Genomic DNA, 126,690 nt, shown 5'->3' with positions numbered 1-126,690 from the left:
CCACCCCCATTTCTGTTAGTCACACATCGGTGTTGACCTGCAGTTGCAAAAGCAGACAAAAATATCTAAAAATGATCGCACAAAACTGCATCTCGGATCTCTGTCAACCATGTCTTTTTGAAGCAAAAGCACAGAATTAGTATATGTTCTTAATAGCTGTTTCACTTGATAGTTTTTTTGAGAGACGCTTTGGCAGTTCCTGATTACTGTACTCAATATTTGCCGCTCTCGCCTTCATAAAAACTTGTTAATTTCACTTGTAACAAATATTTGCTTATTTTCTGTGGTAGCAGATTCCATCTTTGAAGCTAAACAATTAAACACACGTTGGATTGTGTTTTTTGGGAAGTAAAAAATGAGTAAATCCTGTTTTTTGTTTCTGGTGGTGAAAATTATCCAGAGTGAATCAAGTTGTGGGCCAAACTTCAATAGGTCATGTTTTACATTAGGCCAGAAAAGTTTCGTATTCTGCGGCAAAAATCATCCTCAACCCCATTTTCTCATAGTCAGACATCGGTGTTGACCTGTCGAAGCAGTGATTTTAATATGACCTTCATAAAAAGTCATATTAAAATCGCCAGTTACAGTTTTTCTGCTTATTTTCTGTGGTAGCAAAGCAGTTTTGAAGCCAATCCAAATAACAAATTAGATTTCGTTTTATTTGGGCAATAAGCGATATTGAGAAGAAGCATTTTTTCCGGTGGCGAAAAACTATGCGGAGTGATTCAATTTGAAGGCTAAAATTGTTTCGGTCATGTTTTACTCTAGGCGACAAAAGTTTGGGAATTAGCGTCAAAAACCCTACCCAAGTTCTGACAATCAAACATCGCTGTTGACCTGTCGTTGCAAACGCTGGCATAATCGTCTCAAAAAGGATCGCACAAAATTTCATCATCAATTTTTTGTCAACCATGTCTCTGAAGCAAAATAGAAATTTAGTAAAGGTTGTTATCAGCTGTTTCAGTCATTGAAAGTCGTTTAAGCTGTTTCAGCTGCTATAAAAAATCATTGTTAAATATCCATTTACAATTATTTGTTTATTTTCTGTGGTACCAGAGTCCAGGTTTGAAGTCAATCTTTTTAACAATATAGATTGTGTTTTATTTGGTCAATAAAAAATTTTGAGAAGAAACAGTTTTTTTCCGGTGTTGAAAAACTATGCAGAGTGATTCAAGTTGTAGGCTAAAATTGTTTCGGTCATATTTTACTCTAGGCGACAAAAGTTTGGGAATTAGCGTCAAAAACCATACCCGCCCCCAAGTTCTGATAGTCAGTCAACCATGTCTCTTTGAAGCAAAATACAAAATTAGTAAATGTTGTTATCAGCTGGTTCAGTTGAAAACTCTGTTGAAGACGCTCTGGTGACGTTCAAACACAGAAGTTTTCTTTTTGCAATTTTTAAAGGGTTTTGCTTTAATCTGAGACTGGGACAAAATTGATGCCAGATTTGTTTCCGTCACCTGACCGGAGCAGACTGAATAATATGAAGAGAAAGCATGTCAAATTAATTGATGTCATAAATGATATTAATAGTTCTACTCCTAAATTGAACTTAATAGAGAGACCCTTGCAAAGAATTTTCCTATAACGCAATTTGTTTGATTTCTCTTTGGTTTTTTAAATGTTCTCAGCCTCTCTGGAAGAAGCAGAGCGCAGTGTTGTTGAACTCCAGTATCCATAGATGTGGCGAAGTTTTATTTGTTTGCTGTTGCACTCAACTGACGCCCTATCGCTACATAAGCCAGCTAGCCCCCGAGATGCATTTGAACGCCCCATTCCCTGGAGGTGTCAATCAAACGAAGACGCTGCCAGTTTTATACAAAAAAATGAAGAGGAGAGGTTGATGGACTGGGGAAATGTTAGCTCATCTGAGAAGCTGCGAAACATCAGTGGGCACTTGTGTGAAATAAAAATCTGCTTTGAAAATTCTGCACGTGATAAAAAAGATTTACTCACTCGGCTATTTGTTTTTCTAATTACCTTTCAGCTGTGTCTCAAAAAGCTACCGGAACAAAAAACCACTATGTTCTCTCTGCGCTTCGAATCTTTTCAGCCAGTGTGACCTGAAGGGTTTGTTTTCGCGCATTTCACTTCCTGTTTCAAGTGCACTCCAACAGAATTTCCGCTCGAAAAAGACGCTCCACCAACACTACTAGTCTATTTGTGAAAAAAACAGCGCCACGTACAATTCAATTTTTGAACTGTTAAAATATAGGAGCGCAATAATAGCCTGCTACGAAGATGAGGGCGGCTATTACCAATACCATTCAAGAGAAAACTAAGCAATTTCGGAAGAATTGCTCTCGAACTATAGGCGAGGCAACTTATTTCAGGGACAGTAGTCTAGATAAATTTTTCTCAATGTGCAAAAAAATTTGACGACACCAGGATTCGAATCAAGGACCTCCGGGTCCCTCACCGGAAGCATTGAGCACTCGGCTATCCGGTCCTTCATTTGCTATGCTGAAATCGGTTTCTTTTTAACAACAAGCTTTAATTCAGAGGGAGAACAAAAGAGATCACTCAAAAATGGAGAACTAAAACGTGAAAAAGTCACTTGAGAAGTCAAAGAATGTTCTAGAGGAAAAGCGCAAAATGGTATAGCAGAAAATTTGAATAAAAACGACCACCACGCTTACAATAATTGCTATGAACTTCATTCAAGACCAACTAAAAACCTAGGACTTTTGAAATATTATTAACAAATAATAATAATTAAGCAGCTTGCTTTGCAGTGCATCAGTCGAAAAATGATTAATTTCATTATTTTGAGGGTACAAGTCTCTGAAGGTATCGGAGCCATTCATTGGCAATGTAGCAGCTATGTATATTTTTCCCCTTTCTGATGGTAGGATTCTAGCAATTACTTAGCGCTCTTCAATAAAAAAAAATATGGTAAGATTTGGATTTTTGGTAGAGTTTGCATAGCTCCGTAGACATTTTGTATGTTTCCTGAAAATTGAGTTGGCATGAAAAACAACGTTGAGATTTTAACCAACATAATGCACCCAAGAACGTTATTTACAATACTTAAAGTAGCTCTTGCTTTAAGGAAATTCAAAAGTTTTTTAACGATTGAAGACAGTTTCGAAGTAACTAGTCTTCAAAACCACTCAATGCTACAGCGATATTTGCTCAGACACGGAGCAGTTTGTGGAAAGCAGCATGCTTTAAACTCGTTATAGAGTTATTGCAGAAATATAAATTTTTCGGATTAATATGGTTGATTCGAATTTTGGATTGCTAACTCTGTGGAAATTGCTGTTCTTTGTTCAATGAACAACCTATGCTTTATTAGCTAAATCGAGGGCAAAAAGTTGGCAATACTGTTTATCGAGCAAGCAAAGTTTATAAAAATTTGATTGTTTGAAAGTTCCTGCATTAGAAAAGTCAATTCTTTGTTACTTCAAACCAAAAGTTATCCAACAAGCTGTCCGCAAAATTTTGAATTTACGCTTGATCAAAAATCAGCAGGAGTGAGTACCCTATTCGCCTATGTGGACTTGAAGAATCGGGTTGGTGTGCACAGCGTTTGAAATGAAAGTGCGTTAAATGGAATTACTGGCTCAATTTTTGACCTTTCAATCATATCACTTGAATTCAATTTTTGAATAATTTAGCCTGCCAGTCTTTGCGTATATTCCAGATAACTGTTACAGCAAAATTTGTATTGGAGTTGAGAAAAAAACAACACATCAGCGATGTTCCCATTTGGTTTCTATGTTCAGTGAGCCTTTAGAGGTTAAGTATGAACTGAAAGACAGTTGCCCTTCTTTTGTCTATAGAGAAATTGGGTATTCTTAACCATGGTAATATTATAGCAAATTTTTTTCTTTCCCTTACCTTAGAGTATTATTATCTAAACTTAATATTTTTTGTAATGATTGTGTTTGTAAATTGGTTCGTTAAAAGGAGTGTTTTGAAAACGTTAATCCCGCAAATAGTCATTTGTTTTCCATTGAACTACAGACCACCAGCATATCAGGTGAGATGGCAACATATTATAAACTCACCGTCTTGGTTAAATTTTCAATTTTCCAAGCGTACATCCGACTTCGAGTTAGGTAGGATAGTTGTACTAGTTATAGTATCATTAGCGTATTGTCTTCAAATTTTTATGTTGCCATATATTTAATCAAACTGAAAGAGTCCTATCATAACTCACTTCATTATTTTATCGAAACGACAAACTTTCCAATGTCAATATGCCTATAATCTGAAAGCAGTAATTTTAGAACTGCCTTGGTTACGAGATTGTTCACTTACGCCAAATTTTTAAGTGGAATCGTCTTCGCTTTGAGCTGGAGCTGATACCCGAAAAAGTTGTCTTTCAACGAGATGAAATTTGCTGAAAATTTAATTTGCTAAACATAAACCTACTAATGTCGGAAGAATTGCTCTCGAACGACAGACGGATGGGTAAACATTTAACCCCAACCGACTTCGAACCTTTTCCCTCCCTCTTCATAGCAATATGCACTGCCGACTGTTCAATTTTGCCCTTACTTTAGCTATGCTGCAACCGACTTTATATTAGCAACAGGCTTTACGGAGTGAGAGCAATATCGAGCACTCAAAATTGAAGAACGAAAGTGTGAAGTCCCTTGAGAAGTCAAAATGTTCTAGAAGAAAAGCGCAAAATGGTCAAGCGAAAAAATTGCATGAAAAAGACAAACACGTTTACAATATTTGCTACGAACTTTGTTCGAGAGCACTTAGTTTTATAGTTGGATCAGCATACAACCAGAATTCAATTTTACTTTCAAATCAAAGCCCAACCAATTTGTTCACATTTTGTTGACACATGCTCTTTGATACCTAGTCTGATATTTTGAGTACGACTGATTTAATTTGAGAATAATGGAATTTACGCCACGAAAAAATTAAAAAGGCCAAGCGTTAAAGTCACTTATGAGCGAAGAATGGTCGCAATCAAAAGCACAACTATTTGTTTCAAACTTTGTTCGAGACCAATTAAAACTATCTTTATTTTTTTCTTCCAGCTCAATTTTGTCAATTTTGTTTAGTAGAAGCTGGCTCCACGAGGTGGCCATCAAAAATGAACAAATTTTGGCGCAATTTCGATTTGGTTTTAAGTAGAAAAAGGCGGCCAATGTTTAGTATCTCATAATTCTGGTTAAAAGGACTTTAGATCACGGGACTTTAGATCAAGTATTTTTGAAATTTCACAAAAGCCAACATAATTGCTACTATTTTTGTTCACTGAAAAACAGAGCAGCTATTCTTCTGTAGCCTAGGCGTCCAGTTATTGAACACGCATCACCTTCTAGATAGATTGAAAACTTTGGTAAAATTTGGAATTCAATTAGGCGGCGTAAGGTAACAAAATATAAATGGATAACACTTCTTATACTGCACTTCGGAAGAGGCTGGTAGCGCAATTTATCATTATTTTATCAGAATCGAAATCACCATCAGTTAGTCAATCATCAGATCACAAACACTGCGACGATCACATTTTAACGAGGTATATGAAACAAAAGGAATTGACCCATTTATTACTATTAATTAACAACTATTATAACTTACAAAAATGAACTAAACTGAGCAACTGTAACAGCACTGTATTATGGAGATACAACTTTCGAGCCGGTTTTCCATTTTAAATTCAGTTACGAATTTAATTGTATCAATACTGAAGTTAAGATTGGTTTTTCGCAGGTCAAATTATTCCCATGGTACAGCTCTGGAGTAATATCTAACTGCCCGCATTTAATATCTAAGTACATTTAAAGTTGATATTATTAGTCACACTAATCTAGGATTATTTCGTTGTTGCCCCCCCCCCCCAGTACGTTATGCGATTCCCAAATACAAAGTGAGTCATTAATATCAAATCTTAATGTGCAAATATATCTCCTGCTCTTGAGAGCTGCAAATAATAAGCAATACGCGTGGGCGCGGGGTGGGGGTACAAAAGGAAAAGATCCGTAATCATTCTAATAATACACAGCACTTCTCAGAATTTGAAACATTTTGGATAAATCGTCGACCAATCCAGTTGGCACGTGTTAATTAGCATTTACTCAATTTGCCTCATTTTAAAGCAAGATTGTTTGAAGATAGCACTGAAGTCAATTTGCTTATATGTATATCTACAAATAAACAAACAAAATTTACTGATGGTATGTATCTGTTACAATTTTGGAAGTTTCTTTTCGCTACTAACAATAATTAGTCGTTAATTAGAAGCTAGTTTTTAAACAGGTGAGATTGCTTTCCCATGTAACACTTTTGAAGCTTCAGCAATGAGTCGGCGTCTGTGTCTTTTGTCTTGGATCCCGATTGTCTTGAGATAGGAATCAGTCCACTGGATCTGTTCGATTCTATCAACTCCGATGATCTCGAAGAGGTCTTGATACTTGAGCATCTTGTTCTGTTCTAACAGGAATCGAATTGTGTTGTAGTCTGCCGAGTTGTAACTGTAATCAGGTGACCTGCAAACCAAAAACAAATCAATTTCTTTGAATGTAACCGACTAATGTTGGAAGAATTGCTATCGAACAAATGGTGGGAGCTCTAATTTATTGCAGCCTTCTTCATTCGAGAGGGGGTGTGAGGTACTTGTGTGGCAATTTAGATTAAGCAAAATGCAGAAGGTCAAGTGCGTCAAAATCACTCGCAAAGTAAAAAAAAACGGTCCAGCAAAAATAATGAAGAAAGAACATAGTCGATAGACTAACAGAAACGATTCGAAGAGTCGTTCAATATACTGTATAAACTAATATTGACTAAATTAGATATATCAGAGAAAAAAAACAAAAAGCGCCTAATAAAAGTACATTGATAGTGTTTTTGAAAATGAAGAACAAATTTTTGGAATAGGTAGGTGTGTGATGAGGTTTGTGGGGTAGTAGCTGTTGGTTGTAGGTAGCTTGCTGGAGAGGGTAGATTGGAGGGAGGGGTGGAGATAGATGGGGGAGGTATGTAGGTACGTAGATGATGGCTGTGTAGTTTGGATAGGAAGGAATGGAGGGACTGTTATGGAAAGAAAGATGTCAAAAAATCAGGTTATGAAAAAACTCGCTTCTGGCAAAAAAACAGAAGATCACCAATACTGTTTTTCGAGTGGTAAAAAGACACACGCTTACAATAAAATAAACCCACTAACGTCGGGTGAATTCCTCTCGAACGACAGGCAGGGGCAATTCACTTAAAGGTTGTAACTAAAAAATTTTGGGTTAAAAAAGCTGCCCTGATAGGGGTTTTAACACGCAAACTCCATAATAGTGGTCAGACATCAACCCCTACAACCCCTTTGAACTAAACCGCTAACAGTAACTTTTATATTAGCAACAGACCTCATTTCAGAATGAGAGCAATTGAAATCACTCCGAAGACGTGAAGCTACAAAAAGTCACGTGCGAAGTCACCGAATGTTCTAGAACAAAAGCGCAAAAACGGTCCAGCGAAAATTTTGTATTAAAAAGTAAAGACCAACAAGTTTGCAATAATTGCTTCAAACTTCGTTCGAGAGCAATTAATTACTTATAAAAAGCTTCGTAATTAATCATTTGTTCTTTTCCATTACATTTTTATAAATACCCCCAAAGACATGAAATTTGATATTTCTCGTTAAAACCTTGTTAATACAAATTACACGATTGCTAATTCGAAAACCTCATGATAGATTAAAAACTTGCAAAATATGTCGGTTAAAAGACAGAACATTATTTTTGAGAAATTAATCAAGACTTTTTAAAATACAAAATTCGACTGAGCGAGATCTTGCAAAATCCAGCAAGAGCTTAAATTTTATCAAGAATAGCTAAATCTTGTATGCCTTCGGAAGGGTTGTCAATTTTCAATTTACGTGTTTCAAAGTAATTCAACCAAAAAAATTGATTGAATACACAAATACGTGCGCAAAATGCGTGAGGTGGCCGCGAAAAATACTGAGCTAATTTATAACTTTAAGTGCAGAAGTTACTATATTTATTTCACTAAGTTAAAGCGCAAATAAGTAAAAATTGGAGAAATTATGGGAACAGTCGAAAACAGTCATAAAAAATACCGTTTGTGTTTTAGACACTAAAGCGATCTTAAATCGATCTTATAACAGCTCATCCCACAAGCAAATAATTTTCAATCATTTTTTACGTATTTACTGACTGCAAATGTGGTAGTACCTAGTTGGGAATAGCATGGAGTGAATGAGTTCTTTGAGGTCGAAGGCTGTGGGACGGTGCAGGGGTGTGTAAGCAAAGCATGCCTTCATCACTTCAGTCAGTTTAGGAGGCATCGTGTCACTTGGACTGGGACTCAACGAGTGACCTTCTAACACGTACTTCTCAACCTGTAACAAACAATCATAATTCAATTAGTCATAGGTCAAATGTAAGATGTGCATTTTAAAAGCTTTATCATATGCTCTACTTGTTCAAAGTAAACTTGGGTAGGGATATGAAGCCTTGAGGAACAAGAGATTGGGCTATAAGAGATGCCCAAGTTTGATATTTTGAGGACCGTTGGGGTTATGGTGTGCCATACTGAGGTCTGCATGTTAAGAGATGCTGGTTCAAATCCAGTACTGGTCCATTTTCACAAAAGTTGTGCGTGCTAACAATCATCTATTAGAGAACATAATAAAGATTGATGGGTTTATATGGAAAACGGGCTTTTTGTCATGGTCGATTTTTATCGTGTTTTTAGCAAACAGCTCTGAGCACTTTTTTTCATTTTTCCCGTTTCAAAGGCTTTGCTACCCTTCAGCTTATCGAACAAAACATTTTAAAATCTTGAGTTATGTTTTATTTTCACAAAAAAGAAAATCTAAGCATTAGAACTGTTTGCGGTTTGTAAAGCAACAAGCAAAAATACGCACACAAGTTCACCTTATCTTGAAAAATCAGAGCACCTATTGAAATCGGCTTCAAAAATGTCCGTCGGTAATTTTACGTCAATTTTAACACTTGTTTCTTCACTAAATCAATTTAGCGTCACTTAACATCAACATTGGTCAGCTTCATTGTTTTCATGTTTATACATGTTACGTTCCAACAATGAAAGAATTGTTCAATTATTAAAAACAACAAACCACAACAATTGCTCCTTAGGGATTTCTGCGCGCAAACAAAGGTTTTCGAACAAATTTTTAACAAATACTTGACCAAAAAGTTATGATAACCACTAGCAAAAATTGTTAATAGATTTGCATAACAAGCAAACAAGTAAAAATGGTGCGCTTTAAAATAACATAACTCTTTTTCAAGAGGTTTATTGGTTTTTCAAAACGTGTGCTAATGACGAAATTAAATTTGATTGATTTAAGATTTAAAAGTCATGAATTTTGATTGCTCCAATTTGGCTGAAAAAGACAGGCTTCGATAAGAAAATTAATCTTCATACGCAACATAGCTAGTTATTGAAAAATGACTGCAGTTTTCTTTAATTTGCATAGTTCGTTTCGTTTTTCAAATTTGGAATTCTGTTTATTTCACTCAAATCATTACAATCAGTTTTGACCAAAAAATTTGAAAGGGGGCAAAGTCGATTCAACTTCTCAAAAATTTCGAAAGGAGTAACTCTAAAATTTACATTTCAAAAACAATCTGCCTCTTCACAGTTTTTATTTAAAGGATAATTATTCGATATCTCAAATTGCACAAATTGGAAACTTATTTTACAATTCCATAATTTTGTGACTAGAAGTGGTAAAGATGTTGAGATAATTTAGATTTTGCTCTTTTCCAACAAAAAGTCAAAAAGTTTTCTGTTAAATCACTCGTAGGAGTGGGTCAAATTGTTGTGTTTAAACTGAGCACATAGTTTTTTGAGAGTCGAGATTGTGAAAAGAATCAATGAGTATGAATAGCAAATGTAGTAGTATTGATAGTTGATATGAGAATTCGTTTTAATTCAATATTTCAATTACAATATCCTCTTCCCCAACAAACAACTTTTCCCCGTGGCATTATGTCTTGTTTAGCTCAGCGTGTAATGCACAAGTGTGTATTGTACTCTGATTGGGACTTTTGTATCAACAAACCGATTGTTAGTCAAGTCGAAAACAATTTAATGCTGATTTTTCATATTCAAATTTTCATCCTTAATTAATGCGATCTTTTTTTAAAAAAAATAGTTCTTTAATAGAATTTCAATCTATCATTTTTTGACGATTGTCCCCATTTCCCCATTCTAGTCACAAAAATATGAAAAATTTTCCATCTTGAACAATTTTTGATATCAAATATTTCTAAAAAATTGAACTGAGAACAGGCAGATTTAACTATAAGATTTCAGGCACCAAAATTGATCAATTTAGAACTATTCTTCATGGCTAGTTCAAATTCAACATCGGCTAAATTTGAAGGTGCACCAACTTTTCCGAAGCCACTACTGCATCATTTCCTTTCACCCGGAGACTTTTGTAAGGGCGCAGTGGTTGCGGGCAGGGAATCGGGGTGCATTGCGGGGGGAGGGTATTGAAGACAATGACATTCAATCAAGACAAACAAGGGAAAATGAAGAAGGCCGATGAAATTTCAGAGCAAAGAATGATTTGGGGTTTCAAAAGAGACTGCAAAAATTTGTCTGTTTGCACTGTAAGAAGGAAGTATTAATAAAGGGAAGTGTAAAAATAGCCGCAAGAACCGAACAAATAGCGATCATATTTAATCAGAAAAAAAGGATTGATTTAACTACACGCATTTAGCAAATTAGAATATATCTTCTGCTCAGAACAGATGTCATCATCCGATATAGTATTAGGACTATTTGTAAACACGAGATCAATAACGCGATCAAGGTTGCCTGGGAACAAACACAAAGACTGAGGCGAATCAATTGCTGTTTGTGAAATATAAGGCCCATCTAAATCAAACGCAATAGAAGTGAAAACTTTACATTCACAAGCGAATGTCTTGACTGAACTTAACGGCAGGGGGCAAATACAATTTTCCTTAGTCGCGAAAAAGAATAAAAATTTTTTCAGGACAAAATTGAATAATTTTGTCAAAATATCTTAGGCAACTCACCGATAAATGACGACACCCATTATTTGAAAGGATGTTATGTATTTTTTTACCGAAAGTCAAAGCCTATACCGTTATGGGAACTTCATTCAATAAACATTTTTAATGAAGGATTAAAATCGTCGCCAAATTGGTCAAACGAAATGTCAATCAAGTTTTTCTTCCAGCATGACCAACCTGCGAGTCGGTCATTAAATGGAATGGCTGTGGCTCTGTGGGGTTGAAGCATTGCCAGACAAGCACCCCGAAGCTCCAAATGTCAGTGCCCAAAGTGAAGACTTTCTCTTTTATCACTTCTGGGGGCCAAAACCGGAGGTAGCGCTCCAACATCTTCAACAAACGCACATGTTTATATGGTCACTCATAACTGAAAAGCTCCGAAGATGTAACTGTTAGTCAAAGAGTAGTCAGCTAAGCAGTTGTAAATTTTGGTTCTATGTAGCTATCTCCAGTCATCTTCAACTTTGACTGCATTCTCAATCAGCAAATCTGAGTTAAGAAGTCAAGTTCGAAAATCCGGTAATTACTCATAAAAACCAATCAATTAAAACCTATCAAATATATGTGGTTCATTAATTTCCTTGATTTCAGTTTTTGCAGTGCAGCAATCAACGGATAACCTTAATGAATTCAACAGCATCGAAAATGGAAAATCGTGAATATGAGGATGTAAATATTACGGAATTGAAAATTAAAGTATTTTTTTAATTTTCTCAATTTGAGTGTCTTGATATGATACTCACTTCATGTGGTTGTTTGTTGAATTCAACTCTGTCTTCGAAGCCAGCTACTCTGCATACACCATTACCATTTATCAGAATGTTCTCACTTTTCAACACCTGTATCAACAAAACACAAAATTCACAATTTTTTCTTAAATTGTTTCTAATTGATGATTGAAATAGTTCACTGATTATTACTGAGTTTGAATTGATTTATCAACGTGCTGACATTTTATCAATTTCAATTTAAAAATTGGATTTAAATGTCCCGAAAAATTTTTCACAAAATCTTTCTGGTAAAATTTTGCACAAAAGTTCGGACGATATCTGATATAATTTTGCACGAAATTTTGGATTATACGTAAAAAAGGGAAACGAGATGACGTTTAAGACCCAACCTCAGTTTTAAACAATGATGTTTGGTGTCATGGTTTAATTGTGACTTGAATTGTGACTTGGCTGACCTTATGAACATATTGCAACTGTGAGAAATGTTCCAGTGCAGTGGCTATGGACCTCAAGTGCTGCAACTTCTCTATAATGCCCGGCTGGTGATGTTGTTGCAACGTCCCCGAAACAGTGCTGTATCCACTGGTAGTACTGTAAGTTGCATTTGCAGGAGGGTGGTTTGTATTTGATCGACTGCAGTACTCTTGCAGTGTCATCGTACCACAGTCTTCTAACAGGAGGGCTAATTGGACACTGTTGTTAATTGTACCTGAATTTAACAGTCAGTTAGTTAATTAACTAACCAAATTGAACAACATCGCAGCTATCTTTGACCAGATAATCTTTTCATAATTTGCTGAGGTTTCAACATTTCCGAAGGAACATGTCATTGTAAGTTTTGCGACAAAAGAAATCTTTTTAAAAAATACGTTAAAAGACTACAACAAAAATTTAATTGCTACAAACTTTGTTTTACAACAAAAAAATTAAATAAGCTTTCCAACTTACTATATTCGACAATCCCGTGCATTAGGACTACATGGTTGTGTTTTAACTGTGCTAGAGTGGCTGCCTCAATTACTAAACTCCTGTAGGCTATACTCTCGTCATCGGCGTGAGGGCAGAACTTCAAGTCATACTGCAGATCATAGTTCTCTTTAGGCCGCACTTTGCACACTCCAATTTGGCCTAAAAAACGATTGATTAACAAATAGAAGCAAAAAAATTATGTCAAACAGAAATAAGCTTTCTTTGGTTGAACACTGAGTTTTTTTTTGTTAGAACCACTTTATTGTTAGTTAACATCGCGCTTCACGCTTTTTTGTCCATAAATAACAAGCGTAAACATAGCCGGCAGATTGCCGGAAAATAGCCGCGATAGACGCTTGTGGCCTTCCATGAATTGAAACAACTAAAGAAATAAGATAGACCAGCAGTTCTTTAATAGACCACTAGAGTTTTTAGGTTAGATTCGGACTGTCAATTTTATGACAAATACGGTCTATAAGGGGAGCATTTTCAAAATTGATATTCGAAATCAAAAACTCAAGACTAATATTAAAGATTTAGGGCATATAAGTTTGCAACTACTTAGATGCACACTATTGATTTTTAATTAAAATGTTCATAAAATTTAAAGTTTCATAAGTGAGTTCAGAAGTCATTTTTTCGAGTGAGGTAAGTCACGCAATTGACCTAAAAGCAGAAATGACGTCACGTACACAAATTTTAATTGCAAAGGAATAGAAGTCAATGAAGTCAATTCCAAGAAGTCAATTCCAAGAAGTCAGGTCGTAAGAATCATCGATGGAGACGAATTAAAAAACATAGCAGGACAAGTCCTGAAATACAATTCAAAGAATTGAATGAAAAACTTAAAAGTACTCTAACTGACAAGTAGATCAATTGGAAAAAAGCCAGCCAAAACACAAACAAAATCAAATTAAAAAATTGAGAAATTAAAACAATCAAACAAACTAAACAAAAACATACTCATTACCAAAACTCTTGAAGCTCTTTTCCCTTAGGCAAAATTTCATCCCTTTAAAAATACACGTTTCAAAAATATGTTGAAGAACATATTTTGTTTTTGAAATCGGTCCAGTATTATATCTGCATGGCCTGAAAAAATTCATTGGCCCTTGAAGATCGATTAACTCAAAAATGACCGAAAAATATAAAAAATGAAATCGATTGCAAAATTTAATAAAATTTTACAGAAAATTGCGCTATTAATATTTTCAGAATCATTTCTGTGTCTCTAGAGTCTATCCATTGACCCAATTCCAAGCATTAAAAAATTCATTGGCTCAAACATCAATAGGCAATAATTTTTAGGAAAAATCTCAAATTTCAAAAAATAGAGATTCGTTCTTAAAATGTTGAAAATCGTTCAATTGCCCCCTAGCAGCTATCTAATAACATATTATCAAACCCTGGATGAGGTTAGCTGGCTACTGAGGCAAGAAAAACTGAATATAAAACAAACCTTTTGAAAAAACTTGAAAATATCAAATTTTATCAAAAAACTTCTAAAATTAAAGCTAAATTGTTGATAACAAAACTATTGAAGCCAACAACCATTCAGTAACTTTTAATCAGACAGTGGAATAGGTTTTCTGGCATTTGAAAATGGACAAATATCAAAAATTAACAAAAACTTTAGGAAACCTTGAAAAAATTGCAAATTTTATATGAAAAAATAACAAATTTCGAGACATTAAAATGTTGAAAACTAATTCATTATTACTAGAAACCATGCAGTGCTCTATTCTAAAAGCACAAAGGAAATTTCCTGGCCCCTGAAGCAGAAAAAACTCAAAAAATGACAAAAATTTTCAAAAAAACTTGAAAAAAAATGCAAAAATTAATATCATTTTGCATGTTTGTATTTGTAGTACCAAAACATATAGCTCATTAAATGGTCATAACAAGTTATTTTGGCTCACAAAAAGCCTTCATTCTTTTTCAAAAACTTCAACGTAAGACTAAAACAAAAAAATCAAAAAAAAATTACAAAAAACATGAAAAATTGCAACATTTTGGAGCCCAAAAACACCTAAAAATGACCTTTTAACCTTTAATTAAGGCCATTCCAGCAGCTGCACTACTCTAAGCACTTGATGGGCTACTGAAACTCACTTTGGGCCTCTAATGAAACTTAATGCCCGCAGGGCTTTACCTGTTTATCCCGTTTTGAAAGATCAAAGTCATTGAAAAATGTGTGAACATATCTTAAAAAAAAAAAAAACACAGCGCCCCAATACAATTCAAATTCTTTGAATTGTAAAAAACCACGATGTCCCCAATAATAGCCGCTATCGCTTCGCGGCTATTAATAAGCTATTAATAATTTTTTTTTCTGGGGAGAAATTCACTCAAAAATTATAAGACATAAAATTTAACAACTTGTCAGGTAATTTGTATTCAACAAACTAATTTTGAGCAATTTTGGATGAGGATACCAAGACGTGATTGTTGTATTAATTTATATTCTTGAATCTTTTATTTAGCATATCAACGTTCTAGCAATAGCGCTTTAATACTATACAAGCTGAAACGTCGCCCAAATTGATCTCGAACGACAGACACGGGCTCGATTTAATAGTAACTGATTTCGACGGTGAGATTATGTAAGATGGTGTTAACAAAAGCTCAAGTATTATGAATTGATCGTCATGCCTTGTGAGAAGTTAGGCTTCGACATGGAATTGAAAACTGTTTCTCATTAACAAACCAAAGATCCAGTCAAACCCACACACCCTCCCCTCTCTCAAAGATTTCACCAGTTTTCCATTACACAAATTTTACCGATCATACTATTAACCCCCATTGACAAAGTTCTATGTGATTCACAAAATCTAATTAATTAACTGAAGGGTTTGAAGAAACAGTTTTTCCGTTTCTCACCTTTAAGCAGTCTGCATTTCAATCCAGTTTTAGTCACTTTACCTGTCCAAAATTATTAGAATAACCACATAATCCTAGAAATTTAGCAGACAGGGTTTATTTGGCCTGTTACCGTTACCTCAGCATTTCAAACTCTGTAATTTCATTAGATTCTTTAGGTATTTTCTTGACAACCAAGATCTTTTAGCCACTGCAATAGCAGCTTTTCAACCAGGACCATATTTGATAAGAAATCATCAGTTATTTCAGCAAAATGTGTAAAATGTTCACGATTATTGGCTATTCGCACAGAAGAAAAGGCATGAATATTGCGCTTCAAGATAACTTCAGATCTTTTATCGCAATCAAACACGTGAGGGACAATTTTCCCATATTTGATTCAGGCCGACCGAGGGATCAAAGCGGGTCAATTTAGCACGCACGTTGATACGGTCGCAAGGCACGATTGTGAAATTAGAGTAAAGGGAGGGGTCAAAATAGACAGATATGACGCCTTGTTTAGGGGCGGGGTTGTCTTATTGTATTCTTTACAATAACTTTATGTACTTTTTATTTATTTATCATTACAAAACAATTTTTGAGAAGTTGTTTTAAAATTTCCGGACCGCCCAAACTTAATTACTCTTCAAAGTGGGTACACCTAATGTTGACATAAGTTTCATGATTCAAAACAATAAGACCCAACCTATTAAATCATGTTATAATTATTTAACAAAATAAGAATCCTATCTAAAAGTTTGTTCAAACATAAGTTTGAAATCGTTCAAAATATCTCACAGCCATAATCTGTCAAATGATCAACTTCTAATTCCAAATCAAAACCTTTGATCACAATTAAGTCTGTAAGTATTAAATCGTTTCCACGAAGCAGCCATTAGCAAATAATAGCACTCGTCTAAGGCAATAGATGGGTCTGCCTTTTGACAGCCGAAGTTTATTAAAACCAACAGAGCAATTTGAACTTGTTAGAAAGGTCACACTTTGAAACCTTCAACTTATTAAATTTATTGCCAGGGTAATAAACGTCATTACACCAGGTAAAAATTGAATCAAATCATTTCAAACCGTGTCACGAGAGCTCGAAATGTGCCACCTGTGCTAATTAATATACCCTGGAATATTGATACGAGTTTAAGAGAACTCGTGTCCGAAAAACTGTGGAAACATTATCGAAACATTTGAAATAAAAATTTGAAAAGTAGTAACTTTACGATCGTAAAATATATGATTTGTTTAATTACACGGCGCAAAATAATAAATGTTGGCTTTTCCGCAGAAAAGTTAAAACGTTCATTAGTAAAACTTAGTTAACACAAAGGTTATCTTTAAAAATACGGTGTTTTACACTGTTTCTCTAATTAGCGACTGCATGAAACCGCGAAAGTAGTAACCACTTTATAATTTATCTGTTTATAATAATTGGTTATCTTTTTCACCATCTTTCACCTGGCCTCAACAGCCGGGCCCTTAAACCACTTTAAGTCAGATTGTTAATTTGCTACCACTTTTACTTGCAAAAATGTGTAATTAAAAAACTAAGCCGCTCTCAAAAGTCTTTGAAGAAGAGTATCATTTAAGATTCATTCTTCAGAAATCATATTTTCGCGACTGTACGCAAACACGTGTGAAAGAAAACACACCAAAAGAAATCTACAAATTAATTAGAATTGTTTCATCTCCAAAAATACTTCAAAAATTATTAAATCGCTTCACAGTAAAGCGCTTCTGTTTTCGTGTGAATATTTATGATAACTGCAACAATAAATCAAGCGTTGTATCTATGAAAATTATGAAATTAGTTTCTGGGTGCAAATTTTTGAGTATTCCGTACTCAATTATACACATTTTAAACCAGTGATAATTTATAACCAAAATATCAACCTTGATACTTATTGCGCATAAATTGGCCAATATCTTTGAATTTGATATATGAAAAAATTAGTTCGTTCACCCGTCTTTTCCATAAAAATGAAAATCGAAATATCTCCCCCTCTTGATTTATGATCAATAAATCACCTGAAATTGTAAAAAAAATCAACATGAAATCCTCAAAATTGATCTAAAATCCCCAACGGGCTAAAATCTTAGAGGCCAGTAAAGCATATGAGTTAATACACAAATGTTCTAAAAATTGCAAAAACTGCTCAACATTTACAATTTGGGGGTAATACGTTGTTAATCAAAGCATGCAAGTGTTTTTGCAAAACAAAAATTTACTATCCAGTCAGGCAGCTTGGTATATATTCCTTCAATTATGGTATGGTTTATGTACACAACAGGTTATGGTACTAACTAGTGCCATAGTTGATAAGATTGCGCAATTGCTGAAGGGGTGTATAACTTATCTTCAAGCGATTATTGACAAATGAATGAGCTGAATTTACCCTTTACAGAAAAACATATAGAATTTTTAAAACTACAATTCTTAACTGATATTTCAGGACATGACCCGCTATTTTCTAACTTATCGTTCAGGCTTTTATTGTATATATAACCTGCCGGCCGTCAAGGGCTCAAATCTTGTTGTGAATGATACTGCCCTGAAGGAATAATTCTATCATGATTTCTATTGTCACCTCGTGTTTTGTTTATGCGATTAGAACATGTTTTATAGCTCAAAACCTTCAAAACTTGATATCTGTTGATAGATACCAAACGTAAATACGTAACATTAATCTTAATTATATCCCACAAGCTCACTGTAGTTGTTTTCACCATAAATAAAGACTTGCAATTTTCGCATTCAAATTGATTTTAGCTACTCGATAACTTCGAACTCCGGAAAAAGAATTCCTTCAATGAAGATCCAACCAAGCCGATGCAATGAAGAGCCGACAAAATTTGGTTACTACTCCCCCTCCGCGCAAATTCGTTAGCTTGATCACGCAGTCATAGAAAAAATTTGCGTGGGTGGTTGCGAGGAGGAGGGGAGAGGGGAGTACTTCAGCTATCACTATTGTTTGAAACTGTATGGACAAAGGAAAAGATAGGTGTTCTAAAAAAATCGCAAAAGAGGAAAAATTCTGATCAGCTTTCTCACTTAGTCTCAATAGTCGATGTTCTTACACGTCGTCTTGAAGTTCACGTGCCTCTTCGTTCATGATCGTTTAAAATGACAATCCAAATTTCTTACTTTCGTATATTTTCCGTTTTCTGACGCAAGCCACTGTTTTTCATGGCTAATTTCTCTCAGCCTAATAACAAATATTTTATGTACAGAAAAAAAAGAGCATTGACCATAGGCACAAATAGCTTTTGTTTAAACTCAAACTTTTTTTGGTTCATGGGGCGAGGGTTTGTTCAAAACTTATATCACAATATTACCATCCATATTTTGTAAAATTATCACCACGTTACAAAAGCAGATGTTTGAATCAATGCAGCGGCTACCTCACTCAATCTTCCACCATTACTCTAAGTCTTTTGAGACTCTAAGTCTTTCTTGGAAAAAGACGAAAACTCACCCTTGGCCAGCATTTTGTGTACGTCTGCTAATTTCTCAGTGTCGAGGGTGCTAACAGGAATGGCGCGCACCTCTAGGGCATTAAAGAGGTCCTGCCAGGACTTTCCCTGTCGCTCGTAGTAAGGCAACAGCTCCGCTTCAGGTTCTATAAATCGGATCGCAGCTGGTTGGTCGAAACAAAGGGTTCCCCATTCTAAACATAGCAGTAAATTATCAAGTCAAAGATTTACATAAAGGCAAATATACATTTTCATAATCATAAAAAATAGTTGTCAATCAAAACAATCAGTCAGATAATACGTGGAAATCTTGACATAGTGTGTGATATATTTATTCTCGTACAAAACTGTTTATATTTAATTCATAATCAAGTTCTAACAAGATTTGCCAAAAATTCACAAAATTATTTGTCAAAAGCAGGAAAAACAAATTAGAAAACACTGTAAAGGCCAATTAAATCTCAATCATGATTTAGCATTTATCATCGATATTTTAGAAAAAAAAACAAAATGACTAACGTCCGACGAATTGCTTTCGACCGACAGGCGAGCAAGCAAGGGTCGGCTATGGTTGTAGCAAGCATTATCTTAGGAAAACCAGCCGCACTGAATCTTCCAACCAAAATCCTCACGGAAAATCAAGTGAGCGAAAACTAAAAGAAATTATTAAACAGGGCAGGTAAAAATTATACATGAGAAAACATAGATAAAAATGAACCAGAGCTTCGTACTAACAAACATCAGACAACCTCTTACACTTTTTCGATTCTCTTGCGAAAGAACCAAAACTGGACAAAAGCTCCAACAGTGCCAAAAGCTTACGGAACAACACTTTACACGACCAAAAAACAAAATACAGTGCCTAATAATACTGAGGACAACGCTTTGAAAAGGCATACCAAAATTTCCCGTTTTTCAATAAAAGAAATGGTTGTGAGAGCGTGGGGATCCTATTGGAGGAACGGGTAAGGGGTAGGAGGTAAGTAGTTGTAGGTGTGGGTAGCTGCGTGGTCGTGATAAGTGGGTGAGTGAGGTTTTAGGTCAGGCGGAGGGAGGAAGGACAGACAGATGTCTCGAAATCTGTTTCGGAACCTCCTCCCACATTTAACTAATAAGCCATTCGATAGAAATTAATTGTAAATAAATGTCATGACCACTGCAGGGCTTGCATGAGAACTGCAGTGCATGCAAAGCTATATCAAAAACAGGTTTTAACAAATTTAACCAAGGTTTTAACAACTTTTCTTGATGAATTTATTCCTTTACAATTAGGTTTTCAAAATTAGTTATTGAAGGCTTCTTAGTTGTATTTCTTGATCAAATTATTCTTAAACAAATTCAGTTTTTTAAATTCACAAAAATTGAAGATAAAAGCAAAAATTTCAATCGGCCTTTTGCACTTATAAAAACTGTCGAGTTGCAGTCGCCTAAATTAATTTGGGAAGAAGAATTTATCTTTTTATAATTTTCATTTAACGAAGTAGATCTCAATTAAAGCCGAGTCAAACAAGTACAAGTTTTGTATATTTCAACAATAAAGCTGGCAGATTGCTAGCAAATGGCCAAAATAGCTTCGCAAATCTGCAGTCTCAAAAACACAAAAAAAAGACATCCAAAAAAATCACTCTTTTTTCATTAAAGGATGAGACGATAAATTTTGATTAAGAATCTGTATTTATTCAAGTTATTGCAGCCTCTATTAGCTGCTCTCAAATAACCATCATTTACAGTGACACATATTCACTTTACCTTATCTCTTAAGAAAAGTCAATTTCAAAATGAAGTCATTTTTGAGAGTGAGGTAAGTCACGTGCGACCAACAACTTAATCACGCAAATGAACAAAAAACTCGTTCCCCTAAGAGTCAGAAATGACGTCACGCACGCGCTTCAGTTAAAATTGCATGAACTAATGAACAAAAAAAGCAGACTTTAAGTGGTTGTGACGCTATATGGTCGTAGCAAAAATCTTGGCGACGAAATAAAAACATAACCGACTAACGTCGGGCGAATTGCTCTCAAATGACCGGCGAGCGGTTGGCCTTGTCAGTAGCTAGCCAAGTTTTATTGAAGCTAGCGCTAGCTTGACTCGACTCTTAAACTTATAGTTTTCTAGCTTTGTTAGTAAACAAATCAAATAGAAAACTGTTATTTAAAAAATTTGCAAATATTGCAAAATTTAAACAAAAAAGCTTCAAAATTTTGCGGTGAAAACGTTCAAAGCTATTTGTTCTCTCCTGAGTAATGTCAAGTAACCTATCTGCAAGACTTGAAAAACTTCGCTGGCCAGTAATGAGTTAAACAGAGAAAAGGACAAAAAGCCTCAAAAATTTTGAAAACAATTGCAAATTTTAAAAAAGCTAAAATTCAACTTATTAAAATCTTCAAAACCATTTCATTGTCTCAAGAGACTATCCAGTATTACTATTTCAAGCTTCAATTAGTTTTAATGGCTCAAAAACATCCATAAACCTGGAACATGATAAAATACTTTGGAAAATTAAAATTGAATTTTATCAAAAAAAGTGCTAAAACTGGAGTTATTAATATTGATAACAATTCCGTGCATCTAGAAACTATGCGACAGCTTTTCAGGAAGCCTTGGAGGAGGTCCCCAGGATACTGGTGCCGGAAAAAATGATAAAGTCAAAGATTCAAAAAAATTGAAAAAATTGCAAATAATTTTAAAAATTGCTGATCTTAAAATCTTGAAAAACCTTCCATTACATCTAGAAGCTATGCAGTACCTAAGCTCAAACTCTAGATGAGGTTATGTGGCTGTTGAGGTTGGAGAAACCAAGAAAATGACAAAAAATATCAAAAAACTTGAAAAAAACTAGAAGTTGCAAAAAAACTGCTAAAATTTGTGATAAAAGTTTAACTTATCCATGGCCAACAAACATTTTTCAGTAACTCATTATCAAACCCTAACGGAGATTTTTTGTTAGACTGAAAAACCTGAATAAATGACAATAATGACAAATAAACTGACAATAGCGATAATAAACTGACAAAACAAAAATTTGCAAGTTTTGTAAAAGAAAATGCTGAAATGTGGTGTTGAAATCTGGAAAAACATTTCATTACAATTACAAGTTATACAGTAACCACTTTTGAACTCTAGAGGAGGTTTCTGGAGTCTTGAGGCTGGAGAAACCTAAAAACCAACAAAAACCTGAAAAAATTGCAAGTTTTATCAAAAAAATTGATAAAAATTTGTCATATTAAAAAACTGAAAGCTATTCCATGGCAAATAAAATTGTTTCAGCAACTTATTATCAAACCAACCTCTAAGGACGTTTTCTGGCCCCTGCGTCCGGAAAGAAGTGGATAATATAATAAAAATGTCGAAAAAATTGGAAAAATTTGCACGTTTTGTCAAAAAAAGGCCAAAATCCGGGATGTTAAAATGTTGAAACAATTCCACTACCATTAGAAACTATGCAGTAACGTAATATAAAACCCTTGAGGAGGTTTCTTGACACCTAGGGCTGAAAAACACAAAAAATGACAAAAATTTTCAAAAAACTTGAAAATTTGAAAATTAGTATAAAATTGCGTGTTTTTAGCGATCGGTTGTTCGTCAGTAGCCACGGGAGGCGGGGGGGGGGGGGGGGGGGGGGGGGTGTACACCGGGGGTCTGATGGTGAGGGGGCGTGCAACAGTGGGGTGGGGGGCAACAGAGCCGTGGGGGGTGGGGGCAATAGGGGGGGGTCCAACAGTGGGGGTGTCGTCAGCCTCTAAGAAACGCCCTTCACAACATAAGTATTAAGTCTCCAAAACATTTTGAGCTGAACAGAGCTGAAAGGCTCTAAGAACACTTAATGCCCGCTGGGCTACCTGTTTATCCCGTTTTTGAGGACGAAAAATCGGTCAAGCGAAAAATAGCATTAAAAAAAGACCGACAGGACTAATATAATTGCTACAAACTTCGTTTGAGAGCAATTAAACATAAACCGACTAATGTCGGAAGAACTGCTCTTGAACGACAGGCGGTTAGAAAACTAGTTAATCACGCCGGTATTCGAACCATTGACCTCCCGATCCCTAACTACATGCACTGCCCACTGGGCCATCAGACCCCTCTGGTTGAATTGCCGCAACCAATTTATATTAGCAAAAAGCTTTACTTCGGAGAGCAATAGAGATCACTCCAAAATGAAGAACGAAAGCGTGAAAAGTCACTTGAGAAGTCAAAGAATGTTCTAGCAAAATGATCAAGCGAAAAATTTGCAGTAAAAAAGACCAACGCGTTTACAATAATTGCTGTGCTTCGTTCAAGAGCAATTAAAAAACCAAGAGAAGGCAAAAAATAGCCCCCGCTATTGCTGAGCCGCTATCAATAAGTGATTGACTTCGGGCGAACTACTCTGGCGGGCATTTGGCTTTGTCAGTAGCTAGCTGCAGGTAACAGACGGGCTAATTAAGAGCTCGGCTGTGGAGGAACGGGGTGTTACGGGTGGAATGAGGTTAAGGGGTGGGCAAAAAGGAGCAGAAGGTGTGGATGGGGGGGGGGGGTTGAAGCGGACAAACTATAAGAAGCACTCTTGACACCATGAATTTATATCTCTTCAAGACTTTCGTTGAATTGCAGACTTTTGACTAGCAATGCTTGAGGTTTAAGGGAACTGCTCAACTACATCATTTCCCCTGGGTTTTATTTATGTATCCCGTTTTTGAGAATAAAAACTCGAATTTTCAGTGAAAAACTCGAAGAAAAACAATCATCGGTAGTACAAAAAATAATCGGATTAAAAAGATCAGCAGGACTAATATAATCTCTACAAACTTCGTTTACGAGTAACTAAAAATGACGGGGACGGTTTTCTGGAATGAGGGTGCTAAAAATCAATTGATCAATAAATGATATTTCATTAGAAACTCAGCGGCTTCTGATGTAAATAAACTGTTTGAAATTTTGGGAGTTAGCGCAAATATTTTTTGCATCTTCTCAAGTTTAGTAAAAGAGTAAAAAAAGAAAGCCATGGTTCCATAGTAAAATTTGATTTGATTTGCTATTAATTTATCCATCAAATTGAAGAATTAATTAAGTTCAATATTTTTCGAGAAATGAGACCCCAGTACTTGCTTGAAGGATTCAGATCACCCTGGACTTTTATTCCCAATCATTTGCACGTATATCTTTACACTTGATCTCTTAGTCGCAACATAAGGGTTGCCCAAGGGCAAATATTCCGCAGGGCATTTAAACAACCGTTCATTCAAATTACTTTAAAACTGTCATCAAAATATACATTTCCAAACAAAGATAGAAGCAAAACTTGCAATCTTCACTGTGCAACCTTCAGCTATGCCATTCATCTGAATACTGCCTACTAAAAATGGTTTACCAGAAGAGTACAAATCCTAGAGGAGAAACTTTGAAGAACAATTAGTAAATCTGGTTTATGAAGTTTTTATGACAATTTAGTCAAGATTTATAGCATGTTTACGACAAGTTTAAAGAGGCGTCAATATCGCCCAGATTTAGAAAGATATGCCCAAAGAACAATAACTTAAGATCTAATAAGGCTAGCCAGTGAAGATCGGAAGAAACGAGCCAGGAAAATCTTTGTTCTCGACTATTCTGATTTTATCTCAATTATTTTACAAACATAGTTGAAGAAATACACCAACGGGCATTAAACTTAAGTTTAAAATGCGCGTAAAATATTTCTGATTTTTTGGTTTAGAAAAATAGAAAGAAAACATAATACGCTCACTGACCATAATTACACCAAAAAATATTGTTATCCTGAGCACCAGAGATAAAGAATCATTACCTTAAGAACCTCTGCTTTACGTGACATAAATACAAAGAGAACAAAAGAAATTATGATTAATATTAATAAAAAATCATTTTTACATTTAAAAAGACTCCGTAATAAATCCATGGCATCACAAAATGCCAGTGACGTAAGTCCCTCAAAAAGGAAAAAAAAGTTCAAGCTAGTAAAAAGAGCAAAAGAGCAACAGACTGCCTAAAGCCTGGTTGCCTTGAAACATATGAGCTTTGCTTTTTCTCAGGTCCCACAGAAAACAAAAAGTGTGACCAATAAATACACCAATAGCTAGTGATCATATATCAACATTGTCCATTTAAAGTAGTGTAATTATCTACATAAATACGGTTGGCCCATTTCTTGTGCTAATTGAGGTGATAAATTGTTGAAAAATTATCGTGAAAACCTCTTGAAAAGAGATCAGAAGTCAGAAGTAGTAATTTAAGCTGGGTCTTCGAAATATGCTAACCCAGATGTAAATTTTTAAATGCTTAATACAAAAGAATGATTCGAATCAGATAATTAGCAAAGAAAAACAGAGTGTAAGGATGTCAGAAATAAAAAAAAACGAAAATTGATTTTTCATGGACAAACAATTTTGAACACATATAAGCCCGTGTCTCTTGAAATATCCCCAATATTAGCAAGAACACCTTTGGAGTTCTGGCTAATTGCTCGCAAACGACTGGCGAGCTGTGGTTTAGGGATGGTAACTTTAGCTTAATTGAGTGGGGGCGTGTGACGTGCATGAGAACTTAAAGCCCTGCATTCATCTTCTGTTCATCCCGTTTTTCACGAGGAAAAGTCGAAAGCGTCGGACGAAAAAATGCTCAAGCAAAAAACTGCCTCAAAAAGAGTGCAGGACTAAGATAACTTCAACAAACTTTGTTTGAAAGCGCTCAATTAGGGATTTACTTAGTGTCGGCTTTTCAGACCACGCGAACTGATACTAACAACAGCAACATACTTCAGAAAAAAGCAGAGCTATACGAGTGACCCAGAAGTTCATACCCCCGAGAGAAAGAAATGACGTCAAGCACACGAATCTAGCTACCGAATGGTAGATATCATTGATAAATTTTGAGTTGTAATCATACTTTCTTGCAAGCAAAAATAATTGGATAATAAATAATTGAATAGAAAATAGCAAACAAAATTTACCAATCAAAACATAGCGGGTAGATTGCCGGAAAATAGCCGCCGTTGACGCGCTTGATGCACATCGGGATTGAAACAAAAAAAGAAAAAAAGGAGAAAAATTGGCCAAATTTTTTTCATTGTCAAAAAGTGTTCTAATTCGGCGTGCAGTTTCGGTTGGATTCTTAAAATATACTTAATTCAGCTCTAAACTGAAATCTAATAAGCCGAATACCAATGTCAGCTAGCAAACACTGTAATGAACTTTGGTCACCTAATTCTCAATGACTTAATGACGGGGCTTTATCGGTTTATCCCGTCTCTTTTGATTTTGCTCTTTTGACCTTGACTGTGTTAACTATCTTGCGTAATTCATTGAGTGAATGGATTTAAAAACAATTCAGTTGAAACATTGAGTGAGGTAAGTCAGAAGTCAAACGTGAAAGTCGTGACTTATGTAAAACGAAAAACGTGATCAAAAGGTAAAGCGAATTAAAAAAAGGAGAGCGCCTAAATAATAGCCGTTTGAGAGGCTGACGGCGGCTATTAATTATATAAATATAAAATCAAATTAACAAACATAATGAACAAACTTCGGGCGAATTACTCTCAAATGACTGGCGAGCGGTTGGCAGTCGCTTTCAGTGATACCCAACTGGGGCTTAGGAATGCTAGCATTAAGGGGTGGGGTCTCCAGGGGGGGGGGGTCAACCGTGCGGGGTTAGGGATGAAATGAGACGGAGGGAGGACAGTGGACGAGAGGGAGATGTTGGGAGTGATGGGCGAGGAGGGAGTCCAAATCGCAAGATGGAGGAGGGTAGATGGCCGAGTGGAATGGTGGAGGAGAGGGGGCGAGGTGCTGGCGGATTTGGGGAGGGGCTGACGGATGGAGGTAAAACTTTTAAGAACCGTTCCTCACGCGTACGATAATTTTATGTCTCCAACAATTTGGGTGAATCGCATACTTAGTGACTAGTAAAGCGTAAGGCTCTAGAAGAGCTTCTCAGCCACTAAATGACCTCCGGTCTTTTCCTGTTTATCCTGTTTTCGAGCAGTAAAAGTTTAAAGCGTGAGATGGAAAATAGATCAAACGAAAAATCGCAATTAAAAAAAACCACAGGACTAATATAATTGTACAAAAAGCAATTAATTAGCAATCTTTGTTTGGTAATTCATTGCAACTCGTTGTTAATTAATTACAATTCGCTGTTAATTACTGTTGTTTTAATGCAATTATAACAATTGTAGAAAATATAAAAATTTTCTAGAAAACAACAAGCTTATTTTTAAAATGAGGGCGAGGACTGGAGTTGGAGGGGGCTCAAACCCACCTAAATTTAAAACTTTTAGCGCCATCCAAGTTCTGTTTCCTCGCCGGATTTGGTGAAACGTACACTAAGAGCGTACGAAGGCTCTCAAAGAGCTAAAAGGAGATTTAATGCCCTAGCTTTTACCAGTTTATCCCGTTCTTTTAACGCGTTCAAATTGCTCAAGCAAGAGAAAGAACATTCTAGACCAAAGGTCAAGTGAAAATTTCGCAGAACGCAAAAAACAGTAATTAACCCTCTATAATAGTAATTGCTTCAAATTTTTCTCGAGAGCAATTCATGAAATTAGGGATAAAAGTCGGGGCGGGGGGGGGAGAGAAATACTGAATAAATGAGATCAAACGGTGATTTATACTTCATTATTTGCCGAAGAAAACCAATTTGCAATGGGGAGAAAAGTAGCAAAAACTTTGTCAAGTGAATCGCTTTCACCGCAACTAAAAATCCATTCCTTTTCAGATAGGAAACATACTTTCGCTGTTATAGGTTGTAGAGGCTGCTACGCTGAGTGGGTCATAGTCGTACATGTTAAGACTGGCTTGTTGGCTTTTGCTACTGCTAATAGGAGGAGGGTATATGTTGTCCCTTCTAGCCCTGAGAAATATGACTGCTAAGAGGAACACTATGAACAGAATGACCAGGATCAGACCCACTACTGCCACTAGAAGTGTCGACATGCTGGCATTCACTGTCTCTGAAATCACAAAAATAATTCGAGTAATTCACTACTTTAAAATACTCCAAACATAGCCAGCTGCTCGCCAAAAAAATAGCTACAAAAAATTATTAAAAAATTATTAGCAATCAAAATCCTCATTGTTAATAATAATATTTCCAAAGTCAATAGCAGTTCCACTCCGGTACCGCTTTTGCAGCTATCAAAAATTGCTTTTTAGCAAATCTTTCAAAGTTAACTATTATAACTCTTTTTAAATTAGGCAAAAAAATCACTTCTTGTCAAATCTAGCTTCCCTAGTCAAACTCAAGTATAATTAATTCAAGATCTTAGCAGATAGCCTCTGTCTACGGTCAAGCTATAATAAGAATTGATACATACCTTTGTTGATGGAAATGTTTCTGGTGCTAATTTTGTAGAGTACAACCCCGTTGGCCTCCAAACTCACATCAGCTCTGTAAGTGGCTTCAACCGCTGGTACCTACAACCCATTCAGAAAATTGCACAATAATTAACCTATCTACTTTAAGAGTTATTGATGGATTTAAACCAGGTGAAACCAGGTATGCCGAGTGAAACTCCTGATAACAAGAATCGAAAAGCGGTAGCTATGTCCAATCTATTTATTATTGGATAAACTGTAGCGGAATTTTTGCTGGTACTCCAATGTTATCCCCCCCCCCTAAAAACCATGTAAAACTTAATTTAACATCACAATGAATTTCAAAAGCTACTGAAAGTGACCAACTTCTCCCAGGTTCCGTTCGTTTCATTGAGAGAGTTAATGTCGAGCTAGCTTGAATTCTTCAGTTACTCAAAATATCAAAATTCGAATTTCTCAAAGCTTAGAGAAAAGTTACGGCAAAGCTGAATTAGTACATATAAAAATGAGTTGTACCTTGAAGTCCACCTCAGTTTCGTCAGGTTGCAAAGTGGACATCCATATAGAATGTCCGTCTTTCATGATGTCCACTAAGTATCTGAATCGGATCTGGCTCATTGGTTGCTCCAAGGCTGCGGGGCGCTTCCAAGTTACCATCAATTTAGGCGAAGTATCGCGGGGGGTCCTTTCCACGTCAATTGTGAGGTCTTTGATCGAAACTAAAGCATGCAAATTAATTAATATTGTTTAGTTCCCTTAATAATTTACCGGTCTTTTTAAACTGGGCCGATCTGGAGCTGGAAAAAATGATGGTTGAGCCACATTTGAACAGTTTCAGTGTTGTAGTAAAACGTACATTAAGCCAACTTTGTTCTATCCATAGGTCAGAGTTAAATGAACACAAAATAGCTTGAACAAAACATCAGTTCAGATTTTCATGTATAGTTCTTTTCAAATTGCATTACTTTTCATTTCATGGAATCATAATTTTATCGGCTCTGAGAAAATTTTCCCCCAAAAACACTCAAATTGGACAAAACTAAACAACAGAAATCTACACTTACTATCCTCTCGAGTCGTGATTGTCATTTTCTCACACGCAAAATATCTCCAGTCCATTTTTCCTCCGTTCATATTCAGTTTGTCTCGTATCATTCCACTCGTTGTTCCATAGAGATCAGTTCCACCATACAAGAATTCATAGTAGCCCTTTCTGTTCGCCCAATCAATGTAACCAATTTGACTAGCCGGTGAATAGTCATAAGCTCTCGAATCACACACGAAAAGTGTCACTTCACTGTTTGCCTTCAAGTCATGGATAAACACATAAGGACGACTGTACGATAAAACATAGGAATTTTTTGGGCTTGCTCCGGGTTGAAATGGGTCTGTTTCGTAGACATATACCACGAAAGGGTTCTCATCGGACAGGAAACTTCTTGGGGCCGATATGTTAATCCACGTGTAGTCATTGTCGCCCACAATTACACCACTAAACAAAGATCATCCAATTAATGAAGAACGCTTAAAAATTGGGCAAAATGTTATTTTTGGAATTGTTACTCCCACATAGTATTAGAATTTTATCCAAAAATATTATTCGTTTCCAGGACAAATCACTGCGAAAATACCCAAATGGTAATATGAGCAAAAAAAATATTTTACCTATTTTTAAAATTATAAGACTATTTTGCACTAGTTCATTTGGTCATGTTGCACGACTATGGCCATGGTTCAGAGCCCGTGGTACTTGATAAGAACAAAAATGATCGTACTACTAACTGACAATTTTTGATTGGACTCTTGAATGAAAAGAACAACGGAAACTAATTAGTTACTATGTCATCGGGTATTCTGTTATATTGGGTATAATGAACTTGATTAAATTTTCATGTAATCAGATTAACAGTTTCTCAAAAATATTTCGTCAGATGCAATGCAAGCATTAGAAACCCAAGCTTTATCAAAGTGAAAAACATAACCCACTAACGTCGGAACAATTGCTCTCAAACGACCGGCGAGCGGCTGGCTTCGTCAGTAGCTAGCCACGGAGGGGGGGGGGGGGGGGGTGGGTGGTGCTCCGCGGGGCTGATAGGGAGCAACAGTGGTGTGGGGGGCAACAGCGCGGGGGGTTCTACAACCTCTAAGAACCGACTTTCACACCATATGTATACGTCTCCAAAACAGTTTCTGTGAATCGCATACTTGGAGACTAGTGAGCTAAAAGGCTCTAAGAGCACTTAATGCCCTCAGGGCGCTACCTGTTTATCCCATTTTTGAGGACGAAAAGTCAAATGGGTCAGACAACAAATCGGTTAAGCATAAAATCGCATTAAAAAGACCAACAGGACTAATTTAATTGCTACAAACTTCGTTTGAGAGCAATTAATTACTTAAAAAGTGCGTGTGCAATTTTAAAATGTCAAATCACTGCAGTGCCGGATTCTACAATGTCAGATGTTCCTGCATACAAAGCCAGATTTTAATTTTTCTGGCTATTTAGTTAGTGTTTCTCGGAAAACTTGCAAGTGTTCCGAGCAAGAGATTACATGACGCTTCAAAAAAACCAAAACTTTGGTTTGAAAATCTGGCTTCAAAAAATCCAAAAATCTGCCTTCGCGGTTCTAGATTAATATCAGATTTTTTCAGTGACTTCATCGGAGTCATGTAAAGTGTAGAGGTTGTTAACGTCAAGCTCTGAAGCTCAGCCCAGTTGATGCATAACTTTAAAATTTGACAGGGCGATAAAAATCATGTCAATTTTTTTTAAATAGAACCCCATTGCAATCGCATTATATATCTTACAAACTGCTTTGTTTGTGAGACTATTAATTATACCACTTGTTAATCGTCACTGTTGCTATATAAACAATTCGCACCATAAACTATAAAAGCACAAACCATAAACAGTATGAAATCGTGAAATGAACGGTTAAATAATGATATATTTAATACATGAGAAACATAACCGACTAACGTCGAACGAATTCGCTCGGCGAGCGGTTCGCTTCGTTAATAGTCAGCTTCAGCTTAGGGATGCTAGCACTAGGGGATGAGTGGAGTGGCGGAGAGTGATCAAGCTATGAGGTGGGAGGTTAGGGGGTAGGTTTGAGAGGGCTGGAAGAGTGGAGTTCAAATCGCAAATCGAGGAGGATGGACTTGAAGAGTGTTACGGTGGGAGTCACTGGGGGAAGTAAAAAACATTACATTGATAAAATTGATCAATGAATTGCTCAAAGATTAAGAGCCGCTCCTTGCACTATGAAATTGTCAAAAATTGTGAAAAACAGATTCAATCAATCGCATACTTAGAGACCAGTAAATCGTAAGGCTCTAAGAGCTGCTCAGCCACTGGGGCCTGCTCAACCACTTGAGCTGCTCAGCCACTTGAGCTAATCAGCCACTTGAGCTGCTTAGCCACTGGGCGCTACATGTTTATCCCATTTTCATGGACGAAAAGTCAAAGGGTCCAGACAAAAAAAACAATCAAGCAAAAAATGCCTTAAAACAGACCAAAGGACTAATGTAATTGCTACAAACTTCATTTGAATGCACTAATAATGTATAATGTAATGAATCTTGTTCATTTTACTTGCAGTATGCATAATCAAGAAACAGTTCTTACCACAAATTGAGATTTTTTCAGTGCTAAATGGAGTTCACAAGTCATTTTTATCATTGAGTTATGCAATTGTTGTAATACCAAGGAGAGTTGATCAAATGCAATTATTGATAAAATTGACATCAACTGAAAAGCTCCCAATTGAAGTCCAACATTTAATGAGTTGGGAGGGGTAAATTCCAAGATTATTGAGGTCAGCATAATTGAAGTCTATAACCAACAAATCAATTAATTCATCAGGAATACTATTTCTGTTTGCCACGTTTTATTCAATTTATGTTTGTGGAACTTCTTAATATACAGAGAAAGGAATTTTCCATAGACGAGTTCATGAAGAGCAGAAATTATAAAGAGTGAATTTGTTTTTACTCGACTTAAACTACAATATCCATCAGATAAAAAAATTTACCGTCAATAGTTCAATCAAACGGGATACTCAGTGAAATATAGTTGAGAAGTGAAGGGAGTCAAATTTTAAGAATAAGAACCGTCTATTACACCAGGAAATTGTCTCCTGGAAACAATTTCAGTGAATCTCATCCTTACAAGCTAGTCAGGCTTCTTCTGCTTATCCCCTTTTCCGAGGACAAAAAGTTACAAGGGTAAGACTAAAAAGAGGTCAAGCGAAAAGACCACAGGAGTAACAGCAACGCTTCTTATTAGTATGAAATAAGCTTCATCTGTTTCTTTTAGATTTTCATTCTTTCTAATTTGTAATTTAAAAGTCCACTTTACCAATTGAGTATTTTTATCACATATTTGTTGGCATGTTATCTGCAATTCTGGCAGAATTAAGTACAAATGCTGTGAAAAGTAAGAAAAAAATCAAGTCACACACAAATAACAAAAATTGAACAAACAAAATTTAAAATCAAACTTCTGAACTATAAACGCATTATGAACATCTAATAGACCCGAATAATTGCAAAAAGTTGCGTTTCAGAGCAATTAATCAGAACAAATTTGGTGACAATTTCTTCTTACTGTGAGAATTTTTGAAATGCAAAACAACTGAGAAGCATCAACTTGACTTCTACCATTAATATCATGTTATCGGCCATATATTTGTCACAGATTAAAAAACAAAACTATTACAAACATGACACACCATTAAGTAAACATTACACCAAAGAAACGTCTTAACTTTACGGTTAGCATTAGTTCGTTAATCTGGAACAAAGAAAAACAGTTTCATAAACTAATTTGGACTTGAAATGAATTAACTGATTGCCATTGAAATTGAAACTGAATGTGAAGTTGCATCAAAATATCATAAAATTGATTGAAAAATATCTCAGCTCAATGATACATTGAAAGCTTAATCAAAACACACAAAAACAATTATTCTCAAGTTTTGAACATGATTTACAACTAAGTTACTTGTACCACAGCAAAAAGTAAAATTTAAAAAGTCATTTCTTGAAAACCGTAATTTTAGCGTGAAACTTTAAAAAAGCACAGCTTTATGACTTGCTCCAAACCAAGTATATAAAACGCACAGCACGAGGCTTTAAAAAATCTCTAATTTTGATCTTAAATTGAATGAAAAGAACCCACTTCAGCTCAATAAGTTTTTGTTAACGATTCCTTCAGTAAAAATCACCCAGCAATGACATTATCAATTTTAATAATTTTCGCCAAATGACAATTTTGAACAAGTTTGAAAACACTCGTCAAAACGATTGGAATTCAGATGAGCAGTTTAAAACAAAACTCCCGTTGACCAGCTCGGTTTGAGTTTCGGTAAAATGATGCCGATAAAAAATGATAAACAGCTTGATTTAACTTACCATTAAAAATTAAAAACTCACACGAAATGATTATTGCCAAAATTAGAAAAAAAACTCAATTAGGCGAATCCTCTCAAGCAATATAATGATCAAATCAACTGAATCTTACACAATTTGTTACAAAAGCAGTAAATAGCATGTCTCTATCCTGCTATTATTCACTTTTTTTGCCAATGTTTGAAAAACTTTCGATCATTTTTACAGCTTTTCACAACTAAAACAAATGCTGTCATTGCAACACTGCTCATGTAAAAATGAGAATGTATGTTAACTACAAGATGTTCCCCCTAATAATCCCAGCCAAAATGAGCTAGCTCATAAGCTGATATGCTAATTACAGTTCACAATTTAGGGACACCTTTCAACACTATCAATCAACTCAATCAGACACAGTGCCTCGCGCTAACTTCCTCCTCGACCAGACTCTAATCACCATTCCTGTCACTGCCAAGGATTTGAATTCATCAAAACATAACTTTACGAGGGTTACGATGGGCGGGCGGAAAATATACGTGCCGGGCTTTTCAACACAATATGATTGAAACAGATCGAGATAACTCTTAAATTTTTACAATATTCAGGAGCAATGGGAATTGCTTGAAATGAGGAGGCTGTTAAAAAAGTTCTATATCCTTATGATGTGGATGTATTCAATACATCAAACAGAAAGTTGTTTACTGACGTGTTTGCGGGGGTGGGTGGGGTTGGAGGGTTTTTGATGGTACATCGCACCATAAAAGGTTAACTTTTATGAAAAGTTACTGACTCTCTGTATAATATTATTTATAGTGTCAATTTTGAACTATATATTAAATTTTTTTCTTTTAAATTAGCGCATTCATTTCCTTCTCTTTCTTCAATATTTGCTGTCGCATCAACTTTTTAATACTTTTTTCCCTGACGTCAAATCTTTCATTGAAGTCAATAGTGCTGACTATCTAGGTTCATTCTTCACTTGCCCCACGTTAGTCAGCCAGTCAGTAAGTTATTATTATTTATTATGACTAGAGCATAGTTATAAGAGCCACTGTTATTCACAGACAAGACAAGCGTGGTCCTTTGTTGATATGAGGCCCCTTTTTGCGGAAATGAGTCTATAAGGTCAAAGAATGTGAACAACACTTTCATCTACTTTCTTCCTCTTTCCCCTTTTCCATTCATGTAACTTTAATATCAATACTCAACACCTAGTCGCGCAGAAAAAATGAAAGTAGGCTGATAATATAAACGTGGGTTTAATAAAGAGGAAGAGCGCCCAAAAATAGAGCCCCAATATTTATGCAATACTCTTAAATTTGCCATAAATATCACGAAAATGTCAGTCTTATTTAATTATCTTTCCAAAAAGCTTTCTAGTTGTCCCCCAAACTAAAATCATAGCTAAGATCTTATCTGTGAAAATTGGAAAAAAAACTGTCAGAAAGAAAGGAAAGAATTTATATTTTTTAACACTTATAAAAAATGATACAAGACGGAGAGATAACGAGGTCGGTTGACCTTCTTTTTCAAACTGCCCTTTTCTTATATATCTCATAGTTTGTTCTAAATTTGCAAACAAGTAGTTTCAAACTGATTTCTCGGATCTTGAATATGAATATAAGAGGCGACCCCGGAAGAAAACAAGCAAGAATAGAAGCGAATGCGGGGAACCAATCAAAGAATTCCGGACAGAATCAGTTTCCAGCCCCACGCATAGGAGGGAATTATTTATAGTAGATTGGTATCGAAATACAATAACATATGCTCAATTAACAAATCAAGACTAAAGTCTCTTATCAGAGACCAGTGTTCGTTCATAAGTTTTGCCTAAACCAGAAGAGAATTTCTTGCGCCAATTACCAAAAAATAGAACTGACCGATAAAATTCTCAAAATAGCGTCCAAAATTAAAGACACCGTAAGAAGGGCGTTGCGTAAAACATTTTTGTGCTAATTTAGAGACCTTACTATGGAACGGACATTTCACACTTAGTTTATTGTCAAATCAACCATCTGCAATGATAACTTCGATTGCGCCTGAAGATCAAATACCGTTAACGTATCCTGACGCCACTCTAGAAATTGACGACGATCCTTGTACCTATCTTAAAACGGTCCAATATCCTGAACTAAATAGCCATTATAGAAAAAAAAACAATTTACTAGTCGTAAAAAGAAATCAAAATATGGTTTGAAAGAACGTATGAAAATCGAAAACATTCAGGCAAATATTTTCGTCCGTTAAGACCACTACAATAGCACTAAAAGTTCTCAAATGAATCTGGAATTAGGCTCACATGACCGTCACATTGCCTGTTAAAAGCCACAAAAGAGACTGCTGCCATTAAATGGAGACCACAGGTCAAAAGAATGGGAAAATGGGTTTTCATTTCCAATTTAAATCTCATTTTCAATTGAAGTTTTTATTAATAATTTTTAGTGAAAACGACAAATGAAAATCCGGCAATTTTTAGCGCCTTTTTTGATCTTCAATTACAGCTTGTACGTTCAATAAAAAATCACTGAGTGAGTGCAACAATCATTTTTTGAGAGGAATAGAACATCAAGTGACTTTTCACACAAAGACTCATGCTAATAGAAAAACACATTTCAGTCGAAAAAGATCATTGAAAAATGACGGTCCAAAATTTAAAGTTTTTTAGGGATTTCATAGACGAATTAAACGGGGTCAGAGCAAAATTTTAAGATCACTGATTATTTAAATTTCACTCCAAGAACAGTGTCAAAATCACTGTCGACTTAAATTTCACTCAAAGAACCTAAATTTTTTTGCTGTGGAGCAAATCATGCACAGTCAAAATCCTTTGTTTCGTCTGCAATTCCAACGCGTGAATTGACTCAATACTTTAACATAACCAACTAAAGTCGGGCGAATTGCTCAAAAACGCCCACCGAGCAGTTGGCTTCGGTAGTAGCCAGCTGGGGCCCGGGGATTCTAGCATTAGTCGATTAGGATTAGAACGCTTAAGATTAGAAACCGCTTTCACACCATGGAAATGTCTTTGTTAGAAAGCAATTAAAAAACAATTACGGCACTAACCAAAACAAACAAAAGTGTTTCTCCAAAAAAGATATTTTGCAAACTGCTCTTGAACATACTATTGTTCTTCGTTTTCACAGTATACATACAGGGGACAACAAAATGAAAGATGGAAAATAAAGCTGAAAATAAAGCATACAATTGTGTAAAACTAAACCACATAAATTAGTGAAAAAAACTGCTGTTTGACAATATCTCGTGATCAGGTAAAAGCAAAGTGAGGACGTCCTTTAGCAGAAGTTAACAAAATTGTGACTAAAACCGTCAGGAAACAGAAAAACACAATCGACTCAAGTAAACGTCGGGTTAAATTGCTCTCAAAAGACTGGTGAGCGGTTGGCTTAGTTTGTACCCTGCTGCGGCTTAGGGAGGCTATCTTAAGCTAAATTAAACGGGTGGTGGAAGGTAGAAAGAGGGTGAGCAGTTCGGTGATCGAGCAGGTGGAATGAGATGGACGGGGTTGACATGAGTTACAGGGGGCAGGGGCAGTTTGGGGGGGGGGGGGGGTGAAAATCTTCGAATTTGTCTCCTCGACAGTTTCAGTTAATCGCATTCTTAGAGACTAGTAGAGTCTAACGCTATAAGAGAACTGCTAAGCGACTTAACGCCTTCCACTCGTTGCCTCTTTATCCCATTATTGAGAACACAGTCAAATAGTTAGGCAAAAAAATCTATAGACAAAAATCGGTAGCATGAGAAATTGTAAAATCATAGCTGGCAGTTTGCCAACAAATAGCCGCAATAGCTTCGTAGATCTGCAGTGTCAAAAACAGTAAAAAAGACAGACCAAAAAACTCTTTTTCATTGAAGGATAATATGTGGTATTTTGATTAAAAATCTGTATAAGTTTTTGCTGCCTCTATTAGGTGCTCTCAAATACCCTTCAATTAGAGTGACACACATCCATTTGACCTTATCTCTTTGATTAAAGTAAATAAAAGTCAATTTCAATGTGAGAACGTCATTTTTGAGAGCGAGGTAAGTCAAAAGTGACCAAAAAATAATCACGCGAATGAACAAAAAACTCGCTCCACTAAGAGCGAAAAATGACGTCACGCACGCACTTCAGTTGAAATTGCATGAACGAGTGAACAAAAAGCAGATTTGAAGTTGTTGTGACGTCATATGGTCGTAACAAAAATCTTGACGACGAAATAAAAAAAAACCAAGAGAAGGCCAATAATAGACCCAGCTATTAAAAACATAACCGGATAAAACATATGTTTTCCATTTATGTTTTCCTTTAAAAACATAAATGGAAAACAACCGACTAACGTCGGGCGCAGTGCTCTCAAACAACTGGCGAGCGGTTGGCTTCAGCAGCAGCCAGCTGTAGCTTACGGATGGTAACATTAGGGGGTGAGCGGAGTGGGGGGGGGTCAAGAGTTAGGTAAGGGGGGTCAACAATGGGGGGGTCCTACGTAGATCCTAGATAAATTAATCCACTGCATTTTGGATTAATACTACAAAACCTGCTCATTGACATATCAGCCCCTTTACTTACGTTGCCCCTTTATGTATTTTAACGTCAAATCTTCTAAACCGCGGTTGACTTCTATTATTTGTTGATGAAACTGAGACTTTTAAGTGCATCTTGAGACTGTTTATTGTCATTATTAAATTATTACTCTATCAACTAACATTCTAGAGCATAAATCATTTCACATTAAAATTTTAGACGCATTAATCACTCAAAATTTACTCTATGAAGTTAAGTTTTGTCTAACTAGAAAATTAAATGTGACAGTTTTGAAGCGGATTCTTGCTCAACATAACCATCTACACGTAGAACAGCAATCGCAGCTTTACATTAAAAGCATTAAAAAACTATTTTGTCAACCACAAGAACGCAAACTTTGATCATAAGAAAACCTTACTAATTTGCTTAAATTACGGTTCCAAAAATGTACGTTAAGAGAGTACTTCAAAATAATGATCCTGAATTCGACAGTAAAGTCAGCTCCGAGATTTAATTATCTTGAAGCAGGTATTTATAACAGCTCCAAGACCATTATTAATCAGACATTTACAACTCTCTCGCTTAAGTCTCTCGGAATTTTAGATGATAGGTTTCATATCGAGTATAACTTTGATTTTTTTTCTGGTTAAACTGTCCCGATTGTCAGATTCCGGATTCTTACCATTATTGTTCCACCCAAAAACAGTATGCGCCCCTGTTCTACAATTTGCCATTACCAAGTGAACCATCATGAGTTTTCATAGCACGTAAAATTTAGGGTTTCTATTATGCACTACAGGGAGAGGGGTGGGGGGGGGGGGGGCAAATTATCATCTGGCATTTTAAGCTTACTCTGGTTTGTCGGGTGAGAAACAGGGTCCGTTCGGGTTGTCCTTCAGTCTGAATTTGCCATATTCACACGCACACGACTCTTTCCGAGATCCCTTACTGTAAGACCCCTCTGGACAAAAGCCACAGTATTGGTTAGATGGCGCCGCCTTGAATGTGTTATCTTTGCACACTAGAACAAATTACAAATTTATTATTTAAAAATATTTGATGAATATTTAAAGAATCTTCGCACTTCTTTTAAACGACCTAAAAGGCCATAATTGCGATACATATGTACTTTTAAAAAATCAACGCTAACCATTATTTGGACAGTTTAATATCAAATACTTATCAATTAAACCAAAATTTTGGAGCAGAAAAAATTGAATAAAAATGGACAAAACCATCTATTTTTAATCTGGATATACTTGGATCGGTTTGAAGTCCAAGTGTATCCTGCTTGTAATAACCAGAAAAATTCATTTTGAGCATGTTGTACAACGACATGTTAATACGGGGCGTTTCCCTATCCAATTGAAAACAGGCAGTTACTGTCTTGTAAAAATAAACAGACGTACATTTTAGCTGGCAACTTATACGGTAGAATTACACGGTAATCAATATTCCTACTGTTTTCACAATTAAAAATACATGATTTTAAAAGCTAAACAATGAAAACTGTATCCCAATACTTAAATTCTTTACCAGCTGTAAACACATTTTCACAAATCAAATGTTTACTTTAATGACAAATATAAACCATCTGAACCAAAACAGGTAAAATTTGTTTTTCTAGCTAGAATGGGCGGTTTTATCATAAGCTGCCCATAAGAACGGCGGTCAAAAGCTTTAAACTACAAAGCGTTTACAAATTTCAGCAAACAGGGTAAAAATTAACAAAACGCCTTTATCATTTACAGACTAGGATCTTTACAATTACAAAATTATTCCACGGCCAACTAATTTCGGGTTCTGTACTATAAAACACGTAAAAAAGGGGACACTAAGAACGTAGGAATTGTCAAATTCAATTAGCAATTACGTCAACATCTTTCTCACGCTTGATTAAGGGAGACACTTTCAAAAGCAATTTCAGTTCCCGTGACCCTCGTTTTTCAATTGCGACTATTTTAACGTTTCTCACTTGAATTTTTAGGTTTGAGTGAAATACTGTTTCGACTGTTCTTGCAAAGACGTCGCTTTCACTATCAGAAGCAACAAACGGTACAATTAAATGTTCAATTCTCAAACAAATCGAATCTGTTATTTCACCTCAATTTCTACCTGCCAGTTCAACTCTTGTATGGAATTTCAGGACTCAGATTTCAACTCTAATTCTAGCAGTAACAATTAATACATAATATAAAAGTGTGTAAAAATGGCAGTTACAGGTGCTTTTATACTAGGAATTAGAACTACTGATGAACTTAAACCGTAACAAAATGGTTCAATTTACAAATCGGTTGCTTTGTCATTTGAACAACCAACCACTCCCATGGGAGGGACCCCAATAGGGCAGATAGCTATCAAGGCGCTTACAACAACAACACGCTCAATTGAGAAACCAAGCATGCAAAACATTTTTATGCTTGTCACTGTTATCAGATTTAACCCCAAACCATAAACATACACCATTAGCAACCAACTGTAAAGTAACCCCCTTCGAGAAATAGAGCAAAACCCCAAAACAACGCCCGATGATTATCACCGATTATCACATGCGTGAAAAATGCCCTAATAGAAAGTTTTGTTTATTTTTCCATCAGTTATGGTCTCACAATTTCTGAAATGGGCGACCCTCCCATGGGAGGGATATCTTAAGGGTAGTTAAGTATCAAGTTAACTTTTGTTATGACAGAAATCGTTTGTAAACGATGCATGCAAATCAATTTTATGCCTTGTCAACGACGTCAATCTTCAAACAACCAAAACCACAAAATAAAGCTTTGAAATGTCGATGGCACCACCTTCAAGAGTTAAAGAAGCAGAAAAATTCCCAAAAACAAAGCCTTAAAATCAACTGATGCATATCAGATCGCCTCCTAAGTTTATTGTCTTAGCGGGGTACAGAATGGTAATGTCCAGAGGATCTGTCCCTGAGATAAAATTTATTGAAAATATACGTAGAGCCAACAGAGGCAATTCCAGTCGAGGATTATGTGGTAGCGAAAACAATTTAAGCACAAATAATTTTCTTATTTCAAAGTTAAAAATGCGGTTCATGATTTTTAGTCTAAATTCGTATAATTTCGTATAACAAGGGAAAATGCACAAGTCCGTTAGAAACGGATGACCGAAAAACTGTTTCCAAAAAAATCTTACGTTCGGCAAAGCTTCAGCCTCCATGTTTTTCTCTTTTAAACCTGAAATTTCAGTTGCCATCAACTGAACCGCACTGAAAGTAAAAAATCACATCGATAGAATTTGAAATATGTGCACCTCAAGTTGAGACAAAATTGATTACTGTTTATCAATACTTTCGAACAAATGTATTGAGTTCAGACCCGCTGAAGCCGAATTTTATAGAAAAATCTTACTAATTGCTGTACTAATTAGTATTACTGCTTAAGAAGTGATGATTAAGAAAATCTATAGCATTCATTTTTTCCAAAACTGAAATTTTTGAGAAAATATTTTTCTCAGATATGCATAATTGTGTAGAGCGATAAACCTGTCTGCAAAATGCAGAAAAATAATCAATTACCGGTTTTGGTCTCAGTTTGAAACAGAAATTTGGATCATGGGCTAAATGAGGTACTGTTAGAAGTTGAAATTAGATTAGGGAACTGTTATAGAGCTCCATTTATTCTGACATTTGGCATGGGAGCTTTGGGATTTGAGAGACGGGAAAATATCTAAGGGGGAACTCTAATTCAATAATTAGAATTCTTTGTTCGCTACACTTAATGTAAAACTGTGAATTGCTATTGAGACGATCTCTCTTTAAAAGGGAGCACAATTGAATACTGATTGTCCCAAAGTGAAGATGAACTCTTAACAAAAATTAGTTAACTCCAATTATTAACCAGGACAGACCAGGTCTGCTTTTCCCTCAAAGTCTTTTTACATTTTATAACGACTGTGATAAACAAAAAAAATCAGTGTTTTTTTGAAAACATATGTAACGCCTGACTTAACATTGGTCATAAAATTGATTAAAAACTATTATAAGTTAATTAAAACACATTAATTAGAGATAACTATGATGTACGGGGTGTGGTTATTGTAATGATGATGACATCAACAGTTGCAAATATGTTCGATGCCATTTTTTCCGATCCAACTCTCATTCTGAAAAAAATGACTGACATATTTTAAAAATCATCCTGCGGTTTTTTTTTACTAAACATTTTGTTTCATTTTAACATAGCCAAAAAAAATTAAGCCATTAAGCCAACTAGATCACAACTGAGAAAAAAGAAGCTCACTATTTCTATTTAGAAAAGCAAGATACTCGATCAAGAAATTCTGATATACATTTCAGTATTTCTATGTTGAACCATAATTCCTACAAAATAACCATAAATTTTTATCAAATTACACATATAATATTTCGCAGTTCTATTTCACGAAGTGAACATAAATAAATCAAGCCAAACATCAAATGACCAATATAACCCTAATTAATTCAGGTGTAAAACATTAAAATAAAACACTTAGGCAAAATTAAATTTTGATACAATTCCTTTTAATAAGAGGACACAAATCTTTCAAATGAAAGGCAAAACCAGACATCTCCTCTAGACTCTGTGTCTTTTAACTGACATCAAGAATTAACACCACGGGCCACAGTTTCATATGCCCCTACCCCCCATTTCTCTTTGAGTAAACCAGAAAGTAAACTGAAGCAAGTTAGTGAAAAACCAGTTGACAATTAACTTTATGACCCGAAGGTTTATTTATCAAACAGTTCAGCCAAATTTCATTGTGCATAAACGCACCTCGCCACTAATTCACCTATATTTCTCCAGGACAAATGAGTTTTGAAACCCTTTCCTTTTTCCATTCACCAGTCTAAAGCCGTCTATAATTGACAATTTGCCCACTTGTATGATTATAAGAATAGTGGCTAACCCCATCTCTTATTGGGCTATACAATTTCATTCACGATGCAAAAAAATGCATTCTCTTATTTAACATACAGCTTAAGAATACCAAAATCTTCACTAACGACAGTGGAGGCTGTTGGGCAAACAAAACCCAAATGTTAAACTCGGAACATAGTTCCATGCATAAATTGACACAAGATACCCCAAATATAATTTGCAAATTGATTGACGTTGATAAGAACCCTTACACGTATCACCTTCCGAAAAAAAATGAAAGCTGAATCGTTGCAAATGCTAAGTGGTTCTAATTTAATCGTAGCACGAGAACTAATTTTAATATTTGCCTCACTTTTGAAAATCCTCAGCTTAGCTGTTATGATTCATACGTCATTCTTAAGCAGAGCTTTTTTACCCAATGCATTTTTTCATACATTTATTTAGTATTGATAAATGAGTTCAACAGCACTATTTCAGTACAGCAAACAATTCTGGTAACAATCGACTGACAAAGCCAACGTCGCAACACATACACACAGAGCTTAAATTATTTTTTAATAACTTGTTATTCCCAAAAATAAGGAATTTAAACAAGACTAGATTTAGGTCTTTAAATGATATTTCAGCTAGCTGTTTATTTGTGAAGCCACTCAGCGTATTTATTCAAGTAAAAACATTCACTTCAGCTATGGTAATTGAAATATTGAAGACTTATCCGCGATTTAATTATTATATGAATAGCCTTCTTAATCCCCTATAATTCCACCACCAAATCATGGAAAAACAAGCCACTATTTAAAGCATTATGGACATGAAAACGAGTGCACGCCAATAAATCAAATTTAAATGACCTTATATATAAGTGTATGGTCACATAAAACGACGCGTTTCTTGGCAATGATCCAAATATTTTGAAAATACCTTTTTTGATAAGATAAGACTTGCCAGCTTACAAAACCGCCTATCAAGAGCGTAGATACTCGCCGGGCTTAATTCTAAATCGATCACACTGAAAACACCTTTCACACTCAAATCCGGTCCCCAGCTAAGAATCATAACAAATATGGCGACTTAGTTTATTATTGTTAACTAAATCCATAACTATAAACTCATATAGCCTGATTAAACTGTTTTCTATAGAAGCTAGAAGGCCTTAAAAGTCGTAAAATTTTACGACTGATTATGAAAAATTGAAACTATGCCAGTGTTTACAAAAAACAAGAATCGGTTTAATTAACACTGAATTAATTAGAAAACTCGAGAAATGTTTGTTCGAATCCATATAAGTTAAGTTGTCAACCAGTTATTTGGGTCAAGGCTAACTGAAAACAATTTTAACAAGTGTCTGGAAAACTACAAAGATATTGATCATAGCAGACAACTCGCTAACGTTAATTTCGTTGAATTCTCAATTAACGTGCGTCGTCGATCAAATGAAACTTCTGATAATTAAATGACAATAAATCCAGCAATTTTATATACATACCATAAAATACTAATATAACTCTAGCAATAAATATAAAAATCATATTAAATTTGCCCCTAACTAATTTTCTGCCCTTCATTGTCAAGGACTAGCCAACAAAACAAAAACTTGAATTGATAATGTACGTTTGCATATTATGTTCGACCTACTCTGGTTAAATGAAATATGTACAAGTTCACAGGCACCCAGTCATGTAGAAGGTAGAAACCAAAAATTTGATCAAACTTTTTACCTATAATGTTTTTTCCTAATGTAGAATCAACACTCTTTCTTAACCAAAACCGCCACATGACAAATGGTGAAAGCAATTTGAAACAGATAAAACAGACTGGACGGTTAACTGAAGGGAAAACTATGCTCGAACCATCGCTGGAAAATAAACGCGTTTGATTTTCATAAACCCCATTGAGGTTGAAACACGCAGACAGAACACAGCTGTCACATTGCTAGAAAACAGCCGTAATAGCTTTGTAGATCTGCAGTCTCAAAAAGATAGTAAAAGAAACAGGCCAAAAAAGAAATTTCTTTTACTAAATGCTGAAATTTTGTATTTAGAGTATGAATCTGTATAACTTACTGCTGCGTCAATTAAAGGCTCTCAGACAACCTTCAAACAGAGTCACACACACTCCCTTGACTTTATTTCTTTGAATCAAAGTAAAGAAAAGTCAATTTCAAAGAGGGAAAGTCATTTTTGAGAGTGAGGTAAGTCAAGTGTGACCAAATTTAATCACGCAGTTGAAACGAAAAATTTGCTCCACTAAGAGCTAAAATTGACGTCACGCACGCAAATCAGTTGGAATTCCGTGAACGAATGAACAAAATGCAGATTTGAAGTGCTTGTGAAGTCATATGGTCGTAACAAAAATCCTGGCGACGAAAAAAAACCAAGAGAAGGTCAATAATAGCGCCCGCTAACGCTGTGCGGCTATTGAAAAAAAAATTTCTAACAAAAAATTCACACATAACGTTTTATTTTGATCTGATTATGTGGTTAAATTTAGTCCTTTTTCTTTGCGAGGGGATAATAGGGGACTACAACTAATGCCAATTAGCATTAGAACTACCAACTACGGCTAATTAAAACACAAACCAACAAATATCGGACAAATTGCTCTCAAACGAGAAGCAGGGCAATTTGAATCATATGAGGATGTAATCTTATTTTCATGGGTGCAAACAATTCCTACTAAGGATGGATTCGAACCACCGAACTCTGCAGTAATAGCTTTAAATATTAACCACTCGACTACCAGGGTATTGAGGCTAGCAGCAGACTTAATTTGTAGAAAAAGATCGCGCAAATCAAGCAAAATCAAGAAATCAAGCGTGAAAAAATCAACCGACGATTGAAATTGAAAAAATGTTTCTGAATAAACCGCCCAGAAAAAATTTTGCTAGAAGATTACAATAATTGCTCCAAACTTCGTTCGAGAACAATTAAACAAAATTAAGTAGCAAGCATCCGAAGCTGGTATTTATGGGATTATTTTGTTTCTCATCCACTTTTTGATGTTGACTCTGTCCAACTGAAATTGTTTTACAGAACAACTGATGTTCAAAAGAACTTGGAGTATGGGCAAAGAATAAAAACAAGAATAAAAACATGCACTGTCCGTTATTACCAAAACAAATGCTATTCACTTCAAACTACGAGTGAAAAGCATGGTTTCATCTCGACATCGAGTCTGCCGAATTAAAACATAGCTGGCAGATTGCCAGAAAATAGCCGCAATAGCTTCGTAATCTGCAGTCCCAAAAAACTGTAAAAAAGACAGACCAAAAAATTCGTCTTTTCGTTGAAGGCTTATATGTTACATTTTGATTTAAACTATGTATAAAATGTTGCTGCCTCTATTAGCTGCTCTCTCATAACCTTCATTTAGAGTGACACACGCCCATTTGACCTTATCTCTTGAATTAATGTAAATAAAAGTCAATTTCAAAGTGAGGAATTCATTTTTGACCAAAAATTTAATCACGGAAATGAACAAAAAAACTGGTTCCACTTGAATTACTGTACCTGAACAGCAGATCAGTTGAAAAATGCCAGACAAAACACAGACAAAGTCATCTAAAAAATTGAGAATCAAACAAATTAAACAAAAATGTAACCATTGCTAAAACTCTTGCAGCTTTTACTCCTAAGGCAAAATGTGATCCCTTTAAACATACATGTTTCAAAAATTTGTTCAAAACCAGTCTTTGTTCCTAAAATTGGACTGGTATTATATCTGCAAGGCCTGAAAAAATTCATTGGCCCTTGAAGATTGATTAACCCGAAAATGACCCAAAACATTTTCTTTAAAAAATGAAATCAATTGCAAATTTTAATAAAATGTTGCTAAAAATTGTGATTTTAATGTCTTAAGAATCATTTCTGTGTCTCTAGAGGCTATCCAGTAACCCAATTCAAAGCCTTAAATAATTAATTGGTTCAAAGATTGATAGGCAAAATTTTTTTTAAGTTTCAAAAAACAGAAATTCGTTATTTCAAAATGTTGAAAACCATTCAATTGCCCCATAGCAACTATTTAATAACAAACTATCAAACCCTGTATGAGGTTATTTGGCTAATTAGACAAGAAAATTGAATAAAAGACAAATATTTTAAAATAAAAATTGCTAATTTTATCAGAAAATTTTTAAAATTCGAAAGGTTAAATTGTCGAAAACAAATCCATTGAAACTAACAACCATACAGCAACCTTTTCGCAGATCGTGGAATAGGTTTCCTGGCACTTGAGAGTGGAAAAAAATTAAAAATTGACAAGAAATTTAGGAAACCTTAAAAAAATTGCAGATTTTATAAAAAAAAAAAATGCTAAAATTCGAGACATTAGAAATGTTGAAAACCAATCGATTGTTTCTAGAAACAACACAGTGCCCTATTATCGAACCATGAAGGAGAATCCCTGGCCCCTGAAGCTGGAACAACTCAAAAAATGACAAAAATTTTCAAAAAGCTTGGAAACAAATTGCAAAATTAGTATCATTTTGCGTGCTTTTGTTTGTAGTACCAAAACATATAGCTCATAAAATGGTCATAACGAGTAATTTTGTCTTTAAAAAGGCCTTCATCAATTTTTGAAAGCTTCAACATCACAGTAATCAAACAAAAAAAAACAAAAAAAATCGCAAAAAAAAAACATGAAAAATTGCACCTTTTTGAGCCCAAAAACTCCTAAAAATGACCTTTTAACCTCAAATTGAAGCCATCCCAGCAGCTGCACCACTCTAAGCAATTGAAGGACTAGTAACGTTCACTTTGGACTTCCAATGAAACTTAATGCTTGGGCTTTAACTGTTTATCCCGTTTTGAAAGATCAAAGTCATTGAAAAATGTGGGAACACATCCTAAAAAAACAGCGCCCCAATACAATTCAAATTCTTTGAATTGTAAAAAAACCAAGAGAAGGCCAATAATAGCCCCAGTTATCGCTTTGTGGCTATTAAAAACGAGTAAGGAACTAACGGGTACAATTTGTGGGTTTTTCTATGTCATCGGGTTCGTAGCCAGCCTTGCACATGCAGAAGGGATCCTTGTGTGAGAAGGTGTATCCATTGTTAAAGTCAAAGCAGTAGGCTGCCGGTCTCACCCCTCTCTTAATTGGTACTGAGTTGTCTATACACTCTCCGTACACTTCGGTTCGTTCCTCACTGCGGCACAAAAACCAGATTGACTCATGAAATTTTGAAATCGAAACTCGGAAGACTGAAACCTTGGAAAATGTAGAGAAATAAATTCCTAAAATTTTTTCTGAAGTGTACTTTTAATGACAATGATTCCGTATATAGTCAAAAATTAGTTTTCATTACAAATCAGATTGTTCAGAATATCTCTACTTCGTCTAACCATTACAATAAGTGTGCCATCGGGTTGTTGGCTTGTATTCATTTTTTGTTTGTTGACCCGTTTAAGGGATTCAAAATTAAAAATCTGACAATTTATTGAAAATGGAGCCAACCTCTGTTTCCGTTCACACCCCTCTGCAAATTTGGACAGTCTGTGGGCTGCACTAGGACACGTTGTGGAAGTCATGGATATATCATAGACATCTGGATCTATGTTCGAACTAAGAAACTCCCACGTCCCACACATTCGCTCTGCTTTGATAGCCAGCCTGAATGCTTGTGTAGTACTCAGGGGAATTTTTCCGAACGGAACTGAATATGAGGCGTTTTTAACTGCTTTTACGTCAAAGTTCTGATTGATTTTATCAGGATTCAGACTGCCGTAATCATTATTGTGCACAGGAACGATGCCCAGGTAAAATTTGGTTATTCCAGGTTGATTATCCTCTTCTTCGTAGCTAAAGACGCACACGATACAAAAATTTTGTGAAGTGAATTTTAAAGCCAGTTTTTAAATGTTATAATTGCTAAAGTAATTGTTGCAAATAATTCAAACAACCAAAATAATCGGTTCGTTTAATTTGCCTTTCTTTGGTTTTAAATGATGAAATTGAGCTATTTTGCCTGTTTTTCTTGGCGAGTTTTCTTTCCACTCGAAAAGCTCTCATTTGCATGTAACGCTACTAAAATTTTATTAAGAAAATTTTTGAATCTTAAGAGATTTTGCTTGTTGGGAGCTTGAAACTACTCATGTCATTAAAAATTAAGAAGAGCCCGGTTGCTTTAACTATCACTGACTTTTCGCAAAGAGTAGTCTAGCAGGTATAAAAATTAAATATTCATCACCTATCCTCTTTGCTGAGTAGATTAGTGCTCTTAAATAACAGGTGATTTGATGGGAAGTTATTTATTACATGGATATTTTTCAGCCCTTCTTTTTCAATAGCAAAACATAAATTTTCGGACTTCAAGCCGCCTTCATAAATATTATGATAGGTGCCATAAAAATTAATCGCAATTCAAAGCATAATTATTTGCTTTTGTTTTCGACTATACACTTCACGTGATTTGAACAAATAAGACAAACAATAATATAACACCCAAGGAAGGGCCCTCAGCCTATCCTGAAAATTAACAGTTTTTCGTCATTGGGTCTGGTTTAGATCAAAATATGAAAAACTATTCGTACTCTTTGATTTTGTTTCAAATTAAACTGAAAACTTCAGTCGACCTGCAAATTTGAGCGAAGTTGTCAAAAATGTGCCTCAAATATGTCGCCATAATATTTTGGACAAGCTATTATGATAACGGTCTATAATTCCTCTCAATTTGTTTAATATAATGTCTTTGTAACAAAATTAAAAGCCATATTAGTTATGGCAAAGCTTATGGTTTAACAACTTAGCGGTTATTTACATGTTTATGTTTGAGCGAGTTCTAAAACACTATAGTGATAAAATTTCAATCATTACAAATCAACAGGCAAAAGATTATCAGATTAAAACAAGACTCAAAGTTTGTGAACCCAGCCGATAATAGAAAAATGGACAGAAACGTTGGAATCGTCAAGTTGCGAGTTATTAGTTCTCACTATGGTTCCCCAATTTTATGGAGCGAACCTAAAGAGAGTGATTTACATGACACGTTGCAAATAAATGTCAATAGACGACTACCAGCCGGGAAACCGCGTTCAGATCAGAGTTTAAGTTAAGGTCGCAAAATCGTGGAAACGTAGCTAAACTGTGCTAAGAAAACCCCCATTGAATCGAATTTGTATTTAAAATTAGATTCGTCCTTAAGTCCTTTTGAAACCGTGAGCCATGGCCATGAATATTACAGGTGAATGCTAATTGAAATTCGAATTCAATTTCCACACAGATTAATATCACACGAAGCAACAAAAGCGGTCAAATTTTGTTTCAAGTGAAACCTAATTTATCAAGATTTCGTTGGCATTCGTTGCCGAAGTTTTGCAGATCCTAAAAGATTGGTCGCTAGGGCATGACTTTGTCGCGTAACATAAAACGTGCCGAAAACTTTAGTCAGCGCTTTGAAATTGAACCCGATAGAGGCAGGACGCCGTCTTGTTTACATGAAGAAATGTTAATGTTGCAGATATTTCAGATAAACATGCAGGTTTTCTGAGTGTGACAAAGTTAGAGCCCCTTGTGGATTGTTGAAAAGTGTTATAGGATAACCATCTAATAACGCATTTTTGATCTTTTGCTTTTCTATTTACTCGTTTCTGCTCCAGTTCAATCAAGAAACCGAGGGGGGGGGGGGGGGTTGTGTTATGTCTCATGTCTCACATAAGTCATGCAAAACATGCCAACTTTCTACTTTTGGGAGTGAAAAAAAATAGTTCGGCAAAAAGTTGCTTGTGACTCGAACCATAAGGCAAATTGTTCACGACCACTGAACACTCACTTGAAAAATCTCAGAGTAGGATAACCCTTCTTTTAAGATCAGAATATAAAATTCAAACAGGCACGTTCAAGTTTTAAAATGACGAAAGACCGTAGAGTCGGACATTAAAATGCCAGCAGTTCCGCCATAAACATTCGGCATGAACATTGAAATTTGCAAGTTGTGTGTCTTAAGAAAGGTTAAGTGACTCTGCAGAAGTCACTTCAAAATTCTGGTTTAACAACTCGATCTTCTACGCGGTTCTCGATAAACGCCAGAAGTTCTTAATGACTTCTAGCAGAGTCACGCAACCTGTACTTCTGCCACTAATGCAATAAAAAAAATTGTAGAAATAAAGGTTGAAGAGAACAATTTCTGACCTGTTGAGAAATATGTTGAGTTTTCCACAAATGTGGGGCTCAAACACCTTGGAGTAGACAAAGAAGTTGATGGAGGGATACCCCCCGCAGCCATCGGTGTCTCGGAACACCCGCTCTTCCAATTTTATGGGCTGAAATAACAAATAAACGACTTCTAAAATAAACACTCCTCGTGAAAAGTTCAATTTTTAAGGATGTTCACAAAATTTACATTGATTCGTTTGACTCCAAGCAGCTAATTCATCACCGTGTTATATATGTTGACATTTTTAGATCGTTTAGCAATTTTTAGCTCTCGAATAGAGCACAGATCACATTAATTGGAGATTTGGTATCAGTTCCAATGAGACCCATTTTTTCAAATTTTGCCTGCTTTCGAGTTACTTCCAGCCAAATTTGGATTAATCAGAAAAATTAGAAGTCTGAACTTTTGCTTTTCAAAAAAATTAACCCAAATTTTTATTTATTGGTTTAATTTCGAAACAGAAATCTTGAACTTCAAATTCAATTTCATCACATGCGTATTTTTCATAGCTAAGCCCATTATCTCACACTACTCATTTGCTAACTGGAAATCATAACCAACTCAGTTTTAACTAATCCGCATGTTAATCAAACCATAACTAAATATTTGACATGTTATCACAAAATGTCACCGTGTTTTATCATTTCAGTCTATCACAGTGTGTTAGCAATCAAAGTATTTGGGCATATCAGCGCATTTAAAACCCGTCTCTTTATTTTTGGCACAGGGTTGAACAAGTAAACTTCAAGTTTATTTAATTGCTAATCTCGAATGAAGCTTGTCTAAAACTAACTTTGACGTACATCAGGTTTCAATTTGTCCCCCGATGGCGGCATACCACGGCGCTTTAATTCTTTCCTTTAAAGCTACCTGGAGCCCATTAGGGTTCTTTCGATCCCCAATTAACAAATTCTCATGTTTTCAATTTTGGCGTATTATGTGCTGCTAAAAACCAACGCAAGCTTTCACTTTAGTTTAAGGTTCGGTCCCAACGGTTTAAACCCTTCTGTCTTTTGATTTTGCAAATCTGGAGTTCGGGATTTCTAAGCTTCCAAACTAGAAATACTCTAGGTGCACCCATCCGATGTAAACAAACTATTCTGAAAATTTTGACTCAACTTCAGACTACGTGTAAATAATTACCTACTTAATATGAAACCTAAACAGAGTATTAAAGCAATTAATATATTTGTACTTTTTGCGCTCCGAATCAACCATAATATTTTTCTCAAATGTTTTAAATACAAACAAATGCTTGTTTCAAAAGACATCAGAAAACTGGGACTACTTTTATATATAATTCTTGAAAATAGTTCAAATTTTAACGCAGAAAACAATTTAAAAAACGAAAGAACTCAAAAAAGAATAGGGTAATGCATTTTTTGCAATTTTCTCTTTCCTGGGAATTTCAGGTGCTTCACGTATTTCCTGACATCCAATATCACATGCATCCCTACAGTTATTTTGCGTACTTTAGTTGATGATTCTGAGGGGGGGGGGGGGAGGGGCTGTTTATCCATTTGTTTTTTTTTTGGAGGGGGGATATTCTTATTTAGAGTAAAATTTTTCTCTTTTTTTTCTCTTTGCATTCAACAAGTAGAAACTCCAATTTAAAAATAATTTACAAAGCAGAAATATCTTTATTGTAGAAAATTGTTCATTTGCATTTTTGTTTTAATTTAGCGCAACAAAATCAGATTTAAATGCTGAGAACAGAACGTTCATTAATGTGACTAGTGTAGCTCAACATGTATCCACAGTGCCTATGTTTCTATATAATTAGAAATTTCTCTAAATTGGGGTGCATTTAATTTATATCGAGCATTCATCTTTCACCCCTGAGCTTATAAATATTTCATGGGAAGGTGCATGCTCATCTCCCTCCTTTCCATTAACAACTCATTGGATAATTCCCATCAAAACTTGGGCTAAAATCAATCGAGCGATGGAGCGAGACTATTTTTACTCCCACCTTTTTCATAATTTAATCGAACCGGTTATTAATAAGTTAGCATGGTGTGAGAAAGCTAGTTATCATATCAGGTCACTAACCACGCAATTGAATATAGTTGGCAACAACACAACTTTGTTCAACTTTTTCCCCTCATTCTTTTTTGGCTTTTTCAAACATTTTGGGGGAAATTATTCGCTTCAATTACTAAAAATGGAGCTAACGCGTAATTTAACTCCTCCCCAATTCAACCAAATCTCCAATTCCTAAGAAAACAAATAAAAAGTTATTCAAATGTTTGTGTTGAAAATGATGAACCCATTCGAGTATTTACCGTGAATTTTGGGCAGGGCAAAGAGACATTTCTCGGGCGTGCGTTTTTATGGGCATTTAATCTTCAAAGAAATCTTTCAAGGTGATTTTACGCTTCCATTTTGGTAGCTTCTCTTGGTGGGCTAAATCTGGGACTATATTGTCACTTGTTGTGTTCGCATATTTAACAAACCCTGTGTGTGGATCCAGACATTTTTTGCTTAGACAAGCACGACCACTATGCCCTTTGGCAACGATAAAGACGGTTGTTAATCTGGTGCCAAATTTCTTACAATTTTTTGCTAGACTTAACTTCAAAATCACAATTATGACATTAATGCCTCCGTGCTTGAAAATTGGGGAAACTTTCTAAAGCTAAAAACGTATTGAATCGTGATAAAAATTATGCCGCTGTGTCGCATGGACGCGACAGCGCGTGAAAAATCTTTCCGGGCTCAGTGACTTTGAAATTTGACCAAAATTCGTCTCAAATTTACAAATATAAATCATAATGAAATTTTGACAAGTACCACGAGATACGGGTTAATTTGCCTGATGATTACCATCAACCCTCAGAAATTTCAAACAATGTCGCAAAAAGATCAGATTTGACCAAACATCAACTAGAAAGTGGAAAATTTGTCTTGATTGACAAGTAAATATTCCCAATAAAGACACAAGTCAGATTTTATAACTTGTGGGCAAATTTTACTCCCTTTTCAGCTTAAACATTGACTGTTCAAGGTCAAAAGAACTTTCAAGGTCTCAACAAAATTGTAACCAAGAATTACCACGTGCTTTAACAAAGTCACAAGAATTGTAACTTTCACATCGACAAGTTTGTTTCCGTTTGGATTCAAAAAGCTATACATAAGCAAAAAAAGCGTTGAAGCAGAGCTTCACTAGTAATCAAAAATATTGAAATGAACTTGTACTCATTTCTGGTCCGCCGAACAAAATCATAGGATATACCTTAGAATTAGAGTGAGCAAACGCACGCGGGTTAGGAACAGCTCACATTAGACATTAGATTCTCTATCGGGGGAGGTACATAAGACTAAGATAGGCTAAGTTGGGGTATCAAAAATAAGCTAATCATCAACAAAAAAAGCGGACAACCACTAGATAACCATCCCCCCTCAGTTCATTTAAGTTGATTAACCTAAATTTACTGACAGGTTGATTAACCTGGGTCTCGGAACAAGAGTTATCTAGTGGGGGAACAAATATATACCAAGTGTTTTTTGAGTCATTTTTTTGAAAACCAAGGAGGGTGAAACCGTCAAACTAGGTAGCATTAATCGTCCCCTCTGCGGTTCTAAGACTAAGTGTAACGTTTTTTGTGTGTTTTTCGGTTGTCTTATTGGTCGGGGGGACAGATAGCTGGGGATTTTTTGGGTTTTTCTTTTGTTTACATCTAGCAACAGTCATCTGAACCAAAGACACCCAAACCAAAGACCAACACAGCAAAGACAAAGACACAGCAAAGACCAACACAGCAAAGACAAAGACACAGCAAAGACCAACACCTCAAAGGCAACGAGACAGCAAAGAAAAAGCAGCTAATTAGTTAACAAATCCACAGACAAACAACAAAGCACCAAACAAAAGTCTTCAACAATGACAGAAAACCTTGAGAGATTGAAAAAGTCAAGAACAGCCCACCGCACTGTTGCAACCAGATTAAACAACGAAGCCAAAACAATTACAGATAGACCTGGACAAAATGTCAGTGAAGAGGAGCTCATACGGCTGGAACAAATCTCGGCATTGTTGACAAAAAAACAGTTGTACCTGTCAGACATGAATCAGAAAGTTCAAAACCTGATCGATGACACCGACAGACTCGACGAAGAAATCGAAGAATCAGAAGATTACGACGACAAGATAGGACAACATGTTGACCTAATTAACCGCTTTGTCATGTACAAAAGAACCCCACCTAGAAATTCAACACCACGATTAGCAACTGGACCGGCCATCACCAATGTAAAACTGCCCAAGCTGGAATTGCCAACTTTTTGTGGAGACTACAAGGATTGGACGTCCTTCTTCGACCAATTCAACGGAGCAGTGACAAGCAACAGCCAGATAACAGACAGTCAAAAATTGCAGTATCTAAAAACATCAGTGAAAGGAGATGCCGCAAAGCTTTTGACCTCTCTCCAAATCACAGATGCAAACTTCAGTACAGCTTGCGACATCCTGAGGAACAGATACGACAACAAACGTCTGATTTTGCGAGCCCATGTTCACGCAATAGTTTCACAGAAACCGGTAACAATTGAAAACCCAAAGGCACTTCGAGATCTCATGGAGACAGTCGAAGAACACAGATTAGCACTTAGGAACCTTGGACAGCCCGTGGACGATCAGGACATCTTTTTCGTGTACCTCATTGCAGAGAAATTGCCCGCCGAAACGAGAAAATGTTGGGAACTTTCATCACCAGGAAGAAATCCCCAACGCTATCAAGATATGAAAGACTTCATGGAAGAAAGAACACGCGCCCTTGAAGCAGCCACACACCAGTCAGCAGCAGCCATCGACAAGAAGCCCACAAGCAGCCCACAACTTCGAAAATTTCATTCACATATAGCCACATCAGCGACCACAACGTGTGAATGTTGCGACGAAAACCATAAAATTTATCAATGCCAAAGTTTCAAAGCACTTTCAGTACAGGACCGAGCTCAGTTGATCAAGACAAAGGGACTTTGCTTCAACTGCCTACGCCCTGGACATCGAAGTGAACAATGCAACGGTTCAACTTGTAAGAAATGCAAACGAAAGCACAACAGTCTTTTGCATTTGGAAGCCAATAACAACTCGAGGACAACTTCAACAGCGCCAACAGTGACAACTAGCAGCACGGCACCACAAGAAGCAAGCAATCAAGCATCGAGAACAGTCAACAAAAGCAAAGAAAAATTTACAGCCGCAGCACAGTCGCAGAATGAAGAAGAAGAAGAATTATTTCTTCCCACCGCAATCGTTTCAGTTGACAACAACGGAAAAACAACTGATATTAGAGCAATTTTAGACTCAGGATCCCAAAGCAACCTCATCACGGAAGATGCAGTACAACGCCTTGGATTGAAAAAAGAAAAAGCCGACGGCCGAGTTTTTGGACTCGGAGTTCAAGAAGTCAACAACAGCAAAGGATCAGTAAACTTGATTCTGAAAACGACGGACGAAGAGTTCATCAACATCAGAGCAACCGTCTTAGCCAAATTGACCAGCAATCTGCCCTCACATCATGTGAATGTCAGCGGTTGGACAAAACTTCAGGACCTCAGTCTTGCGGACCCAAACTTCAATCAGCCATCCACCGTTGATTTGATAATTGGAGCAGGACACTATGAAGAACTGATGATTGGAGACAACAGAATCAAGGAGTCTCAAAAACCAATTACCTACCGACTATCTTGTTTTGGTTGGCTCGTGATTGGACGTGAGAGCCAAATTGAAAAAAAGAGTAGTCAACTTCAGTCTTTCTTCATTTGTTCTGAGCCAGACAATTTACAGCGATTCTGGGAGATTGAAGAAATTCCGACAGCAACACAGTGGACATCAGAAGAACAGAAATGCGAAGATCACTTCAAAAGTACCACCCGACGCAACTCAGAGGGAAGATTTGTTGTGAAACTCCCTTTCAAAGAAGACGCCAAACCCCTGGGCGACTCGTATCATCAAGCGAAAAGAAGACTACGCAGCCTCATCTTCCGACTAGAGAAACAACCAGACATATACAACAGATATAGTCAGTTCATTCAGGAATTCATTCAACTTGGACACATGGAAGAAGTTCCCAGAAAAAGAATTCATATGCCTGCAACAAACTGTTTCTACTTGCCACATCATTGTGTCATCAAAGACGCTAGCAGCACAACTAAACTAAGAGTCGTATTCGATGCCTCAGCTAAATCAGCTAGCGGAGTATCTTTAAACGACCGTCTAATGGTTGGACCGCAACTTCAAAAGGATCTGTTTGGAATTCTGATTCGTTTTCGGTTTCATCAGGTAGCACTATCTGCAGACATTGCCAAGATGTACCGACAAGTTCAACTTGACGATGAAGACAAGGATTTTCACAGGGTTCTGTGGAAAAATCCAAATGACACAGAACTGAAAACATACAGAATGACAAGAGTGACCTATGGAATAGCATCATCTTCGTACCACTCAATTAGACCTCTCAAAGCCTTAGCAGACAGTTGCACCAACAGCAACCTTCGCCTTGCAATCAATAACGACATGTATGTGGACGATTTGCTAACAGGAGCCTCAGATGTTGAGCACGCCACTCAATTGCAGGACGAAATCATCGCGACACTGAAAACAGCTTGTTTTGATATACGAAAATGGACATCAAGTGTTTCGTCACTTGTTGAGCGATTGCCTTCCAGTTTTCGCGAAACCTCCGACGAAATGATAATCAACAGCGATGACTACACAGTCAAAACCCTTGGAATAAAGTGGAGCCCTGTTCCAGATCATTTCACCTTCACAGTTTGCCTGGACAAAGAATTTCCCAACACAAAGAGGAAAATATTATCGGAAGTCACAAAGTTGTTTGACCCACTCGGATGGTTGTCACCAACAACAATTCAGTTGAAATCCTTCTTGCAAATTCTTTGGATGGACAAGTTGACCTGGGACGAAACCCTATCGTTAAACATCCTGGAACAATACGGAAGATTTCGACATCAACTCAAGGAACTGGAGAAGATCAAACTTGAACGACGAGTTTTTGCAGCACCTTTTTCGTCATCTTTGGAGCTTCATGTGTTTTGTGACGCCTCAACCACAGCCTATGCCGCAGTTGTCTACGTGCGAGAACAAATGGACGACCGAGTGCACACACAAATGCTGACAGCTAAAACACGCGTTGCCCCAATCAAAACTTTATGTGTTCCTCGTTTAGAACTCTGTGCAGCACTTCTCGGAGCACAATTGTCTCAAGCAGTTAAAGAAGCCATCAATGACAGCCGTTTTCCCAACCCCAAAGTCTTTGCTTGGACGGATTCACAAGTGACCCTCGCCTGGATTAAAGACATCCCAAGGAAATGGAAGACTTTTGTTGCTAACCGAGTTGCCAAGATTCAGAGCATCATTCCTTCAGAAAATTGGAAGTTTGTACCGACAGAAGACAATCCAGCTGATTGCGCATCGCGAGGAATTTCAGCCGACAAACTTCTTAATCATCAACTTTGGTGGAAAGGACCCAATTGGTTGCGTCAAGACGAGCAGTTTTGGCCTTCATTGGATGCTACACCTCTCTATGACGCCTCAACTGACGCTTTAGCCGAAGTAAACTCATCAGCCCAACTATCTCTAGTAATGCAGCATCAGCAGCAAGACAACAGGATATTAGATCTTATTAGCCGACAGTCGTCAATGCATCGACTTGTAAGAGTCTTCGCTTACGTCAAACTATTCACTCAACGACTACAAGCAAGAATAAATAGAAGGTCAAGCAACAACTACAGTCAGTCGCAACCTGCAATTGATCATTCAAATACGTATGAAAAACCAAAACCAAAATCAGTTTCCGACAGAGAACAGCACGGGAATGTTCAACTAAAGTGTTCTGACAACGACCAAGATCATCAACATCTACAACACACGATGAAACCCCGAGACCAATCTTCAAACGATTTCACAGAAAAGTTGTTCGTAACCAACCAGCAGGAAAACCCATGCGAAGATTCTGGTTTATTCAGCAACAATCCGGACGCACGTCATCTGCAGAATATCCACAGCCCATGTCAACCACAGCCCATTTTTCAGAGCAGCCATAAAGACCAATCCCTACAGCCAAACATTCATCACCGCAGCCAAGAAGCAGATTTGTGCCCGCAGCCCCCTCTCTCCTTCGAGCACGCAGAGCCAAAGGAAGAGAAATCTACGGAACGTATGAACGGACTTCAGCAAACAACCACTGAAATCCAGTCAACACCGACAGACTCGGTTCCACAATCCAGCAATTTTCTTTCAACACCAGAAGATTATCATGAACTGCACACCTTTATTAACCCGAATAAACAGCATCCGCAATTCAATAATCAACGTCTAAATGAAACGAAACAAAAACAATACAAATCAATGGAACAACAATCACAGAACGAATCTGTTTATGAGCTACAGACGGATTTATCAGCAAGTGTTTCATCGCCGCCAACAAGCCTTCTATCAACAGGTAAGAAGAAGAAGCAACACATGACAGCAAAAAGACAAATTGGTGTTTGTCATCAACTTTCCCCATTGGATCTCCGTTCAGCCAGAATAGCCCTTTACAGCATCATCCAACAACTCTTTCTGCCGGAATTCAAGTATATAAAAGGATCAACAATACCGGAAGACTCAACTTCAAACCTACCAGTTGAATCATCCAGTAAGCGTATCAAGAAGAACAGTCATCTACTCAGCCTCTCCCCATTCTTTGACGAAGACAACAACGTCATCCGCGTTGGTGGTCGTCTTGCAAATTCGCCGTATAGCGTGGACAAAAAGTTCCCCATAATAATTCCAAAAACATCTCCACTAGCCGAGTTACTCATTCGAGAAAGTCATTCGAGAAACCTTCACAGTGGACCCCAGATGACCCTTTTTGCCCTCCGACAAACATTTTGGATTCCTGGAGGAATCGCCAGTGTTAAGAAGGTTATTCACAACTGCAAGCCCTGCATACGATTTGACGCCCGCATACGCCAGCCATTAATGGGAGATCTGCCAGCAGAACGGATAGTTGAATCTTTTGCCTTCCAGTTCACTGGGATGGACTATTGTGGACCGTTTTACACCAAAGATTCTTCACAGAAACTGCAAAAGTCATACGCAGCTATATTCATTTGTTCAAGGTCAAAAGAACTTTCAAGGTCTCAACAAAATTGTTACCAAGAATTACCACGTGCTTTAACAAAGTCACAAGAATTGTAACTTTCACATCGACAAGTTTGTTTCCGTTTGGATTCAAAAAGCTATACATAAGCAAAAAAAGCGTTGAAGCAGAGCTTCACTAGTAATCAAAAATATTGAAATGAACTTGTACTCATTTTTGGTACTCATTTCTGGTCCACAAAGGCAATACACTTAGAGCCAGTGGAAAATCTAACCAAAGAAGATTGCCTCGATACCCTCAAGAGATTCACCGGAAGACGCGGTACTCCCCAAGCAATCTACAGTGATAATTCGACAACATTCATAGGAGCCCGAGGAGAACTCGAATTCAGGCGACTTCTTCGTGATGAAGAGTTCAAGGACCTCATTAATAATTTTGCGAGCCAAAATCACATTGATTGGTTTACAATACCACCCAGGACGCCGCATTTTGGAGGACTGTGGGAAGCAGCTGTTAAGTCTATGAAGCGCCATCTCTACAGAACAGTTGGATCGACTAAGTTATCAACCAGTGCTTTCACAACTCTCCTGACCCAAATTGAGGCCATCCTCAATTCTCGCCCTTTAACAGCGCCATCAACCGACATCAACGATCCCCTAGCTTTAACCCCTGGACATTTCATCATCGGAAGACCCATCACAGCAATACCCGAGCCATCTTCACCAAAGAACAACACCTTGTCACGACATTGGAGAAACATAGACAAAATGATTCGTCAGTTCTGGAAGAAATGGAGTGTCGAATACTTATCTTCATTGCAGCAGCGGAACAAATGGAGGACAGAAAACGTACAACCAGCAGTGGACGATATTGTGATCATCAAAGAAGACAACACTCCCCCAATGTGTTGGCCGCTTGCTCGTATAGTACAGACTTTCGACGGTAATGACAACATTGTTCGTGTTGTTCAAGTGAAGACACAAACTGGAGTTTACATCAGACCAGTCAGTCGCCTCATACCCCTTCATCGAGAAGAACCAAAAGATCGTGGAGCAGATTAAATCAATAAACTTTGAGAAAAACCCAAAAATTCTCAATTGGTTTCATCACAGCTTCGACAACATGTACCAAATCAGTTTTATATGAAATTGATAACATTTCTGATGATTTTCACAAAAACCAAGTTGTCAGTTTCAACAAAATCATCTTTGTACCCTCAACTGTACTCGCAGGATAACAACAAAGGAAGCCCACAGATGTCACAATTGAACGAGTTCAAGGAGGCCGGGAAATGTTCAAGGTCAAAAGAACTTTCAAGGTCTCAACAAAATTGTAACCAAGAATTACCACGTGCTTTAACAAAGTCACAAGAATTGTAACTTTCACATCGACAAGTTTGTTTCCGTTTGGATTCAAAAAGCTATACATAAGCAAAAAAAGCGTTGAAGCAGAGCTTCACTAGTAATCAAAAATATTGAAATGAACTTGTACTCATTGACAATTTTGAGCTGAATATTTCAATTTAAAGTCTTTCTGCAAATCGACACAGCATTTGATTTGGAATTTGGGTCACTTCATTCAGTGGAAAATGGAAAAGATTTTAAAATCGATAACATACAAACCTCCCGCTTAGCAGCAGCAGGGAGCGTAAAATAGCCGGAAGGTGGGGGTTGAAAATTAAGCGATTGAATTACCCATCCCCGAATCCGGGCTATTGTCACCCCCTTTCACCCCAAAGGGCAATCAAGGTATCTTGATCTCCCATTGCGCCACGTGAACAGTTCCGTCCCTCCATCTTTCCCTATTTTTGGACAATTTGAGAATTTTCTGGGAAATAAATACTGAAAAATGACAGAAATGTGCAGATAACATATTCCGGATTGATTTTCTAATGTATTTTAAACAACACTGCGAATAAATTGCAAAAAATACAGACGTAACTCACATACAGACATTAATAAACACGCTTTGATTTTCCATTTTCGAAAATTGAAAAAAAAAATAAGCGCAGAATATTCTCTCGTTGAGAAAACACATTGGTATATTTTCGCTCAATTGATTAGGAGTATTAGTTTGGTTTGAAACATGATCCACAGCTTTTCATCAATTTTCAGCCGTGTAATTAAAGGTGAAAAGAGATGAAAGAAAGTGGGAAGGTTAGGAAGGAACAGTACTGTCCGGATAGTTCAAGTTACCCCCAGCTTAGAGCGGAAATCAAATCGGTTTGTTGTCACAATAATCACCAAAATATCGCTAATTCCTTGGCTAAAAAAAATCTGGCCTACAAAAACTCCCATTAGGTAGAGAGAACATACAGAACTAAACGTTATTCGGGTATGAGTTCTGAAATAGACAAAGGTCAATTGTCTACCATTACAAGAATTCACTAAAACGCTATTTTGAGCTATTCTCGTCTAAGCAGGAAAGTTCTTCAAAGAGGAATAAAAAAAATTGGACATTTTGTAGATTGAATATTTAGGCTAAAATCGCTGAGTTTATTCTAGTAGAATTCAAACGATTTATACACATGTTTAAAAAAAGAAAATGTTCTTTGAAAACTGTACGAAAAATGATTGGTTAAATTTTTTGAAATCAAATTGGTCTTCAAAATCAGTTTTGCTAGCTTGGAGGGGGAAATCTCAGTTATTTTTCTGAAGGAGTTTTCAAACAACCTCATTTCAGTGCAGCGAGATACATCTCAAAAATCTCATTTTATTCAAATTCTCCAATTTTTCAAACTCATATTCCCAAAGCCACTTTTTTATAGCTTGAAAACGTCAACTTTGTCTGGGACTAAAACACAACTCAACTGTCTTTAAATACTAATATCTTTTGCTAGGAGCGGCTTAAATTCAAAGCCGTTTTTGTGCAATTTTTTGCGTCAAATGAAACTCATAAAAAGAGAAAGCACAGACTTAAGCGCAGGTGCGCGGTATGGGTGTGTTTATTCTAGTTGTGACACAAAACACATATAAAATTAATTTTGCTCTTTCAGTCACTTTCAAATTGAAAATGTCAAATTTAACCTTGCCTTTTGTATCTTTTATTAATCCAAATATCGCCAGATTAAACGAAAATTGATTAAAGATTGCGAAAGAAGCTTCAATGCAGGAATTAGGTTTGTCTAAGAATGTTAAAACAATTCTCCGCTTTATTGTAAAAATCCCAAAATGAGGTATTTGGTAATTAGTCCATTGTTCATTTGAACAAAAACTAGGCTTACGTTATTTCGGAGTTTCATTGAATAATGACGCTTGAAGCCTAAATCGCGATTCACTTCAAAGATGTTACACTTCATTTAACCCTGAATTGCTTCACGCGGCTACTAATACAACTTAATTTTAATCCCCAAATTTCAAAGGAAAACCGCCACACTTGAAAAGTCAAATGGTACTTTCACTTATATTTTGACGTAATTTCGTTCTATATCATTAGCAACTACGGTCTAGCCGCTCAAATATGTTATGAAAAGCAGGTTTAAGGGAAAAGTGATTGCATTTTGGTTTTGTAACCGAGGGGGTGGTTTGTAAACAATGATCAACTTACCCCGGGCGTCAATTGTTTGGAGCTGCCCTTGTACGCGACCCAAGTTGCCTCCTCTCTCGTTTCATACTTTCCCGCATCGTCTAGATCATAATCTCCTAAAATGGTTCTACTTCATTTCACCCCTATTCATTTAACCCCTATCATTTAACCCCGATTTATTAAATGAATAGGGGTGAAAAAATGGGACACCCCTAAATGACAGGACGTTCTAGAACATGTCATTAAGAGTAGAAATTTGAATTTCTCGTGTTGTTGGGACTTGTTTTTTCCTTTTCTTCATTTTTAGATAAGGGTCGTAATAGGAAGTACGTGAAATGTGGAGGGTGTAAAGCCAATCTAAAAAATAAACACAAATGAAGTACATTTCACCCAGCAAAATACATTCAATTTCTTCCGCAAAAAAAATTTCAACCAAAATGCCAAAATATGATTCTAAACGCGATCATGCTTCAAACCTTCAAGCGCTGAAACAATTTTGACATTTGAAAAACAACGCTTAAAAAAAGACCAACAGGACTAATATAATTGCTACAAACTTCGTTTGAGAGCAATTAACAAGGAAATTTCGATAAATATCGATCCATTAAAAAATTGTTCGGAATTAAATTTATCATTTTAGTGATAAATGCTGACATTTAGAAGTAAATTGCTGACATTCAGAGCATAGTAACATGCATGTGTAAATTTTCATCACAACCCCCCCCCCCCCCCCCCCCACCAGCACCACCATCACCTAGTGGTCAGATAATTGATTCTTTGATCAAACTCTCTGACTCTGAATTACTGATGGGTCGCAGATTTAATCCACTGTGAAGCACAATTTAATTGAAGGTACCGCTTCAAATTCAAATTGAAGTTAGTAATTATGCTTTTTGTTTCAATTCACCGAACTTTCTTACAATTTTTCGCAGCAGAAAAACACAAGAGCGTGTAGTGTATTGTCATTAACATGAACTTCACTATTATCAGGAGAATTTTAATAAGCAAATTGACAAATGAAGCGAGTTAATTATCACAAAACGATGGCTATTGACTAGTTTAATTAAGCGTAACATTTTGTTACATTGTCGAAAATTCCAATCCAAATTACATAATAGTACCAAAGCTATGAAGAAGAGGTTTATGGTGTAATCATACTTCATAAATAATAAAAAAAAGTATAGAGCTTCGTGCTGAGCGTTAAACAACAGCCGATGGCTGTTTGATCACCAAATTGTGTTGAAGAATTTGATTAGAAAAGCACAAAAGAAAGATGTAACCCCCAAAATTAGACATGTTTACCAGAAAGGTCGTAAAACTTAACAAAAGTTTGTGACTTTTGAAGCAAGAGAATTATACCACTTCTGATGCAAAAATTTTTTAACACATATTTGATAAACCTCTTCTGATTCTGACAGATGAGAACGTCTTGTCAACAACATCATGCTGGTTTAGAACTCGAACGTGTTTTTGCAGAACTCGGCAGTGTAATCAACGATTTAACCATAGAGTCAATTGAGAAGCATAAAAAAGGCCGGATAATTCATGTTTTTGTCCAACTGTTATTGGCCAAATATTTTAAGGGTAAATTGGTAATGTTATCAATAGCAATGGCTAGCTAACGTGGTAGTCAAACGCAGTTCTAAACCTACTTCTCAATGGTTGGTTTTACAGATCGCCCTGGGGGCGTGTAACTAAAAACTGCCAAAACTTCACAAAAACTGATCATCGCAAAAAATCTTCCGAAAAATGAAGTGGATAGTAAATATCTTTCAATATAAAAGGCAGAATGAGACAATGGCTTGACAAGTTCAAAATTTTTATCTAAAACACATAATATTTACATATACAATCCAAGTTACGAACCTTAAGAGAATAAGAGGGACAAAATAACGACAAATATTCCAGTAACAAACAGTAACGCATGACAAACAATTTTAAAAGATAACTATAATTTTACTGCATTTCTTATAAAGTTTCAGCGCAAATATGTTCAATTGAAAATTTGTCGGTGGCACATTAGCTCAAGTCTAATTTAGTTAATTTTAAAGAACAATGTAAAAACCAAATAATTTGAAATGAGTAAATCAAGGAGTATTTTATATATCTCTAGAAAAAACCACGAATATCGATTTAGTCATCCTCAACTTATGTTTAAAATATAACCAAAAATGACGCATCGTAGCGGACAATGATATCGGCAATTTGACCGAATCGGCCATGATCACAGCGATTTGACCGAAAGATACCAAAAAAGTAAATGGAAATAATACAAAACAACCAGCTACCATCGGATGAAATAATATTGAGCGACAGGCAAAGCGTTGGTTTTAGTTTTAGCCCACTTAGGATTAGACCAGCTGCAATTGGTAAGGGGAGAAGCAAAATGTGGGTGCGCGGAATGGGAGGTCCAAATCAACAAATTTTCACAATTGCATAAGAAGTACAGCTTCTGCGAAGCGTTTACTTAGAGCCTGATAAAGTTCACCGAGGGTTACACGGCAACTTAATGCCTACGAGCGTTACCAGTTTCTCTTTGCTTTTGACGGAAAAGCTAATCACTCAATCGAGCAAAAGAAGATTCTGGAAAAAAATAAAGCAAAACGACTAATGTTGGAAGAACTGCTCAAACGACAGGCAGGTGGAAAAACATGTGACCCCACCGGTATTCGAATCATTGACCTCCCGCTTCATAACCATTTGCGCTGCCGGCTGTGCAATTTGTCCCTTATTTTAGCTATGCTGCAACCGACTTTATATTAGGAACAAGCTTTAATTCGGAGTGAGAGCAATAGAGATTCCTCAAAAATGAAAAACGACAGCATTAAAGAGTCACTTGAGAAGTCAAAGAATGTTCTAGAAGAAAAATGCAAAATGGTCAAGAAAAAAATTTGCATTAAGAAAAAACCAACACGTTTACAATAATTGCTATGAACTTCATTCAAGAGCAATTAAACAAAATTTCAGCATTAAAACTACGCACATGACCCAACCACGGTTAAAAACAAAAAAGGTTCTATACTCAAAATTTAAAAACAAAAAGAAAGATTCAGACCTCTTGGAACGACAGCAAAACTGACAAGACTATTAAATAACTTTAAGTCTAACATTAATCAGGCAAACGTATTTCCAAAATGGAGTTGAGCAATTTCCATCATATTTGGCCTTAAAAAAGGTATGAGCGTCATATTAGTTCTCCCTTCAACAACTAAAATTGCAATTTAATACTTAAAAAACGTAATATTCGTAAGAAAATTTTCATTTAAGCCAGTAACAATTTTACAAATAATTTTTGCTGGAGCAATCAAAGAATTGGATATAAAAGACCTGCGCAAGACTTGCTTCCGCAGAAGACTTTTAGGAATTTCTTCATACAAATTTGTTATTTACAAATCAATTGTTCAAGTTGTCTGCATTCGTTAAAAGTAAAAGTTCAAGTGCTATATTATATTACATAGTAAACTGCCCATTGTTGAAGAGCATCCTCATCTAACTTCCGTTTTCTTAAATTTCCTCCGTTGTCTTTATTAATTTGTAATTGTAAATTTAAGAGCGGTATGATCAAATGAACAGATATCACGTGGAACTTAACTTACATCTGTTAACGGAAAAATGGCAAAATTCTATCTGGATTTTCTCCTTAAGTAAATTTTTTTCATCTTTCTAGAAATTAGAGTACTTCAGATTCTACCGATTTTCAGTTGACTCATATTAAATCGTACAGGAGAACGTACATCGGAATGTTATCGGAAAGGCTCTGGAAACACAAGCAGTTTACTATGTAATATTGCGACTTTAACGTTTATTTTTTAACGAGCGTACGATAAGCGACTTGTATATGACTACACTAAGATATGAAAATCATCAAAGCAAAAAAAAGAAGGAGGTAGCAATAAGCAAAGTCGGTTTTTCGGTTCTTTCAAGGTTATGCACTTTAAAAACCCTCAAGAACTTATCAGTCATCCGTTTACTGATAAATTGTACTTCAGTTTTGCTTTCTCAGCGCTGCCCCCAAACAAAATCTGATTTACTTTTACATTCTTGCGTCACGGTAGCTAGGCAAACTCAAGTCGATGCATCGTTATCTTTCCGAGGTGCTGTTTATTTGAACAAAACCAACTGTCATGCTCTAAAGGTTCAAAGAAGGCAAATTTTCAAATCTTACGACACTATAGTTATTCGATAAAAGTCCAATGCAGTACACCTGCGGCCTCAGATAATATGGGATCAGATACAATGACAGTAAAGTAAAGCTTCACAACTTTACTGCCCAAATAAACGTAACAAGTATGTACAAAAAGATTGGTTTAAACTTACCTCTTGATATTTGTGTACACTTTACACTCCACAAATTGATTACTGCTATTTGCACCAGAATAATAACAACAGCTCTGCTCATGACGACAACAGTTTTCACTACAGATTTGGGCTGAAACATGGAATAGGTTGATTCCACAAATTTCAGTTAAAACAATCGAAACATGTAAACATTTCTATCTAGCATTGACAATTGTTTGATTAAGTAACGGTTATAACAAAGTCATAACAAAGTAATCCAATAAATTATTAACAATTGTCAAAAATCCGTTCTAAATCAAGCTACATGTAAATGGAAAATTTAAATACCGGAAAAAATTATGACCTCTGTTGTAAAATACAAGGTCAATTTTTTCAACATGAAAGTAAAAGCCGCTAAACATCAAAAAGGCCGCGTTTTGGAACGTTTGACCTTTTTTGAATTGTGAAATGAGAGTTCAACATCCCAATTTGGTAAATTTGGGCCCTTAATTATTAATTGGCCGGCAGTTAATGTGAGTGCGTGCAACTGATCTCTTAACAGACAGTTTATAGAGAAAATTACGAATTCAATGAAAATTAATTAGAGCAATTACAACAAAAATTTGGCTCGATTTCACAATATTTTCCAGATTTGATAGTTGCCATTATTAAAGGGTTTTTGTAAACTGATGTTTAATTACTATTTTCTGGTTGCGGGCCCAGATTTCTAGTTGATAATTAATCGTGGATTTTCGTAAATTAAGCTTTAATTGTTTTTGTGGATGCCAGAATTTAAGGCCAAAACGTGAATGTTCAAAATGACTCACGTTTAAGATGAAAACTGTTCACACTCGAAAGTTTCTATCTATGGTGAAATTACGAATAGTTCATTCGATTCTGAAGAAGCTTAATGTGAACAATTTTAACCACTTACACTCAGAATTAATTCGGTCACGTCGTTTTCAACAACAGTCAACGCTGCAGATTCGATTGTTGATTTCCACAGACTGAATATCCAGAAATATACTATCCGTTTTGGACAGATCTATTCAGTTTAGAGCCATGTTCCGGGGCTACTTATTGCCCTTAATATGGGGGAGGGGGGGGGGGGGGGTGCGTGTTTTATCTCCACTAAGATCGGTGCGGGGCGGGTCTGGGCGGGGGCGAAATAGGGTTAAAGATCCATTTTTAATAAGCGGGTGTTTCTGCAAGAACTTCAGAACTAAAAGTTTTAAACTCATCCATAATAAGTTAACAACCAACAAACAGTTTTAGAGCATCATCATTCCAAAGTATGCGTATCAAATAGGAGCGACGTCAACGCGTAAACGAGTGCTACCTCGCTAATCATGACGGGTTCGTTCAAGGTGAATTTTAAAAAACACCCCCCCCCCCCTCCATGCGCTAACCCCTCAACTTACGTCCTATAACTTTAAAGTTTTTATTAAGAAAGTCTCCGTGAAATTCTTTCAAGGGAGGGGGGGGGGGGGGGGAGGCTCTCAACACACAACACGGAAAGCTCCGCAGGAAAAAAAAACGGAAAAAATATTCTCACCTCAAAAATCTGAATTGTTGACCATTAAAATTGTCACTTAAGATAATGATTGTAACGGGAGTTGTTGATTTATGGAATTGAATGCGGATAAAGCGATGAATAAAATCGAATTTTTCAGCTGAAGAATGAATAAAAGCTTTAACTTGTGAACTGAATTTTTGTTTGACGTAAAATAACTTTTGTATCTTCAATCGATATCTCCACTGAGCTGCTTAATTGAACAGAGGAAACGATATTTTTGATCCGATATTTTGAAACTCAAGTATTTTTTAGCAAGATATTTTTAAGGATTTACTCTATTATGGTCAAGCTATCGACTAAAAGTGAATTTTACGCTCTCTTCATTTTAACTTAGATTAATAATTCTTTCTACAAGCAAAAGAAAGGCTTCTTTATAAGCGCTTTTATTTTCAGCCAATTAGAACGCACCTTGTTAGAGAATTGAGACAGCAAATACATTTACAGAATAGGTGTAACTATGTATAATGTAATTCGGCTATTCTAATCACATCCAACTTGTGAAGAAATATGGATAATATTAGTATTCAAGGAACAACTAGACCAAACTATCACCCAAATGGTAAAATTTATGACTACCACCGCTTATCTTAATGACAGAGTAAGAGAGGGTTATTGGAAATTAGAGGCAATTAAAGTGATTCAATCTTCGAGGAATATAGCAATTAAAAGGAAGCCAGTGAACTCTTAATGAAGAAATGAACTAACGCTTTGCCCGATTTTCACCCAATTTTCAAGTGGTGCGTGATTGCATGTTGTTTTTACAATTGTCAACTCGCCTTTGCAATGATTTGCTAAGTGCTTTGATCTTTTTCGAACTTTCCGTGAAATTGAAACAAAGTTTTCCTAGAAAGTTGGAACGGATCTTTTCTGCTAGCGCCCCCCCCCCCCCCCCCCCCGCTTAGTTAGGCACCCCCCATTTATAAATGTGTAAACATATTGTTAAAGCTACGTAATCTTATACGTGAACATATATGAGCAATATGCATTTACTAAAAGCTAGCACAGCTATGGTTTGAAAGTATTACGTATTCAACCAAAATTTGTTGCATATAACGTAAGCATCAATAAAAATTTCTGTATTAGATCATTTTTGGTGTTTTCGGCTACAATAAGGGCTTGATTTTTTCAAACTTCTTAAGGAAACTATTCTAAAAGTGCCTTCAATCTACCTAGACACTCTTGTTTCAATTAAAAGCAAATATCGCTCTCACAATTCGCGAAAACTTAGATTTTGGGGGGTGCAAATTTAACGGCTATATAAGGCTGGGGGGGCGCTAGCAGAAAAGATCCGTTGGAACAGTTTGAATGAATTTATTTGGTAAATAAGTTGAATGCGAAATTCAAACTAAGGTGACCACAGAAACGTCAAAGAACCAAAAGAGCTGACTATTCTTAAATCCCCCCCCCCCCCCCCCGGTTTCTGTGCTACAATTAACCACAAAGCAGGTTATTACATTGGTCAATTTTGAATGATCTCTCCTCTCATTAGGTTGATCCGAATTGAAAAAATATTGAGTTAAAATAACTACCCCATATCTTTGGTTAAGATTAACCAGTTAACTCAAAAAGGTATAATTGTTACTTCCCTTTCATATTGCAGATGTCGATTATTACCAAAGTTCCTAAGTCACTTTTTTCTTGAAATAAGCATCAATTTCGATTAGAAAAGCCAGCATTTAGACTTGATGCTAATGACAAAGATTGGACAACTATAAAATTACGAAAGCGCCGAACAGTCTGGCCTCAATCTAATTCTACACCAACAAACGGCACCCTTCTCAGATTATCTTGCAACCAAAAAGAAAAAAAGAATTGAGTAAGAAAAATATTCATATGCGTTAAATTGCAAACAAATGCTTTCTCTTTTTCTCATCTGCAAAGAGAAGCTTCCCGATAGATGCTGAGAAGTACTGTTGCTTTAAGATTCGACCTCACATTCGCGAACAAAGCGCTCGTGTGAGACTCTGCGTCAGACAGAATGGTCCAACATACGTCTAAAGTCTGTGAAAAGTTTTCTGTGTTCTTAGAGGGAAAACTTTTCATATCCGTTTTGCAAATCTCAAATTCATGCAATTTGTGGAGAAACCTTGATTGCAACTTTCTTTACCAAGAAAACTGAAAAAAATCAAAACCCTAATTTTGATATCATTTCAACAGATAGTAAATCATAGCCATTGTTAACTTTTTGCAGCCTAAACCAGCTCCTCGGAAAATTAAAGTTCAATCCGAGTAATCAGTCGCAAAGAAAATAAAAAGTCAGTCAAAGATAATAATCAGTCGCTCGAAATACAAAAAAAATTCTCTCCAATATTTCCGTTACAAATCGCAGAAAATGTATGATGTTTATGTTCTTCTTTTAGAATTTTCGTACTGAAATACGGAAGTCTTTGTATTTTCATTATCTCACGCAGGTCGTTTCTGTAAATTGATGATTCAATCTAGCATAAAATGAGTGGACGTTTGAAATGTTGCCAAACGAAAATATTCTTTTTCGTTCTTATATTACTACTTTTTTCTGTTTTTCTTGTTAAAAATTTGCGATGTATAATCAAATCGAGTCAAAATAGTCTATAGAAAATTTCATTAGTTGATGGACGTGTTTGTGGCCAATACAGCGCAGCTATTTACGAACAACTTGATTCCAGTTCAATTAAAACATTATTTGTTTTTATTATTTGAAATGCAAATACATAAAAGCCTCATGTAAAAATTCCATTAAGCAGGATTTCTAATAGAATCAAAACAACTCCAACAACACAAATGTGAAAGTCAGTTTAAATCTGAAATAAGGAGTTTAAAAAGGAACAAAAACATATTTATTGCACTTTCCTTAGGTAGTTGACTTTCCTGTCGTTATGTTTTCGAGTTTCCCGTAAAGAATCATTTCCTTCATTTTATGTCATACTAACAAAAAAACAGAGAGTGAACAACGCATAGCATCAATGTGCGCAAAAGGTCACAAAAAATGTCGGATTTTTTTTCTTGATTGAGTTTTGTTTTTTTGCTAAAAGCGAAAGTGTAGTAAAGATCTCCTCATTTTTTCACATTTTCGAATAGCTGAAATTAGCCTCTGATAAAAATCTACAACTCTAATTTCACTTGAGGCGTCAGCGCCAATGAACAGAATATAGAACTGAAAAGAAAGAACCAAATTTTCCTCTTTCCTCACACCATTGTTTTCGTTTGTTCCCGACTCGAATATCCAATATTTGGTGACATCAGCGACATTTCATTCAATCAAATTTCAAATAAAGTATTTTAGTGTTTGCTCAAAAAAGTTTATAAAAATACGTTGTTTTGTTTCTGAAGAAAGGTAACTTTCGATCTTTGTCTTTCCTAACTCAGAAAAATTGTAATTTGTTCTCATACCTCTGCCGCTCAATCAAACAGTTTTTGATATAGGAGCGCTATATTTCGCTGAAAGAGGTTTTTTAGAGGCTAGAAAATTCACCTGAGAGAAAAAGAGATTTTTTCATAACATTTTTTGCTTCGTTTTTTCGAGTGTTCTTTGATTTGTCAAACAAAATGGTATCATGGAATATTACAATATATTATTGTACAGTTTCATTACAATTTTTCAACTAAATAAATTAGTGTATATTAACACCTTTTTTGTCCTCCTCAACCCCCATCCCCCAAAACTTTAAGTTTTCTTCTTCTATCAATTTTCGAAGAGCTTCTCTTTTTCAACTACAGTAAAATAAACAGTTTCTTCTAGAAATCAAAACAGGCCTGAAGATCATTTTTTTCTTCTCTCTGTACGAGAAGAAAACAAAGTAAAAATCTGACTTCAGGATAAAGCCCAAATCACAAGGAAAAATTTTGGAAGAAAAAACAACGCGCGAGTTACTTTTCTTGGTAGGTACAAATAAACAAAGACTTCCCTAGTCCAACTCAGACAGTTGTCTTTCAAGAAAACGCAAGAATCTTCGGCAATAAGTTTTTGAAAGAATTTTGCAAAAAATCGTTTGTGAGTCTTACAATATAACAGTCGAAGACTGTTTTGATTAGGGTTTCTCAAGACTTCGAGTGTTTAACTTGGAAGAATTTACTCTTTGCTATGAAAAATTCTGTTACATAATAGGAGATAACCAAATTGTATTAATTTTGTTGCTTCTTAACTTGTAAAGTAATTGCAACTCCAATCACTTTCAAATTACCACGATAGATTTCTATTTTGACATCTCGAGAGCTCAATTACTAACAGTTTTTAAAAGAAAACTTGATGTTTTTCCGTGGTTTTCTGACAAAATAACCCAATCAAACAGATTAAGAGTAATTCATAAGCCACACTTCATTTTGTCAAAAGCATATTTGTATAATCTCCAATAATATGTACAAACTTAATACAATAAGATTTTCATAACAATCATATTTTTTAAATGCTTTTCAATACACTCGAACCTCATATTCTTGTTTTTGTTTTCTTTTCTTTACTTTTCGGGATCAGATTGTACCTACAAGTCATTTTTCGTGGTAGGTACAAATAAACAAGACTTCCCTAGTCCAACTCAAACAGTTGTCTTTCAAGAAAATGCAAGAATCTTCGGCAATAAATTTTTGAAAGAATTTTGCAAAAATCTTTTATGAGTCTTACAATATAATAGTCGAAGACTGTTTTGATTAGGGTTTCTCAAGAATTCGAGTGATTAACTTGGAAGAGCTTACTCTTTGCTGTGAAAAATTCTGTTACATAATAGGAGATACCCAAATTGTGCTAATTTTGTTGCTTCTTAACTTGTAAAGTAAATGCAACTCCAATCACTTTCAAACTACCAAGATAGATTTCTATTTTGACATCTCGAGAGCTCAATTACTAACAGTTTTTAAAAGAAAACTTGATTTTTTTCTGTGGTTTTCTGACAAAATAACCCAATCAAACAGATTAAGAGTAATTCATAAGCCACACTTCATTTTGTCATAAGCATATTTGTATAATCTCCAATAATATCTACAAACTTAATACAATGAGATTTTCATAACAATCATATTTTTTAAATGCTTTTCAATACACTCGAACCCCATATTTTTGTTTTTGTTTTCTTTCTTTTACTTTTCGGGATCAAATTGTACCTACAAGTCATTTTTCGTGGTAGGTACAAATAAACAAGACTTCCCTAGCCCAACTCGGACAGTTGACTTTCAAGAAAATGCAAGAATCTTCGGCGATAAATTTTTGAAAGAATTTTGCAAAAATCCATTATGAGTCTAACAATATAACAGTCGAAGACTGTTTTCATTAGGGTTTCTCAAGACTTCGAATGATTAACTTGGAAGAGTTTACTCTTTGCTATGAAAAATTCTGTTACATAATAAGAGATAACCAAAATGTGCTAATTTTGTTGCTTCTTAACTTGAAAAGTAATTGCAACTCCAATCACTTTCAAACTACCAAGATAGATTTCTATTTTGACATCTCGAGAGCTCAATTACTAACAGGTTTTAAAAGAAAACTTAATGTTTTTCAGTGGTTTTCTGACAAAATAACCCAATCAAACAGATTAAGAGTAATTCATAAGCCACATTTCATTTTGTCATAAGCATATTTGTATAATCTCCAATAAAATCTACAAACTTAATACAATGAGATTTTCACAACAATCATATTTTTTAAATGCTTTTCAATACACTCGAACCTCATATTCTTGTTTTTGTTTTCTTTCCTTTACTTTTCGGGATCAGATTGTACCTACAAGTCATTTTTCGTGGTAAGTACAAATAAAAAAGACTTCCCTAGTCCAACTCAGACAGTTGTCTTTCAAGAAAACGCAAGAATCTTCGGCAATAAGTTTTTGAAAGAATTTTGCAAAAATCTTTTATGAGTCTTACAATATAACAGTCGAAGACTGTTTTGATTAGGGTTTCTCAAGGCTTCGAGTGATTAACTTGGAAGAGCTTACTATTTGCTATGAAAAATTCTGTTACATAATAGGAGATAACCAAATTGTGCTAATTTTGTTGCTTCTTAACTTGAAAAGTAATTGCAACTCCAATCACTTTCAAACTACCAAGATAGATTTCTATTTTGACATCTCGAGAGCTCAATTACTAACAGGTTTTAAAAGAAAACTTAATGTTTTTCCGTGGTTTTCTGACAAAATAACCCAATCAAACAGATTAAGAGTAATTCATAAGCCACACTTCATTTTGTCATAAGCATATTCGTATAATCTCCAATAATATCTACAAACTTAATACATGAGATTTTCATAACAATCATATTTTTTAAATGCTTTTCAATACACTCGAACCCCATATTTTTGTTTTTGTTTTCTTTCTTTTACTTTTCGGGATCAGATTGTACCTACAAGTCATTTTTCGTGGTAGGTACAAATAAACAAGACTTCCCTAGTCCAACTCAGACAGTTGATTTTCAAGAAAACGCAAGAATCTTCGGCAATAAGTTTTTGAAAGAATTTTGCAAAAATCTTTTATGAGTCTTACAATATAACAGTCGAAGACTGTTTTGATTAGGGTTTCTCAAGACTTCGAGTGATTAACTTGGAAGAGCTTACTATTTGCTATGAAAAATTCTGTTACATAATAGGAGATAACCAAATTGTGCTAATTTTGTTGCTTCTTAACTTGAAAAGTAATTGCAACTCCAATCACTTTCAAACTACCAAGATAGATTTCTATTTTGACATCTCGAGAGCTCAATTACTAACAGGTTTTAAAAGAAAACTTTATGTTTTTCCGTGGTTTTCTGACAAAATAACCCAATCAAACAGATTAAGAGTAATTCATAAGCCACACTTCATTTTGTCATAAGCATATTCGTATAATCTCCAATAATATCTACAAACTTAATACATGAGATTTTCATAACAATCATATTTTTTAAATGCTTTTCAATACACTCGAACCCCATATTTTTGTTTTTGTTTTCTTTCTTTTACTTTTCGGGATCAGATTGTACCTACAAGTCATTTTTCGTGGTAGGTACAAATAAACAAGACTTCCCTAGTCCAACTCAGACAGTTGATTTTCAAGAAAATGCAAGAATCTTCGGCAATAATTTTTTGAAAGAATTTTGCAAAAATCCATTATGAGTCTTACAATATAACAGTCGAAGACTGTTTTGATTAGGGTTTCTCAAGACTTCGAATGATTAACTTGGAAGAATTTACTCTTTGCTATGAAAAATTCTGTTACATAATAGGAGATAACCAAAATGTGCTAATTTTGTTGCTTCTTAACTTGTAAAGTAATTGCAACTCCAATCACTTTCAAATTACCAAGATAGATTTCTATTTTGACATCTCGAGAGCTCATTTACTAACAGTTTTTAAAAGAAAACTTGATGTTTTTCCGTGGTTTTCTGACAAAATAACCCAATCAAACAGATTAAGAGTAATTCATAAGCCACACTTCATTTTGTCAAAAGCATATTTGTATAATCTCCAATAATATGTACAAACTTAATACAATAAGATTTTCATAACAATCATATTTTTAAATGCTTTTCAATACACTAGAACCCCATATTTTTGTTTTTGTTTTCTTTCCTTTACTTTTCGGGATCAGATTGCGGAATTTTAGTGGAATGCTATTTTTTCTCCTGAATCAGATTAGACTTGTACAGACAAATGAATGTACTGTTGTTATTTTAGTTTTTTGTAAGCTGAACTAATTCTCGCGATAGCTCTATACAATACTGATCGTCTAGTTGTGCTGTTTCATTCAAAAGAAACAATAGTTATAGTGCAGTTGTTTGCATCCAAAAACTCTGCCAGCAAGCCTTGTTAGAATGGCTCCAGTAAAAAAAAAACAAGACAGCTAGTGCGAGACTCTGCGTTGCACACAATATTCGAATAACCGTCTGAGAGGAATAAATCCATTGTCTGTCAGTGGTTCAGAGCTGAAACTGAAGAAACCTTAATTTGGACCTACTTTAATATGAAGTTTGAAAAACTCAGAATCCTGAATTTGACACAAATTTATGTTAATATAAGATGGGGCACACAAAATTTGCGTTAAAAAAGACTGCTGATCAATGGGGCACAAAAAATCAAAAAGTAGAAGGATTAAGGGAAAAACAGGTATCTGAACTCAAATAAGTTTAAAATTTTTTTGGCCTTTTCACGATCGGTTGCCTTTTGTGTTGTTTTTTGATGTGCCTTAAAAACCAACACTTGAAACTTTTTTCTCAGTTTTAATAAATTAAATTAGGTGGCAGGTTTAAAAAGTACGCCATAGTTTTGCTCAGAAATCCAAAAAACGTACTCAATATCTCATTGCTTCAAATATTTTCCTGAAAAAAGGTTTCCCATTTAATTATCATCAAAGTTATACTAATGACTTAATCGCAAATTCTGTTGACTGAAACTTCGAGTCCCATAAAACATATTTATTCCAAACTTAAGTTTGACTGTTATTTGACGCTTCAGGAACAATAAAGAGAATATCGAGTTTATAAAATCACTTATTCTAATCACTTTTTCTAAAAATTTAGGTGTTCTGTACTTTTGTCTTGGGAAAGATCATCAAATCAATTTTTTAAAGTTTTATGGGCATAGTTCTATTGAAAGATTTAGTATATAATGTAAGTACCTTATGCCAGCAGAAAATATGTGCGTCATTACGCGAGAAATACAAGGAAAAAATTAATGGAAGTAATTCAAAGTTCTTTTTTCTTCGTTTTCTAAATAAATTGTTTTTCATTTTTTTGCGTCGCAGGATTATAATGATTCTTTTGGAGACTATCATAATAAAAAAGATAGAAAACAATTTGCTATTTTATTTCAAAAGTTTATGAATAAAAAATTTCGAAAAGGGAAAATAAAATTTTCCGACTACTGTTTCTTTTAAAACTTTTCTCTTTTTTCGGGAACACTGATCTACAAAAAATTAAAAATCTTATATCAGTACAAAAAGAGAGAAGCAGTTAAAAAGATTGTAAAAATTTTATAAATTATTGTTTTTTTTATCAGGTTTTCCTTTTTTAAGCAAATTTGTCGAATCCCATATGAAATATACAAACATAATATAATAAGTTTTTCATGAAAAATCTGCTTTTATTGGTTTTATTACCCTCAAATCCCATATTGCTTGTGTTTCGTTTATTTTCATTGATTCATGAGCATTGTTTTTGGCAGATTTAGTATATAATGTAAATATCTTATGTGAAAGGAAAATACTTGTGTCAACAGGCGAGAAAAACAAGGAAAAAGTTGATGGAAAAATTTCAAATTTGTTTTGTTTTTTCTTCGTTTTCTAGATAGATTCTTTATCATTTTTTGCATTGCGGGATTATTATATTTATTTGTTTTGATACTATTATAAACAGACAAAATCATAGGAAACAATTTGCTATTTTTTCAAAAGTATATGTACAAAAAATTTCAAAATGAAAAAAAGAAAAAGAAAAAAAATGAAAAGAAGAAAAAGAGGGAAGGAACTGCAAGCAAGAAAAAAAATTGGATACTATTTTTTGAGGATTTTGTTTTTAAGCAAGTTTGTAAAATCCAATATAACATTTACAAACAAAATATAATAGGTTTTCATGACAAATTTAATTTTATGGATTTTAATAACCTCAAACCCCACATTCCTTGTTTTTCGATTGTTTCCTTTACCTTTCGGTCTCCGATTGTGGAGTTTTGCAGGAGGTTAGATTCCCTCCGTAATCAGATCAAATTTGAACACACAAACGAATGAATTTTTAATAACACAAGCTCATTTAAAGGTTTTTTGTGAGCTAAACTTGTGCGTAAAAAATTCTTCGGATAGCTCTATACAAACCATATTGTCTTGTTATGCTGTTTGATTCAAAGAAACAATAACTTCAGTCCTGTTATTTGAAATCAAAACGTCTACCAGCAAGCTTTGTCATTATAACTCCGGTAAACTCAAACAATAAGGATAGCGCGAGACTCCAAGGTGCACACATTGTTTAAACGAACGTCTTAGAAGAATGAGTCCAATGTCTATCAGTGTTGCATATCTGAAATTGAAGGAACCTTGATTACGATTAACTTTAATTTGAAATTTGAAAAATTCAGAATCTTGAATTTAGTGTATATTTATGTTAATATAATCTGATGTAAAATTAAGCAATTTCATATAATTTTCAAAATACAAAGAAAGTTTTCAAGAAACTTAACATACAAGAGCAATCAGTCACATCAAACACTTAACATTGAAAACGAGACAGTAATTTGCAAAACAAACTGCTGCGCTCATTTGAGATACTAGAATTAGCACAGAGATAAGTGACTAGATATGAATAAAGCAATAACTAAAACATAGCAGCTACGAAATTTAAATACTATTTATCAAATAGGTTTTTTAAATTTTATATTTGTTCGGGTTTAATATTAGCCAAACTGAAGAGAAAGTTTTTTTTTCTTGAATTGAGTTATATGTTTTTAATTTAAAGTGAAAGTGTAGTAAACGTATCCTCTTTCTTTCAGTTTTTTCTCTGGTTAAATAGTAATATAGCTGGAGACCAACAAAAATCGGAATTTCTAAATTCACTTGAAGCATCAGGGTTAATGAACAGAACATAGAACTGGAAAGATAGAAACAGAATTTCCTCCTTTCTCACAGCATTGTTTTCTTTCATTGTGGACTCGAATATCTCATAATTCGTGGCATCTGCGACATTTCATAAAATTAACTTTTAAATAAAAAAGTTGAGTTGTTTTTGAGGCAGTGCGTTTTTTCACAGAAAAATTTTGAAAGATAACTTTCGATCTTTTTCTTTCCTAACTCAGAAAAATTATAATAAAGTTCACCTACATCTGCCACTAACTCAAACAGTTTGCAATATAGGAACGCTATATTTCACTCAAATGGTTTTTTCAAGAGGCTAGAAAATCCACCAAAGAGATAAATTTTCAAATTTTTTGTTTTTTCGTTGTTCTCAGAAAACTGGCGATCTGTAGCTTTCTTTTGCATAGGGAGTGTAAGAGTTGTTACGTTGAGTATCTGTGCACTGGCAGAAACACTGGCCGAAATACTGGCAGAAACAATTTGTGCATTGGCAGAAACACACCTGAGAGGTGATCAAAAAGCTGAAATGAACGGCTACGAGTTTTTAAACTCAGGAATAGCTATGAGTGCAAGCAAGACTCAAGCAAGAGTTGGTGTAGCTTATGACCCTGCTAAAGTCAACGTCATCGACTTTGCAGCTGTGTCAGAAAAGAGCGCAATAGCATGACTGATAGCCAAAGATACAAGACTGCAGGTTGTTGCTACCCATGCTCCCACAGAAAACTGTGATGAAAAGGAGTACATGCAGTATTTGCAAGAGCTGAAGGAGACTTGCAAATTGCGTTCCTCGAAAGTAAAGTCATCGATTGAGTTCCAGCTTCTAATACTCGAAGACCTTAACGCACCATTGGGAAGAGAGATGCATGGGCATCTAGAGAAACAGGTTGGAAGATTCCTTCCTGAAGAAGAGAGTAGCAGGACTGGTGAACTCATAACTGAAATGATCACCGAGTTAGGCCTTCGCGTCAACAATAGTTTCTTCAAGAAAAAAGAAACTAAGAACATGGGCTGGCGGCATCCAAGGACAGGAAAACTCTCACTGAAAGACTACTGTCTAAGTCCAACGAACTCGAGAATAATGGTTCAGGACTTGAGGTTTTCCTGGCGCGATAGCCAAGACAGCGATCACGCAATGATGATCCTGCTCATCATGGATAAACTCCCTAAAAAACCGCGAGCAAGACATGAGACCCAGAAAACCGCAACAAGAGGAGTTGAAAGATGAAACGTAGACATACGAGACAAGTGTGAAAAGAGCTCGAAAATTTGCGCACGAAAGTGAAGGCAACAACAATTGATCCAGCCAAAATTACGGGCACGTTGAGGCAGATAATTGAAGAGCAGGGAACCGATGAATGATCTGATTTTGATGGAAGTTCCTGGGCAAGTCACTTGACCTCAGCAGAAATTGAGACTCTAAAAGAACAAAAGTCAGTGCATGAAAGACATCTTGCAAGCAAGTGTCCAAAAGTCAGAGTCAAAACGGATGAACTTAACAAGAAAGTTAAGAAAATCATATCCTGCTGCAAAGACCGTGCCATTGAAAGCCGGCTGAAATCCTATGAGGATTTGCAAGATACACAAGATATCAAAAATACTTTCAAGTCCGTCAAAGAAGCGCTAAGATGCTAGCGAATCTCTTGGTTCGAGAGGAAACGAAAGTCAAGTAAAATGCTTGACAATGAAAACTTTCACAAACACTATACAGGGCTTTTTAAAGCCAAGCTACAACAATATGAGCAGTTCCAGGAGGGTAACAGTGAAAGTAGGGCACCTCCCACGTTCTTTGAAGTTCGAAGGCAACTTCGTGCGCTGAAGACGGGCAAAGCTCCTGGCCAAAGCGGCATTACTATTGAAACTTTCAAACTCCTTGAAGAGGAGATAGCAACTGTCTTGACTCTAATGTTCCGTAACCTGTGGGAAAATACAGAGTTAGTACCGCAGAAATGCAAAGATGCCAAAGTTATCAGTCTGTACAAAAAAGGGGACCAAATGGATCCCGGAAATTACAGATCACTTTTCATGCTTGAGACAGAGGGTAAATTACTCTGTAAGATCCTGAAAGAGAGGATCGATGATATGACTGTAATGAAGCTGGACAGTTATCAATTCGGCTTCAAAAAATGTTGAGGCACCCTTCAAGTTATTTGGCTGCTACGGAACCTATTACAGACTGCAAGAGAAGAAAAGAAAGACTTGTACATGGCGTTTATTGATCTCGTAAAAGCCTTCGACTCTGTAGATAGAGGAGCTTTGATGAATACACTGATCGAAAACGGGGTCAATAACACAATTAGAAGCCTGATCTGGAATATTCATTCTGGTGCGGAAGGCGTATTAGAGCAAAGATACAAGTTTCTCCACGAAAGAGGAGTGAGACAAGTCTGTGTACTTGGCCCAAAATTCTTTAATCTGACCTTCGGCAAGATATGTCGAGACTCATTGAAGTATGATAAGGAATTCATCGGGCACCTTGCATACGCTGATGACCTAGTTTTCCTCGCTAGCAGTCAGTCGTAATTGGAAGAAAAGCTCGCAGTATTCAATGAAGAAGTAGTGAAAGCAGATATGGAAATTTCCATCCCAAAAACAGAAATAATGGTAGTGATTTCTGAAGCCACTAACCAGCTGCACTCAGTTATTGGAATTGACGGAAAGAAGCTGAAAGTGGTGTCGGAGTTTAATTATCTCGGCAGTGTAATAACAATTGACTCTGATATCAATAAAACAGTCGCAAGTAACTGAAAGAAGGCTAGATTGGAAGTTGTAAAGCTCAGGGCAGCATTAGTTAGTGGGACACTCAGAATGAAAACAAAGTGTCGACTAATTGAAATCTTTGTGAAGCAAATTTTTTTATACGGCCTTGAAACCAGCATCACGTTAAAAACTAATATAGAGAAAACGGGCGCCGTGCTGAATAAAGCACGAAGAGTGGTCATGAAATTGAATGACAAAAATGTGATGCCAATAAAGGAATTGAGCGTAGCTGTCACTCTGAAGGACATAGAGACCGAGTTGGCGGTCAGAAGAGCCGGTCTTTGGGTGAGCCTGAAAAATTTAAAAGTCCCTGAGCTACTTTCGGTCTGTAGGAGCCGAAAGACATACACCAAAGACTGGCTAAGAACACTCAAAAACGACTTGAAGAGGCTAAAAGTCGAAAATATTGAAAAATGGATCAAGAAACCAAAGTCGATTAAATATTCAGACCAGGATGATATCACCATAAAATCTGTAGCCGAAAGACCACAGATAGTAGAGTGTTCTATGAAAAATTGTAATCGCATGTTTGCAAATACAAAGGAAATGAAAAGACATGTGAGAACCGATCATGATGTTACAAAAATGGAGTCATAATTAGACCCAGAAATGATCGTAATACCAACAACAACACCGCTTTGCTGCCCCTTGAGTGGCTGTAATAAGTCATAAAAGACAGTAGGCTGGTGGAAAGCTCACATGAGAAACGCTCACCCGCAATGCGTGGTAGCAGAAAGTGATATGAAAGTAGCAGGTACTCAAAAATCAGTCGCACAAACAAGCTCAGACATAACTGCGGACAATAGAAATCAAGTGTTTCAATGCCCGAATTGTGCTCGACATTATAATGTCAAGAAGAGCTTAGTGAATCACTGTTAGGAGAGACACAGCTGCTCCTACAGTAAAGGCAGAGAGGTCGGAAGGAGAGGGACTAGAAGCTCTCAACCCGAAGACTCTCCTCCACCTAGAGATCCGGACAATCCGGGGCCCCGTCTCAAGGGAGCCAAAGGATCTGATGTGATCAGTCTCCTGTTGCAAACCCTCAAAGGTCTGATGAGTATATACCGGCGGTCGGGCAGCTTTTCGCTACCTACCAATGGGAGGGGCCACGTTGAGTATAGCTTCTGAAAAATGAAAGCCGCACTTTTAGATAAAAAAGGAAGTTTTAGAATATCCTTAACGTACACAAAAAGGAAACTAAATGTTTTGCCGTTGTCATACTCAATTTTTTCGTAAGCTTAAATTTTGATTCCCGTGTGCTATAAAGTCTTGTGGTTTCGACTAAATAAAACGTCTATTGAAATACAAAAAAATTAAAAGCTTTCAAGGGGTACTGAGAAAAACAGAAAAGGCTGGCGAGAAGCTGAGAACAGTTTCTTTTTTCAGTTTTTAGTGGTTTGAATGCTTTATTTTTGCCAGTGTTCTTTGTTTGTCAAACTAAATGATATCATGGAACAAAACTATGAAATATTTTATAGTTTCATTGCAATTTTCTAGCAACTACATTAGTATATTTTGATACCTTTAATATCATCCTCAATTCCCATCGCCAAAACTTTAAATTTTCCTCTTCTATCAATTTTTTGAAGAGCCTCCTTTTTCCAAACTGTTAAAAAAGAAGTAGTTTCTTATAGAAATCAAAAAGGCCTCAAGATCTACAAAATTATTTTTCTTTTCTTTTATCTACGATACGTAAACAAAGTAAAAATTTGACTTCAGAAAAAAAGCTCGCCTCGCACGGAAAAAATGTTGGAAGAAAAATCAAAGGGCAAGGTAATTTTCTTCATATGAACGAATAAACAATGTACCTGTCAAATTCATCTAATTACAAAATGGAAAATTATTCACTTAGTTTTTGATGTACTTATCGTATCTCCATGAATTCCTTTATGAGTCTTACAAGATAACCGTCGACAATAATTTTGATTAGGGTTTCTCAAAGATTTGAGTGATTAACTTGGAAGAGTTTCAATCTTTGCTCTGAAAAAGTCTGTTGCATGACAGGAGATAATCAAATCTTGACAAATTTTCGCTTCTTAGCTTGTAAAGCATTTGGGAACTTCAATGAACTTCAACTTACCAAGATACATTTTTATTTCTCCAGAGCTCAATTACGAAAATGAACATTTCTTTTTTAAAAAAGAATAATTGTGCTTTTTTCCGTGGATTTCATACCAAACGACTCACTCAAACAGATTCAGCGCTATTCATAAAACACATCTCATGGGGCGTGAAAAACTTCACAGGTGGTAAAAAAGCCTTGTTAATTAGCGCCTGACTTAAAAAGTCTGACAATTTGCATGCATCAAAGTACGCTCTAATTTCGGAAAAGAACACAGTTTGTCTGTTGTATGCGACACATTTTGTCTTGTTATGCTCTTTGCATCAAAAATAACAGTAACAATAATTTTTAGTGAAGTAGTTTGTACAGACCAAACATGTACAGACAAATGAATGTACTGTCATTTTTTACTAACACAAGCTCATTTCTGTGTAAATAGCTCTCCCGATAGCTCTATACACACGATATTGTCTTGTTATGCTTTTTGATTCAAAAAGTAACAAAAATTTCAGTGCTGTTTGCAATCAAAACGTCTGCCAGTAAGCCTTGTTGATATGAGTCTGGTAAATTATAAAAGGACGGCTAGTGCGAGACTCTGTGTAAATAATGTCCGAAAAAACATCCGAGAAGAATAAATCCCTTGTCTGTCAGTGGTGCAAAGATAAAATTGAAGGAACTTTGATTAGGACGTACTTTAATATGAAATCTGAAGAAATCTTTATTTTTCAATTTATGTTAAAATATTTTGAAGTAAACCTAACCAATTTCATTCCTTTTCCAACATAAAAAGAGCTTTCAACAGAAACTTGAAGTACAACAAGAACAATCAATCACAGCAAACATTTATCATTGCCACGTACAGACAGTAATTTGCCAGACAAACTGCTGCGATCAGTTGAGATGCTATAATTAGAAAGCAGATAAGTGGCTGGATATAATTATAACAATAACTCAAAATTAGCAACTGAAAAATTAAAATCACATTTGCCAATATATTTCTTAACTTTATGTTTGTTCGGCTTTAATTTTAGCCAAACTGAGGGGACCAGTTTGACTCAAGGGCCAGCTGATTTGTTTTCTAAAAACTATTACAAATAGAACGAAATCTGTAAAAAAAATGATAGCAATTATACCTTTCCTTACCTTTCGGCCTCTTTTTTCGGAATATTTGTGACATATTATGTTTTCTCCTTAATCAGATCAAACGTGTACAAAGCAATGTCTTCCCATCATTAGCATTAGAGCTTTTTCTGGAATTACGCAGAAAATTATTTTAAGCAGGCATTACTGACGAAGGAGCTCGCTAATGAAAAAATAGGCTAAGATAAAAAAAAATCGGATCTTTTCTCATTTGGTCCCCCCAATGTTGTGTATGCCCCCAGGTACAACGTATGACTTGCCATATGGAATGTTACTAATTAAAAAATTACAAATGCACCGGGGAGTGCAGGGCCGTAAAGATTATATGCACACAAAGCTGGGAGGGGGGGGGGGGGTAGATATAAAAATCATCTCCTTCCCCACTTGATAGAATTTTGAGGCAAGGCATATTGATTCAATAATAAAAACGAAAAGATTGAAGTAATTGCAGAATGCTAAACTTAAAACAACGACTCAGAAATGTTTTGATAGTTTTCGTACAAAATCATGAACCTTTTAAGGTCCTCTTCACGATCATTTTTAGCTTAATGTTGGCTTGGGAATATATATCTCAAGGTCAAATAAAATCATTATTTATGTATTTTTTGGAAGATCTGGCGGTCATTTTTAGAAGTCGCTGAAACTTGTGCCTAACAAATAGTCACTTTGAAAAGGTCGCATAGAAGTAGTTTAAAAAAACTTTTGGTTTCTTCTTAGTTTATACTTTCAACATTATTAAAAAGACTTCTCAAGTCTTACAAAGAGTAGTGATCCTTATTTAAACAATAACCAAACAGTCTTATTAAACAACTATAAAGAAGTTTCAGGTTTTCAGCAATAAAAAGAAGTTACCCCAAGTTTCGACGAATGGCTTCTCATATTTCCGATTTTCTCTGCTTTTCTCGATTGAGCACGACAAAAAGAATCCTAAAAAGAATTAATTGTCTCCTATATTGGGTGTTGAGCAGCTGAGAGAAAAAATAAAAAATAACAACTAACTGATAATAAAATGAATGACTAATTTTACCTTTGCTATAGACCAGATTGAAAATAATGTTGAAACAAAAAATCATAAAATGATTTAGCTGTCGCACCACATTTCATAATTTAGCGCCAGAACTATAAATGAGAAAAAACTGTTTTCCATGAATTCTATCCCGTTTTAAAATTTATTTTCTGTTCATAAAAGAAATGGTCCTAAACAACTACCAATAATAATTGAGCAGCAAACATTTCAAAAGCAAAATAATAAAGCAGAATTTTTAATTTCCGATAATTTAGACTACAAACAATCTTTTTTTTTCGCAATTGAAATAGTGAGCTGTATTTTGTAGAAAATTGCCTTCTACTTGAAGCTTATGAGACCTGCAATTAAAAAGTTTCCGTATATTTATTGCAGTAAAAACTTTTTGTTTAATTTGCTAAAAAAAAGAACTTGGTACAATAGATCTCACAAATCCACAGAGCATCAAAATTTGATGTTTCATATAAAGGAAAAAACTGCAAAATGAACAAACCCGGCAAAAATCTTAGGCTATTAGTACATCTTTAGAAAAAAGTCCCAATTCATATTTCTAATGTTTTGCAGTTGTCTCTGTTAGTATTATTATGTATTCATATACGTTCCAGCGTCCAGATATTGTATTCTCATCTGAAATATGTTTTGATGGAGGAAGGAAAACCATAAAACATGTACATGTACAAACCTAAGTGGATATTCACTTTTCATTCGAGATTTTTACAAAATTATTGCTCAAAACAGCAGCGCAACCAAAACTTTTTTCATCGGCTTTCAGAGCAATCAGTTTCAACTGCAAGTGTCAATTTCAAATTATTTATGGTCGATTTTATATTACCTCTCTTTACCTTAATACCCGCCACAGATGTATCAATTCAGACAAATTTTACGAGTTTTGTTAAAAAAGAGATAATAGCAGGTTTTCACAAAATTGGAGGTCTGAGTTCTAAAAACCTGAGCTCCAAATTATACTTGATAGCGTTTTGTATACTTTTCTTTGCTTTTTTTAATTTTCTCATTCTTACACAGCTCAATGAGAGGCTAGCGAATTTATAAATTGGTTCAATTAGAGATAATAGTCGCGTGTCCGGAACACCTCGTGTAACAAAACAACCATACGAAGAATACAACTACTATGTTTTGTCAGGTGTTCCTTAGGAAGGGTAGCAGAATTTAGGTGAATGGCGAAAAAGATCACAAAAACGGTTGGTAAAAGGATTTTCACAGTGCGATGAAAAGTGATTTTTTTTACAGTTTTTTGTACTCTACTCTATACGTTAAATCCTCTGAATACAACTCTTTTCGAAAAGCAAAATTTAGTGGTCGTATTAATTTGAGAGTTTGTTTTGCGGCCAAAAAGTTCCTTTCGTTATTCTCGGAGGAACATTTCAAATGGCGAATGAAGAAAGTTGGCTTTCGCATCAATAAATCTACCTTGTTATCCAAAAATATTTTTATTCGTGCGACGAGGAAAATGTTGAATGTGTTCCATACGATTAAACAACGTTTTATGAATAAAAGAGCGTTAAAAAACTAAAATCTAAAGTTTAGCGAGTAAAAACGTACCTTAGGTATCCTTGGAAAAGACGATTGAAATTATAAGAAAAATTGTACTTATGTACCCGTGGAAATAATAATTGAAACTTTTGCCCTTAATTTTCTGGTGACTATGACTCCCACCGAAAAGATGCAGAATGCAACCCAAAAAAGCATCTGAAAAACAGAATGTCCTTTTTTGATGAAAGAACGATTTTTTTCGTTAATAAAAATTCCCCACTTTTTTTGTACTGTAAATATGTTCGATAACCGAAAACCTAAATTTAGGTGTCATAATGCGTTGTTATTTTCAATTATTCTGGCGTCTTTTTAACAAAATTATTCTCAGTTGAGTCATTGACTGCGATTTTAGGTAACTAGTAGTCCATTGTGCAAAAACCGGCGCAGTAACCTTCAATTAATAACTGCTTGAAAAATCAACTGAATTAGGTCACATGGAGATAAAATTTATATGGAGAAACTTACATGGAGACAAATTCGAATTTACTGCTGTATCATTCGTCATCTCCTTTTTATAGTTTTATGAAGTAAGGTCAGTTTTTGTAGTTATTAATTTACTGAATGTTCATAGTTCCAAATAAAGTTGCAGCAGTGAGAATATACTGTTGTTTTAAAAACCCAAAAAAATCTTGAAATCATTTTTTGGGTGAAAAATTTTCGATAATAACAATCACAAAAACAACGCATGATGAAAAAATGTTGTTCAAATCTGTTTCTTGAAGACAATAAGTCAATCACTGCTAGAATTTACTAAGAGTTTAATTTCAATTTGATTTATTTATTAAAATTTGGCAATGGAAAAATTTAGCATGCAACACTAAATTTTTACGTGTATCTAGAAAACTAATTGGCCTAGATTTTTTGGTGCCGTAAAATGACGTTGAACTGAACATTTATCTATAACTTCACGTGATCACGTGAAACTAGAGAACAATTCAACATATGATCTTGACAAAAATTGATCTTAAAGAAGATTGTCCAAAAATATCTTCTGATAGTTTTTAACAATAAGCATATCGAGTTGAATTACAATTTTTTTAGGACGATGAAAATGCTTAAAACAAAAAGGATCAACTTTTATAATTCAAATGAGAAAATTATAAACATTTGGTCCCAAACTAAAGTTGATTAATATTCCACAAGAAAACAATCACCATCAGCTACTGAACAGTTTAATGCCTTTAAATACATTTTTCCTAGACTTCCGTTTTAACTTGTAATACAATATGCTATAACTTGTTAACTAATATAGTGATGCAAATCTTCATCCCGCGCAATTTTATAATTAACTGTTTGGTAGTCTATAAGGCTATTTTTTGAACAGTTAAAATTTTGGATAAATAAACTTTTTGCTTCTTTAACATATTTGTTGTTTTTCTGCTTGTGTTCCGGAAAGTGATAATCGCCTGCAAATAACAACTAGCAACTTGATTGATTAAACGCCATAAACTGGAAGCTTTCTAACCGCAGTCTTCGAAAACGGACAAAAGGCTTTTATTGGATTTTTAGGGAAAAGTTATTGTTTCTCAGTGCTTCCCAGTTGTCTAATTGTCTCAACTCATTATTCAATGATGATGATTCTAACTCATCCAAATTCTCAGTTTTTTCCTTCAAACATATTATCAGAACAGGTTTTCAGTATAAGTTAAAAAATAAGCAAATTACCATACACAATACAGTGAATGAAAACATGAGTTTCTTACCTGTACAGAAATGCAACTGCTCATGGCTATAAACAACTAGTAATTATTAATAACTTCCCCTGGTATAAAGTCTAATCAATAGCTAATACCTTTATTGCCTCGGTGTTTTCTATAATCCGTGGATAGTTTTCGCTCTGTCGAAAAATTTGGAATAATCTTTTCCTAAAATGCTGATAATATAAATTGCTATGAACGTAAATTTGACCTCTAATTGGCTAGAAATTCTCGCTAATAAATTATACACAATAAACTGTTAAATCGAATAGTTAATTTAGGGATAAGTTTGACCGAAAGATTTCTTCAGCTCATAAGTTGTATTTCGCTAACAGAAGGCTGGTGAGTCCTGATCAAATTCTGTTGCAAACAAATTGAGGTTTTTGTGCAGATTTCAAATTTGCTTTCAAATAATCACCTGAGCTGTCTATCATGCTAATCAGAGGTGCACAGCTTAAATGCAACGAATTTTAGCTAACTTTTATTAAACGGATAAACAAAGAGACGAGATTAAAACTGTATCAAGATATTAGTTAGTCGCTTCTTAACAAACACATATTAGATTACAACATTAGTAAGTACATAACTAATTACACCAGGTTATTTTTATTAACCGATGTCAGACAAGTTTAAAGTCAGTTTAGCTGACGGACTTTTGCTTATCAATAATGCCATACAGTGAGTTCCAACGATCGATAGACTAATCAAAAATTTTCAAAATGCTTTTAGCTTTTCATTTTATTTATTTTTCGTTTTGAGCAAACTTTTAAGCGCCGAGTACTGTGTACTGAATGCGAAAACAGGAAGTGCCATAATTATTACAATAATTTTCTAGACTTATAAGCGCTGCGTTATTAGTTTAATCTAAACTTAATCCACTGGATGGCGAATATGATCACGCGATAACTTTTTGTCTGGGATTGATCTATTTAACAAATAAAATTAACTACCTGAAATATTATTTGCAACAAACTGCAAACGCTAAATGAAATAAGAATGTTAAAATGGTCGATCATGGTTTAGATCATAAATCGAAACCAAACTGAACTTGATGGTATATAATTGCCGTTTGGCCATAATTGAGCCAGTTTTTAAGATCACCGGAAGTTGAATGTGCCATTAATTGTTGGTAGGTTTGAGATGCGTACGAATAAACTAGAGTATAGATGCAATAATTGGTTTAACTTGATATTCAATGACGCTTCCTTTCCTATATGTAGTTTAAATAAAGGACAAGCTACGTTAAGTATTAAGCTAAATTGCATTTTCATAGTGATTAGTTTAACAATGTTTGGTTCATCATCGGATATTCAAAGATTTCATGACTTAAGTACACATTTTTAATAGGCCAAATGTAAAGTATTTTCAAGGTATCAATTAAGGCAAGGAAAACAATTAAGTGGGTTATTTGCAGACATTTTTTCACTATCCAACATGACGGCTCAGTCATAGCTGTGCGTCGCACACATTGTTCCAACATAGCTCTCAAAGATTTCGTTAAAGAGCAATGACTCAAAAACTTGATTATGGTTTAGCTAACAATCCCATTAAGAGAGTTTATTCTCTTATCGTTTATTCAGATAGCAGGAAAAGTGAGCGCACCTTCGTCTGCTTGAATTTTGAAGCTTAATATTTTAGATAAAATAAACTTTATATCAATTTAACTTTAATTTTTTGTTTTCGTTACGGTCTCCAGTTCGGACCAAAAGCACGTGCCATGTCAATGACCGTGAACGGTCTGCTTATTCAGGTTGTTGTTGTATTGCCCTGCATTTAACGATGCTGCGAAAGCTTCCTCTTGATGTGGATGTCCCATCTGTTTTCTGATCTTGTGATTCTTTTTGAGATATGGTCTCGTCCACTGTTCGTACCATTTCCACGTTGTTTTTTTCCAGACTTGCAAAGGACTGTCGTTCACTAGAATTGTCCGAGATGAGTTTTGAGGTTGTATGAAGGAAGTGTTCAAAACTTTCCTGATGATAAAAAAAGCTGTGAACGTCTTCGTGTTTTCATTGGGCTTGAATATAATAGGTTCGAACAAGTTGAGTCAGACTTGCTGGTAACCTAAATCTGCGTCCCAATAGTAATTCAACCTTCTTTTACACAAGTGGTCATCGATGCCCTCTGCAAGAACGTTCCAAATGATTCGTTGAAATAGGGACTTCACGCTCGAAGTGTCCGCATCACTTTGTCAATTGCCCTCTCTGCTAGCTCATTAGCTCTTAGAAGATAGACAGGTAGTTCAACAATCTGAAATTGAATGGAGTACAGAGAACAACATTTTTGTTGATGATTCAATTGTGTATGGTCAAGGCGTCCATTTTTTGGTGGAATACTTTTGCTTCTGAACTTTTTTTAAAATTATCATTTTTGTTTCGATTCATTAGGTCTTGGAATAGTCTTGTTTGTTTCAAGTTCTGTATTCATTTCTGTTTTCCTCACCAAATTGCACTGATCAAAGTTTATTTTGGTGGTAGCAAAGAACACTCGACAGATGTCAGGTTAATCTTTGTCAACATCCCTTATGCGTGGGATTTCAGTTCCCTAGCAGTGTACTTCAACTTAATATCAAACTCCATGAAAATTACAACCCATCTTTTGATACTAGCTGTTGCTGTCTTTGGGAATTCCTCGTCCGTTGCAGACAGATATTCGAGTGGTATGCGATCAGCCTGGAAAGCGAAGAAACTGCCTTTTGCCATATGTTTGAGTGATGTTGTTCCGGTTCAGTAATTTTCCTCAAGTATTTTACCTGAAGACATTATGGCACAATAAACACCTGAATCGTTTGTTCAGATCGCACGGTAGTAAATTCGGCTTATTTCAGCAAACTGTGAGGCTGTACGAGTGGGCTAGTGCATAATTCAACCTTTTATGTACTTAAAGTCTTTCAAAGTAAATCAAAGTCTTTAATTGCATTATGCTGTTTATCACATCATGAGGATATAGCACTTTAGCTATAAGACTGAGAATTTTTCTCCCAAATAAACTCGCTAGGCTGGACCAACACACAATTTCAACAAAATTTTGAGCCTTTCAGCACTTCCTTCATACGACCTGAAAACTAATCTCGGACAATTCTTCGGATCAATTGCAAGATCAAGCATTCTTTTGTCCAAGCATTCTCTTTTGCTCTTCGGACCATCAAATCTTCTAAAAAGGTAACCAGACGCTTGATTCCTTTGAGCGTTGGTTCACTGCATCTCCAGAAAATTGAATATGAGTTTTTCAAACCTTAAGGTCCTCATACATCACTTTGTCATTGACTTGCACTTTCAAATATCAGTTCTGCACTCTTCGTTCTTTGACACACAAGTTGCTATGCATTAAAAACTCCTTCTTACTCTAAAATCGTTGGCGTAGAAGCATCAGTTTTGAAACAATTTTGGCGCCAAATCAATTGAAACCATTAATACATCAAGGAAATGAAACGCTTGTTTGACTGGGAACCATATTGTAAAAGAAAATAGAATCCGGTGAACTCAAATTTATATGGATTCAAAAAACAAATCAGGACTTGATTTACTTTCACGAAATGTGCTTTTAATGTTTTCCGTGTTCCATAATGCTTAATCATGTATTGGTTGATTTTAGAGAAGACTGAGTGACTTCAAAGACACATTTTTGAAAGATGATCTGTCAAAACAAAAAGATAGGACAACAATAGAAAAAACAGTTTTTTGTTGTAATCTTCAGATATGCTACCTCAGTTTTGGATTATGAAATCGGCAAACTACATAAGACATCCTGCAATATTTTTGGAAAAATTAAAATCTTTAAATTTTAGTTCCGTTTTCAAGGAAAACTTCAAAATCTACTGTTTCGCTCAATCAGTTGCTTTTTTTTGTTTTTTTTTCATATACACGTTTGCTTTCAAAATTTTAGAACTACAAGTTTACACTTTTCCACAATATTTTTGAACATTGAAAAGTACAAAAGAAACAAAACTGGAACTTACAAAGTTTATATTCTGTATGATTCTTTCGGTGGGTCAACAAATGTTGATTTAAAGATCTAACCGATGAGAAAAGTTTCAGCCTCACATACAGTTTCTGATTTCGAAAATTTTTTGAGCAATAAAAGAAAAATTTGCAAAGCTACATTGTGCAACGTGATCTCTTGTTTTTGTTTGTCGCGACAATCATATCCGTGAACGATACAGAGGGTGCAACTAAAATCTAATTTTTTGTTGTTTGAAGTTTCATGGATTGTTTAAAGCTTGCCAAAAATCTCCGATATGAGTAGTAAATAATAAGAGCGTTAAGAGCGGGGGGGGGGGCTATTCATGCGATACTAAACATGGGAATATAGGGTGTGATCATGAGTGGGAATTAGGTTAGGAGGGATTGAACGGTTTGTACATGTAAAACCTTTCCTTTCCGCTTTATTCCAATCTTTCTTTCTCGCCGCTTTCTCAATAGTCTTAGCGCTTTCAAAACACTCAATCAATTTAAACTAAAACCAAATACTTAACTCCATGCAAAATCAAGACTTGTTCAGTTTTGCGTGCGCTTTTCTGCGCTATTAAATTTAATTACACTGTCTAATAACACCTTGCAGTTTTAAACACTGGTTCTTCTGGTTCACTTTCACTGGCTTCCTCTGCTTCAAAATTAATAAACGGGTTATCGGGACTGGCATTTTCATCCGAACTTGCATCAAAATCAACTTAATCACTGCTCCCAATATCCGAATCGTTTATCAATTCAGCAGCTAGAAAACCAGGGTCGGGTGACTGCCACGTGTTGGAGCTTTGGGTGTTGGTTTCTGGAGACGATGGTGGCACAACGAAACTGTTATCCCACTCAGGACTCGAACTTAGCTGTAAGTCACTAAAATTGCCAGAATTTTCATAATCGCACTCCACATCGTCGTCGCTCCAATTTATTTCATCTATAGCATAATCGCCCAGTTCATAGTGGCCAAAAGGGAGGGTTTTTATGCCATCAAGTAGTATGTAGTGTTTATTATCAAACGCTGACAAGCAGATTTTGTTTGTAGTTACTTTGCGCAACGAGTGGTGGTCAGAAGCAATCCGGGTGTTCTCGGCACGTACACTGTTGCCTGACAGCAGGGTATTCACAAAGTCTGCATGTCGAAGATGTTGTTGCGCAGCCTTCGTCACTCCCTTTGCTGAGAGTTTTCTCCAACCTGAAAAGATAGAAAGAAAATGAGAACAAAAGGGGGCTATTTTGATTACTAACCCCCTAGATAATAACAATACATACTAACAACTTCCAGATGTTTACTAACCAACTATATATATTTATAGTAAAACTAATATTATTGATTTCAAAGAGAATAAACTTACTTGTTGACAGAATGGAGTATAGCTTTTGCTTTAAGCAGATGAATTCGGTAATGTAGTCGCCGGCGAATTCATTCTTAAACTTAAGGACTACTTTCTTGTTACTGGCATTAAACAAGAAATGATCCGACGGGTAGTTTGAAAAATCGAATTGGCTCAGAACTGACTGCGGCTTTTCTGATAGTTCCTTGTAGAAGTCTGGACTTTGAACAGAATATAAGAGGCTGTCCGTATCACTTTATAATAGGCGACAGTCAAAGTTTGGACGCATGACACGATAGTGGAAATAATACATGTGATATTTCGCCAAATCTAAGATGGTGGCTTCCACAATTGTCGGAGTGTTCCAAAAGATAGATTTTGGGCGAGTAGTCAAAGCAGCCAAGTTTTCCCCGAATATCATGTAGCGGTCAAATTCGAACTTAGACACTACGTTCAACACTTCTCAGCATTACGCGTGGTTGTAATTTTACTGAGGCGTCGCTTAGATTCGCAGTTTTTGCCGTATACAGCGTTGATCATTAACTTGTAAAAATTCGACTCATACTTTTTAGCTGCGATTTGTCGTTTTTCACTGTTTAACGTAATATATGGTGATAGCCAGCTTTCTTGGCAAAACCACAGCACTCTATGCACTTTTTTGATTACAAGTCCAAGTTCAGTATACAGTTTGAGCAATTTGTAATGAACCACATATCTCTTCTTATAAAAAACGTTTGTAATAATTTCTTCACTTTTAATGTGGGGAGGTAGTGCTGCTCTTTTAAGTTAATTTGGTACTCTCCCAACCACTCCTCTTCAACGATGTCCTTGGTAGGGACCAGGGGGAAATCCCGATGATTGTCATGCAATCCTGGTGGGTATGAAAGGTCGACCTCCACAAAGTATCCCAAGCTGGCGTTGTCGGGTGTGTCTAGAACCTCTTGAATTGTGACTTCTGTGTTGAATGCGAACTCTGAGAGGGAGAGTTTTTCAAGTTGCATCACTCCTCCGTATAAATTGTTCGCATCAACACAAGAGCCGAATTGATGATCTTCTGTGCTATTGTAGTTTGGAATGTATTGGTTATTAGCAATGAAGCGCCGGTTTTCGTAGACAGAGGTGACGCCACCGCGGATTGCAGGCTCGATCATATCTAGATGTTCCCGTTCTGTCAATAACTCGACATTTGCTTTGCAGATCCTCAAAGAAGCCTCTTTGGCCGTATTGTGTAACGTAAAAAAGTGCATGCAGTCCAACGTATAGGTAGTAAAACTCAATTCTCTGTGAAATTCGCAGACGCAGGCTAATAGTGCACAGTCTAATTTTAAGTAAGCGTCGTGGTAATCTCGAAGTGTTCCACAGCCAAGAATTTCCCACATCCTGCTTGCATGAGCTAAATTACTTTCTGTAATATTCACATTGCCACCGTCTAAGTTATTTCCCGAAATTTCTAGTGGTGGTAGTTGTGTGTCAGAGAACTTGGCACGACTAACGACTACTCACATAAGAATAGGGATAGTAGCTTTTTTGTTTTAGCTGCTGGATATTTTCACCCGAGACGGTCACAAACATTGACTTCATTATTTCAAATTGATTCTCCGGGAGTATTTCTACGAGTTTTTCAAGTGAGCTATTCATCATTTTGAAGGAGCCCATAAACCGTAGATATTCATACACCTTCACCGTTGCCCCTTTTTTGTTAACAAAGATATCAATGAGCAAAGGTCAGAGATATGTATTTTTTGTCTGTGGCTGGTATGACACTGATGGTCGCTGTTGGTTCACAGTTGTTCAGGGCTAGACAAATGTGGTGTAGATCATAATTTTGTATATTATGACCTACGACAGGTATGAAATTGTAGTTTCTCCTTGCTCGGTTGCACTTTTCATGCGCCCACCCGAGAAATTTTCCACTATAGTGACAATGGTCTAAGTCAATCGAGTTTTCTGGGTCTTCGACTTCCGAAAACGGTTTTTCACAAAGCCAGCATTGTGTAGCTTGAGATTTGTCCAAACTTCGCCTGTCGCCTTTGAAAAATGGATATTTTCTCTTTTGCTTGTGGATATCTCTTGCAAGCTTGTGTAGCAATTTCACAAAGTTACTCATACAGTCCTCAGAACTGTCAACTTGGTAAAAATTGGTTTGCTGGAGTGGTGATCAATTACTGTTAACGCAAACCCACACGGCTCATGAATCTCCTTTACTTGCGTAAATGCTCTGCTATTAGGTCCTCCTGTGCATCCTTACAAGGGTTTAAGAAAAGACTCAAAGTCGAATTATATTACTAAAGGTACGAACCAAGTTGCAGAGAGGTTTGTAAATTTGTATGAATTTGATCGCTTGAAAGCATGTGAATAACTGCGGGATCGTTGTTGCCACAGTTAGTCATGTGCAAATTGTAACTTTCGAGACCGTCTCGACATATCCAAAAGCAATTCCGACAGATCCGATAACAATAACGAAAATCAATACGTCGTATGTAGCAAACGAGTTTTACAAGTTGGGTAATCAGAACATAGTGGTGATGATCATCATCATACAACAAAAGTAAATCCATTACAAATTCGGATTCGTAAGATGAAATTTTGAGAGGAAAAAGTTGACCGTTATCGTAGCCAAACACATTAATTTGATTGTCATTCAGTTTTTCGAATTCAGGAATATCTTCAAAGCCCATGGGCATATCGGATTCACCTAATGGTTGATGAATTCCCGGTTGATTGTAAGTGGTCGGGGATGTTTTGGCAGTTTGGTGGTTCTGATCAACTCTGTCCAGACTTACTCCATGATGTAGATGATATGCTGCTACGTAGCAATATCTGAAGCACTGCTGGTCTTCATGATTTCTAATGTTGAGCAGACCGCGACAATTGGCAATTTTAGTTGGTAGTGCAATATAGGACGAGCCACGAATTGGTCTGAAACGTGCGAATTTCACATCTACTTTCATCAATTTTTCCAGTACCTATCCACTACCCATCGAAGCAAATGTCGTTAATACGCTCATCATTTTTTCGACCATTCCCCAGTAGGCTGCAATCGTGAGACCGTTAGCGTAGACTGGAGTCATAAGTGAGTTGGCGTATATTTCGATGCGCTCATCTTCTGCATTATCAGGCTGGTCATTATGGTACTTTATCAGCTGTAGTTTTGCACACAACTGAACCTACTGTGGCCCATGGCATAACTGCTCATTTATGAGGCTATCGATTTTGGGTTTTTGAGCACGCATGAAGTTTTCAAGATCACATGCTTCATCTGCGTCAGTTGTTTCAAACGTTCGCATGAGGCCGTTGAACGCACTTTCCGTTGGCGTATCTCTTGGTTCGAACTCGTCGCCAAATACGGGTAGAGAGTGCACAGAGTTCATATGCTGAGCATACAAGTGAGAGTCATTAAACCCAAGATGGCGACTGCGGCAACAGTTGGTGAATCGCGAGTGTTCGGTCCTCGAGATTCGAGATTTTTCGCGAAGTAAATTCGCATAATGAACACTGGTATGTGGGTAAACCAAGTTCACCCGGGTGGAAATGATGTTCATGTCTAGTCCGATTGCTAGCTGTACTGAGTGAAGAATCGCAGTAACGGCAAGGGTACACCATTTTTAACTTGAGTAGCAACGAAAGCTTTAGCTTGAGTAATAACAGTTCAACTTGAGAAACGAAAGAATAGAAAATTGTTTCTCGGTTTTTCCGAAGCGTAGACCATGGATTGTTTTGCGCGCCAAATTTAAAATTTTGAAATGCTGATTGGTCGGTTTTGGCGGGCTTATTTTATATCGAATTTTTGTCAAATTTTAAGTCCATAAGCTAATTTTTTTGAGTTTTTTTTTCTAGATACCATGAGAATATGTGAAAGGGCAACCGATAGACAGGTTGTGATGAGTTTTTCAGTCAAAAAGTGTAATTGGTTTGTAATTAAACATGTTCTTTTTGAATAAAATCACACAAGAGGGCGCTGTTTGACTAATGTTTGAAACTGGATGATATAGCAGCGCTACGCAAAAATTGTGGGAATGAAAAATGCTTGCAACAACATGAAACGGAGGACGGCGTTGAAAAAACTGCTCCAGCATCATCAGAAAAAAAGTTAGTTTTTTCTGTCAATCAAGTTGTAAATTGTCAAAACTTGACAATTACATGACAGTTACATATGTTTCTGCTTTAAAAGCCTTTTTTGATGACAGGTCTCAGAATAAAACTTCACATCGGGGCGCCGAGGAGTGCAAAACTGCAAAAAACAGGGTTCTAACTCCTTTTTATCAGGTAGTTGATGTTCTAATTAATACCAGATGTTAATGGGACGTGAAAGGCCAGATGTGTTGGAAATCGGTGAAGGAGCAGTTTTTCGACCTCAAAGTTTATGAGAAAATTTGTCAAGCATAGCAAGGGCATTACAAATCTGCAAAAAATTTCATTTTTTTAGTTAAATAGAAATTTCACTAATTAAGCTCTAATTAGCTCTTAATTAAGGGCTAATTAACTCATTATTTATTAGTCTAAATTTGACGAGTGTGGTGAGAAATTTTGTAGCTCATTGTCTGCGGATGCCAATGAAACACTCTTTTTCATCCCAACTATTTTTTGGAGCCCACTTTTTTTGGGGTCAAAGGTCACTGTTAATATGTTAAAAAACAGCAAAATATAGCGTTTTTTATTGTTTTTCTCAAAAATTTTTTCCCAAACATCTTATTTTTTAGCATCGACACAGCCGGCTGGCAATTAGTGGATGATACCACATCCTTCTTTTACCATGTTTTCGATAGTTTTACCTTGTCATTTGATGTATAAATAGTACAATTTCAAAGTTTTCACCTAATTTTTACATTTTTTCGGCACTTTTAAGTTGCTTTTAGTGCCTTTCTGTCATTTTTTTTTACAAAACGAGCGAGTAGTATTGTTACACTTTACAACATGACACCTAATCATCCATGTACACACATTTTAAAAAATCTTATGACAAATTGTTGGTTTTTCGTTCCAAGAAATTTTGATTTTTTTTTTATTTTTTTAAATTTATTTTTACAATAGTGCTTATTAGGGACAAGTTGATAGTATTAGTTGCTATTCAACACAGCAGCCAAAGAACTCTATGCAATGAATTGAGTAACCAGAAAAAAACTAGTAAAGATTTTGTTTTTCGTGGTTTATGTAATATGCTGAAGCAACTAATTCTTACTGTTTTACGTTGAATAACTTTGTAAAATCCAATTCCAAGCACTCTATGTAGAAGTATAATTAAACAAAAGTTAATACTTGATTTTTAAACGTGATTTACATTGGCGAAAGTTCTCCTAGGTTCCTGCTTATGGGATAATTCAAAAGACAAGAGAGCAAGTTCAAACATGTTCAATTTGAGAAAAACTGAAATCTTTGCAAATTTTTCATGTATAAACACCAAATAAACGCTTACATTTTAATACACAAAAGAAATAAATTATGGGAAGCTCTAAAATTAAGCAGAGAAAGTGATGCTGATAAAAAGTTTAGTCTTCAAAAAGCACCGAGAGAGAAAAGCCCGACTTTCTTTTTTTAGGTGCTCTGCATACTTTTGGCGTCTCCAAATTGTTTGGAGTGATAGTCTTGTCTTCTCCATCGCTCTCTGGAACTGGTGTTTTTGATGATTCAAAGTTTGCCTCTGAAAGCATTGTAGTATCGGGTGTTTCTTGGCTTGTCGTTCCAATTCCAAATATCCAAGGAACTTGATCTCTACTGAGTGCTGCAAAAAATGACGGGCTTGAGCTCTGGGGCGTTGTTGTAGCGCTAGGGTCACTCAGCGGAGTTGTCGGTAAGCTTTGCCCTGAAGAACTTGTTGGTGATGTAGGCGATAATTGAATGCCCCAAAGACTGGCTAAATTGTCACGAGCATCTTGAGCTCCAAGTTGGTTTTCGAATAGTGGCACGCAATCGCAATCATACTTGAAGAGAAGTTGCTTTGTCTCATCGGGTAATGTTGCAATGTCTTGCGGCTCACACGATCGCAGTTGTTGCGGTGGCACTAGACCAACAGAAGTTATAATACTTCCATGGGCAGGTAAGTTTTTTCCCGGCAAAGTGGCAACAAAATCGATAATTGGTTTTGGTATAATGAAGCGGTCTGATGTAATCCAATTTTTCTCAGAAAAGCCTTTATACTGTTGAATAAAAACAACATAATTTTCATACATAGTCTGATATACTAAAGTCCTTTGCCAGGACTCCTCAGAATCAGAGAGCAAATAAAAAGACATTCTAAAATTTTAAAATTTTAAAAATTGTTCAAGCAAGCAATCGAGATCAGATAAAGAAAGAGATTGAAAGATAGAGAGCAACCAATGCTTCAGAGGAAAATAGTCGTAGTTGTTAAAACTAATTTGATTTTATGGTTCAGGCACTCCTTTGGGTCACAATTGTTTTTAATCCACTAACTACGATTTGATCCCTTACATATTACCCACAGGAAGACAAACTTATTGAAGTTAGCTGTTATCAGTGCACCAGACCAATGTTTAACGACATATATATTTCTATGTCCCATGCTTAGGTTTAAGCTGTTTTATGCACACAACTTTTCTACATTTAATTTTCCTTTTATTGCCCACTTTTCCTAGTGTATATATATATATATATATATATTATATATAATATAATATATATAAATATATATATATAAATATAATATATATATAATAATATATATATATATATATATATATATATATGGCTTCCTATCAATTTGATCTCTGACCTTAATTGTAATAAAGTTTCATGGACCCAACATGTTACTGCACGTGTTAATATATAAACAAACACGTGCTTTATAGAATAGTAGTTGACACGTGTTTTATGTATTCTTATCAATTTAATCTTTGAACTCTCTTTGCAATAAAATTCCATGGACCACGCACGTGTTAATAATTGAACAAACATGTGTTTTACAGAAAGGTTTCCAAGTTAAAATGAATTAACAGACTCAAGTACGCCGCTGGCGTACTTGAGTCTGCATTTTCACACATGTAAACCTGTTTGCAATTAACCTGTTTCTTCAAGGTGGTCTGTTAAATTTTAAATCGCATTTCACAAGAACCTGTTATCAGTATAACCAGAGACTAATTTGAAATATGCCGTTTTCTGCCACAAAAGATTCTGAGTTTGGGGACAGTTATTATGATATTTCGAAGACGGAAAAACGTCTAATCAGGGCCACACTCAAAACTTATGAGAAGACCGGAACGTATGTGTTTCTGAAACTTTTCAAGAAAGTTGACGACGATTACGAATTTCAACAACTGCTGTCACTGACTACCGAAGAATTAGACAAACTTATCAAAAAAGCGCCAAAAATTAGGGAAATTGTTATACTCAGTTCACAAGAAGCGGAACCAAAATCGAAGACTGACGGACCTTCTCCTGCTAAGAAAACGAAATTTAGCTCAACATAAAGGTCATGGTTGAGGCAATGTTTGAGCGTTCACCTAATTACTTCAAACAGTTTCAGAAACAGTTTAAATTTTTAGTCACTAAAGAAAAAATTAACTTGTCAAGCGTTAAAAATTTTGCAGTGTGTTCCCATTTCGATTCAGTATTTTGTCAGTTGACAACAACGGCATCTACTAACCATTTTCATGTTCTGATAGACGCATCAGAAGCAGCAACAACTTAAAATGACATTTTCAAACGAAACAAGGCTTTCCCCGTATCTTGTCTTTTCACAACTTTTCGATACTTGTTTTCATCAGCAGTGGATTTGGCGATGTCTTTTTCAAATTGAGGTTAGTGGTTGATTTCAACATTAAAAACGAAGAAAAACCTGAGTCTGCAGCAACAGTGCGGAAGCGGAAACTCATACAAAAACAATGAAAATATTGTGAAGTCAGTGAAAACAACGGTGGTGCAGAAGTCATTGCACAACATGATTTTACCGGGCAAGCAATCTCAAACTGACAATTTCGGTAGTGAAACTTTGCGTAGATTTGAATCAATTTTAACTGGTCCTCATTCTGGTGCTTTTTGTCAGATTATGGATATTTTTGTTAGTGGGTATGGATTTTTGAATATTGATACTGATTTGTTGTTCATTCGTTTTGTGTATGAAGAAAAAATTAAATTTTGAAAAAATTGAATTTCATTCAAACATTAGTAGTGTTAGGTCATCATCATATGAAGAGCAAACCGTATCAAATCATTATCAGTACATTTAAAAATGGGCTGAAAACTGAAAATAAGATGAGCAATATAAATACAAAAAAGCCCACATAGTTTTGAGTCTCGATTTTGTATGGGCTGGTTTTCTAGAACTTGACATAGCTGAACGTCTCCTTGGGTAGAAACCAGTCTTCGATATACATCCTTATAGAACAAAATATGTTGCCCCAGAGGATCGGCAAAAATCAAATTCTTGTTTTTGACGCATAATAGGAGCCAATGTGTTCCAGGATTGTCAGACGTTGATGCATTGACCTTTATAAATGAATTTGGTTGCAAAATTTTAGGGAAATTATTTGCTGCAAAGACAACCAGAAAATTGTGATTCAGTGGCTTGCAGCGATGTATTAAATCATTTACTTCGTCTTCGTTCATTAATTTGTCAATATATGGTTTTTCGACACACGTCGTGCACTGTCAACGTAAATTTTACTTGTTTTTTTGCCAATAATAAAAATTTCAATATTGTTTGGAAGAGCCGTTGAGAACTTGAGCTCCACAGTTATTGAACTGTTTGTCAGCTCCGGGTGAATAAAATCATGGGATGCCTGTTGCGTGCTGGTAAGGTCAAAAACCATAAAGAAATGGCTGGGATGCTCGCTCAGTTTAATTCCATGACCGTTGTCAATATAAGCCAAGTCGGATATTGCGTTAAAAAAGAGACGTTTATCGTCATCTGTTGATATTGGACTATCCGCTACAGGCAGTCCGTTGCGATAAATATATATTTGTTCCAGACCAAATTTCCGATAATGAAGCGGGTTGAGCCTGTTGAGCTTGAAGAAAGCTTCGTTAGTGTTTAAACAAATTGCAAGTCTGCGAATTGGTTCCCGCGAGAAAATATCCTCTTTCTTCCAACTATAGAGACCAGCTGAAGCCAAAAAAGTTTTTGTTATATTTTCGAAGTAGGGATAAGATGCGGGACTACTGAACAAGGTTTTTTCAATGGCTGACATAACGTCATCATTTAGCGCCATCTTGCGGACATACAAATTGGCCTCTAAAATTTCTACTTTGTATTGTTTTGCAGGGTCATCGGCCATGATGACAAAGTCATCAATAGAGCGTCCGAAAGCGATGCGAAGCGTAACACCGCTAAGCAGATGTCGATCACAGGTGAAGAAGTCAACGGCAACTTTTCCATAAAATGCGCATTCGGCTGATTTTTTAACTAATTCTTTTCTCCTGTCAATTTCTGTTGTCGCTAACGTAGCCGGGTTCTCTTCGAATGAGTAGCCTTGACATGCTAGCCATGTGTTTTTTGCGTCTTTGTTGTGTGAAAATTCGGTCTCGATAAAACTTTTATGCGCATAGTTCCCGTTGGCATTTGATATTTTCAGTCCATTAGCAGATACCGTACAATCAGAAAATAATGAATGTAATACATTGTTGCAAAAGTATGGAGCATCCGTTTTCGCTTTATCAGTAGGAGCTCCTGCATCATCAAATCAGCTCCAGACGACTGAACAACTTTACATTTGATTTCGAGAAAAATTTTTTGTAAATCTATAAAAATTATTTCGATCACCAGAGACTTCAAACTCTAACATGGGTCCATTTGGACTGTATACAGGTCCCAAATTTTAGCAGAAACTTCCATCAAACGTTACTAAGAGCGCTGGTTTTTCAAATAAATCCAGAGAACTGTGAGTTGCTTCTGTTGGCAACAAATTAGCGATCACCGTTAACTTTGGCGAAAAAATCTGACCGACTTCTTTTCAGGGGCCTCCGAGTGGAAATGATGTTTTTCCGTTTGGTTACTAATGCTGACTTTTTGGATGAGCTCCTACATTGTCGTAATGTTTTTGTCGGTGATCCATCAGTCTGTTTTTTTTACTCTATTAGTAATTGTGTTTTTCAGCGCTTGTTTTGGAGATTTTTTTATTGCTTACTACGTCCAGTAGCTCTGGAACACTCTGTTTCAACAGTTCCTTTCCAATACGTTTGGCAGTCGGTTGAATGAATATACGTTCTAAGGGTATAGCAACACGAACATTACCCGCAGCCAAAGCTCCAAGCACTACCTCTTTGTCGATAGTATCCAGAAAAATGCGGCAAACAAGTTGCTTGATTTGCGTAGTATGAATCCATTTTAACTTGAAAACTTTTTGAATTGTAACGTCAAGAGAATTTTTCCTGTTCCCGAGAAGGGAACCAAGTCACCTGTTTCTGTTCGCAATTCAATGGAAATGGACTGAATTGTGTTTGTCAATAGCTTTTTGTAATCTAAATTTGAAAAAACTATTCGATGTGTTGGTGGAACTTCTCACACAGTACCGTTTTTTAGACGCTGTTTTGAATCAATGACCCGTAAAAGAGGCGCTTTGGCATCACCCACGTACTGATATTCAGTAATGTTTGCATATACAAATAGCAAATTTTTACCAGCCAACAGATCTGCCGGTAGCTCTCCATAATAAGCTTTCGTTTCGTCACTTTTCATTATCTTATCTGCAGTCGTGTTCATTTTATAGCCAATATGGATACCATTGCCATCAGGAACTCCCTCAAAACCAAGAATACTTGGAATTTCCTTGCTCAGAAACGTAATCCCTTCACGTTTTCCAAACAAAATTTCGTATTTTCCAGAATTTTTTATTTCTTGGAAGGAAAAGTGAGGCAGTGCGGCTGTACGCTTGATTAATGCTAGAAGCTGGTTTACGTTGTCAAATCTCCCTGGCACAAACCCTAATTTTGATCGATTGTACGGTCGTGAGATAACATTGGCTTCTGTAGCCCTTTTCGTAGCTTCTTCATATTCTTTCAAGCTGAAAGCAATGAATTCCCCCTCCACAACGTTTTCAATTTTCGTTGGAACGATGATTTCACTTAACGCTACCCTCCAGTCACCAGAAAGTTGAATTTCATCATTCAAAAACTTTCGAAATGACGCAAGAGTGTTTGATTTGAGTATTTGCATTAATGCAGACGATATAACATGTACTGTGAACTCATCTTCAAATTGATTGCGAGCCATTTTACTCGCTGCGTTCACGAACCAGTTGCAATTCTGGTTGATAGAATATACCATCTATTTTTTCTTTGTTTTTGTCAATAATTGAGTAGGTTGGCGGTGACAACGTCGGAATATCTGTAATCTCAAATACCTCGTCAGTAAAGGATTGTTTGTATTTCTTTCTGAATGCTTCGTCCTTTTTGACAATTCTAACAACGTCTCCGATATAAAACTTGGGTTTTTGACGGATACTCGTTTGAGCACTCAGTGAGACCAGCCTCGGTACATCTTTCTTTGTAATCTTATTTGGGGCAAGTTTAGTGACCCGGTTAACACGTGAAATAATTGTGTTCACAAACTGATCCAATTTATCAAAATAAGAGTAAGTCCACTTTTCTTCAAGGTATCTGTAGATAATATTTTTCAGCGAGCGAATGTTTCTCTCTGCAAAAGCAGATTTTTTTTTACTATAGGTGCTATATGAATGAATCCCTCTTTTCTCACGCAAGCTTTTGAAAGCACCAAGAAATTCTTTACCATCGTCAAACCATACTTTTAATGGTTGTTTGTGCTTAATCATTTTTTTGAATGATTGGGCTGCTTCTGCTGCAGTTTCCACTCTCAGATATTGTGACAGGCAGTAAACTGCTACCAAAAAGAATTTGACATCTCGATTGTACTGTGCAAGTTTATCAACATGAGCTAAATCCAGAGACCAAATTTCATTAATGTCCTTTACAATGACTTTTAGTCTTGGAAACCTTGAACGAATTGAGCGGTATTTTGTGAAGGACGGTTTTGATTTTAAATATGACCTCACTTTAGCCATTGATATTTTGCTTTGTGCATGAAGTCGCTTTGGGCTACCAAAAGAAGCAGGGCCTTTTGAATAAAGTTGCTCCTAGGTTTTTCTCTCAGAAGAAGAAAGGATCCCATTTTTTCGGTTGACTCTCTTTTTTGTTTGTCTTTTTGATTTTGACCTTTTTTCCTGTTGTGGCTCGTTTTGGGTTACCACTTCCTGATTGTGGACTTTGTTGGGTTGGGAAGAATTCTTTTTCACTTTCATAGGCTTGTATAATTTGCTTGGCGTATGTGTTTGCAACAAGTTCAGGCTCAACCGGGAGAGGAGCTGAAATTTTTGAGTATTCTGATTGATCAAATTTTTTAGTAGGCTGCTGTAAATCATGCAAAAATTTGGAGATTTGTACACTTGTTGGTTCTTGATTGATGTATAACTCTCCAATTGTAACTGCTTCCGATTGGAGGATAAGATCAAGCAAAATTTCTGCTCGTTGGATTTTGTGGTTTTCTTTCAGTTTCACTAGCCCTATTATTGATTCAAATTTTGCGGGGCCGCTTTCTGGTTTTTTTTGTGAAAACTGGATCAATTTCGCTGTCATCACTAATGGAGTCCATTTGTTCGGGCTCGTCTACTTGTTTTTCCCGCTCTGTTAACACTGGCTCTGTTTGAACTACTCCATCTGCTCTTTCCACGCTGTCCTCGGAACTTAGCATATTTGTTTGCATGAGTGTTAACTGAGCTGCTTTGTTTCTATAGGCTGGGTTGTCGAGAATTTCGCTTTTTAATGGTTGTTTCGACATGAACATTCGCTCCGGAATCAGAACAAATTCTTCTGCATGCATTATGATTTGTTCAGGTACAGATAACAAGCAAAGCTAACCGTTTTTACTAGTTCTATTTCTCTCGCAAACATTTCCTTTTTCGTCTTCAGACTTCTCTGTTTAGATAAAATTTTTCTGAATGAGCTTTCTGCGGTTTCTATCAAATTTTTGTTGATGAGCACGTTACCATTAACTACGTTCAGGAAGCATTCCCAAAGAAAATAAATAAACTTTTTAGTTGCTGACCTGATTAACTTTTTTAACTTGATATCCGATACTTGTAGCATTTGCTGAAGCATACATATTTCGTTCTCTTTCATCGGTTAAATTTGTGGGGCCTGGAGGCACAATATTAGAGGAATAACGTAACGCGTCTGACGTTTTTGGGTCGAGATCAATTAATAAATGACCAAAAGGTTGCTTTGTTGCTAACTCAAAAATTTCTCTTAAAAATTGTTTGTTGTTGAGTTGTCGACCAATTAAACCAATTTGTTGAACATCACGAGCCAATTTAAATAAAATAATGTGTGTTGTATTAAGGTCAATAGTTCTGGACCATTTGCTCTGTTGAAACAAGTTGTGTTTCACGTAAATCACAATGATATTCTTATGACGTCCAGCTGTCTCTAATTTAGAAAATTCTTTATCATTAAAGATTTCTTCACATGAATCCTCAAATACCAAAAGGCAATCATCTAGTTCTGATATTTGCACAAAACTGGAAAACTTCATAACATGAATGTTTATTTTTCTCTCAATGAACTGAAATTTAGGTTGGGCATGCTGGTAGAAATAAAATATTGATTCAAACTTGGGTGAGAAGGTGTTTTGAAATAACATTTGGAAAATCAATTCAGTTTTTCCACAACATGATGGGCCACAAAGAGCCATAGGTAGAACGTATCCAACTGTGCAAGAAAGGAGTGAAAACCAGAATGTTGATTCTTCACAATCGAGTTTAAAAAACACCAATTTGACCAAAGAAACACCTATAAGAAAAACTATTATGAAAATTTGGGTAAAAAACCACCTCAGATCTTGGAACTATAGAGTTACAAAACGGCCAAGATCGCCTTTCTTGGTGATTTTCTTCAAAAACTAAGTCAGTTATAGCTCCTCCGGCGTCAATGGTGTCCTTGGGTTGGGTCATTTGAAACAGTTTATTAAATTAAACAACAAATTGAAACTCAGGCTCATGCATAATAATTGAGAATAAAAAATTCATAACAAACAAATTGTAAGTTTTCATCAGTTTTTTTGTAAGCAATAGTATAGTTTGCATTCACATTGTCAGTTTTATCTCTGAACACAACTGACTCAACGTTGCTGTCTCTGATGCTCTCCTTAATTTCAGCCGTTCATCTGTTGGAGAAGACGTTTAGCTGTTGGAGATATCTGAACGTGTACTGCAAGCTTGGGCATAGGTAAAGGGGTTAGTTTCAGTCTTCGCGCTTTCTCTTGAATAGACATGGTATAATTTGAAATATTCTAAGAGGGAAAGGTATCTTTTCTGTGTCTCTATTTCTGTTTCAGTACAGGTTACTTGTTGCTTCCTTAGCACAGTTTGACCACGGATATCAACTTTCTCTTCTTCAACAAACGTAACGGTTAGCTGTTCTTCAGCCGTTATGTAACTGTAAACTGTCAAATTTGGAGACAAAATCACTTGAAGGAGAGATGGAGTTTATTTTTTCCAAACGACGAATCATTCGTCAGACACTGGTAAAACAATTTGGCCTTCTTAGTAGCACAATGTCTTTTTCGTTGTCGTTTGGGACAACTTACCGCATGTAACTCACAAATTGGTATGTCGCGATATAATTTCAGGTTTTCAACCTTTGGACATAACAACGTCTCCAAATTGTTATCGTCGTTTTGGAGTAACTTCTTCAAATTGTCCGCCTTTTCAGTTCCTTTTGAATAAAATTCGGCAAACGGAAAACGAAGTTTGATGCTTTGAAAAATTTGCTGGAAATAGCAATAGGGGTAATCTCCGCTCTCCCAAGCCAAACCATGAAGAAATTTTGAAACCCACTGGTATGACTTTTGTTCACTTGAGGAAAGTATATTGAATGAACTTGGGGGTAGGAAAGAAACTGTATCACTGTAATTATGAGAACACAGAGAAAGCTCTTTGATTATGAAACCCGATTTCTTTTGTCGAAATCCTTCAATATCAAGAACAACTGCTCGCAGTTTAAACATGCCAATAAACTGAACAAATTTTTTTTAAATGTCTTCATATAGAGACAGAAAACTATGCCTGTCACGTGACTGCGACACTCATTCGTGACTGGACAGGCCAATACGTAAGAATAACTTGGTCCTTTTTCGCTGGGTTCAAAGACAAAACCGGAAGCTTCATGGAGAATAGCATGCAACCTTAAAATTTTTAACGATTTGAAATATTTGTCAAGTGTAGAATTGTCAATACCAATGAGCCCACCATAGGGTCTTAACTTCAAAGCAATATCCAAATCAAGATTAGGATCCAAGTAAAAACAAAATGATAAGAAATACAGATACCTTTCACTATACCCTGAATATTCTTTTTTCACTTCCTGGTATAACTCGTGAATACTTTTCAAATCTACCGTTGCAATCGTTGCCATTGTGCGCTCCTCTGAGAAATGACACTTCAAACCTTTTCACCCAATTTTTGTTGTATAGGGAAGAGATAGAAACATAGAAAACAAAAATATTGAGAAATTGCATTTAAATTCAACCAATCCTATTCCCACTGTTAAGGTTTTCAACGGTGACCCATTTAACTCCAACCATCTTTTCACCTCTATACTGTTGTGACCACTTAGGATAATTCCCTTTATTCCCATGTTTATTCATCGTGAAAATACCCACTTGAAATAACCCCCTATATTCCCATGTTTAAGTATCGTAAAAAATACCCATTTAAAAACCCCCTATATTCCCATGGATCGTATTATTACCAACTCAGCATAAGGCCCTATATGCACACGTTTATGATCCCAGGAATGCCAAATTGGGATCACTCTCTATATTCACATGTTTAAGTATCGTAAAAAAAGTACACACCTAAAAAACCACCTATATTCCCCATGTTTAAGTATCATAAAAGACCCAATTAATGTCATCCCCTAGTTTCCCATGTTTAATTACCACAAGGATGACCCTCTCACCAAAGCCCCCTGAAATCACATATTTTGGATCCTAGGAATACCCACTCATGATCACTCCCTATATTCCCATGTTTAGTATCGCCTGAATACCCCCCCCCCCGCTCTTAACGCTCTTATTATTTACTAATTATATGTCTGGACTTTCATTACTTGTTTGTATAATAGGATTGATTTTTATAATCAATGCACCAAGTTAAGACAAAAATTAAACAACGTTTTTGTTTTTATTATTTTAGAAAAATTTTTGATATCTTGGTGCAAAACAAACCGCTCGTTAATCTGATGTTGGTCATAGCCGTAAAAGTTTTTACGAGGGTTTAATTCAGAAAAACCAGTGGGCCGAATATTCAACATTAATTTTTATTTGATAGCTTTCAATTGAGATTGAAGCGACAATTCGATTTTTTGTGCGTCACTTTATTCAATTCGAGCGCAGCTGAAAGTGCAACTAACTCAAATAAATGATTGTTATAAGATCTGGTTGATTATTTTTTTATAGAAGTAAAATCTAGCGTAAAAATATCAGTTTTTCCTTTTGATAGTTTAGATGATTATCAGTTACAGTGGCTCGTTTTGAGACATTTTATAGAAAAAATATACTTAGTAGAAGAAATAAATGTTCAGTTAAAGAACGAACAATAATGTTCGTTCTTTTGAACATTTTACATAAGAGAAATACACTCAGGCTAACAAAGCTTCAAATCGAACGGAAATCAAATGTTAGCCATTATCGAACATGAAACAAAGAACAGTCAGCATAATTCGTGTGATTGCCTGCCAATCATTCACATCATAGAAACAAACTACTCTAAAATATAGCAAAACTAATATGTTTGGTTTTTGTACAGCTGAGTTGGATTAAAGTTTTCTAAAAATTCTGAAGAATTTTTCTTTCAATTTGGGTAATTTTTTGCTCAGCACAAACAGTTCTGTCGAATTAAGTCATGAGGAAATTTTATGTTCGCATTTTTTAAAATGTTCCCAATTTCTCAGTTGTATAGCCATTACATAAAGTTACAGCGGAGAATCTGGAACAATTATTTGATGTTACTAGTTTATGATTTGAGTGCGAATTTTATTTTAATATGTAAAGGATAAGAATCAGTTTTTATTTCTCAAAATTGTTTGATTAGTGAGTATCATTAGTTGACTTAGACTGATTTTCTGAAGGGCAAAAGTTCGTTTTTGTCTTGTGTTTCTAAATACAATAGTGCAAGTTTCTATGTCGTTTCCATCACAATTCAAATAGAAGCTAAATTCAGCCATAGAGGGCAAAAGGTTACAAAATCAAAGTTGTGTTATTATTTAGATTAATTTCTCCTGCCAAAACTTAGTTAACAATTTATATTTGTTGTGGTTAAGTTGCATTATAAAATAAACGTTAATTTTCAAAGAAATAGGAAACGTATTAAACGTTTCCGCAAAAAGAGAAAATATATACGGACCTTAAATCGTGCTATTTAGAACTGATTAATTGTCCTGATGATGAAGATTTGGACAAAAGTGGCGGCAACAAACATCTTTGGTGGAGTCTGTTTGACTTTTCTTGTTTTATGCCCTCTAGAGGGTTTGGATTGTTGAAAGTTGGCGACAAAACAAGTCATTGCTGGTCTATATTGAAAAACTTCTGATTTCTTTGGTTGCATGTTGTGAAGCCTTAACTATTTTTAGTTATAAACTATCTGAAAAAAAGTAATGTGTATATTGGTATCTCCACAGCATAGAGCCGCGATACGGTACCGATACACACATTACTCTAATTCCCTTTATATATCCACTACTCTATATTCACTTCTTTTAAATTTAAAATCTATCATTTATTGTCTCACTTTGTGCAAACCACTAGTGTCGAGTTAAGCTGGTAATTAACCGTTGTCAGACGGATAGTTTGGGTCCTATCCCCACTGACTCCAGTGGACGTCCCCAGATACTAGTATAAAACTACTATATAACAGAATTACATTTATTACAACTTCTAGTTAAGACTTTGGTGTTAAAGTTAGAGTTATAGTTAGAGTTAGAGTTAATGCTAGAGTTAGAGTTAGAGTTAGAGTTAAAGTTAGAGTTAGAGTTAGAGCTAATGCTAGAGTTAGAGTTAGAGTTAATGCTAGAGCTAGAGTTAGAGTTAGAGTTAATACTAGAGCTAGAGTTATATCCAGATTCATCTTTAAAAGAACAATCAGTTTTCATCGGCGAATTTGCTAAACAACTTCGTTGAGCAAGTTCCTTGATACATATACCACATAATGTTTTATCACCACATGCATATTTAGTAATTTTATCTTCATGATATAATGAATAATGAAAAGCTAAATTAAAAGGGATTCCACATTTATGTTTACACTCTAAACATTTTATAATCATTTATGATTGGTCAAATTTCAATTATACCCAACATATTTAGCCAAGATTTCAATTACATCTTTTTATTATCTTTAGACGCGGCACAATCTGTTAAATCTTTCTTCCCCGTCGTATTGTGTGTATTAGTTTTACATCTTCTATCTAAAATTACTTCAAGGTCTAATTCTTTTTTATCTCTAACAAAATTTATTATTTCTTCTCTAAATTCTTCATTATTTCCATATAGTCTGTTTAAATACCTTCGTCCCTCTTTATTTAAAATTCCAGTCTCTTTATTTTTATATTCTCCTTGTAGCTTTCCGATAAACTGTTTTCTTTGCTCTTCGTCTCCGCATCCAAAGTTAACCAATGTACTTGCTCTATTCAATATATTACTTGCACTCGTTGCCACATGACCAGCAGTTTTTGCTGTTGTATCAGGACTCATATAATTATATATCATAAAACATGTACCTATGATTCCTAAAATAGTTGATGCTAACCTACCACCATCAGCTTTAACCATTTCTTGTGTTAAAACATCATTCTGTATTTTAATACCTTTTATTGTAAGAAGTTTATTAAAATAGAACTGATAATTATCATGATTAATAGTATTTCTATCTGTAGCATTTATCATGAGTGGTTTCATATATGCTGTAAGTTTATTTTTGTCTTGACTTTTTATTTTATCGTTTAAACTAAGAGCTTTTAAATCAAGGAAACCAACTCTCGAGTCATATATCATAGTTCTATTCTTATCAATAATAATAAAAGTATTCTCTTTCCTATTATATTTAATTATACCATAACGAAGTTCATCTGACATTCCATCTGTACAATTATAATAGTTACTATTTAACTCACTAATTATTTTATTGAAGTTATGTTCACATTTATATATTTCATTAAAATTTTTAAATAGATCAGCTCCATTATAAATTGTTAAAAAAAGTATCACAACTCATTCTTGCTGTATTAATTATTTGAGCTGGTTTGTGACACATTACAATCATTTGAATATTATAATGTCTGCCTTCTGTGAAATAATAAGCTATATCCTTATTTAACTTATCACCCATATCATCAAGAACAATTGCACTATCTTTGAATTTAGACTTATTTTTTGATGTGATCATATTTAAATCGCATGTATTAAACCCAATATAAAACTCACCAGTCTCAGGATCTATCCAATCTCTATCATTATTACATACTATGATTATATTTTTAGCTTGATCAGTGAACGAACTTTGTTCGTGGTTTACCAAATTACTTCCCTGATCTTGGTCTTGGTTTTGGTTTTGGTTTTGGTCTCGGTTTTGGTTTTGGTTTTGATCTAAGTATAATTTTAAATTTTGTCAAATAAAATATGTTTCACCTGTTCCAGTTCCACCATAAACAATAGTATGTAATGGTGACTTTTCATATTCAAATCTAACTAGACTCCTATTCAATAATCCACCAAAGCTTTCTTCTAGTTTTTGTATATTTACTTGGTATTGAATCATATATTATATAACAAATTCCAATTAAGAAAAAAAAATTGTAACTGCGCTACATGTCACCATTTTTATACTCATTAAAAATGCTTATCCTAATTTTTGAGGATTTCAATAATGAATTTATTATTGATAATGATGCTATGAGTCATATCAGAATAAAAGATATAGGAAAAGATATAAGTCTAACACCAATTGAAATAGTAATAAGAGATCAAAGTCCTAAAACAATCTGTGAACCTAACGTCAACATTATTGTCAATCTTCATCCAACTGATGGTACACATTGGGTTTTGGTTATAAGAACCGAAAGTGGTCCTGTGTATTACTTTGATAGATTTGGTGTTGAAGCCCCACCATTATTTTTAGAAGAATATGTTGATCTAGGCTCTAATGAAAGAATACAACAATATGATGAATCTTATTGTGGGGCTTATTGTTTATATATGAATTATCTTATTGATAGAGGATTTAGATTTGACAATGCGTTGAATATTCTAGTTAATCAATGTAAATATCCAGGAATATATAATGAGTGTCTTTGTTTAAGTTGTAATGTTAATGATAATGTTTATGTTAATGATAATGTTATTCATAATGTTAATGATAACGATAATGATAATGTCATTGATAATGATAATGATAATGTCATTGATAATGATAATGATAATGATAAAGATAATGTTAATGATAATGATAATGCTAATGATAATGTTAATGATAACGATAATGTTAATGTTAAGGATAATGATAATGTTAATGATAATGATAATGCTAATAATAATGTTAATGATAATGATAATGATAATGATAATGTTAATGATAATGATAATGTTAATGATAATGATAATGTTGATGATAATGACAATGTTAATGATAATTTTTATATCTATTTGATGAAAAATATCAAAGGGGTAAACCTGACAACAAAGAATATCCGCAAACAGACTCCGTCTGTGGTAAACCAAGCAGTTACACTGATCCTAGTAACAATATCTCTGTAAAAATATAAATATAATTGAAGATCTACAATCATGGCTAAATGATGATAATATAATTACAGAAGCTACACTCCCAGAGAACTTTAGATGTATAAAATCTGGTCCTAGTGAATGCGGCAAGACATTCTTATTAAAAAAACTAATTCTCGCTAGAATATACTTTGATAAGCTATGCATCATTGGTCCTACTGGTGATCAATATGAAGGTGTAGAGAGAATAAATCATAAAGCAGATGTTGAGTTTGTTAAAGATATAAAAAACTTACCCTCTCCCGATCAACTACCCAAAGACTTAAAGAAACTAATGATATTCGATGATGTTAGAGCCAAAGAACCAGTTATTAATGAATACTTTTGTAGAGGTAGACATAATAATTGCAATATGATATATCTTAATCACAATCTATTCACAATAGATAGACAGAGTGTTAGAGAGAATTGTAATCTATTTATTTTATTTGAACAAAGACGTAATGTCCTCATATCTATATATCAAGATTTCTTTATTAATGTTGAACTTAGTTATAACGATTTTGCTAATATTTGTAATAAGGTATGGAAAGAGCCTTATAATTTTATTGTCATTGATATAACTAAAAATAAAAATATTAATGGTAAACTAAGAATTAATTGGGATTGGAGAGTTTTGTAGTTTAGTCTGAGTTTAAGTTTAAGTTTATATCAATATCTAGAGTTGGATCTATAATTTAGACTAGATCAACGAAGTTGCTGGTTACACCAGATCTGCGAAGCAGCTTCACTGATGGACCTTTGGTCAGCTGACTACACCAGATGTACAGTAAAACTTAATACATCACCATTAAAGTCTATAGGTCTTCCATGCTCATCGTTAATTTGAAACTCTATATATTCTATTCTATCTTTAGTAACATTTTGATGCAAGATATTAGTTGGTATAATATTTATCAAGTAACCTGGTGGTTCTGTTAGAGTAAATGTATATAGTATGTCTGTATTATTCCCATTATCTTTAACACCAGATATGACATTACAATGAATGTTAATAGTACTAATACCCACAATTTTCTGAGATGTATATTTACCTTGTTCATATACTATTTTTCTAAAGCCCAGTAATGGGGCTATTGAATTTTCTATGTCAAAGTTAATTGCACCTTGTTTTATTTCCATTAAACTTTTCATTGTATTCTTTTCAGGTTCTATTATAACATTACCATTAGTTTCTTCTTTTATTAGTTCTGCTATTTCAATTAATTCATATGCACCTGGTATAACAGCTAAAATACGGGTATCTGACCATGTTTCACCTTGGGTATCATATAAGAATTGATTGTTCCTTCCATTCACATTAAACACCGAATTATAAACAGATAATCTAATTAAACCTAATTTTGATGAGTTAAGTATAGGTTCACTAAAGTTAAACTTTTCTGTTGGCTTTATCATTCTAAAGTTAATTGTATGATCTTCTTTAGTTTTAGTTAGAGTTTGATGTATCTTTTGTAGTTCATATAGAATTAAGTTGTCAGTCATTTTTTATGTTCAAATGTTAGATTATATTTATGGTGAAACATGGGCAAAGCCCCATAGATAATTATAGATTTGGTTATAGTCATAGTTTTAGTTATAATTATAGTTATAGTTATAGTTAAAAATAATTTTTTGGATAATGAAAATGAACTTTAATTTGGATACAACTTATGGTTATATATAATGATATACACAAAAGTAAGATTATAAATTATAAACCTAATAATCTAGCAACAATGAATACGGTTAATACTATTATTAATATCATTCTCAATAGAGAAGATAATCATTTAAATTTGAGTGATTCATATCTAGAGATAGAGTTTGTTGTACCAGATGATGATGGTGGTGTATTTGCTAATAATGCTAATATCAGATTAGTTAATTATGGTATGATGGCATTGTTTAGTTCCGTTAAACTTGAACAAGTGGTTGTAAGACTATTGAAAATTTAGATCATTGCCATCCTAATCTATTGATGTATAAGTTATTAACTAGTACTCATGATGAATATGAGAGTGGTTTTGTTAGAAATCAAGATAATCGGGATAGTTAACTCAAAGGTGATCATGCTGCTGCAGAGCGAGGTCATGTGTATATGATGATTAAGATGAGTGATCTATTTTGGTTTCGTAAATGATTTAGAAAAAACTATATATAGCTTAGGATTCAAACTAATATTAAAAAGAAATAGTAATGATAGAGCTCTATTTAGAGTAAATGCTGGTGCTGATGCAGTTGGTAATGATGGTAATATAGACATTAGAGATATATCATGGTGTGTGCCCAGTGTTGATCCAAGTAGTGATAATAGAATTATTGTGCAAAAGGGTTTAAGTAAAAAGAATAATGTAGACTTTAGTTATTATGAAAGAAAAATATTTTAAAAAAATGTACCCAATGCTACTAATTTCTTGTTTGATCTAGGTATGGAAAGTTGTATGGAGAGACCACAATATACAAAAGTTGGTTTTGAAAAAAATAATGTTAATGAACAAACTCATGATGCAAGTACATTTGATATAATGAATGTTACTGAATGTTATTGTAATATTGGTAGTGAGTTTTATCCCGAGGATGGAATGAATATTAATTATGGAACCAATAATTATAATGAGGCTCTTAAAGAGATTGCTAGTTTTAATAAGATTATGATGGGCTACCACAATAATATAAAACCATATATAAATCATAGAACCTTCAAAAGTAATTATAGAATATATGTGTTCGATAATAGATATCAAAGTGATCATATAGGTCCACAACCAATGCAACTTAATTTTAAATTTAGAGCTGCAGTTGCCGATGTTATATGTCATGCATTAGTTTTAACTAGAAAGGTTATTAGTGTTAATAGTGATGGTAATAAGATGGTTGATATAATCTCTTAATTATAGTCTTTGTTATAGTTATAGTCATAGTTATGGTGTAGCATGTGCAAAGCCCCGTAACTCTAACCTATTTCAAACTAGTCTTAACAAAGCAGCCCATAGCATAAATACTATCTACTTTCTTCATATTCTCGTGAGGTAGGACTCCGTCCATGCTACGCCGTAGGCCCTTAGCTTCAAGCTTTGTCTTAGGCTTAGTCTTCGAGATTCGCTCGCGGGTGGAAACCGTAGTCTTAGGGTTAGATTTAACAACAAAAGGATTATATTTTTCAAATTCCATTATTTTTTATATATAGAAATGATTCTTTTACAGAAATTGAAAACTAAATCATATTGTGTTGGTGGTAGACATTATAGTGGTACTAATAACATAAGAGGTTTTATTACTTCAAAAGGTACTAAAATTTTAAAGGTTATTTGTGTTATATGTAAGAGAAATAAGTCAATGACTGTCAGTGATGCAACAATAGAAGCAGAGGGGTTGAAAGATTTCTTTAAAAGTGTTGGTAGAGCTACAGTTAACTTCGGAAAGAAAGTTGCTAATAATCCAGAAAGAGTTCTAGATATAGAAAGTAAAATAGGAATTGCAGCTGCATCTAGAAACCCTAGAGCTGCTTTATCAACCACGCCTGATTTAATTAAATTAGCAACTGCTGGTGAAGGTATAAAGGTAGTACAAAAAGGAAGAGGGTTATACTTAGGTATAAAGAAAAGATAATTTAGTTATGGCTAAGACCAGGACTATAGTTTCAGTTAAAACTCTATATCTATCTATAAATATTAATTTTATTATTATTATTACTAAAAACATTGTTATTACTAAAAACTAATAGCTTTAATCTAAAAAAACACCTAAATTATTCTTCTTGTTCTTCTTATTTTCTTCATATACCGTGACTAATTCATTACATTCACCATTATCTATTTTATTATATTTCATTGATTTAGTATATAGTTTATTAAACTTGTCGCTAAACTGTTTACTTAAATTATACATTTGTGAATACTTTATAATTTTATTTCTTATTTTAGTATTAATTGTTTTTAATAATGAACCACAAACAGTTGCTGTAGCAAAAGCTGTTGGTATAGAATAAGGTAATCCTTTACCTGATAATGCAACTGATGTTGTTGTTGCCGTTGTTGCTATTGATGATAATACTATTTCTGTTTTCTCAGCTGCGTTAATATCATTTTTATATCTACTTACTTTCTTATTATAGTTATTAGTTTCAGTTTCATAATAATTTCTAATATCTTTTATAATGTTAATATTATTATTGAATTTATTATTGGCTTGAATCTTTGCATTTATTAATCGTTCTGATACTGATAACAAATCTGGATATAGTATTCTCTCACTCGGTGCTGTTAGATTGGCAGTCTTTCTATTTCTTTCTATTTCTAAATTCTTTCTATCTTTTTTTCTTTCTAAATTCTTTCTATCTTTCTTTCTTTCTAAATTCTTTTTATTTCTTTCATTATATCTTCTTGTTTAAAACCAAAATGCATCTCAAGTCTTGCTTGCTCTTCATTATCAACTAACGTACTTCGCAAAAGTATAGCAAATCTATGTTGTACTATAACTTTTCTAAGAGATTTATTGTATTCTTTCGTTTCTCTTAGACCGTTAGTAGACATATAATCTAAATGTATGTTAGTAATATTTTGATTAAACTTATTATTATTAAATTCTTGTTTTAATTGATTATTTTTTGAGATAGTATCAGCAGCAATTTCTTTACAAAATTTAACAGTATTTCTGACTTCATTTGCTGATTCAATAAACTCATTAATTAGTTCATCAATAACTCGTGTTTCATTTAGTTGTAATGTTTTAGTTGTGACTTTATCAAATTCAACTTTTCTTAGCTCCGATATGTTTTCACTTAAAATATCTATTTTTTTATTAGAAAATAATAAGTTATTATCACAATACTCTTTTATAACAACATCTTTTTCATCTATCGGAGGATGTACATTTGTAATTTTATAGGTATCATTCATATCAATTTTATCATTATCTTCGAGCCTTACTTAGTGTTAAGTTGTTTGTTGATGTTGATCCGAGAAGCGCGTGCCCCGATGGACCTCCGGTCATGCTTCGCCATTGATGTTTAGTCTGATTGAATCTGTTTCTTGTGATTATTTATTTTAGGAAATATATATAATGATTCTAAAATTTTATTGTTAGATTCAAAGTCAAACTCGGATTTTAATAATTTCTGTTTGTAATATTTACCTTCTATTATCTCTCCATTCACGTCTCCTATCTTATATGTTAGTGGTTGTGTGTTCAAAACTTCATTAATTTTAAATAGTTCTCTATTCCAATTAGAAGTGTAACCTTTAGAAAAGATATTACGTTTATCTGCATTTCTAACATAATCACCAACTTTAAATTAGGCGTAGCCAGGTTTACCCTTTGGTTTAATCTTAGTAGAAGTGGATATAGTCTGCGAAGCAGGTTCCCTGATATATCTAGCTTTATCAGGATTATTATAAGCATCAACTGGTGTCATATTAATTGTTGAATGAATGTTATTGTTATTTGTTATGACTGCATCACTTAATATATTTACCCAATTACCATCACCATTGATGAACATTAGTTTATTAATTATGTGTAATAATGTTCTATTGAATCTTTCTATAAACACAGCCTTTTAATCACTACAAGTAGAATATAGTTTTGTTTCATATTCTTTAAGTAAAGATTTAAATGTTTTATTGTGAAACTCACTACCTCCATCTACCCATAACTTTTCTGGTTTTCGACTTTCAGAGCCACCCTGTGGACCTTCTGATAAGATTGTTTTAAAAACATTAGTTATAGATAAACCAGATTCATTTTTTAATGGAATAACCCATGCATAGTTTGTGAATATTTCTATAACAGTTAAAATAAACTTATAATTATTATTGTAATTATTTAGAGATGACTTATCAATTAAATCAGCTGACCATGTTTCATCTTTATATATTGGTATTATTCTTTCTCTTCTAAACTTTGTTATTTGAGGACTGAATACTTCTTTAGCTAATAGTTGTTGTTTATTTTCCATCACTATTTATGTGCCATAGTTAAAAACAAAATTATCTAATTGTTCTTGATTAATAATATTCATAGATAACAATTGCTTAGATATATCTAGCCTTTCATCATATAATCCATCATGACCAGCTTTTGTTTTAGTATTAATAATTCTAGTCTTTCTACTAAACTATTTGGGTTAGGGTTGCTATTTAAACCCCTGCCAAATGCATCATCTTTTACCCCCATGATACGTTTTATTGTTCTATATCTAGCACTTTTCTTTTCCCCTTTTCCTACATCATATCTAATGTCTTTTAAAAACCTTTTAATTTTGTTTTCCTCAATATTATCATCATTTGATTGTTACATTTGATTTAGTAAGAAAGTTAATAACTCCATCTGAAAATTCATATATAATACATTTAACTAAAAATGCACCCGGCTCTAGGGTTATATCAGAATCATTCATTTTATATCTTCTAGTAGGCAAATCTACAAGATTTAAATTTAATTGAAGATTAGTTTGAGCCGCAATGTCATGAAGAAGTTTAGCTGTTTTGTATCAGCATAAACTGGTGCTATATCTTGAGTTTCCTCCACGGCTTCACTGGATAAATCGGGCTTCATTAATGCCCTGTTTCTAGTTTGCTCTATCATCTTAGTTTGTTTATCTAACTCTTGATTTTGCCAATAATTTGCTCTTAATGTTTGTTCACCTAATGCTAGAATCCGTTCAGTGTTTGCATATAGTATTTTAGTCAAAGGATCAAATAACTCTTCTATGTCTCCATAATATTCTTGTTGTTTTAATTTATCTTCTAGTCTATTTCTTCTGTTTTGTTTTTCTAGACTGTTTATTTCTATAAGTTTATCTAGCTTAACCATTTTTATAGTTAGATAAACAGGGAGGAGACGAAGTCTTTGGTTGGTGAAACAAAGGCTTAGCCCATTCCCAAACTTCTTGGTTTACCATAGATAAATCATTATATAAGGAATACAAATAACATTTGAGTGTACTAAACTTCAGAATGAAATTCTGATCTGATTAGACCTCAATCAGAGGGAACTGCTTCGCAGATAGGGCTTCGCCCATGTTTCACTATCGGTGAATTTGCAAAACAACTCCGTTGAACCGCTTCGTGGATATTATATTTCTTTAGATGTTCTCTAAATCTTTCCTTAGTATGACCAAATCTATATCTATGGAGATGGATACATAATCTACATCTAAAACATTTAAATTTATAGTATGAAATACGATTGTTTATCTTACACATTCTACAAGTTAAATATTGATTGGGATCATTATAAGGCTTACTCATATGAGAGTGACTATCTCTATATAGTATATTTTCATTACATATGAAACATAAATAAGGTTTACTTTGGCACTCATCACAATTTCAACACCAAGCTTTATCTTCACATTTATTACACTTAGGACTCATTTTTATATTGTGAAAATATATAAGTATTTTATTTCAAAATTTGCATTATAAAAATGAGTTATCAAGGTCTTAACGAAAATGTTCAATCTGGGAATGAAGAAGTCCAATCTGGAAGTGAGCGAGCTCAATATCATGGACAAGTCCAATCTGGAAGTGAGCGAGCTAAATTTGGTGTTGGACAAGCTCAATCTAGTTCTATTAGCATGGTAGTCCAAATGTTAAAAAATAAAAACAAACCAAGGGAAGAAATCAAACAGTAGATAAAGAAAGACAAAAAGTAGAATTAGAAAAATCATTAGACACAATCGGAAGGATATTCAAATAAATGATGAAATAAAAAGTCGCATGATTAACAGGTTGCAAAATTAAAACAACGAGAAGAAGATATGCGTGAGTCATTGCGAAAGGTTGAAGCAAAATATTATCCAGATTTAGATCAAACTAAAGATAGAGAATCGTCTAAAGACTTCGATCAATCTAAAGATTCAAGATTCAGATAGAAAATCATCTTCATCTGATGATTTTCTCTATGTCCAGAAGCCTAAAACAAATAAGTTTAAATGTGAAGCTTGCAATCAAGAGTTAACTCAAGAGAATTTTTATAGGCATAATCAATCACTTAAACATAAAAAGAATGAGCGATTATATAATAGAAATAAAATTATTGAGTGCTAATGACGATGGAATAAAAGTTACTAATGAAGATATAGAACAAAAGATAGATAATCAATATCCTGAACTAGAGGTATTGGGATAGTTGTTATATGTATCTGGATAATGATACTGAACATGATAAACATATGGACACATTAAAACATAGGAATAACGTAAGATTAGTTAACGGGGAGATAATAAAGAATGGGAGTAAGTTCGAATTTGTAATATGTACGACTACTCTGAGTCAATATAGAGTGGATCAACATTTGAAAACAAAGATGCGTCTGGATAATGTTATTGGTAAAGATAACGATATAACTGAAGATCTGCAAAGCAGTTTCACTGATAGTACTATATCTAAAGATAATTCAGGATGTTGCAATATATGTAATACTAGATATAACAATAAAAATGAACACAATGAATCAGATGAACATAAAGAAAACGTTAATCAGAAAAAACTTGTTGATGAGAAGTGGCGAGATAAAGTTAATGAGTTGGGATTAGATCATAATATGAATTATGATCAAATAATGATAACAAGTAGTAATTATGAAGATATTAGATTCTTAAATGTATTAGAGGAAATGTATAACATACATCCCTATATCAACCTTAACACCTTTGATGTTGTAAAGTATACAAAACCTACAGATGATAAGTTAGAAGAAAACGAATTCACATTTAGACTAATGACTAGACAATATAATGGAGCCCATGACTTGGATATGTTGAATAGAGAACTAGAGACTAGAATGCAAGAACAAGAGATGAAACAATCTGGATGGATCATGCAAAGATTTGTTAAAAGAACTATGTATATACTATATGTGTTTAATTGCTTTTCTACATCCTACATCACGTGATCCAAATAGAGTTAGTAAATATAATAAACCAGAGCACTAATGAAATAAATTGCCAGAGCTTCCACCTCCATATGATTATTATCACTTAAAGAAAATACAAGAACTAAATAAAGATAAAATATTATTTAATGTGTTTAATCTAAATAAAAATAAAACTATTAATCCTGTATTAATCAATCATAATGATCCTAAAGGATGTAATATATTATAGTGGGATAATCATTACTTCCTATGTAAAGATGTATCATTCTTATTAAGAAAATTATCTAAACATAAATGTTATCCATGTCTAAAATGTTGTGTATCATTTCTAACTGAACATGCATTAAATAAACATTTCGATTTATGTAATACACAGAAACATGTGGGAAGAAGAACCTTCCATAAAGATGAGTATCTAAAGTTTGATAAGTTCCACTATAATCACAGAGTACCATTTGCTATGTATTATGATTTTGAATGTGTAATAAAAAACAAGAAACACATTCCTATTGCTTGTGGTTTATATATAAAAAAAGACTATCCTGATATATTATAAGATAAGTATGACACTTATTGCGGTGAAGATACAATTGATTGGTTTATAAATACCAATATATGCATTTAATTCTACTAATTATGATAATCACTTATTTATAACTAAACTAGCAAAGAAGATTAGACTTAAAATATTAACTAAAACTGATGAGAATTATATTAGTATTGATATGGGTCATGCAAAAGCATTAGATATGTTTAGGTGCTTCCATCCACTTAGCTTAGATGCTATAAGTAAAACATTGAGTGATAAAGAATGTGTAACTTTAAACAAATTTGGATTAGAGAGACGTAAAGGTATATGCCCATATGAATGGTTTGATAGTGTAGATAAACTACATGAAACAACATTACCACCTAAGGAAGCATTCTATTCTATGTTGAAACAAAGTGGTATTACAGATAAAGGATATAAGGAAGCAATAGATTGTTAGAATAATACTGGATATAAATCAATAAAAGACTATATGATGTTATATCTTAAAACAGATGTATTATTATCGGTAGATGTATTTGAAAGTTTAAGAGATAAGTGTTTTGAATATTATGAAATAGATCCTTGTTATACATATTCTACTCCTGGGTTAACTTGGTTATGTGGGTTGAAACATAATAATGTTAGGCTTAAATATTATTAAAAAATACAGTTAATATTTATGATACAATACAACATGGTATTAGAGGTGGGTTA

General features: G+C 35.0%; 1 protein-coding gene across 1 annotated transcript; it reads right to left on the bottom strand.

Moving 5' to 3' along the window:
- Positions 1–5,303: 5,303 nt before the first annotated feature.
- LOC142337452 (ephrin type-A receptor 4-A-like) lies at positions 5,304–69,180 on the bottom strand. The gene is made up of 18 exons (XM_075386680.1): positions 69,125–69,180; positions 68,230–68,341; positions 63,934–64,028; positions 51,256–51,386; positions 48,583–48,927; positions 48,090–48,274; positions 39,104–39,272; positions 29,406–29,833; positions 28,858–29,060; positions 28,341–28,440; positions 27,756–27,977; positions 19,039–19,230; positions 12,674–12,853; positions 12,181–12,434; positions 11,738–11,833; positions 11,172–11,324; positions 8,151–8,317; positions 5,304–6,458 (listed from the first exon to the last, which is right to left on the bottom strand). Exons 2-18 carry the CDS (start codon positions 68,309–68,311, stop codon positions 6,221–6,223), a joined length of 3,240 nt encoding a protein of 1,079 aa, XP_075242795.1. The 5' UTR covers positions 68,312–68,341; positions 69,125–69,180; the 3' UTR covers positions 5,304–6,220.
- Between the last annotated feature and the right edge of the window lie 57,510 nt (positions 69,181–126,690).

This window comes from Convolutriloba macropyga, chromosome 4, assembly GCF_964194025.1.
Source record: "Convolutriloba macropyga chromosome 4, txConMacr16.3, whole genome shotgun sequence".
NCBI classification, from domain to species: Eukaryota; Metazoa; Xenacoelomorpha; order Acoela; family Convolutidae; genus Convolutriloba; species Convolutriloba macropyga.
This window is presented reverse-complemented; position numbering and strand designations above follow the sequence as displayed.

What these genes read in the sequence shown, in the direction of transcription:
- LOC142337452 (XM_075386680.1), bottom strand. Translation starts at nt 68,311, where the DNA reads ATGAGCAGAGCTGTTGTTATTATTCTGGTGCAAATAGCAGTAATCAAT. An exon ending in AAACATTTCCATCAACAAAG is followed by an intron (nt 27,978 to 28,340) that starts GTATGTATCAAT and finishes TTGTGATTTCAG; the next exon opens with AGACAGTGAATGCCAGCATG. An exon ending in AGTTGCAATATGTTCATAAG is followed by an intron (nt 11,834 to 12,180) that starts GTCAGCCAAGTC and finishes TTGTTGATACAG; the next exon opens with GTGTTGAAAAGTGAGAACAT.